At 40.9% G+C, this 131671-nt stretch overlaps 4 protein-coding genes across 4 annotated transcripts in view; all 4 read right to left on the bottom strand.

The window, feature by feature from the left end:
• Positions 1-20496: 20496 nt before the first annotated feature.
• On the bottom strand, positions 20497-66160 carry ass1 (argininosuccinate synthase 1). The gene is made up of 15 exons (XM_034191769.1): positions 66023-66160; positions 61420-61548; positions 57438-57506; positions 56609-56797; positions 46153-46209; positions 45996-46070; positions 44625-44695; positions 44435-44465; positions 35166-35256; positions 29720-29804; positions 29436-29500; positions 25617-25748; positions 23971-24127; positions 20737-20802; positions 20497-20655 (listed from the first exon to the last, which is right to left on the bottom strand). The coding sequence occupies exons 2-15, from the start codon at positions 61519-61521 to the stop codon at positions 20607-20609; spliced, it is 1239 nt and encodes a 412-aa protein (XP_034047660.1). The 5' UTR covers positions 61522-61548; positions 66023-66160; the 3' UTR covers positions 20497-20606.
• A 5007-nt stretch (positions 66161-71167) lies between these two features.
• On the bottom strand, positions 71168-97980 carry surf4 (surfeit 4). The gene is made up of 6 exons (XM_034191770.1): positions 97725-97980; positions 86544-86730; positions 85548-85624; positions 85423-85466; positions 80057-80243; positions 71168-72368 (listed from the first exon to the last, which is right to left on the bottom strand). The coding sequence occupies exons 1-6, from the start codon at positions 97770-97772 to the stop codon at positions 72102-72104; spliced, it is 810 nt and encodes a 269-aa protein (XP_034047661.1). The 5' UTR covers positions 97773-97980; the 3' UTR covers positions 71168-72101.
• Positions 97981-103437: 5457 nt separating this feature from the next.
• LOC117530072 (surfeit locus protein 2-like) lies at positions 103438-116088 on the bottom strand. The gene is made up of 4 exons (XM_034193008.1): positions 115991-116088; positions 111870-112105; positions 103838-103968; positions 103438-103715 (listed from the first exon to the last, which is right to left on the bottom strand). The coding sequence occupies exons 1-4, from the start codon at positions 116086-116088 to the stop codon at positions 103623-103625; spliced, it is 558 nt and encodes a 185-aa protein (XP_034048899.1). The 3' UTR covers positions 103438-103622.
• A 4614-nt stretch (positions 116089-120702) lies between these two features.
• LOC117529071 (surfeit locus protein 2-like) overlaps positions 120703-131671 on the bottom strand; it is a 12333-nt gene continuing 1364 nt past the window's right edge. Inside the window, exons 4-6 of the mRNA XM_034191771.1 lie at positions 127957-128145; positions 121957-122084; positions 120703-121853 (exon numbers count right to left, since the gene is read on the bottom strand). Coding sequence (XP_034047662.1) covers positions 121761-121853; positions 121957-122084; positions 127957-128145 — 410 coding nt within the window. The 3' untranslated portion in view covers positions 120703-121760. The remainder of the gene's footprint in view (positions 121854-121956; positions 122085-127956; positions 128146-131671) is intronic.

Here is a 131671-nt window from a genome sequence, read left to right as displayed (position 1 = left end):
TGAGGTTGAGAAGTCCTTGTAGAATTTCTTCTGCCCTCCTCTGGACTGTTTTCCTTCACTTTGCTGGGAGTAAAAGATCTGTTTAAGAAGTCGGATGTCATCCATCCTAACGACATGACGCACCCACTGAAGCTGGTTCTTGATGGTGACACACTTGATGCTCTGAAGCTTGGCTTCAGCCAGGACATGGATGTTGGTATGGTCATCTTCCCACGTTGTTGCGGAGGGTACTGTTCAGGAAGTGTTGGTGTAATCGCTTGAGGATCTTCAGGTGGCAGTGGTAGGTGGTCCAGTTCTCAGATTGGTGGCTTTGTAGACAGGAATCTCAAATTCCAGAAGAGATATGTCAAGAAATGAGGTGTCAAAAGAGGCGTGTCGCTTTCAGTAATCATAAGAAAGAAAGAATAAGCATTAATAGTCCATATTGTTTCACAGAAAGAAACAAAATGGAACTTTTTGAAGTTTATTTGTGAACACAAACTTGCGTGAAAATGTATGGTCACAGAATGCATGGATTGCCATCCATTACAATCACCCACAATATCTCTATGTTTTAGTGAAGACAAATTGTTGGGAGTGCAGATAGCCCGTATCTAGTGCACTGACTATAGTATTATTTTAAAATTCACACATCTGCAACTTTAATTATTCCAAAATGTAATGTTTTCTATTTCAGGACAGGCTCACCCACGCTTTTTAATAATCAGTTCAGTAGGTTCTGAGTTATCCCACCAATAAACCAACAGGGACAAGCAAATCCATAAGTTAATAAAAATGGGACAAGAATTAACAAGACAGACGAAAGACGATAAAATCCCTCACGCATTAACTGGCTCAACACTGAATAGAGGGAACGGCAAGAAAAGACAAGCAAATACAAATAAATAAATAAATAAATCACTGACAGGTAAGATACTGACTTGAAAGGGAAGACTGACATATGAAAACGACCCAGTCTGGCTTTGCCCAATAATAGGAGACATTCGCTTCTACCTCCATCTTTTTACCTCTCTCCCATTTACTTTTCATCCTCCTCCTCCTCCTCCTCCAGCACATGGCACTCTCCTTTGATTCAGCTCTGTATCTGTATTTTAAATGACTCAATTATACGGCATCCTGTGGTGAAAATTACAGATGTTTTCCACTACTTTTCTCCACCGGGACACCGTGACCCCTCCCTGGCTCCAATAACCCCCTCCTTATTTCCTCCATCCCTCTCTCCTGGCCTGTCTCTCTCCCCACCTGTTCTATTTCTTCTCTCCCCAACATCCACCTATTTTTTCTCGATAAAACGTTCACTTTGCCGCGCATATCTGCGGCTGAGAGGAAATAATAGCTAAATGGTTTTGTTTGTGAGCTGTTCACACAGGGAGCTGACAAAGAACGCTTTGCAGGTAATTCTTCTGCTGTCACCACAGAATGAGGCGCCAAAAGAGTTTTCTTAAGAATGACACGAGGCACTGCTCAAATCCAAAACACCAGACATGACAGAAATAAAAGGATATCAGCAGGAGGATTTTTCAGCAGACACATCCTTTTTTTTATTCACCTGGAGCCAAACAATGTGATTCTTTTCAGCAATTTAACAGAAAAAGAAAAAAAAAAAACCACACCTGACGGGGGTCGAAGGCATTTTGAGAGTGGAATCTTCGGGGTACACGGCCGGTGTTGAATCTGCTTTCAAGATAAAACCCTCACCTACTGCTGTGTCACTCATACTCACTGAAGTGCAAAGTGGCAAGTAATGCTCAATCAAAGTGTACTTCTGCATCATCTTTAAGGTTGTATTACATCCAAAGAAGCAAAACAACAAAGATCATTTCATGTGTACCAAGAGGGGGACTGTCCAATAAACAACTCAATTTGAAAAAAAAAAAAAAAATCAGGTCTATCGCCACCGTAGTCCGGCGAAGGCGATGCATTGACATACAGTGACCGCTGAAATGCAGGACGTATTACTAGCCTCTGTAATGAGTACCACTTAAACACCCAACCCAAAAACCCATCGTAACCTGTGGTGCCATTCAAACACTAGCTTAAAAAAACAACATATTGCATCACTATCCATCACAACACACAAAGCGAAATAACCAGCAGCATTAAACATTTATATCAAAGGGCTTCACTGAGAGTGGAGCAAACAATGCTACCAGAACCTGATAGGCCCCTCATCCATTCACCAAGTCGCAAAGCAACGGATCGAAGAACATAAAGCGTGTGTGCCAACAAACAAAACCCCCCCTAGTAGACCCCTGGGAGGAGGGTAGAGGAGGAACACAGTGTCTCAAGCAAATGAAGGAGATAAGTCTATTGATTTGAGATCAACGTGTTGCATTACTGCTGCCCGGATCTTGAGAGTGGAGGAGGGTATAAAGGTGATGGTGAAGACTTATAACAGCTGATACAGACGATGGTTCACTGAAAGTATGACAGAGGTTTTTGGATTTACTGAGTTCAGTTTGGTGACCTTTGATTTGAATTCCTGCTGATTCACACCATCATACTATGGACCTAGAAGTAAACCATACACTATGTAAATGGAGAGACCTAGCATGCTACTTGGTACAGTTCGCTCTCCAAACCAGCTAGCTTGGTTTTACCTTTACGCTAGCCAATAAAAGCTTGATGATGTTAGGTTCTTTTATTACAGTGAGTGATCTCCAAAAGAACTGGACAGGAAATGGACTTCAAAGTTTAAATGTTGTGTTGAAAAAGTTCATACACTGATACAGAGAGTCATCTCAGCGCTGTGATCTTGACCAGGTCACATGCAAACACCTGGAACAAAGAACCGCCATTTTCTTTGTCCTCTAACTTTTATTCCCGAGTCGAGGCCGGCCCCATGTGGGTGCACGGTCCTTAGCCTGTTTTGAATCAGTGCCTATGTGAGTTGATTGCAACGTGAGGTGAAGTAGGTGGGTGTCTGCTCGCGCTGCGTTCAAGGTTGTTATGTAAAAAATCTTATAGTGTGTGTATGTCTGCTATATAGTGTAGTGTCACGTAATAAAAACAGTGTTCCATCATGCTTATTCTTTTCCAAATAGATGTGAATACTTTGGTATTATCAATTAAACATCTGTAAAAAGATCAGATGGTTTTATCAATTTGACCATGGTAAAAAAGATCAGATAGTTTTACTAAAAACAAGGACATTTTGTGTATCAGCCATTATGAAGTGGGGCTAGGCTAAGATCAGATAGTTACAAGGAAATTTTGGATGTGCATCAGCCATTATATGTTATGCATCATGGAACACTCTTACAATGATTAATATAGTTTGTGGGTTGCATGAATACAATTAATTCTTATAACTGTTCAGTTGTTTTCAGTGATCTACCAAACTTAAGAAACTTAACCCATGTGGCACAATGACTTGTCAAAGCCAGTTAAACTGGCTTTACCATTGCGTTGCAGATAAAATAGGTTTTTAGGGGAGGTGATGGTCTTGTGGTTAAGTGTTAGGCTTGAGATCAGGTGATCCTCGGTTCCAATCTCAGCCTGACTGGAAAATCACTAAGGGTCCTTGGGCAAAGTCCTTAATCCCCTATTTGCTCCCGGTGTGTAATGGGCGCCTTGGCAGCAGCCTGACATTGGGGTGAATGTAAGGCAAGGTAAAGTGTTTTGAGCGTCTGATGCAGATGGAAAATAGCTATATAAATGCAGTCCATTTAACATTATTTCATTATATAATTTGAAGTCACTGGTAACACAACAGTTGCCAGTGCTACTAATACAGTCATTTCAGCTAAATGTTTGCTTATTATCTGTGAAGTGAGCTAGCTAGCTTATCCAAGACAGTGATGTTAGGTATTGAGCTGGGGTCTCGTTATTAAGTTTGGCCCTATTAGGCTGCTGTAACCGTAACGAACAGCAACCACACTCCATGTCTGTCTCCTCATTATTGATTTAAACTTAAGGTCAGTACATAACAACTGGCGATGAGGATGCGTCTGATCTCATGTGAAGAAGTTTGAGAGTGTTCCTTTTTGTAAATAGACGTTTTGTTTTCCAAGTTAGTCGCATAGTCAATTAGTTCATTGCCTAATGAGCAGTGCATCGGGCGACGAAAGCGCGGGAGGTAGCATCGAAAGCTTACCTGGAAACAACACCGAACAGGAAAGTTCATCTGGAGGGCCAGACAACAGACAATCGGACGAAGGACAGCGCAGGGAAAATCATTCTGCAATGGCTGGTGTATTGGGGAACACTGGACCGTTTGATGACACTGTGGAGCAATGGAGCGCTTATACAGAGCGTTTTGAATTCTTCGTCTTGGCCAACGGAATTAGCACGGAGAAAAAGGTAGCTACATTCCTAACAGTAATGGGCGCAAAGACTTTCAATCTGTTCCAAGCACTGGCACAGCCCAAGAAGCCAAGAGAGTTCACATATGACCAAATTGTTAAAACTCTAAGTGCACATTTCTCGCCTATGCCCTTAATGATTGCTGAACGGTTCAGATTTTATAAACGTAATCAGGAGGACGGGGAAACTGTAACTATGTTTGTTGCTGCGCTCAGGAAGTTAGCGGAGCACTGTGAATTTAAAGAGGACTCGCTTAATGATGCCATTCGTGACCGGCTGGTCTGTGGACTGCGCAATGAGGCCACTCAGAGAAAACTGCTAACTGAGGACAAATTAACTCTGACCAAAGCAATTGAAATAAGTGTGTCAGTGGAAATGGCTGCAAAGGAGGCACAACAGTTGAGTGCAGCCACGGCTAAGGTGTTGAAGGTAGCTAGAACAGAGGACAGCTCGACAACAAGGCCATGTTATCGCTGTGGCCAACAACGCCATCCGGCAGCAGAGTGCTGGTGTAAAGAATTGGAGTGCCATGCCTATGGAAAAAAGGTCACATTGAAAAGGCCTGTCGTAATAAGAAAAAGGGAACTCAGTCAATGCAGAAAAACACTAACAAACAAAGAGCTGCTGCACATAAGAAAACGGTGCATGTGATGGAAAAAGAAGCAAACCAGTGCGGATGAAAATTGACACCGGGGCAGCAGTGTCACTTGTTTCAGAGACAGTGTATCAAGAACATTTACACCACTTGCCAATCCAACCAGCACGGGTGGTGCTGAAGACCTATACGGGGGAGACAGTAGCTTTCAAGGGCTTGGTCAAGGTCAAAGTGGAGCTAAATGGACAATGTGTAAAGCTGCCCTTAATACGTTGTTCGAGGCAATTACCCGCCCCTGCTCGGCCGATCATGGATGGATTAAGTGCGGATTGACTGGCCTACCGTCCGCATGTTGAGCCAAGGAGAGACAGCTCTGGAAGCTGTATTAAAGAAACACGGTGAACTCTTCACAGAAGGACTAGGGCACATGAAGGGTATCACTGCAAAGCTGACCCTGAAACCAGGGAGCAACCCCTGATTCATTAAAGCGCGGCCAGTCCCATACGCACTGTGACCAAAAGTTGAAAAGGAGCTGGACAATCTGGTGAATAGTGGGGTGCTCGAACCGGTGCCTGTCAGTGACTGGGCTACCCCAATCATGCCTGTCCTTAAGAAAAATGGAAGCCTATGAATTTGCAACGATTTCAAAGTGACTGTTAACCCAGCCTTGCAAAATGAACATTACCCACTGCCCCTCATCGACGACCTGTTCGCCGGTCTAGCAAACGGCAAACAATTCAGCAAAATCGACTTGAACCAGGCCTATCTGCAGATGCCAGTCGACCCCGAGTCCAAAGAGCTACTGACAGTCAGCACGCATAAAGGCCTTTTTCAGTACTGCCGTTTGGCTTTTGGAATCATGTCAGCCCCCGCACTCTTTCAAAAGGCCATGGATCAGATTCTGGCTGGGCTACCGGGGGGACAGTGCTACTTGGAAGATATCCTCATCACGGGGAGGGACAACGCCGACCACTTCCACAACCTGGACATGACACTACAGTGGCTGAAGGAATATGGACTGAAAGTTTGCAAGGAAAAATGTGAGTTTTTCCAGTCCTCCATCAAATACCTGGGCCATGTGATCGATGGCATAGGTCTACACAAGGCCACCTCCAAGACCAAGGCCATCTTGGAAGCCCCAGCACCACAAAACGCAAACCAGTTACACTCATACCTGGGGCTCCTAAACTATTACGGCCAATTCATTCCAAATCTCTCCACTTTATTGAAACCGCTCCATGAATTACTGATGCAAGGAAGGAAATGGGAGTGGTCAGAGTCTTGCCAAATGGCTTTTGCCAGCTCCAAGAAAGCCCTTCTGAACTCTGATGTGCTGACCCATTTTGATCCAGCACTGCCACTTCAGTTAGCCTGTGACACTTCCCCCTATGGGGTTGGCGCGGTCATCTCACACATCATGCCGGACGGCACAGACAAACCCATTGCTTTCGGTTCGAAGACCCTCAACAAAGCTGAATGTAACTATACACAGATTAAGCGGGAGGCTCTGAGCATCGTGTTCAGAATTAGGAAATTCCATCAGTATCTGTTCGGAAGGAGATTCACGCTTCTGACCGACCATAAACCGCTAACAGCCTTACTGGGACCACACATGGGCATTCCACCGTTGGCCGCGAGCAGAATGCAGAGATGGGCCCTGCTGTTGTCAGACCATAACTACGACATCAAATATTGCCGATCTGAACTACATGGTAATGCAGATGGCCTGTCCCGCTTCCCGCTCCCTGTGACGAGGCTAGTGACCCGACAAACTGACATCTTCTACTTCCAGCAAGTGGACGACACCCCTGTCACCGCAAAACAAGTGAGACATGCCACCCGGAACGATCTGGTGTTATCTGCCCTGATGGATGCCATCATAAAAGGTAGAAGAATTTCGGACTCATCTGACACCAAGCCATACTTGGTCAGACAACAGGAACTCTCTGTGCAGTCAGGGTGTCTGCTGTGGGGCAGAAGGGTAATCATACCCCCGTTCTCTGCAGAGCCCCATGCTGAAACAGCTCCACGTTGGGCACTGTGGCATAGTGCGCATGAAGGAGCTGGCCCGCAGCTACTTCTAGTGGCCGGGGTTAGACAAGCACATTGAGGAAAATGTGGCCCGTAGCACCACCTGCCAGACTGTGCGAAACGCACCACAACCAGCTGCAGTCCACCCATGGGAATGGCCAGTTGAGCCCTGGCAGCACATACATATGGATCACAATATGCTAAACTGTTATGAAAGTGTAACACAAAGGTCTGTTTTTCAAGTTACATGTTTTTATTGCAAACTAGTTTGAAATTGTAGTACACATATATTTCTTTCATAAACCACAAAGCTCAAGATAACTCATTAACTACTTTAAAAATTTCACTTTTCCATTATGGAAAAGTGAAATTAATAAGAGTATGGACCCTTGCGGATGTTATTTTTGACGGACAATTCTCAGGTTGTTTTCAACTTGTTCTAATTTCTTAATATGTAATACCTTTTGTACAAATTGACAATGTATATCGGAGAATACATATTTCAAAGTAGAATGCCCATCTAAGTGTAAATGTTAGCTATAGTTTATGCGACTTTTAACCATCTATATCTCCCACTTGGTTTTGACAGACGGCGTAACGTCCGCAAGGGTCATTTTTAATTTAATTTTTTTGTACTTAAAATTGACTCAAGGGCCTTTTATTTACTTTTAATTTTTCATTTCATGGGTTTTCTATTGACTAACGCACAATGCAAGTGCCTTGAGGTTGGTTTGAAAAAAATATGACCTGGTTGAAAAAGTGAGGTCCAATCGTGTTATAATATGTGATGAAAAAAGTGGATTTTCCAAACTTCTTTTCAATTTTTCTTTATTTTATGAGCAATGAAATACACTTAAATTATGCATACTATATATACATTAGTTACATTAGTGTTAACAATAAAAAAAACATTTCTATTCAACAATCCATATTTAATAAACACATTCATGAAGTACCTCAGGTGTAATATAACGGTTTAGCATATTGTGAGCCATATAGACTTTGCTGGACCATTCGAGGAGAGAATATTCCTGGTGGTCGTGGACGCGCACAGCAAATGGCCGGACGTGGCCATCATGAGGTCTACAACTACCAGGAAAACCATCAAGAGACTGGAGGAAATGTTCAGCCGGTATGGAATACCGGAACAGCTGGTGAGTGACAACGGACCCTAGTTTGTTGCCGAAGAGATGGAGGCTTTCCTCAGAATGAATGGAATTCAACACATTAGGTCAGCACCTTACCACCCGTCCACCAATGGTCTGGCTGAGAGATTTGTGCAAACTTTAAAGCACAGTCTAAAGGCATCAGTGTCCCAAGGCTCCCTTCATCAGCGACTCCACAGTTTCCTGCTGACTTACCGAAACACGCCACACAGCACCACCAAGGCGTCCCCCGCTGAACTCCTGAAAAGAGTACCAAGTACGCACCAGCAAAGATGCAGTGTGGTGTCGTCATACTGACCAGCTGTTGGCCAGCAAATGCCCCCCCACGGAGCTGATGGGCTCTCCAGCACTTGACATTGCAAGCCAGGCAGACACAGTGGAGGGCCTGGCTGCCTCCGAAAACCTGCCGGCCACACTTCAGGAGAATGACGCTACAGACCAGGTCTCACTTACCATCCTCACCGGTACCCCACTCGCAAGTGGTGGCTTCCAGACCGCTTGGACTTGTAATCCTCGCTGAAGAAACGTCATATCCTTTTTTGAATGCAATGTTGTGTTGTTATGTTATACATTATAATTGTTATGTTATCTTCAGTGAACATTTGGGTTAGTCTTACAGAATAAGGGGGGAGGAAATGTTAGGTATTGAGCTGGGGTCTCATTATTAAGTTTGGCCCTATTAGGCTGCCGTAACCTCCCGACACCCTCTGGGCTGATTTCCTGTATACTGTTCAGTTCAGTCTTCAGTAAACGAACAGCAACCACACTCCATGTCTGTCTCCTCATTACTGATTTAAACTTAAGGTCAGTACATAACAAGTGACTCATCAGAACTAGCAAACATGGTTATACTATTGTGCTGGTAATACAACAAACTTGTTGATAATATAGTTTGAAGTCAGCAGTAAGATAAGAGACAACAGTACTAACAGTCACTTAATTGTTCACGTATTATCCATATCGAGAAATTGCTCGCTAACCCAGGTGCAGTGAATAGTCAAATCCGGTTAACTTGGAGTTAGCATTGTGCTGGTAATAAAACAAGCTTGTTGAGCTCTTTTACCATCCAGTAACAATATTGGTGTCACACATTTTTTGATATGACAAAGTCAAGTGAGCTACTTTGAAAAAACAAAATGGCAACATTATCCTCCCACACAAAATAGTTGTTTTGAACTCTCACGGGAAAGGCTGCCATTTTGTTTTTTCAAAGCACGTCAGTTGAATTTGATGTCAGAAAACATATAAACACAAAAATCATTCAAACTGGATAATCTTAGCAGCCCAGAGATGGGTCAAACTATATAAAATCAAATAGTAGTCAGCACTTGGCCACCATGCTGCCCATAAAACCAAATTAGTTGTCAGTCAATCAAGCCATGTAAGATTGCGCAACACAACAACTATGTATCTTTTGGCTATCATAAAAATAATCTTTTAATATAGGCTGTATTTTACTCTGTCGTCAGTCACTAATCCTGCAGTTAGTAAATTATGCTAGGCACATTGTTTAGGCTAAATGGCGCTAGCTATACTTCCAATATTATCAACCACAATTTCTTTTAATGTTTGCACATTAGTTGAACAAAATATATGTTACAGTTTGCCCAAACTTGAGAGTTGTACCCACAAACAAAACTGATGGGAATCAAGCATCACATTCTATTAACTAATGTTGATTGAACTGCCTATTTTTTTTTTTTTTTTTTTTTCTGTCAACAATTTATTTTGTAGCCTTTCAACCATATCATATTCCTATGTGAATTGTACGAAACAAGCCTTCATTGAAATTCAGTCCTGGGTGGCCTCCTTCAAGATTGAGAGTCACTGCGGTTAGATATATGTGACTCTATTTAATCAAGAAGAACAAGATGGTTTGTGCTTTATGTGACAAATGTTACAGCTGGTTACCATAAAACATATACTTAGGTCGTTTTTATTAAAGGTAATACATGTAAAACTAAGATACACATATACATTTAATGTTGTAAAAAACCCATACAACTCGACACTGTCACATTCGGCTATTGCAGTAATTATAACAAAGTAACTTAATCTGTATCAGAAAGCATTATTGATTATATAGTTCCCTGTAGAGCCTGCATACGAGCTGTGTACTGTTGTAACAGGAGAAGTAGAAATCCTCGCACTCATTAACTCTTTTAGATGGGGAAACATTGAACAGCAGGCAAAATATTTCTATTTTCCCATCAATATTTCATCGCTGGCTCAGTCCAAACAAAGCCAGGGGCTTTGACCCTAATGGTCCCATCTGCCTATAGATCTTAAGGACATGGCTGTATGGGTGTCCTTTGACACCAGAAAATAGGCTTTGACATCAAGTAAAACACTCCACATGCACATGCACGTGCACGCACAGACACAGCATACACGAATGTTATCTAGCCTGGAAGGCAAAGTGTATCCTGCTTTAGTCTGATGTTTGCTCACAGATGGTTTCTAGATGTTCTCATAGGGTATCAAGTTTTAAGTGCATGAATAAAGAGGTCTTGTCCACAGTTAGAACTAATTATTGCTGTTGTAATCATCCATATACATTTTGTAGGCGATGAAAAATACAAACCTTACAATTCACAAATTAATTATATAAAATTGCTATAAAATAGATTTCTACTCCCCTTTACAAAGTGAGAGTCCTCAGTTGCCTTTGTTTTCTCAGCTTGACTTTTATAGTCCAAATCTAATCAACCCCCCTCTGGTTATTTGAATTTATCCCACCATCATAAATAAATAAATAGTATATCAATAATCGCATGGTAACCTGGCTTGTTGTAAATCTGTCACCGTTTCTTTGCATCAACAGTGACCTCATCATCTTTGCCAGGCCCATTAGCTTTCTGCCAAAACCTCAGAGGACCTTTCTGTTAACCCCTTACCTGCTAAGTAAAGTAACGTTAAGTGAAATGTTCCAAGACAACAATCAATTGACAGTTTATGGAGACATTCCTTGGCGATCACGTGTAGGCATGGACCAAATGCACACATGGAATAAATCATGACAAAATGTCCAAATGATCCAAGTTTCCTCTTAGTGCCACACTGATCACTGCAGTGTGTATCTGATTGGTCACTCTGGAGGCAAAAGCTCAGTCCCCATTTGGAAAACAGAAAGGACACGGACATTACAAAAGATGTCCTGCCTGGCTCACCTAAGTTTGGATTAGACACAGTCCAGGGGCCACTAATTGATAGTAATTAACCCCATGTTCATTGTTGCAGCCTTAACTGGTATAAGCAGGTTTAGAAAATGCAGACATTCACTGTTGCTGAAGCACTGCTGTTTTAAGAGGGGAGTTTATATGCACTGAAAAAACTGATGCATTAGATGAACTTAATTCAATTATGTGCAGGATTTCCATTTAATAAATATTTGTAGCCCCAACTCAAATAAAGCGCACCCATGCATGATAATGTAATGTAATTTAGTTGGGACTACATATATTTATTAGATGGAAATCCTGCACATAATTGAACCGAGTTCATCCAATGAGTCAGTTTTAACTCATTGGATTTCTGTCTAATAAATTTATGTAGTCCCAACTAAATTAAATTACATTATCTTGCATGGATGTGTTTTATTTGAGTTGGGGCTACATATACGGGTGTTGGTCATATAATTAGAATATCATGAAAAAGTATTTCAGTATTAAGTATTTTCAGTAATTCCATTCAAAAAGTGAAAACTGTATATTATTATATTCATTCATTACACAGACTGATATATTCAAATGTTTCTTTTAATTTTGATGATTAGAACTGACAACTAATGAAAATCCCAAATTCAGTATCTCAGAAAATTAGAATATTACTCAAGACCAATACAAAATAAAAGAATTTCTAGAAATGTTGGCCAACTTAAAAGTATGAACATGAAAAGTAGGAGCATGTACAGCACTCAATATGTAGTTGGGGCTCCTTTTGCCTGAATTACTGCAGCAATGCGACGTGGCATGGAGTGGATCAGTCTGTGGCACTACTCAGGTGGTATGAGGGTCCAGGTTGCTCTGATAGTGGCCTTCAGCTCTTCTGCATTGTTGGGTCTGGCATGTCGCATCTTCCTTTTCACAATACCGCAAAGATTTTCTATGGGGTGAAGGTGAGGCGAGTTTGCTGGCCAATTAAGAACAGGGATACCATGGTCCTTAAACCAGGTACTGGTAGCTTTGGCACTGTGTGCAGGCGCCAAGTCCTGTTGGAAAATGAAATCTGCATCTCCGTAAAGTTGGTCAGCAGCAGGAAGCATGAAGTGCTCTACACCTTCCTGGTAGACGGCTGCGTTGACCTTGGACCTCAGAAAACACAGTGGACCAACACCAGCAGATGACATGATACCCCAAACCATCACTGACTGTGGAAACTTTACACTGGACCTCAAACAACATGGGTTCTGTGCCTCTCCTCTCTTCCTCCAGACTCTGGGACCTTGATTTCCAAAGGAAATGCAAAATTTACTTTCATCAGAGAACATAATTTTGGATCACTCAGCAGCAGTCCAGTCCTTTTGGTCTTTAGCCCAGGCAAGACATCAAGTCAGCAGTCTTCCCCGTGATTGTGTAGCCTACAGAACTAGACTGAGAGACCTTTTAAAGGCCTTTGCAGGTGTTTTGAGTTAATTAGCTAATTAGAGTGTGACACCAGGTGTCTTCAACATTGAACCGTTTCACAATATTCTAATTTTCTGAGATACCGAATTTGGGGTTTTCATTAGTTGTCAGTTATAATCATCAAAATTAAAAGAAATAAACATTTGAAATATATCAATCTGTGTGTTAATGAATGAATATAATATACAAGTTTCACTTTTTGAATGGAATTGCTGAAATAAATCAACTTTTTCATGATATTCTAATTATATGACCAGCACCTGTCTTTATTAGCTGGAAATCCTGCACATAATTAAATTGAGTTCATTCAAAGAGCCATTTTTTGAGAGTGGGCTCCTTGTCCATAAGAATCTTTCAATCCGAGTTCTTGATCGAACAGGCAGAAGGCAGGAAACGTCACAACATGCAGTAGTGGGGTGTGTGGTAAATGTGATTCAACTTATGATGCATGAAAGAAATCAATGGATAAAAAATAAATAAATTAATTAATTAAAAAGTCCTGTTTTTATGATGAGAAAAAAAGTAATTATTTCGCAGAATAGTGGCGATGGCCTCAAGGTAAAAATAGCTGGCTGAAGCTCAGAGGATCCTTGATTCAAATCCATATCATACCAGAAAAACTTTCTAAGATCCAGGGCCGGTTCTAGCCTGCTGTGTTAAGGTGGGCCAGCAGCTGCTGATAGCTGGGCTTGTAAATTCAATCTGGTACTCTGAAATGTGACGGGCATCTATCTCTCTAATAGGGCACAGGAGTCTTGTTTGAACCCTACGTGTTATCGTGGGATATGACAACTTATGGGGACCTCCGCTCCCGTTGTGCAACATATACACAGCATAACTTCACACGGCTAAATGATATACCGTTTTGTTTTGGGCTGCAATCATCGAAGCAGTCGCAAAATGTTTTTTCGGTTCTCAGTGGAGAAGAAAAGACGAGGCAGATGGGAGACATTGTGTCAGTAACCTACACAGCTAACCAGAGTATCTGCATTCTCTTGCCTGCAAAATCGCGTCAACATGTTTGTGCTCTGGGTCATAAACAAACCGCAACACATGTCCACTTTCCCACCACATCGTCACCTTTTCTTTGCATTTTCACTGTTTGCGCGTAATTTGCACAAAAACCCATTGAAAATGCCGTGGTTTGTAAAATATGTCATATTTTACCCCTTTAGCGCCCGCCCTCAAACGAGCTGCGGTGTCCAGTTAAACAGTTTCGCTTTGATGGAAATGGAAACGCAAAGAGCAGGTTAAAATAGTGGTTTTGCTGTGTTTCAATCAAGTTACAGTAGCCGAGTCTGAATGTGATGATAAGAGAGAGTTGGTAGTAGGAGGGCTTTGAGGCAATGCCGTTGTTATTGACTGATCTCCTTAAAAACAAAAACAAAAAAATCTTCATTTTTTTAGATGGGCAAGATGCTCATTTGGAGGGGTTCCACCCACCCCAGCATCTGGCCCTGCTAAGAGCCCTTGGGAAAGCGCCTTAATCTCCAGGTATCTCCCAGTGTGCAATTGAATTCCTTGCATTGCAACACTCTGGCTTTGGTGCGTAAATGTGAGGCATCGTTGTAAAGGACTTTGAGCATGAAAAGTGCCATATAAATGCAGTTCGTAGACTATCTTACTGAGAATAATCTCTTTGAGCCACTGCAGTCTGCTTTTAGAAAATATCATTCCACAGAGACGGCTCTCACTAAAGTGGTGAATTATCTTTTGCTTACAATGGATTCAGACACCACTACGGTTCTGTTGCTGTTAGATCTCAGTGCTGCATTTGATACAGTGAATCATCATATTCTACTTGATAGGCTGGAAAATCATTTTGGGATTACTGGGAGTGCCCTTGCATGGCTGACGTCATACTTGACCAGTCGTTCTCACTGTGTTTTGTACAGTAACTACCTCTAACCTTAGTGACATGAAATTTGGGGTTCCACAGGGGTCTATCTTAGGCCCCCTGCTTTTCTCCCTTTATATAGCACCCCTTGGGCACATATTGCGGCATTTTTGGGATTACCTTTCGCTGCTATGCAGATGATACTCAGTTATACATGCCGATAACTGCTGGTAATCTCGTTCACATAAAATCCTTAGAAGATTGCCTTACAGCAGTGAGATGTTGGATGTCTAGAAACTTCCTACTTTTAAACTCTGATAAGACTGAAATGATGGTTCTTCGTCCAGTGAGACATCGGCATCAATTTGACCAGTTAACATTCAGCCTAGGCTCATGTGTCATACATCACACTGACAAAGTGAGGAACCTTGTGGTAATTTTTGATCCTTTGTTGTCCTTTGGCCTCCATATTAGAAATATGACTAGGACTGCTTTCTTCCACCTGCGAAATATAGCGAAGATTTGTCCCATCCTGTCTATGGCTGATGCTGAAACCCTCATCCATGCGTTCATCTCTTCTAGATTGGACTACTGTAATGTTCTATTTTCTGGTTTACCGCAGTCTAGCATTAGGGCTCTCCAACTGGTTCAAAATGCTGCAGCCAGACTTTTGACATGAAGCAGAAAGTTCAACCACATTACACCCATTTTGGCGTCTCTTCACTGGCTTCCTGTCCCAGTGAGATCAGATTTTAAGGTTCTGCTACTAACCTATAAAATTATTCATGGACTGGCACCTCCCTACCTAGCTGACCTAATTAATCCTTACGTACCGGCCCGGGCTTTACGTTCTCAGGGTGCGGGACTACTTTGTGTCCCTAGGGTGAATAAGAAGTCTGCGGGTCACAGAGCTTTCTCTTATTGTGCCCCTGTTCTGTGGAATGGTCTCCCTGTGTGAGTAAAACAGATTCTGTGGAGACTTTCAAGTCCAGACTTAAGACACACTTCTTTTCCCTTTCATATGGCTAGCATACTGGTACAGTTTTGTTTTACGCTTTTTACTCTTTTAATTCATGTTTAGTAATTGGAGCGGTCCGCGGCTTCAACTTTACCTAAATTCTGGGTCTTTTAGTAAAGCTTAGGGCTAGTGGCCGGCGATCACCTTAGTATTTCTTGTTTTTCTGGTTGATTAATGCTGGCAAATTATACAGTATTTTTTGTCTTTCTGATGCCTGATTCTGTTTTTTCTGTTTAAGGTACAGCTCCATCCAGAGATGGGAGTTGTATTTGTGTTGGAGACCCTCCTGTCCTGTGCACCAACAGCAATTCTTGTATATTCGTCCGTGAATTGTTTCTGTAATTTATGTTTGTAGCATGGCCCAAGCAGAGGGTCACCCCTTTGAGTCTGGTCTGCTTGAGGTTTCTTCCTCAGAGGGAGTTTTTCCTTACCACTGTTGCTCTGGGGGTTGGTAAGGTTAGACCTTACCTATGTGAAGCGCCTTGAGGCAACTCTGTTGTGATTTGGCGCTAAAGGAAAATAAATTGAAATGAGTTCATTTACTCAGGAAATTGAATTCATGTCAATGTAAAACAGGCCATTTGAGCATATTAACATATAATCAAACTATTTAATGGTGTGTTTAAAATCAATTCTCATTAGTGTCTAATCAGAAATTTATGATAGTCAATATATAAGGTTTTGCAATATTAATGAACAAAGGGGTTTTCTTCATATTTTTGTTCCTTAGTATTTAAATAAAGGATTCACAATGCTGTATCACCATTATGATTGCAGTTTGTGTAGTCTGGAAACAATTAAAAATTTTGACCCCATGTGGGTTAAAATACAAGATGCTGGGACACTTTGTCATTGAGGATGAGGGATTTTCTGACATTCGCTATACTTGTATATGGCAGCATTAGTATCAAACTGGTTGAAACAGTCAACCACAAACTGGATAAAAGCTGGACAAATTTAGGTACATTTTTACTTGATTCACCAGAGTAAGCCAGAGGAGAGACTGTTTTAATAGAGCTACAGCGTTTATATTTTCCAATTTGAAAGTTGGACATTCTGCAGTTCCATCGAATGCAGCATAAGCTTCAAACTTCTTCCTTTATGTCTGCAAGATATCACAGAACTCACCGTATTTGCCAAGGGTAATTTCAATGCATTTGTAATAATCATTCATTCAACTGCCCAAAATAAACTTTACCAGCAATAAATGCAGCTAAATTTTTTTTGATACACCACAGAAATAAAAGCACTTTATAATAACTAGATTTTACCATGAAGTTTGATATATATATATATATATATAAGACTTTACCGTTAAATTTGCCAGGTTTTTAGACAATGCCAGAACTTTACAATGCTATAAAATAGAAAAGCATCAAACATTTGAAACATTTACTGTACACAACTTAGACAATGCTGATCTGCTCTGTCAGTGACCAAAAATATAAGCTATACATACAGTAAATATATTTGAGTTGTGAAGCTCTGCTTGAAATGAGCAGAATTTGCGAGCTATATTTAGATTTAATGTGCATGTATATAGGCTCCAGCGGCCCCGTGGTTAACTGGAGTAAACGGTTGAAGATGAATGAATACGTACAATTGGGGGAAGCAAATAGACATCAGAAACATATTTTAGAAGCAGTTTTAGACTCTTAATCTAATGGCTTTTGCGTAAGTAGACAATTTTCAGGGTTTGCGTAACAAAAAATAATTCCTGAACATGTAACAAAAGTTGATAAAACTGTCTAAGTAAAAATAACAAGTTAACATTTAAGGCAAAACTGAACAAATAAACCAGCTTTTTTTTAATACAGCTTTTCTTCTATAGTTTTCTTTTACAGCTGGCTAGAGAATTCTACACTTTATCTGAAGAGGTCACAAACCCTGATCCTGAACAATAGCCTCCTTTGTACACGTGCTGTTAGAGAGTGACAAAGACTTGAAGGTTAGTCAACCTGGACTCTGGTGGAGAGGCACTCAAACAGGAGCGTCCATTAGGGCTTTGCCCATGTGACACCAGCAACTTTGAGCTTGCACTATTGTTACAAGGCTTCCCTCCCAACAAGAGATAGACACACAGCCATGTAATGAGGGGTAATTGGTGCAGGGGTCAAGGATGATTAATTTCACTGGTCAGATGTCAGCCAGTTTTTATACCTGGCTGGCTAGGTGGACAGGTGGTGGCCGAAGAGAATATAAGGCATGGTAGAGGACATTTGTGTAGCTCAGCACTCGCAAACACTGATTAGAGAAGTCTACTTTTAAAACCCTGAGGCACATTGGTACCTATGCTTATCCCGAGATTCTACGTCTCCCCCTGGACATGACTCATCCATTGCAAGTTACTTCCCCAGCAAAGTCTGGTTCCTATTCATGGGTGGATGTACTGGTACAATGCATATGAAATGTCTTGTGTAAGGACACAAACAGGCAGCGTGATCAGGAACCAAACCCAGCTCTACATATTGGTACTCTCAACTACCCCACTGTGCTACCTGCATTGCCAGCTTTCACATCACCCAAAATCAATCATTTTTCCTCCCAGGATATCGTCTGAGAGACAAAGTTTAAAGGTCACCCCGATCCTCCCCTTATAGTCAGATTGAGACTGATAGCTGTCCCCATCCCTCCTGCCTCACCTTCAGCTTGACTGACTAATCTGAATACCTTTCCATCCATCCCTTCATTCTAACCGGGCAATTTTGAACACTGATTATCTTGCAACCTGTCTGTGCAAGACAGTAAATGTAGGGGCAGGCCGGTAATTGACCAGGCAAAGACTGAAACGCCTGTGGTGTAATTGAGCGGGGGGCTGAGGGGCGCTTGGAAGACTGACTGAAAGGGTCTGAGGAACCCTCATTGCCTATTAGACCCGGCAGGGGGTCTCAGAGAGACTGAGTGCTTCAACGTTGGACTGACACCTTTGGGGTGCACAGAAGCAGCAGTAATATAATACAGAATGCCTGGAAGGCGACGGAAAAGAAAAAACTCATGCATCACACGTCAAACTCTTTGAACTGATAATTCCTGAAGTAAACTGCAACTTTCGCCCGGAAAACTGGCAAATACAAATTGCTGTGATTGAACAAGTAACATCACATCAGAGCAGGGGTGATAGAAGTGTGGTTTCACTTGACATGGTTTACTTTCAGCCCATTTGTATTGTATATGTAGATGAGTACTAGGCCAAAATGTTGACCTTGGCTTTTGACCAACTTCTTCACATATCGGACTGAAGACAGAGAGACCTACAGATGTTTAATATGATACAGTGTACTCGCTGCCTTCAGTGGTACCATTAGTCATAAACAGGGAGGAACAGCTTAACAGGCTATCGGCACCAAATATTAATTATAACCACATTCATATCCCCATATCTTGATATAGAACTGCAGGCTTCATTTAAAGGGGTCACAACAGCTTCTTACATTTGGTTACATGATGTGGAATTCTGTATCGAGCATCTTTAAACCCACACAAATGCTTTTAAACTGCCTATGTAGAATAGTGTACATAATTTTGGTCCAATAACCTCATTTTAGATGTCACAAAATTCTTTGTGTGTGTGATCTCAAAGCTTACAGAACATTTCTAGCTGCATACTTTTGATACCTGACAACAAGTGATGGGAATAACGGCATAAAAAAAAAAAAAAAAATGCCATTCTTAACGGTGTTATTTTTTTCAGTAACAAGTAATCTAACAAATTACTGTTTCCATCGCTACAACGCCATTATCGTTACTGACAGTAAAATAAGGTGCGTTACTATAATTAAGATAATTAAAGCAGTTTTCATCTGTAGACTCTCAGCAGCCGGAGGTGCCAAGTTTATTTTTCTTTTTTTTCTTTTGGTGAGGGAGGAGTGGGACAACTGCATAAGATGCAGGTTTCATGCACAAATACAAACACACACACTCGCTCACACACAAATGACATGTACATGTGAACAGTTTAATTTTAGATTTATTTGATGGCCAGTTGTGGCGTGTTGCAATAAATATCAAAAATTTCTAAAATATCTATTGTGTTTATAAATATAGTAATAATATCTACAATAATATTTTAAATTTGATAAGTATATTCTCACATTGTCCTACAACATTAAAATAATGTAGTTTAGTGTACAATGTTTAGTGTTCTATTAAGTGTTCATTTCATTCAAACATATTTAACATGCAGTTTTATTATAAATAATGTAACAGTTTAATTTAAAGTTCATTAACTGGGAGGTGCGGTGGGGGAAACCAAATTCATTCGCATATTTGAACATTTTATAAAGTAAGTTGTCCCACAGCAACACTAAAATAGTATAGAATAGTGTACAATGTTTTCTGTTCAGAGCTTATTCTATCAAGTATACATTTAATTTATTAAACATATTTAATATTCAGTTTTATTATAAATAATTGAACATACAGTTGAATGTAAAGTTACATTTAAAAATGTAACGCAGTAGTTTTCCCTAGTAACTACTTTTATATTGCTGTAACTCTGTCACAAACTCAGTTTTTGAGAGAACTATAACCAATTACTTTTTTTTTTTTTTACATAAAGTGCACAACACTGCTGACAACCTAAGTAGCTTATTTTTCTTGTTCTTAAAAAAAAAGAGGCTCCTTTAAAGTATTGATAAAGGCTCATTGCGCTCTATAATCAAATCTGTGAACAAAGGCAGTAAATAAATAATGCAGGAGGCAGCACAACACCATAACCTTTATTTCTGTAACATACAATTTATAACTTAATTTGAGATGACTCAACTGCTTGATGGAGAGAAAGATTTCAATGATTAAAGGTGGTATTTAGGAAAATATTATCCACAATATTCAACTAGATTACAGTTATATGATTTAGTATTTATGCAGCTACAGATTTGGAACTAGTTTTGTACATCTTGCTAGGTTTGTCTCATACCACAATGGTATAACTGAGGAGAATAAGGCAACAGGCAATCATGAGGCACAGTATGACGGCACGAAGTTCTAACCCTAAAGGAACAGGTGAGAGCTGATGGGCTGCAATACTTTATTTCTTGCCACCAAATGAACCCTGCAAACGGTGATACTCCCGGAGCCTGTGGAGAAGAAGGGCAGATGTTTTAAAAAGATATAGATAGATACAATAACAACTATAATAACATATGAGAAGTGTCAACCTGACAGCGTTGATCTTTATGAATCCAGAGGCATCACATGGGTCGTAGTTTCCTTGCACGTCCATGCTGCATTCAGAATGGAACAAAAAAATGTCAAGTTTGAGTTTGGAAGACAAAATACAAGGAGGACACGACTAAAGTAAAAAGTGGGGAAATCAGGATTTCTTGATAATGAAATAAGTGAAATGTTTGGGATCAGTGCAGTAAACACACAAGACCTGGAGCCTCATCGACTACTCGGATAACTGGATCATTCATGGTGTGCTTTTGGAAGTAATAGTCCAATTGATTTTTCTCAGAATGTTCTACACATTGTTTGTCCTGAATAAAGTGGGGAATCGATAGTGAAGCACGCTCAAATACGCAAGCAGATAGTTACAATCCCTTTTAAATTAATCCATCATATCAACTTCAAGCTTAGTGAAGAGATGACTTTATAATCTGATTCTGCCTTTTACTTTTTATTTATTTTTAATAAAAAAGTAGCGAATCCATCGTGTTTTCATGTGCATCCTCTGTGTTATCTGGGCTGCTTGTTGCCAGTTACCTTTCCTTCTTAGTGTGCGTGCGCTGTGTCATTACAGCAGTTTCTACCTGCAGTGCTTAATATACTCCCTCACTGTGTCCTCTCTTCCCTTCAACACTCCAAACTCCCAGTGTGCAGCTTGCACTCATTCTTCAAAAGCACTTAGCAAAAGAGGAAATTGCCAACAAATGATAGGATAAACACAATAAGAAGAAAGACTGACAACTCAATCAACTCTCAATACAAGGCTCCCTACCTGCTACCTGAACACCATTATTGGGGGGTGGAGTGACATTGTGTGTGCACGTTTTGTACATTTCTCTTAGAAACCCTGCAGTCTAATTGAGAGCGGAGCCAGCAGACAGTGACAAAAGTGACATTTCAGTCTTGGACGTGGTGACGAGGTGCATTACCACTGTGTTAATGACGCCGCTTAGTGTTGCCTGTGGAGAACCAACAAGACGTCAGCAGGGGTTTCATGCCTAATCTGCTCAGTGCATGTGTGTAGTGTCTCAATGTAGCAGCCAGACGGTACACGTGAGACGTTGCTGCCTTTAGGTACGCCAACAACATAAAGCTCTTTTCAGATATGGTGTGTCTATCTTAGCGAGCCTCATTCATCCAGAATGATTTTGAACTGTTATGCAAATACTGCATTATGGCTTTATTCATACATGATTGGACTGTAATGACGGAGCTGCAGGCTGAGAACATAAGCAACGATGTAAAAAAGACAAAACTAGGATTCAATGCGATTTCCAGAACATAATACACACATGTTAAAAACAAACAACTCAAGCTGCTAATTGTTACTATCTAAATGTTATAGCAACTGGACTTCTTGTTCGTCAAGATGTTTTGCAAAAAAAAAAAAAAAAAAAAAAAAAAGGTTTATTTTCTATGTCGAGCCATCCTTCACATCAAATTGTTGGCACCACAGCAACCCCGATTTGAGGATATTCAACAATGCTTCACACCCTGCAGACCAATCAGAAGGGACCATTCTCCTCAGGTTGTCATCAATATTGTTAGGCGTGCTGTGTACTGCTGCAATTCCGCCACACTAATGTGTCATCACAACCCAAAATATGCTTGCATAGGAACAGGCGTGTAGGTGATCTGCGATCGTTTCTTCGTGAATCTTTATAACCGAATACTACAAGCTGTAAACACTGCAGGTACAAGAATAATTAAGAATCAAATTGGGCAGTGCAGTCTTGTTTGAGGGCGAGCGGTGTTGGCTGTCCCCAGACGCGGTCAAATCCCGCAATATCACGTAGGGGTTCAAATGAGACTGCGCTGCCCTATTGACGCACCATCTAAAAAGACGAAGAACTGCTAGACGACTAAATCTATTCCCTCCAGTTTAGCAACAAGATAAATATCTCATAACTCTCCAAATTAAAAAGAAATAATGAAGACAAATTTTCATATCTGGTGAACTTTGATGCACCAGATCGATCGAAAACAGGTGCTGAGTGGACTGATGATGGATCAGGAGTAACTGCAGTTGTCGACAGAGAAAAAAAAAAAAACACAAAACAGGAGTGCTCTGAGAGCATAATATTCCAATTTGGCAAATGCTGTTTGGATACAAGTGCTTGCTACATTCTGATAACATTTCAGGGACTTGTACCAAGTTTCACGAAATTCATCCAAAATATGTGATGGGCTGATCGGAGAATGTAGGAACCAGCTTATGAAACTGGCGGTGTCCAAATTTGTTAATTAAGAGCCATAACTTGGGTAAAATGGGTCCAACTCGAACTATAACAAGGACATCTACCAAGTTTTATGAAACTCCTCCTCACAGGTCAACATAGCCTTGTGGACTGGATTTTATTTTAATTTCACTATGACACAAAAAGAGAGCGAGGGAGATGGTACGCAATGATGCTAATTATTCCGTATTGTTTAACAGTAGTTATGTTTTAAAACTCACTTAATGGCCCACACAACCCTGTGGAGAGGATCATCTACAGGCCACCAAAGTTTTTGTTTCACCCAAACAGCATGCAGCTGTTTCTAGAAACTGAAATTATACACTGTAGGCCCCCTGGAGAAAGCACTGAGCATCATATGATTTTTTTTTTCCTGTCACTCACACAGATTTAAATTTTTGCGTGACAGGGTGCACAGAAAACAGTGAACTTATATTTCCCCGCTTTATTGTCTGCCAAACCAATGCAAAGAACTGAACGACTGTGCGAGATGTGCTTTCTCGTCTCTCCCTTTCTGACCTGCTTAACTACCATGACACTTTCCTCTTAAAAGCCCCAGTGAAGTCATCTCTCTCCACACGCTCAAAACGCCATTAGCAGTGTGACTTTAGGGTACGAGTGAAGTGTGTGTGGCTGAAGTGGAGATGGGGAGCCATATGGAGGGGCTTTATTTTGGTCAGCGCTGAGCCTGCCCAGAGGGCATCAGGGGTCAGCCTCATGAACAAACCCACTGTTAGCACAGCACAGAGGCCACAGTGGGTGGAAGAGGGCTGGGACTGCCCTTCAGGAACTGAGCTTGACACTTCTCTGATGTCTTTGTGAGGCAGGGTCAGTTTAGTATGTTGACGTGGGGATAAAGGAGAACTTGGGCAAACTGACCTAACAACAGACTTCACAGTGAACATGTGGCACAGCCGTGCTATACCCAGAGTAGCAAAACGTCCGCACAGCTGTCAAGTAATGCTTTGGATTCAGTCATCTCCTTACCTGACCAGCTCTTCATTGTACAGAGACATGGGCGACTCTCTTCCCAGGATGTAGACATGACCCTTGAAGACTGAAAGCTGTACTTTGCCCTCAACATTCTCCTGCGATGCGGCTATGCAGTTGCGCACATACGTACACTCGGGACTGTACCAGAAACCTGAAGAGAACAAAGAAAGTTTAAAAAAAAACAAACAAACAAACAACAACAATGTGGGGTGCCCATGATTTCCTTTTTGATCACGAAAAATTTAGTCCCTCTTCTCCTTTTGTTGTGGGTTCATGGTTTTTTCACCAAATTCCCCATCCTGCCAGTTTCTGAGACAGATGGGCGAGGCATGCGACGTATACGCCCCACTCAGCAGGGATGCTCCACTGATCAGAAGCTGACCTCCACCTCGTCTGGCTACACAATCCTCCTTCACTTTTATCGTCTCTGAATTGACAGTGGATGCCGAGCAAGACGATTGCACCCACTTTGGTTTACATTCAACAAGATTTTGTTTAATCTCAATGTTTGAGAGAATCCTATTAACATCTTATTCTCAGAATTGTTAATGATAAATTTTTCGTCTTAATTCACCAAGAATAATTTATCACAGCAGTTATTTGCATCCTACGTGTCAATTTGAGGAGTGACGGCGTATTGTTGACAAAGATTTAAATCTACAGTGGTTTTAATCTCTGCACCTTCTGAAGGCCCTCCTGTCTCTGAGGGTATCGGTGAAGTGGACTAGCAATCTGTCTCTAATGGCACTAAATCCTATTATGTGGATGAAGGTGCACAGGAGAGCAGACCGAGCGAGGAGGTGGATTAGGACACCTGAGTTGTGAAAAGGCTCACGCTCAGGCAGATGCATAGTGAACACAGAGAGATGCAAGTGTATGTGGCTAGCATGGGCAGAAGTTCAGCATTTGTCAGCATGAGAAAACTGACTCAGGCTGAAGCTTATGTGCTTGTTCAGCATAACTAAGAGGGACAGTGGCGAATTGGACAACTGTCTATCAGTTGCCCATGTTTTAAGTCAGCATCACCACAGCGGATCCAGTACAGATCCACATTGGGATGTGGCACAAGGTTTAAGCCAGATGCCCTTCCTGACAACTTCAGTTTTAGCTGGAGAAACACACAGAGCCACTGATCTTCCCAAGATGTCTCCCATCAAAGTACTAACCAGGATGTATTCTGCTTAGCTTCTGAGATCTGATGGGATCCGGTGTACGCCCGAAGAATTGCACAAATAAATACTCTGAGCTTTTGTTCCACTTAACGTATGTGAGTCATGAGGATCACTGCTGAGGTAAGTGTGTCCAGGAGCTTAGGACTTCAACATCATTTGGTCAAACTTTCAGAATCCTGGTGCGTCCAGTGCTACTGTATGACTGTTCCTGTTGGAATAACTGTGCCAAATGAGTGGTTACTTAGAGAGACCCTGACAAGATAGATAAATCGTAAGGTTTTGTTAGCTGCAGTGCTACATCAACATGGTGCTCTTCTTCCAAGCTATGACTCAGCAAACAGGTGTCTCATGTCCGAGCAACTTCACAAATGGACCATGCCATTCAGGTGTTCAAGCATAAAAACGTTACTATAAGGCAATATGGAAAGTCAGAAACTAAAGCAGTACATGTGCCTGGAAGTAACTTACCATTGTAGAGGAGTTCTGAAAACTTGATGCCGAGTCCCTGCTTAATCCTGCGCACTTCCTTATCCATTGTGAAGGTCTCAATGTCCAGATGGGCATGAAGGAGGATGGTTCCTCCAGGGGTTTCATAGATTCCTGATGGGGGGGGGGGAGATAAAAAAAAAAAATCCAGAGTTGGTGTTTTAACATGAACAGAGGTTTTCCACAGTTTGTACAATCTTTCAGTAAGTAATGCAGGTGTACAATGCCTGGCTCACATGTACGGAAAGTTAACATGCCAATAACCAGAGAGGGATGCGCCAATCCAAATGTACATTGGTCAAAGTTCAAGTTTTGAAACATTCTATATTTGGAATGAAAAATAAAACTCAAAAGGTGTGTGCAATCCTGTCTGAATCCATTTAGTACTACATTTAAATAATTTGATAAATAAAACCTTCAACAGTAAACACGAAAAGCAGCCACTCTGAGAAACTTCATTTAAACTCAGAACTACTGACATTATTACGATCGCAGAAACAAATTATATGCATCATTCATTTGAAGACCTACAACCAAAGGGCTCTGTAGCCATCATCTGACTGACAGACAAGCTGTCACAAAGTCAAAAAAAAAAAAAAAACATGGAAGAATCTGTCCCGGGTAAATGACAGGGTAGGAAGCCCCTGCCAGCCCGTAGCCTGGACCAGGGCTCTGCCTACCCTGCAATTTACCCCCTCTGAACTGGAAGGATTGGTGGGAGAGGGGAGGTGAGGAGGTGGATGACAGGAGAAATGAAGCTGCCACTCATACCAGCTAAAACAAAAGGCGGCAGGGAAAATGCCAGATCACAGCAGAAATTGGTGCTTTGTCACTGGTGTATTTGTGAGTTCAAATATTGGGATGGGGTTGGGGGTGGAGGGGTAGCATTTATCCATTCAATATGTGATTCTTCACATCTGTCAAACTGATGGAACGGTAACATTTGTTTCATCCCAGTTATATTTCCAAACTGAATATTTTCTAGCCAATAACGGGTTGCAAGATTTCACAATCTGAAAGTCTTATCTGAGATTTAACACATGAATGTAATTCCATTGCTTCCATTCTTTTAAGCATATGAGCTCAATTCTCTAAGGCCTCAAATACTTCAGCACTGGTTCAGACCTGAAAATAGAGAAGTGCTGATTTTGTGTCGGTATCCTAAAGGAGAGCTTAGCAAAGCTGCTAATTGTCTAAAGCCTCAAAGGGTTGCCACCTGAGTTAGAGCGGCTTGTGGCTTTTAGGTGATCCAGGGCCACAGAGGGCACGTAGGAACACTTCCACTGCCTCGATCAGATAAATACATTTAAATTGCCCATCAACACAACTGGGCTAAAGAGAGCTGACTTTAAAGTGAGGCACAAACAATGAAATGCTATATGGGTAAGCTCAAACAGCAATAGTTTAGTTAAGCTTAAAAAAGCAACACCCCCTGGTAGTTTGAAGGTATAATCATCTATACAGCTACTGCAGGCTACTAACAAAGCCAGCAGCCTGCAGGAGTTGTGAAAAAGAATACAATCTTTATAAATCTTCATGTTCATCTGTTTTTTAGCCAAAATGCACAACACACAAAGGTAACAATTACCACACAAACAATGCGACCTAAAGTTAAATAAGCCCAAGCACTCAATGTTAAATACGTATATGGATGTAGTTCTGTCAGCACTCTGGGCACATTGACTGTTTTCTGAAAGTTGGCAGACACAGACAAATCAGACCACTACCACTGGAAATCATGGTGGTGTGTAGCCAAAGTTTGAGCGAGACACAACCTTACAATTTTTCTTGACCATCGCCATCTTTGATGCAGTCCGAAATGTTTAAGAGAGTGCCTGCAGTGCCACCTAGTGGCTATTTTTCTGGGATAGATTTAAATATGCAAATGGAACCATAAATGAGCCTCAACAGTCACGACTTTGCAAATGCTATACTATATATAAAAAAGAGATTTCATAAACTATTTGGAGTACCAAATTCCAGATGTGTGACAACAGGGACTGACAGAAGGCACCTTGCTCATCAAATGCAGCAATTTCTGGCTGCCTCTGATGCGTACACCTTAGCCATAACCATCAGAAGCGCGTGCAGGTCAGAGGTCTGACAGGACTGCGACAAGTGGGAAATGTTATTGTAGCATATAAGCTGTTGAATGTTTTGCAGTGCAGCAAAAGCATTCTTGACAAACCATTTCTATTGCATCCGCCTCCCTGAACCAAGACAAATAAGTACGACATGTCCCCCGTTCAGTCCCTCCCACCCACAGTCTATTGTGCAAACACACATACCATTACAAAAGACACAAACGTGTACAGTCAATGGCAGTTATTCGACCACTTTGGACACCTTGTGCTCCACCTCTTCTCATTTCTTCAAAGAATGAAAAAGCCTTGATCTTTTGTTCAGCCGAGGGAAGAGAAAAGTGGGCTTCCCATTTTCCAATTTCTACCTGCCAAGTTGCACCACAGCTGCAGTCTGTTGCCGAGTCAATTTGCCAATCATAGTGTCGTATAGGAAAAGGAGCGGGTGTCCAAGACAGCTCACTGCCCCTGTAAGCGCACTGTGGTAGCATGTATCTGAGCTGACAAGAAGCTGCTGAAGTTTTGTGTAACTGCATATGCACGTGTGATCGGCCGCCTATCTCTGGGTATTCAATGGAGCATGTGTACCACCAGTTTCATCACAGCAACTGAAATTTGTGTATGAAAGCAACTTCAGAGTTTGCGACAGCCAGTGGAAAACATTTCTGAGATGAAACCACTTTTACGAGAGTGAAACAGCAGGTACTACAATTTTGACAGCACAAAAGCCACAAATTCTAAAAGAAATGGCTTTGAATGGATGTACAATTAACATACTGAGTATTTCACAGTAAATACACCCATCTCACTACATTTTGAAGGACTGCATGTCAGTTTCACTTTTTACTGACACAAAACGAATTACTGGTAATAAAGCAATCTAGAAGATTTCAAACAGAACACGCATGCACCCCTCTGCTCGCTCAACCTTGCGCAGTCGTACTTCACAGAGAAAGCATTCAAAAGGTTGAATTTACCTCTGCAGTTAGGCAAGGGGCATGAAAACGTGACAGAATAATGAAGACGTCAGAGGAGCTTGATGCTCACACAAGACATCAAGAAATAATTTCAGCAAAAAGGAAAAATTCTGTCCTTTTACACATATCATCTCCCTGATAGAGATGATATGCTGTGCTAACAGGAAGACGGTACAGGGAACCATGGAGGCAGGCAGACATGCAACCACCTGTGCACATTGGTCAAGACTGTGCTGGCAGGCAGCTTGCTGTAGTCTACCCAGACTACCAATTTTGGGATTCCCCATAACCTATCAGGAATAGGATCATATTAAACACCTTTTCAGCAAGACAGAACCTGTCAGAAGACATCTTAAAAACAGACAAGTCAAACCTGCCATTTCTGATAGGATGTGAGGCTCTACACTCACACAGATGTGTGCGATTTTTGAGCCTATTTAACATGCAGCCAAAATAAACATGGAGGGGGTGTGGCATCTTTAAGAAAGACAAATAAGCAAGTACAAAAAAAATTGTATGATTGAATGTTTCATTGGTCACAGTGAGGTGACAAACCAGAGAAACACACAAAGCCGATGTCTGAGCCAGTGGAAGTAGAAAATGGAGTGTGGCCAAGAACACAGCTAGTTCAGAGAGTAGATGAAATCAATGAACAGTGAAAGCAGAGCATGCAGCTCATCTCGGAACAAGCTCACATAAGTGACCAACTAACCAAAAATGTGAGTAAACGTTCTAATCCTTACCCCTAGACTTCATGCCGATGAAACGGTTCTCCACAATGTCGATCCTGCCCACTCCATGCTTTCCTCTAAAAGAAAGAATCGTAGGACCAGAGAGAGCAAACACAACAATCTGGTTTAATTAATCTCAAACCAACAAGAGCAGACACATCAGGTGGTGAACTTCAAAACTCTTGATGAACACAAAAAACAGAGATTTCATACATGCTGCATCTTCAAAAACAAATAAATATTAAAGAAAACAAAATTAAAAAAAAAAAAAAGTCAAGGGCGGGGGGCATACTCACCCAATCTCATTGAGATACTGGAAAAGCTCCAGAGGTTTGTTCTTTGATGTTCCATCCTTCAAATGTGTCACCTTGATAGGCACACCTGAAAGCACAAATGCATAATATCAGTATGCCTGACTTCTCTCTCTAAACAAAGTTTTGCTATGATTGAGACTGAAAGGATGCACCTCATATTGCTAACTGTGTAGATTAATGCCTGGTTCACATGGCAGGATTTTAAAACTATTTGTAGGTTTCCAAAACCTGAGAGACCACACACGTGTAGATTAAAAAAAAAAAAAATCACAGATCTAACAGGTTTGGTCATACAGTGTGTGGTGTTCAGCCACACAGTGAAGTCAACACACCACATAAGACTCAACTCCACATTACATGGAGAAATGTGGTAGGGGTGGGATTTGAACCCGGAACCTTCTGAACTGAAACAAAGCGCATTAACCACTTGGCCACCACAAAAAAAAAAAAAAAAATATATATATATATATATATATATATAACAATGTTAAATGACTCTGTTTCTGAGCTGCACCACACCGTGCAGTTCCAGAGGCAGAAAATAGCAGCTTTGACTATATACATGGCAGTAATGAAACTATAAAACCCTCCTGATACAGTCCACTGTTTTCCAAGAGCAACGATGTGTTCTGCACAGCGAACAGGAGTGAACTGGTTTTAAATAGTGGCAAGGGCTACATGCAACTGTGTGTACACATTAAAAAGCAAACACACGCAGCTGCAAGCAGATCTACAAACATGGAAAAAGGCTGAATATGAGCGCATTTCGGGCATATTTAAATGAAACAATGCTGCAATATGCAGCTCTACAAATACGCCAATGTGAAAGGAGCTTAAGATTAAAAAAGCAACACCCCTGGTAATTTGAAGGTATAATCTTCTATACAGTTACTGCAGGCTGCTAACAAAGCTTGCAGCCTGCAGGAGTTGAACAAAGAATTAAATCTTCATGAGCTCATTTGTCATGTTCACTGGCATGCTAGCACTATTATTAAAACCTAATATTTATCTGATAAATTATTCAGCAATTAAAATAATCAAATTAATCAAATAAGCAGTCTTCAGGAATGCACCAGTTACTTATTAAAAAGTCATGAATGATCAGACAAAAACTAGAGAGCTATGCACAAAATGATACCCTACTAGTTGCCGTTGAACAAATTGCTCAACTTCAGTATTGAAGAGCCCAGCAGGTCTGTTTATACATATAACTAAAAAAATAAATGTAAAAAGACTCAATTCCCCTCTTGAAGATGTCAGACAAGAATTATACATTTATTTCATTCATGCATATATTTTCAAAGTGTGTGTGTTGGACGAATAATAAAGGTTTGAATTAATAGGAAAAAGCAAAATGGACAGCTGTTTTGGTGGCTGAGAAAAAAACTCCATTTGATACAACACAGCTAGTGAAATAAAAAAAAATTAATAGTACAACTGAGAATATTATTTTGATAATTCATCAATTATTTCCTTGATTAATCAATTTGCTTTCAGAAATTTGCAAAAATAAATACTGATCAATATTTTCCATAGGCCAAGATGATGCATTCAAATGTCTCATTTCGCACACAACCCAGAAAAATATGTAGAACTAACATCAGCTAGGTGGTTTCTTTGTTCTTCACGAACACAGAACCACATGATTCAGTCCAGTCAATGAGTTAAATAATCCACTGACATGCGAATCTACAATTACAGACCTTTGGCAATCTACAATGCTGTGAAATGTCTTTTCAGAAACAAAAAATTTCAAATGCCGACAAGTGCTCATTGTCTCTGCAGTGGAAATTGACAGTAAGAGACAAGTTAAAACCTTCACAACACGAGGCGGTGAGAAGGGATAATAAATTCCCAAGACCAGCTCATTTTAAAGCTGTGAAATCATGGGCAGGCCTTTACCTAATTCAATTACACATGCAGCTTTGTTACCCATATTCTCTCCAGCGAGCGTTTTTGCGCCACTCAGTGCTTTTGTGTTCACGCGCATGTTCGAGAAAGAGCTGCAGACCGATCAGTGATCTTGCTGTCGCAGTGTTTCTAATGTATGCTTTACATAAAAAACACTTGCGCTCTCTTCACATGCTTCCCCTCAAAAGGCTCTTAAACTAAGTTCACATCAATCAATGTCATAAACCTGTTCATTCATGGCCTTCAATAAGCAACAAGGGCCAAAGGTGGAGGAAAACAGTCATGAGTGAAAAGGAGAATGAGTGTGCGTTAAGGAGGCAACACATCCTTTTCAGGCCTTTAAAAACAATCACCCCTCTTTCCACAGCATATATGTGCAGATGCAAGTCTAGGACTTTGAAGAGAAGTTTAAAAAGTTTGGACATGATGGACACTCAGAGGACTTTAATCATGTCTTTAGTTCCTTTTTACACTGCGGGAATGTTGCTGGCTCCACACCTCCCACTGCAGGAGGGGGTAGTGTTGAAGGTGCATGAGACCAAAGTGTCTTAATAATTAGATTAAAAGTTCACATTAACCGAGTGTCTGGACGTGGGAGTGTAGAAGATGGCTTTTCGTCCCTGTGTGCCGCCCTGCCACTCTCCATCATACAGGGTCTATCATTCAAAGAGGGGTCCTTTTCTCCCCGTGATCCCTTTCTTCAGGTTCTTTTTTTGCAGCCTAACAGTGCAAACAATGAGTGCAGACACAGTTGTAGGAAAAATTACTGCCTTACATTTTTCCTCTGTCTTTTTCCTCTCCACGTCTTTAGCATGACAGGAGGGAGGGCTGAAATTTTTTTTTTTTTTTTTTTTTTTTTAAGAGGACAGGAATGGGGAGGTTGACGGGGGGTTAAAAAAAAGGTTCCTGTGGTTAAATATTCTTTTTTAATCAGTGAGAAAACTTTGGTGAGAAAGGCAGGGATGAAAAGGTGGGAGGGGAATGAAATAAAACATTCTTGTGCTGATCTAGTGCTCAGAGGGAGGAGCAGGCTCAGGCCTTTGTGTGAACAACTAAAACAGCTTTTGTCATTCGGCGCTCAATAAAGGCAGAGAATATGTGTGAAAACTGAGCACAGGCCTGCAAAGAACCTGCAAAACCAGGCTAGGCTTCACTACACAACAGTTTTACAAAACCACAACTCATCTCCTGCTGAACAGATGCCAACCTAGTTGTCTTATAGTTAAACATTTTCTATGGGAAACTGGTAAAGTGAAACCAGAAAACCCAGTTCAATGCAAATACAGCTCAACTAACATTTTTTTTTTTAAATTATAAATTAATATGTGCATTACTTTACAAGTAAAAGAAAGTCATCTACAAAACATCACACTGTGATAATGAGGAAACTCAATGACTAAGAGAATATGTTATTTGTTACTCCATGAACGTGCATTAGATCATAACTGGATATGATTGTTGACGGATGACCCACAGTACACGTAGTACAACGTGGAATGAGAAGGTGGAACTGTATCCATAAATGTGTAGTGGTAGCATGACCAGAGAAATCAAATTTGGGTCTACATAGTGATGCACCTTTCAGTGACCACGCATATTCCCAATTTAACTGATCTCATTACACCCATGTGATAAGAGGATCTAATGTACCTCAGCGGTCTTGTCAGTGCTCTGCTGTCCTTCAGATTCAACGACTAACAGAGGGTGTAGGAACATCTGTGACACTCGCCCCAGGCCTGGATGTTTCCCATTTTGTCTTAGCAACAACATGTGACACTTTCTACTGTTCAGTAAAGCCCCGGAGGCAAAGCTTCTGATGAGCATTTCTCTCATGCCTCAGGGCTCAGTGTATTAGTTGGACTTAATGCTTCCGGCCAGTGTTTGCCCTGGGGCCAGACATGACAGCTTTGGAAGCAATGCTTTTAGGGGTTAGGGATAAGTCTGGGTGGTCAGGAATGGTGATAAACCATAGTCGGGTCAGCGTGGGAGCTGTAGTAGTCCTGGAGCAATAGCCAGCCATCAATGTTAAGTAACAAAGTGTGAACAGGCCCTTCCTGATGCATTACAGCAGTTCAGAGCCAAAATAATTCAGAAGATGCAAACTGAATTTCCTCCTGTGTGTCCATGAAATGCACGATAAACCGCAAAACTGATCATTTTAACTTGTGATGAGTTATTGATTTCAGAATGCAAGCCTTGAAGTTGGTGGTGTTCAAGTAAAAACGCAAACTCTGGTATTTCCATCCTGTGCTTTTCGTTTTCAGGTTTCCTCATTTAAAACAGGCACATTCATTGAATTTTGAAGAAAGGTTAGCATTTTTAAACACTTAACTCATACAAACAAAAGCAGTACACCCCCCCTTACGTGCACAGTGGACGTTGGGTTATGTTGTCATAGCTGCGTCTGTGTGCATGGACACATTGTAAATGAAAATGTCAACTTATTACACAGGCTGTTACACACTTGATACTTGCACTATAGGTATAGGTGGGTAGAATATTAGCAAATTAAATTTTAGAGATGCTTTGTGCACATATTTACATATAAGGGTGATGTGATTTTTTTTATATTCTAATAACCATTTCTGCTGAACAGAAACAATACACTTCTAAAGTGTGGAAACCATGACTTAAAATAATATATACAAATATACCAACTAGGTTGCCAATTTGCATAAATACTGTCAATAGCCACAACTGAAAAATGCTTCATAACGGACTTCATCATGACAGTTTATGTATACTGTGTTGACACCAATGGGTACCAATACTCGATTTCAGGGATGCACAAGGACTTGTTACGGTCTCAGCCCGTATTTACTTAGCTGTGAACAGATGTGGGGGAAAGAAAGAAAGAAAGAAAGAAAGAAAGAAAGAAAGAAAGAAAGAAAGAAAGAAAGAAAGAAAGAAAGAAAGAAAGAAAGAAAGAAAGAAAAAAAAAAAATCGGTCACCTAAAGCTTTCTGAAGCAAGGCAGGTTTTGGGGAATTTTTGCTGTGTGCAGTAATCAGAGCAAAAAAATAAAAAATAAAAAATAAATAAAAATATAAATTAACATTACACAAAACAGGTTTCTCTATAATTCAATTCACAAGTTGGATTTGAATTCATAGTTGGTTGACATTCAAAATCTGCTAGTGATTTTTTCCAGCCCTTTCCCCCCCCTCAACCGCTGCTCTTTTGACACTTAAATTTAATGTTAAACACCAACTAACAGCCGCTACTCAGACCAGATCGATGCCAAACGCACGCTGCATGTTGGAACTTTGAAAGAATGAAGTGGAATTCAATTTTGACAAATACATATTTAAAAGGATGCCTAAAAACTTGCAGGATTGTTCAAGTTCACACAGTTTGTTAGTTTCGTAATAAAACATAAATATGAAGTAATATATTTTCATTTAACTTAAATTAGTTCAAATAAATGATTTATGTATGTGCATATATGTTTCTCAATACAGATGATAATTAAGTCTAAGAAGGGAAAAATAATAATAAAATCAAATAGTGAGACAGACCCTTTTTGAACTCTATCTCCAGCTGATCAGGGACATTTGGAGCATCTGCTGGGCTCTTGGTCATCAGGTACAGGTCAGGAGGTGCATGGTTCTGAAAAACAAATTCACACTCTCACTCTCTCCATTTCATAAGCTTTATTCACTTTGATGTATAACAGGGACCTTCTGAGACCTCATCAGAGTACATGTAGCACCACACACAGAGACTATTGTGCAAGGTGGGTAACATAAGAAAAGAGAGGATGATGCGTGAAAAAGGAGAAACATTAAAACACCATCAGGAGAAAGAGAGAGAAAAAAAAATAAAATCAATGCTCCACTTTTCTCCTCTATTTGGTTTCATTTTCTCTTCATGGTTCTTCGCCACAGGGAAGGTGGGTGGGAGCAGGAATCAGTGTGAGTGGAGAAAGAAAAGGCAAAAGAAAGAAATCACTTCCCAACTGCAGCAAACACTTGTCAACACTCCTGATACTATGACAGGACCCATCTAAGCAACATTAAGTCCTAAGTAACATTCTGCCTGTCTGTAAAAGTCTGTCACGTCTGTGCTTCACCTCCAATATGCCAGTTTTCCAGCTGTGACTTTCTGAGTGACATTTCCTTCACTTTTTATTTTCAAATGAAGATTTTTGTTGTTGCCTAAGTGAACATCAGACAACAAATATGTCGACAAATCCACTGAAGTTGTCATAGGTGACAGACATTTGTGCTTCTTCCAGATGGTGGGAGCTGGCAGTGATTTCAAAAAGTCATAGTTGAAACCTAAAAGAGTGCAGTAACCCGACGTGTCTGCCCAGCAATGTGGCCCCACTACAATTACACAGCATTAGGACAAGATGATGGCCAATGTCTCCCGAACTGAGGCAAATTGCAGGGGGACTATGCAAAATAACTACCGAGTGCATTTAAATGGAAAGCTTTACCAGACACTAAATCATCATGCAATAACTAATCGGTATCCGCTCGCCGCCTGTCAGTGAAGAGAAAACGAGCAACGCAATCACTTTCCTTCCTTTTAACTAAACACCTAAATTGACTGGGAAGTGACTGCCTCCCTCTTTATTTTCTGCCTCAGTGCCCTGAAAGATGCCAAATGAGAGCAAGCAGAGAAGGGCGAAATGACTAACCTAAAAAGCCTTTTGATGCATACTCTTCAAGGGGGAAATACGGACTGAATTTTAAATACTGGTGATGGAGAGTAAAGCTTTTCTGGTGAGCTGTATGCTAGTTGCAAGCTAATAGAGTATGCAAATTAAAGCCAATAGCGCCAAAGGCATTTGTGCAGAGCAAGTTTTTACACAAACACCTAATATGAAAATAGCTTCAAGATATATTTCATCAAGAAAATTTAATGGGGTATTTTAATGATTTTTACATACACATGCTTATGAACTTTTTATTTGTTCATTAATTAACAGTTCAATTTTCTGGATAAGGAAACAGATTTAAATGTAATAATGTGCAAAGCAATTTTATTAAAGTCATCTCAGAATTAAAACAATGGTGGTGGTAGTAGTAACACTAGTATACAAACATACACACACACACACACGTATATAGGTACTTTTGATAGTTTTCTCAAAATATGCATCTCCCCCATTAAAAAGCAGTTGTCATTGTAACTTCTATGTATTACGGTCTCGCGCGTTTTTAAATTCAGTTTTATTATTTTTGCTGTCATTTCACTAACTGCCTTTTGTCCGGTTAAAACAAATATATATGCCAAGTGAGCACATTTTTCCCCAACTTAAACTTAAACTTAAACTTTCTCAACTTAAAACAAATGTATGAAAACAGATTCATATGGAGAAACCTAAAGGCAGCTAGCTACAAAAAGAAAAAAGAAAGAAAGAGCGAGGAGGGGGGAAAATAAACCCCGAAAGTTATGAAACAGGCTTGCTTCCAGTGTGCAGAGATCAATGCATTTCAATTGTAACCCCCTGCAGGTGGACCTGTCCCAAAGCCGTGGCCTGAAAGAGTGGAAAAGGTAGAAATAGAGAAGGTGGGGGGGCAGAGGTATTGGTAGGAAATGGGGCGTGAAGTGCACCATCGTGTAGCACAGAGCAGCTCCTTTGGCAGTCTTTGCTCCTGACATATTGTTGTGCTAAACGTGGCCTATATAGCAAAGGAGGAGACTGATGCATGAACTTAAAGCAAGTAAATTTCTATCTTTCCACATATTAGTTGCCTCATTGGTTTTCAATCAAACCCAACGGGGCTAAAAGAAGCAGAGGTGGCAGGGGGTGTGAGCGGGAGACAAGGTGTAAGAGAAGACGATGGCCCAAACAAGGGAAAGGGGAGGCAGAAAAAAAAAAAAAAGAAAAAAAAAAAAAAAGACACCTTTAACACAATGGATTATAAATGATTTTTAAAATCATTACATTTCAAAACTTCTTAAAAATGGAAACATGGTAAATTGAGAAAAGATTACATTATACATATGATCCCCTATACAGCCATTTAGTCTCAACACTCACGATGTTTTTGTTAATGCAAGTCAGTCAGCTGAACAACACACAGAACTACAGTCATACCAAGACAGACATGAACATCGCTCGCTAACTATTACAGGTTAAATCAGTCAGACGTCAGGGCAGCAAGAGCGCAGCACAAAGCCTGACCTCTCTGCTTCAAAGCACGCACACACCTACGAGCCCATTTCCTTTCCCCGCAGGCAGTCCTCAGTCCATCCATCTTTCCAGTTGGCCATGCGATCAGAAGAAAACAAGTTTTCATTTCCTCTAGGTGAGCGGAGGCTGGCGTTATGCTCTTTTACTCTTGGTCAACAAGAGCAGTGGCCCACATCAAAGCACAGACTCTAGCCAAGGGAAGTCCTTTGACACAAGCTATAATTAAGACTGAAGTGATGTTTTAATGAGTCAGGACGAGTGTCATACTGCCTCAGGGTGAGCACTGACTGCTTGTGTGAAGGGACACACACACGGTGTTGAGACATCAGATATTTGCCATCACACTATTAATTAGTTGTGAAGACAGGTTCATATCTCTTCCCCCAATCTTTGGTACTATCAAATATGTGATCAGCTAATGACAAACTGTGGTTCCATTTTGGGAATAGCACTGATTGTTTTTTTTAAACAGTAGAACAGATAAAACTGAGTTAACTAAACCCACAGGTTTTCCCACTCTGTGTGGGCATCTTACTTAATTTTATCACTGTGTACATACATGAGTTTTCAAGCATATGAAGACAAGCGTTACAAAATGTGTGACATACAAATGTTTAGATTTTGTTTCCCTAAATATTTACATCTCACTAAAAGAAAAGAAAAAAATATTTTCTGTCATAGTTTACGGGATACTTTTTCCTCACTGTATTTAACACAAAGAAAATTCCCTCAGATGTACTTTAAGTTGAAAATACAGTTTAAAATTACATTAAAAATGATAAAACCTCAGACAATTGTGTATGCCAGTGTTAGATGTATTATGCTGGTTAAAACTTGTTAACCTCACTGTGGGAGAATTTTTTTTTGGGGGGAAGATAAAAAGTCACTACGTCTTTGTGCCACAGGTCAAGATGCTTTGGGGTTATCAGGAAGGATATAGTGTTAATGACAGCGTAACCTGAACTCTGGACGGACCCTTATCTAGTCAAGAACATATGAGCAACCATTTGGACATTTCTTAATCTACGTTGAGCAGACAGAGGCCATTGTGCCACAGGTGGAAGTGAATAGCGGAGGTCGGGCCCTCAGCCTTTAGGGTTGTAACTAGAGCAGAGAGAAAGATGGACAGAGAGGGGACACGCTTGGAACACGATGACCTCTCTTAAATGACCTTCCACTTCAATAAGAATCAGTCATACTACTTTCAACAATTGGGCAAGAACGTTATCGTTACACTGAAGTTAGGTTAATTCCATTTCAACTCATTTGATTTGATTTAGAATTTACATCTGGCACTGGCTAGAGGTTAACAAAGGCACCATTACGAGTTGCAGACAAAAGTACACACAGACATGTAATTTTCACCAACTGCACATATTCTAATTTGCCAAGTGTGTTTTAAGTAAATATCCATAAAGTTGTATCAAAATAATAGTTGCAAGGTAGATTTACTTCTATCTTCCTGTCAGATTTCCATATTTCAGTGTACCCGTGATTATGCGGACCTGCTCAGGATGGGGCTGAGGTGAACCCCATCACGGGTACACTGAAAGCAAAAGTCTATAACTGCTTTATTATATGGTAAACAAGAAAATTGGGAGTTTGTCACGTGTGATTGCGTCAGACAAGCTTGAACCCTTGTGCGCATGCGTGAGTTTTTCCACGCCTGTCGGTTGCGTCATTCGCCTGTGAGTAGGCTTTGAGTGAGGAGTGGTCCAGCCCCCTCGTCGTCGTTTCATTGCCAGGAAATGGCGGAATAATTTGGGCTTTTTTCCCATCAGAATTTTTTCAGAAACTGTTAGAGACTGGCAGCTGGAAACCATTAGAAAAATTTATCTGGCTTTCAGTGAAAATGTTACAGGCTTGGTAGAGAATAAGGAGTGTTACTGTCGCTTTAAGGACAGCCCGTTTTGGTCTCACAGGACGACTTTGAGATGGCGTTCAGACAGCTGTCGGTGGTTTTTCCATCGAGTGATTATCCGAGAAATTGTGGATGTGCCTGGACATGCCAGAACATGTCCAGGCACATCCACAATTTCTCGGATAATCACTCGATGGAAAAACCACCGACAGCTGTCTGAACGCCATCTCAAAGCCGTCCTGTGAGACCAAAACAGAGGTGGTTTTGTTTCGCTCCAGTAGCGAATCCATCATGACGTGCGAAGCCTCCGCTCGGCTTTCCATGACAAAATCTCTTGTTAAAAGTGAAATCTGCCGGAAAATGGTTGATGTCCAGCTCTTGTGATAACCAGAGAAAGTGCACACGACGGTCTCGGATCCAGACAGCCATCCGTTTAGAAATGAAATGGTCGTTCAGCCTGTCGATGGCGGTTTCGAAGCGCGGCGCGCCCCACAGCCGCTGGGGGCCGTCCTTAAAGCGACAGTAACACTCCTTATTCTCTACCAAGCCCGTAACATTTTCACCGAAAGCCAGATAAATTTTTCTAATGGTTTCCAGCTGCCAGTCTCTAACAGTTTCTGAAAAAATTCTGATGGGAAAAAAGCCCAAATTATTCCGCCATTTCCTGGCAATGAAACGACGACGAGGGGGCTGGACCACTCCTCACTCAAAGCCTGCTCACAGGCGAATGACGCAACTGACAGGCGTGGAAAAACTCACGCATGCGCACGAGGGTTCAAGCTCGTCTGACGCAATCACACGTGATTCAAATCCATATGGTTTTTGAAAAAAAATAAGGTCGGATACTTTTCTAATAGACCTCGTAAAATTGAAAAATCAATCTCAAGTTTCAACGCTATTATTACTGTCATACTGCACCAACTGACATCCCATCGATCAACTGGCGATGCCTGTTAAGTCCGTGATGAAGAGTCAGGCTTGTTTTCTTATAAAGTTCGCCATTCGCCTGTCTAGCTTCTGCGTAAAATTGACCGAGTACTCCGTCAAGCATCCGTCTGTCATAAGTTTCAAAGTTGGGCGCATGTCCCTTTTCAGTGACGTACTTGTGAAACAGGTTGGCTGCTGACTGTGTATTTCTGCAGGTGTTCTTCGCATCTTTTTCATGTAAAATTTAAGTCAGCGTCGCTAACGGACTCAAACCTGTCTTCTGTCATCTTGTCAACAAACTGAGAGCCAAAGTAGGCGTTATCGATAGAAGGCGTCGCTCGATTAGCTAGCGGTACGCTGCACGAGAGGTGTACTCGTTTCACATGCGCGGTCAACTCGGCATGTGGTACAGCTCAGAAAGTGGCGAATGGGCCTATCAGAAACTGGCAAAAATCCCATACCATATAATAATTGCCCTCAACGTGCTGTACACCCATGGTATGTCTGTGTGCCAAGTTTAGTTGTTTGGGATAAACACTGCTCTAAATGTTAGGGGTAAAACTAAGAATATAAATAAATAAATAAATACAGGACCATTCACCTGAACTGTACTTTCAGTTCCAGTGACCACACCTCCACAAATGACACCTAGTATAAATACAAAATAACACACACACACACTCTTATACGGTGCATCTGGAAAGTATTCACAGCGCTTCACTTTTTCCACATTTTAAGTTACAGCCTTAGTCCAAAGTGGAGTGAACTAATTTTTACCCCCAAAATTCTACTCACAACACCCCACAATGACAACATGAAAAGTTTTTTGGGGAAAATTTATTAAAAATAAAAAAAAAACCTAAGAAATCCCATGTACATAAGTATTCACAGCCTTTGCGCCATCCTTTGTTGATGCACCTTTGAGAGCAATTACAGCCTCAAGTCTTGAATATGATTCCACAAGCTTGGCACACCTATCTTTGGGCAGTTTTTCCCATTCCTCTTTGCAGCACTTCTCAAGCTCCACTATCCCCCAGTCTGAGGTCAAGAGCGCTCTGGAGCAGGTTTTCATCCAGGATGTCTCTGTACATTGTTGCATTCATCTTTCCCTCAATCCTGTCTAGTGTCCCAGTTTCTGCCGCTGAAAACATCCCGACAGCATGATGCTGTCACCACCATGCTTCACTGTAGGGATGGTGCCTGGTTTCCTCCAAAAATGCCACCTGGCATTCACACCAGAGAGTTCAATCTTTGTCTCATCAGACCAGAGAATCCTTCAGGTGCCTTTTGGCAAACTCCAGGTAAGCTGCCATATGTGCCTTTTACTAAGGAGTGGCTTCCGTCTGGCCACTCTACCATACAGGCCTGATTGGTGGATTGCTCCAGAGATGGTTGTGCTTGATCCTCTCTTTACAGAGAAGTGGTGAAGCGCTGACAGAGTGACCATCGGGTTCTTGGTCACCTCGCTGACTCTTGCCCGATTGCTCACTTTAGACAGGCGGCCAACTCTAGGAAGACTCTTGGTGGAACCAAACTTCTTCTATTTACAGATGATGGAGTCCACTATGTTCATTCACTGTGCATCTTCAAAGCAGCAGAAATGTTTCTGTACCTTTCTCCATATTTGTGCCTCAAAACAATCCTGTCTCAGAGGTCTACAGACAATTCCTTTGGCTTCCTGCTTGGTTTGTGCTCTGACATGTACTGACAACTGTGGGACCTTATATGTAGACAGGTGTGTCTCTTTCCAAATCATGTCCAATCAACTGAATTTACCCCAGATGGACTCTAATTAAGCCGTAGAAACAACTCAAGGATGATCAGTGGAAACAGGATGCGCCTGAGCTCAATTTTGAGTTTTATGTCAAAGGTGGTGAATACTTATGTACACGTGATTTCTTTTCTTTTCTTTTTTTTTTTTAATAAATTTTCAAAAATCTCAAAACTTTTTTCACATTGTCAATATGGTGTATTGTGTGTAGAATTTGGGGTAGGTGGGGGGGTTACTCCATTTTGGAATAAGGCTCTGACATAAAATGTGGAAGAAGTAAAGCACTGTGAATACTTTCCGAATGCACGGTAATAGGCTTGACACCCTACAGACTAACCCTAACCCTTCACTGAGGGAGTGGGCCCAAATCGAACTTTTGTTCAAAAGGTCCAACACAACCTCAGGATTACAACTAAGGAACTGACTGAGGAGCTGGAGGCATCAGAGATGTGACAACATCCACCTTAAAGACAGCGCCATGATCTGAAAGGCTGTTGAGAAGGAAGAAATAATTATAAGTTGAGGAGGGGAAATTTCATATGTAGATTTGGGAGAACTGCATGAGAAATCTAAGCAGTAGCTGCTAAAAATGAACTGTTCCACCTTATCTAAAAGTTCAAACTAACACATTCTGATCTTTGTGATATAGTCAAACTATTTAAGCATTGTGCACTATTAACATTTCACTGTATTTAATGCCATTAGCCAATTCAATAATCAAGTTAAGGTCCAAAACAAACCCATAAAAATGGACCCAGTTACACAATACTTTCCTCGTGCATTGCTATGCCTGAGTTGGTTTGTCTCATTTTCTACAAAACATTTCTCAAACCACTGAAAAGCCAGTGATAAGGTGGGAAAGAGACACGACGTGCGAAGCAGACTGAGGTCTGTCAGTTACAGTCGCTCTGCCCCTGTATCTCAACTCCAGCAGCGAGGGACACCTCGCCGTGACACCCCGTACATTGGGGACTCATCTGTCTGGTGCACCATCTTTGTACTTTACTGTTACTGGTGACATTTTGGTGTCACAGTGTCATGTTGAAATGGCTCCCCTCCCACGTCGCAGCCCGCGGCAGTGCAATCAGTTGAACAATGAGGTCCCGAAGTGTTGGGGCTGGAACTCAGGAGGCCCCAGCTGGGCGCAACACCCTAACCCTTCCCCCCTCCCTGGCTCCCATGAAATTGGGAATTAGTCGGACCATAGCTGACGACAAGTCAGTGTCTGTGTGTCCCAGGCTCTTCCCAGGGCCTGGTGAAGACCTGGGGTGAGGAGAGACAGACACAGACAGTCCGGCGGATAGGAGTTTTGGAGGGTCACTGAGGGCAACTTGCATCTACTGCTTTCACCTCTGACCCAGAAGAGATCACACGCTGTCTTACCCATGGCACTCTTGAAGAGTAGGGTGACTATGTCTCTAGCAAAGCTGGCATGGGTCACCAAGAGGGATGGGAGACTCATGTTATTTTGTGTCCACTCCAGGCTTCAAAATACTATACAGAGTTTTTATACTGCATATCAACTGAATATTTTGTCAGTCTGTTTGCAGTGGAAATTAAATTACAGTCAATCACTTTACTGACAAATAATTGTGTCAAATGACATTATTGTACTTTACGGTATACTGCAGCTATGTATAATAATATCTCTGTTTACCACAACATCTTAAAACAAGTAATGACTAATGCATTATAAAGTTTGCACAAATTGCTGCCTGAAGTTCATTCCATTTTTAAAACACTTCCGCATTGCGGTTAATGGATTAAAATTATGTTTTAATGTCACCGTAACTGCCATCAGAAAGCAATTCTGCCAGAGAACTGAGTGAAGAGTGACTCTCGTCTTCACTTGTCTTGTTATTTACACGTCCTTAAACATCGGCCACTTCATTTAAGTGACAGTATGACAAAATACGTGATTCACCAAGTGGCATATTACCCCAATTCTGTTAGGACTCATATTCTCTACCACATTTGATAAATAACTGTCTGTAAAGGTATAAACAAACAGATGCACCCTCAAATAAGAATGTACATTTTGAATACAATTTCATGTAAAAAGTTGCGGAACTGGTCTTACCTTGGGATTTTCCAGGATGCCAGACTCATAGCTAAAGAGAGTTGGATGGAGAGAAGTTTTAAAAATGACACAAAAACAAAAACACTTGTATTTTAAAACTGAAGATGTATTTTGTATTTCAGAGTATATTACTCTAATTTAAGATTATAATCTGAAGTTTTAAACAGGCATATAATGTAGTACTACCAACCTTATATGCATGAGATTTGCGTCCATGCTCCATGGTGCCTTTGGCGTGACAGGGACAGGGATACCACGCTCCTGCAATTTCACACAAAACAGCTATGTTATATTCTGTTTATCAATGTGCCAACAGCTAATGAGGGTAAAACACAAACTCTGAAATAAGAATGACAGTGGCCCTGAGGAATAAGGGAGAAACCAAAAGAACAAGGGCATTGACAGCATTGTCAGTTATACATCTGATCAACATTCACCCAGAATTCCTGGAACTCTGTCAGATGTTTTCAGTTTTCTTTAGTGGACTGGCTGTGATGTCCACAGTCGTGTTTTTTTTTTAAGTTTATTATATTAGCCAATAATATTCATTCATTCATTTTCAGCCACTTATCCGGGTTGCAGTGGCAGCAGAGCAATAATATATTATATTATCATCATCTTTTTAGTTTGTCCAAACTTAATTTCACAATAAAATTCATTCATTAACTGTTGGTGAGACCAAGTTCAAACTCTACAAGCCAAACAAGAAAACTGATTTCACTTAAACATCATGATCACCCTCTAGTGGGGAAAAGTGATTTTTCTCTGTAGTGACTGTTTATGAGTGAGACAAAAACTTTTCATAATACTACAGATTTTTCACTAAGTCTTTCAATATAGCACACAAGGACAGATCTCAATTTTCTGTTTACAAAGTCTTAAACCATGCCATATCTCTAAAATCTGCAAGTCTCAAACACCATCATGTTTCTGTATACATTTTTTTTTTTTTACATTTTGAATCAAACAGGAAAATTTGTACATATCATTAAAGAAAGTAAGCTCTTTCTCAGATTACTTCATGGAACTGTACATGTGAATCTGCTAAGACAACAAATGGGATAATAATCAGTGAAAAATGAATTTTTCAACATTTATGAAAAAGTTAGTTCTCCAAAAAGAAATCAATTTTATACAATTAAGGGTTGCCACACCAGATACTTCTGAAAGCGCTTAATTCATCACGTTATGTTGTAATTTAGAAAAAACTTTTTTGCTCGGTCTTTGCAAAAACATTAGGCACAGTGTTTAAAACACCATAATGCAGAGTACGACATACACTGCAGAGACACTGAGAATGTATCATACAACCAGTTTAGTTCCACTGTCATATCCTGTTATCATACTATAACTCATTAAATCATAACACACACACACAAAATTAACTTCAGCCTCCAATTATTTGGTCATGAAGTTCATAGTCAGGTCTGGGGCCATGTATTGCTGCAGATAGATAAAATGAACAGTTTTACGTTTTTTTTTTTCTAAATAATGGAAAAAGTATGTACGAATTTGAAAGACTAATTTTGTGTGCCTTTGCAGCACTAAGTGGAGGTCTCACCTCTGCATATTCCAACAGGTCTGTCCTTCCACGGAAGCGGGTGTAGAACTCAGGGATTCTCCAAGGTGCAATGATCTGACAAGCACAAGGCAGAAAATTCAGGGTGGTGCTCCTTCTGTAGCAATGTCCATTCAAAAGACTCCCTTGTTAAACTCACCTTAACCTCTGGGTAGAGGGCATAGCATGTGAGCTCAAAGCGTACCTGGTCATTGCCCTGAAAGCACAAACAACACATTCAGCTTCATCGACAACATGTGAGATGAATCAATGTTCATCTGTACCTTTATACATTTAAACCGTTTACATTTATCAGTGACTGACTGCTCAAGTCTTTCATGTCTGCAGTGATAAGTCTTTCCCAGCCACGTCCTGCTGCAGTTGTCTTAAAGCTGTCACTAAATACCATATAGTAAAGTTATGTGTGGGTAATTTATGTAACCTTTTGCTGTGGTGTCCATCTGCTGGTGCTTAATGGATATTACAGCCTAAACGTCAATACAAACATTTATAAATTATATATGTAATAATAATAATAATAATAAAAACAACAGAAGATGGGTGGGGAAGGGGTACAGTCAAGATGGCTACTCATGCCAACAGTTTAGGTGGTGAAAACAACTTCAAACTGCTCACCAAGAATATTCCAAAATATTCCAAATCGTCTCCTCCCTCTGGACAAAGATTTTATTTATCTCAAATCTTTTGAATAAGCGTTCTGTGCCCAGAGTCAAAGTAATTTGAGGGTCAAGGTCAAAATAAAATTCCATCATTTGGTACCCATACAAAATCCTGTCATTTGGTACCCATATCATTTCTGTATCCCTTGCAACCTTGATGGAGTCACATTATCAAGACACCACCTCATTTACTCATTCATTTCCCTCAGCGTCCTAAATCAAGGCCAGGTTCAAAGCAAAATGAGGTGGAAAAATATACACCACACCCTATCCACATCTAATCAGATTAGCTTTGTATCTATAGACATCTGGGAGGAGTCATGTTCATAAGCTTTCGTGACAGAATGATAGGCTGACAGGTCCAAGACGCAATGCAGCAGGAGCTAGCAAAACTCAAGGATATTATTTATTCTGACACACTAATTTTAAAGTGGGGAGAAAAATGCTGTGGCTTTATGTCTTCAGATCTGGGCTATTATTGACCTAAACTATTTGGGAGATTTGGCTACATGTCACTTTGGGGCAAGCTATCATATCTGATAGTACAGAGAGATAAAGTGGCACAAAGAACATCCTCAACAAACACTGTCGCAATGCTGTTTTCAATAATGAAATGAAGGAAGTACAAATTTAAAAAAAAAATACTGATTGGAAGTAAACTACCTGATATGTTAAAGGCAGTGAGACAGCTGAAGCTGCAAAAGAATTATAGTGAATGATTTTGCATACTGTGAATCAGTGATGTAAAAGGTTTCCATAACACGCCCCCAACCCCCTGACCCCAACTGGTCCAAACATTGAAGCGCTTGGTACAGAGATGTTTTTGCCAACTCATGATTTTGCCAAGTTCTTGAAAACATGTTCACATTTGGGGGGAAAAAAAATTATTGAATAAATACAGATGAAAGAGTTAAGACACAGTATTGCTATAGTTAATGTATTTTTAAAAATTTAAAGAACAAATATTTTACCACAAATACTTCAGACACCAATGTTGCTGAGCAACTGACTTGGAACAAACAATCTGGTGTCTCCTAGAAACACATTCACTCAGAGGAAAAACAGCCATTTAGTGAACAAGTCTTGAAAAAATCCTATCTTCAAACTAAGGTAGGAGAATGCACAAACACTGCATGTTAATCCTGAAGCCTAAATGGAACCAAACAAACAATAAATAAATAAATAAAAAAAACAGCATTTCAGACTGATTGGTATAAACAATAAGACGAGCACTTGGGAATCCTTAAAGCACAACACATCATACTTTTCTTTTGCAACTCGTTTTCAATTTAAGTTTTTGTGCAGCTTAGGTGACAAAGAAATTTACCAATACAAGCGACGCCATTGTTTGTAATTAGCAAACATTAATGCTTTCAACAAATAGCTGCTCAAGGAGAAACAAAATTGCTTTTTACGCCTCAGCTAATAGCCAAAGTCTGGTGGCCTTGATCAAAGTTTTCTTGGAAAGCAGTTGAACTGCAACAAATAAAGAATGGATGAGTGGAAAGGTCAATGATCAACTGTGCAAACATTGTGTGACAAAATCTTAGCAACAAACCCTGGACTGGTAACCAGGCAGCTGTGGTCAGAAAATAACTGGTTTACACACCAGAGCACGTTACTACACAATGTAGGTTTCGACTCCTATCTGTGCTCATTAGTCCTGCTTTCTAGTCTATCAAATAACACTGTACATTAGTGGTGAAAAAACAACCACGTCTGTAAAGTTCAGGCTCTTTATTGCTAAGATATAGTCATTTACTGATTTTTTTAATATTTAATAGCAAGCCTGTCTGCTAAAGGCTCATTTATGCCCCACTCACGTAAGCAAAATAATGAGTTTCAAACAGTACAACTGTCAATGACCGTGTTAAGCAATACAACCACTAGAGGGCACCAAATGGACTCAGACATTTGCATTAAACTGGTCATGTTTAAAAGAGGTGTCTGCATCTACTGCAAGAAACAAAAGCAGTCAGCAGTGTGACTGAGGTGGTGCAAGAGGTCATTAAATACTTCATGACAACATTATATATATATTTTATATAAGCCACTCAGACATAATTTCGCCTACTGTTAAATGTATGTTGTACCCTCTTCCCAAGGATCGTGCCTTGTTTTTGTGCAGCTTAGGTGACAAAGAAATCTACCAATACAGGTGATGGCATTTGTTTGTAATTACCAAATATTCATGCTTTCAATAGCTGGTCAAAGATTAAAAAAACAAACAAACAAAAACCTCAAGCCTCTTTCACATTGGCGTATTCGTAGAGCTGCGTATTGCAGCGTTGCGTTTCATTTAAATATGCCCGAAATGCACGCATACTCAGCCTTTTTCCGTGTTTGTTTCATACTTGCAGCTGCGTGTGTTCACTTTTTTAATGTGCGCACACAGTCGTGTGTAACTTGCCGCTATTTAAACCCAGTTCACTCCTGCCGGCTGTGCAGAACACATCACTGCACTTGGAAAACAGTGGACTGTATCATGAGGTTTTTACAGTTGCATTACTGCCATGATCAGGACGTTTGATAAGTGCACCGACATGCAGCGAGTGCGCTTTTATTTTAAAGTCACAGGTTTGATCAGACACACCCACAGAGAGAGTGAGAGAGAGAGAGAGTGAGAGAGAGAGAGATGCCATTTCTGTTGTCTTTCTGGATTTCTGAGTTGAGGTTCAATTCCCTGTTCTGATCACATAGGCACTGTGGGCTGTGTGATCATGTTCTCAGCTGATTCCTCTGGATGCAGCACTCAGTTTTTGGATGTGTACAGAAGCGCAATGTTGCACAGACTTGCATGCAGTAACGCTGTGCTGCGCAGACCTGCTTAAAACTGTGTCCAGCGCTCTACACCGAATAACATTAAACATGTTTAATTTCTTCCATCCTACGCGCGTAGTCCTCAACATACTGCTGCGTAGGGAGAAAAAAAAAACTTGACGTAGAGCTGCTAAAGGTGGGCGTAGAGCTGCTCAACTCGGCGTAGACGATACGCCACAATGAGCAGCTCTACGAATACGCCAATGTGAAAAGCCCCTCAGATAACAGACAAAGTTAGCTGGCTTTGATCCAAGTTTTCTTGGAAAACAGTATAGCTGAAACAATTAATGAACTGATGATTAATGGGCTATGAAGTTAATCAACAACTACTTCAACAATCAATTACTCATTTTGAGTCTTTTCTTAAAAATCCAAATTGTTTGTTTTCAGGTTCTTAAATGTTAAATTTTGTGGTTTATTTTATGAGCTGCTTTACTCCTATTTGGCAGTAAAATGAGTATCTTTGGGCTGTGGACAAAATGAGACATTTGAAGGAGTCGCCCTGAGCTCTGAATAACACTGACTAATGTGTTTCACCATTTTATGGACCTAACAACTAATCAAAAAAGCAACAAAATACCAGTCTATTAACCAATTCGGAATATAGCAATCATCTGCAGCCTGAGAAAACAGGTTGCTATTCATTCATCAATGATGTTGTACTTTACATTAGCTGAGGTGTTCTGAGTGCTAAGATGTGTTATGTTTGAATAACACTCTCAGGGAACAGAACATTTTTTGTTACTCTGACCTGCTGTGCAGTTTCTAGGAAACATCAATAATCAACCGTGCAAACAACTGCCAAATCTTGGCAATGAACCCTGGACTGGTCACCAAGCAGCTGTGGTCAGAAAATACTGGTTTATGCAACAGGGTATGTTACTACACAATGTAGGTTTCAATTCGTCATTAGTTCTGCTTTCCAGTCTATCAAATAACATTGTACATTACTGGTGAAAAAGCAACCATGTCTGTAAAGTTCAAGCTCTTCGTTTTTAAGATAGTCATTTACTGATTTTTTTTTTTATATTTAATGTTTTTATTAACAAGCCTGCCTGCTAAAGGCTCATTTATGCTCCATTCACATGTGCAAATAATACGAGTTTCAAACAGTACAACTGTTAATGACCGTGTTAAGCAATACAACCACTAGAGGGCCCTGTATGGACTCAAACATTTGACTGCATTAAACGTGACCATGTTTAAAGAGGGTCTAATAATGCATCTACTGCAAGACAAAAGCATTGTCCACAGTGTGACTGAAGTGGTGCAAGAGGTCATTAAATACACCACTCGACATACATTCCCCTGTGTGTTAAACTTTGGATTCACTGCCTCCACAATTTCTGTGGCACTGCTCCCTTCCATCCATATCCATAAGCTTTCAGAAGACGGACATGTATCCAGGTGATATGAAAGCAGAGGGCAACAGAAGGCTCCCACCATCCCCAGTTTGTTATGTTGACTGTTTCAAGTCCCATTGTTTAAGTTCTAAATTTTGTCAACAAAACCCAAGAGTCCACTTTATCCTTCCAGTTATGAGGTTTTATTTGCTTTATCGTTGTTGAACCCAACACTCAATTTCCAACGGGGGGGCTGGCGAGCACGACGGAGTAAAGACGCACCTTTCAGAGCTCCTGCAAATCCAGCAAAAACTTCAACTTTAAAGACACGCAAGTTACCTGCCTACTTAGTAAATCTTCTTCTAAAGGTGTTACCTGCTGCTACTGCACCAGATACTTCAAGCAAAGTGCATTTATGGCCGCAAATCTACAAAAATACAAGTTTGAGGCCTCCTCTGGCACAAACCCCAGCGCAGCCACGGTCAAAAGTTCTGGCGACCCCGCTCCCCCCGCCCATGTGCCCGCCAGCCAAGCAGCGAAAGCCCCGAAAGCTAACAACATGGACACAGATGCAATCAAAGCAGACATCCTAGCCTCACTGCGACAAGACTTCTCTGCCATTATCAAAGGAGAAATGAAAGAAGCACTACGCAACAATTTTGACTCACTTAAAACGCAAACTGAAGACATAAAGAGAGATAAAGAACAGCACTGCAACTCTCCGGCTGGCGCTTGACCAGGTAAAACCTAACATGAAATCAGTAGAAGACCACATGTCCACCATGTCTGACGAGATGGTACAAGCACAGGGACTGGTATCTGGTCTCCAAGCAGAAATAAAGAGGCTTAAGGACAAACGCGAAGACATGGAGGGGCGCATGCGGAGGGGAAACATTAGAGTGTCCGGGGTGATTGAAACGCAGGGCTCCAGCACACCAGAGGCTGTCTCCTCGCTTTTGAAAGAAGTATTTCGACTGGACAGAGAGGTGCGCGTGGAGCGCTCTCACCGCAGCGGGTTTTACCGTACGCCGGGGGACAAACCACGCGTCATCATCGCCAGACTCAACAGCGAGGGAGACGCCGAGGATATCCTGAGGAGAGCGCGCAGCGGAGGTGGTCAGCTCCGATATAAAGGCAATCCCATCGCCATCTTCCCGGACTACACGACCAGCGTTGTCCAGGCGCGTGCAGCCTTCACTGAAGTCAGAAAAATGCTTCGTGACAAGCCTGGAGTCCAGTACGGGATCCTCTATCTTGCTAGGCTCCGGGTCACATACAACAACGTGGAAAAGGAGTTCGTGGATGCAGCTAAGGCGATGGATTATGTCAAGAAAAACATTCTTTCTCCCCAAGAAGACTGCGAATCATGACTGAACTGACATACATGAGGAGTTAACGCAAAGTTTTGTGAGTACTTCATTTAAAAAGTGTCTATTATATCCAAGTAGAGCAGGGCCTGGTTTTCATATTAATAGCTCATCTTTCGTTTACATAAGCACATTCAGTTGTGTCTTGGGACTGCTCGCATGGCTGTATTCCCTGAACCTCAAGTGAGCTACTCATTTTTGATGGCAGTATCAAGATGTAGGACTGTTGCGCTCAGGGACTTGATAAGTTACAATGTTCTTGTTCCTGTTTGGATCCCACTGTTCCCTGGGGATCGTTTGATAGGTTTCAAATCACAAAAATGTTTATTGTCAGTCAACGTTTATTTTTTCTTTATTTTATTATGCTATGCAAACAGATCAGAGAAGTGTAAAGGAATGTATCTCTGTGTTAATACGAAGATAGAGCTCTCTCAATCATATACTCAAAAACTCAATAATGGGTTCCCTTAAGGTTATTAGTTATAATGTTAAAGAACTCAAGGGGCCAATTAAAAGGAAAAAAAAAATCCTTGGTCAACTTAAAAAAGGAGGGTTGTCATATTGCATATTTACAGGAGACACCTCTCTGATGTTGCGCATGACAAGCTGAAGAGATCATGGGCAGATCAGGTGTTTTATTCTTCCCACTGCTCAGGTAGAAGAGGAGTGGCTATCTTAGTACATAAACAGGTGAATTTTACTCCCCAAAATATTCACAAAGACCCTGAGGGTAGGTATATCATGGTAAATGGAGAAGTTGATGGGGTGCAGGTTTCCTTTTTCAATATTTATGCTCCAAATGAGGATGAAACAAAATTTATACAAAATATTTTTGACACAGTGCGTCAAAAGAGTGTTGGTATTCTATTATTAGCTGGTGTTTTTAATTGTAAAATGTCGCCACATTTAGACCGACAGCCCAGCTCTAAAAGCCCTGCTTCTCAAATGAGCAAAGTACTGAAACGCCTTACCACAGAACTGGGCCTGATAGATGTCTGGAGAAATTGGTTTCCAAGGGTCAGCGATTTCGCCTTCTACTCACATACACACTCCTCTTACTCAAGAATAGACATGTTCTTCACCCCAAAAGCTGAGGAACATAGAATTGAGGATATCGATATTTTACCAATTACACTGTCCGATCATGCCCCTCTTGTTTTAAAATGTGATGTGTGTCAAACACCAAAAATCAAACACTGGAGACTGAACGCTTCACTTCTTAACGATAAGGAATTTTGTAATTTTATAATTAGCAAATTACAGATCTATTTGGAACTAAATTCTACCCCTGAGATATCACCCCTTATATTATGGGATTGCGCTAAGGCTCATCTAAGAGGCCGTATAATATCATTTGCCTGTGCTAAGAAAAAGAAAAATGAGGCTAGACGGTGTGAATTAGAGGGTAAGATAAGATGCCTGGACCAAAAACATAAAAGTGCACAAACTGCAGATCTGCTTGGTGAACTCAAATCACTGCTGAAAGAACTCGATAGTCTGATCACAGAAAAAAAAATAGAGGGCAATTTGAGATTTACTAAACAAAGATACTACGAAAATGGCAATAAGGTCAGTAGACTGTTGGCATTGAGACTTAAGAAGCAGCAGTCTATTAATACAGTTCAAAAACTGAAGACTGAACATACAACAATCACTAAACCAGACAAAATTGCAAACTGTTTTGCGGATTATTACAAATCTTTGTACAAAACTACAGATACATGCCAAGATGACCACTTACTTTTTGATTTCCTGAAAAACATTAAATTAAAAACTCTCTCAGAATCTTTAGCAAAACAATTAGATGAACCAATTAAAGAACAGGAAATTGAACAAGTAATCTCAAACCTGAAGAGTTACAAGAGTCCTGGCTCTGACGGCTATATTAATGAATTTTACAAAAAATTTAAAGAAAAAGTGACCCCATTATTACTTCAAGCTTATCATCATGCCCTGCAGACCGAATCCATGGCGCCTTCCTGGAATGATGCCACGATCGTTGTCATTCATAAGGGGGACAAAGATCCAACAATTTGTCAGTCATATCGACCAATTTCATTACTTAATACAGACTTGCGTATTCTTACAAAATCTTGGCCAAACAAGTTAGTAAAATCATTACAAATATTATAAACCCAGATCAGATGGGGTTCATAACCGGAAGGCACTATGGGGATAATGTTCGTAGACTACTAAATTTAATTTCCATTTCTAAAACTAAACAAAATGATGCAATGATAGTGTCTCTCGATGCCCAAAAGGCATTCGACCGGGTGTCCTGGCAATATTTGAATCACACATTGCAAAAATTTCAATTCGGCCCGAATTTCATTAGATGGATCCAAATTTTATATTCAAACCCTTTAGCCAGTGTAAAGGTTAATGGAACATTATCAACTAGGTTTTCACTGGAATGCGGCTGCAGGCAGGGATGCTCACTATCGCCCCTGCTGTTTGATATAAGTATCAAACCTCTAGCACAACTAATCAACATTCAAGGATTTTTAATAAATGGTGAACATCACAAACTGTCCATATATGCCGATGATGTATTGCTATACATATCGAATCCAATGACAACCATCCCCCATCTGAAGAAAATAATTCACTCATATGGCTACCTCTCTGGGTACAAAGTCAATATTGATAAAACATTAGCAATGGACATAGTGGGAAATCTATCACAAAATTTCAAAGATCAAAGTGGCTTCAAATGGCCAAAGGAGGGTATGAAGTATTTAGGTATCCAAATCCCATTGTCTCTAACAGAATTATATAATGTAAATTACAGGGTCCTAATTGGAAAAATTAAAAAAGATTTGGAGAGGTGGACGGTCCTGTCTCTTTCTTTCATGGGTCGTATAGAGAGTATACGTATGAATGTTTTACCCAGACTACTATACCTTTTTCAAATGCTGCCCATAAACATTCCAAATTCTACATTTGATGAACTAGATAAACTTTTTTCCAAATTTATATGACAGGGCAAACGTCCTAGAACCAAATTACAAACGTTAAGTTGTCAAAGTTTCAAGGTGGAGTTGCAGTACCGAATCTCAAGCATTATTTTTGGGCAGCTCAAATGAGACCCTTGGTTGCTTGGATGCAGGACCTGTCTTACACTCAATGACTTAATATTGAAAAGAGTCTGTGTAATATTCCTACTGATGCTTTGCCTTTTTGTAATGTCTCATTGAAGGGTATACAAATGAGTGAGTGGACTAAGGTTACACTGAAGATCTGGAATAAAACAAAGCAGTCATATGGTCTCCCAAAGGAAATTTCAGCCCCTTTCAGATATCTCCAGCCTCCAGGGATTTGTCCCATGTCTAACTGATGCAAGCTTTAAAATTTGGTCAACCTTGGTCTTGGTAAAGTAGGCCAACTGGTGGGCAGCGGTTGCCTGAAATCTTTTGAGCAGCTCAGGTCAATTTCAGCTTCCCTCTTCAGATTTCTTTCGATATCTACAGTTAAGGAGTTTTTTGACTAAACACAAAGAATGGAACAAAGTCTTAGAACCCTCATATATTGAGGAACTTTTATTAAAAATAAATCAAGGCAATAGCTTTCCAAAACTTTATAAAGCATTTTCAAATTCTAACACTAATAATCCCCTAAACATTAAAGCAAGATGGGAGGCTGAGATTGGCACTCAAATAACTGATGAGGTGTGGGAAAGTATACGCATTGAATCACACCTAGTCACAAATTCCGGTCTGTGGAGAGAATTTAAATGGAAAATAATTACAAGATTCTTTAGGACACCAGAAATCATATCCAAAATTAACCCTTCAAATCCTGACACCTGCTGGCACAACTGTGGCACTTACCTGGAAACTCACACCCATATATTTTGGACATGCCCAAAGGTGAACTTGTTTTGGAATGATATATTTACCACACTCAATACCATATTTCAGCAACCATTTGTAAAAGAACCACAGCTTGCCATTTTAGGGGCAGTTCCGGATGGCTTTGGAGGAAATAGTAGAAAATATCTCGAGAATTTTACTGACTGCTGCACTTAAATGTATCACTATCAAATGGTTGAGTCCAGATCCACCTACTTATACTGTTTGGATTGAGAAACTTAGAGAGATCTATCAGATGGAAGAGATCACATACTCCTTAAGATTGCAGAGAGAACTTTTCACAGAGAGATGGAGGCTCATGGTGGGTTTGTTATATCCATAAGTGTTGCATAGCTTTATTTGTTTTTGTGTTAATTCTGCTTCAATTTCCATTGTATACTATAATAACATGCACATGTACATAGGTGAATGTCTGTGAATGCGGAATACTTTGCATCTCTAATGTACATGGTGTAACATTTTCTAAACTCAAAAATAAAGTAAAAAAAAAAAAAATTACCATCTGTACTAGGAGACTTATTGTGTTTCCTTTACCTTTCCAGTTGCACCATGGGCGACATACTGAGCACCCTCACTCTTTGCAATCTCAACTTGACGACGGGCGATGCAGGGCCGTGCTACTGAAGTTCCCAACAGATAGCGATCCTCATAGACAGCATTGGCCTGAATTGCAGGCCAGATGAACTCTTCAACAAATGTTGCACGCAGGTCTTCAATGAAAATCTAAAGAGAAAATGAAGCAGAACCCACTGTTCAAGCTTTGAAAACAAGCAAATTGTTGAAAAGATTACAATATGGCTCTTGTGTTTTTGGTTATCAATTTTCATCACCAGTATTTGAGTGAAGTAAAGAGATCTATCCTCTGTGTTTGAAGTGGAATGAACCAACACAATCAGTTCATGGCAGCAGAGAAATTACACTGCACTCCCCAAAAGCCCCAAGCCACAATTAAAATAAAAGTTACCAGGGTGATAACCAACAAAATGTGACTATCATTTTCCATAAATGGTTATGCTGTACACCCCCCCCCCCAAAAAAAAAAACCTAAGGGTAATTACCATATGTAATAAACCAGACACAGTACCCAGCAGAAGTCCAGATATAATTCAACTTCTACGACATGTCACAAAAGTTTAAAAGGAATCTTTTGAAGTGAAACAGGAATTTGTATATACCTGGACGGACTGCAGGATTTTGACATTTAATATGTAAATTCAACCATATTTAACACCAGGAAATAACTTAAGTGGTGACTTTGTATTGGACTCCTTTAAATTTGTTTAGTAAAACAGACTGTGAACCTGCTCAGTAATGCATGACATGAGACTGTAAAATCAAAATTCTCTCAATGAACACATCTCACCTTCTTTGCACCAAGGCTTTCTGCCTTTTTCCGGGCAGCTTCAAAATCTTCATCTTGCCCAATATCTGCCTGGAAAAACAAGTTTAAAACATCATATTTACAGAAATACACATCTGATTTTTTTTTTTTTTTTGGGGGGGGGGGGGGGGGGAACAAAATTTAATATACCATCTTAAATACCATCAAAAATATTACTATGCAGTATTTTCGTGGCTGCTGTGATAAAATGCTAAAATACCACAGGTTGAACATGCAGTCACCACGGATCACGTGCACATTATGAGTGATCCCTCATGATGTGTCAGTTGCCGGTTGCCAGGTCTGAGAAATCATCCACAGTGTAATTCAGAGCATGCCACCTCAAGGTGTGACATTCATTTATTTCACAGCTGGGATCAATGAACTAAGCCTTCCCAAAAATTCAGATAAAGTATTTGACATTTTTGACCAAAACAGCAATACAACCCCTGGCAAAAATTATGGAATCACCAGCCTCAGAGAATGTTCATTCAGTTGTTTAATTTTGTAGAAAAAAAGCAGATCACAAACATGACACAAAACTAAAGTCATTTCAAATGGCAACTTTCTGGCTTTAAGAAACACTATAAGAAATCAGGAAAAAAAAATTGTGGCAGTCAGTAACGGTTACTTTTTTAGACCAAGCAGAGGGAAAAAAATATGGACTCACTCAATTCTGAGGAAAAAATTATGGAATCATGAAAAACAAAAGAATGTTCCAACACATCACTAGTATTTTGTTGCACCACCTCTGGCTTTTATAACAGCTTGCAGTCTCTGAGGCATGGACTTAATGAGTGACAAACAGTACTCTTCATCAATCTGGCTCCCAACTTTCTCTGATTGCTGTTGCCAGATCAGCTTTGCAGGTTGGAGCCTTGTCATGGCTCATTTTCTTCAACTTCCACCAAAGATTTTCAATTGGATTAAGATCCGGACTATTTGCAGGCCATAACATTGACCCTATGTGTCTTTTTGCAAGGAATGTTTTCACAGTTTTTGCTCTATGGCAAGATGCATTATCTTGAAAAATGATTTCATCATCCCCAAACATCCTTTCAATTGACGGGATAAGAAAAGTGTCCAAAATATCAACATAAACTTGTGCATTTATTGATGATGTAATGACAGCCATCCCACCGGAGCCTTTACCTGACATGCAGCCCGATATCAATGACTGTGGAAATTTACATGTTCTCTTCAGGCAGTCATCTTTAGAAATCTCATCGGAACGGCACCAAACAAAAATTCCAGCATCATCACCTTGCCCAATGCAGATTCGAGATTCATCACTGAATATGACTTTCATCCAATCATCCACAGTCCACGATTGCTTTTCCTTAACCCATTGTAAATAAGTCCCTTCGGCTGCTCCCTTGTTTGCACTCGGGCTCGCCACAGCAAATCCAAGGTGGATCTGCATGTTGAATTGGCACAGGTTTTACGCTGGATGCCCTTCCTGACGGAACTCCACATTACATGGAGAAAGGTGGCGGGGGTGGGATTTGAACCCGGAACCTTCTGCACTGAAATCAAGTGCATTAACCACTTGGCCACCACCCCCTTGCTTTTCCTTAACCCATTGTAACCTTGTTTTTTCTGTTTAGGTGTTAATGATGGCTTTCGTTTAGCTTTTCTGTATGTAAATCCCATTTCCTTTAGGCGGTTTCTTACAGTTCAGTCACAGACGTTGACTCCAGTTTCCTCCCATTTGTTCCTCATTTGTTTTGTTCTGCATTTTCGATTTTTGAGACATATTGCTTTAAGTTTTCTGTCTTGACGCTTTGATGTCTTCCTTGGTCTACCAGTATATTTGCCTTTAACAACCTTCCCATGTTTGTATTTGGTCCAGAGTTTAGACACAGCTGACTGTGAACAACCAACATCTTTTGCAACATTGCGTGATGATTTACCCTCTTTTAAGAGTTTGATAATCCTCTCCTTTGTTTCAACTGACATCTCTCGTGTTGGAGCCATGATTCATGTCAGTCCACTTGGTGCAACAGCTCTCCAAGGTGTGATCACTCCTTTTTAGATGCAGACTAACGAGCAGATCTGATTTGATGCAGGTGTTAGTTTTGGGGATGAAAATTTACAGGGTGATTCCATAATCTTTCCTCAGAATTGAGTGATTCCATATTTTTTTTCCCCTCTGCTTGGTCTAAAAAAGTAACCCGTTACTGACTGCCACAATTATTTTTCCTAATTTCTTATAGTGTTTCTTAAAGCCAGAAAGCTGCCATTTGAAATGACTTTAATTTTGTGTCATGTCTGTGATCTGCTTTTTTTCTACAAAATTAAACAACTGAATGAACATCTTCCAAGGCCGGTGATTCCATAATTATTGCCAGGGGTTGTAGTCACACATAACACTACAAGAGACAAATAACAGCCACAAATTATCCTTCGAGGTTTATTCCACCATAACCATGGAAAAAGCAGATGAGCACCATACGATGCTTTCGAGGATTTGGTAGAACCGAGCAGCCTGTATTTTGTCTGTCTCCTCTTTATAATTTTACAATGTTTACTGCTAGTGACATGACTTCCCAGCGCTTTCACTCCACAAGAAATATACGGCATCCTGGCAGAAAATACACAACACTTTTCCAGGCACATTGATCTTGCGAAAACAATCGCAGAGGATGCAATTGACAGTCTCCTCACTTCCTGCTAGCTTGGTTTGCACAACACGATCAAGCCAATTCCACCTGAAACGATTCTTCAATGTAGAGTCAATTTCTCCAAGTCACGAGTCATTTTTACAGTCCAAAATCCTGTTAGCCATTTTGCTATAATGCTATTAGGTGCAAAAAACAGAGACAACCCATTTACGGCTAGTCGTTAATAACCCGTGGCGCAAAGGCACTTGCAACAACATGTCATATGTCAGAGCCGCAACACATATACACCCCCACCCCAATTTTTCTCAACAGATTTGCACTGATCTCAAAAACGACTGGCTAAAAAGCAGAAATCTGCCAGAAAGTGGAATTTTTTTCCATCTCCGAAGAAAGATATTTAATAGGCATTTGAACTATGTGTATTAAGAAGGCTGTTTTTATTCCTGAAGTCAGACAACAGCACAAAGCTGATCAGAGTGATGTGGATGTGATGCTAGTTATTTTTCATTGGCACCATTTAAAAAAATATTTCTGTTTGGTGCTGATATTTAAATTATGCAAAACGTGTCAGAAGGCATGCACACCCAAATCAAATAAACACTGGGTGCTGGGCAGGACTGACAAAATGATCAAAAGCAGAAAGTGTCCGGACACTAGTTACTGCTCCCAAAAACCATACATACCGGGATAAAAGGCAGCATATCCTCCCTTCACCAGGATAAAAGCTCAAAGAACAAATGCACCATTTGCACCTTGGTCCAGATAACGATGATCAGTTCATCCTTGATCCAATGCCTACCTCTCAACCAGTTTAATTTCAATATGTTGATATTGTTTTGAGATATCCTGCTGACAGTCCTACTTGGCATTTGACTCAATTTGATTCACTCCATCTGTTTCTTTTGTGTCAAGTTCACACTTTGACAGTTTCACTGAAGAGAATGATATGCTTTGAAACAGTGCATGCAGTTTTCCTCCCACAAATAAACAAAGCTAAAAGTATGAGAAGGGAAAACCGAGTGGCACAGCTATGGGATTTAACCCCTCTGCCCCATTCTAATACACAATATGACTGAATGAAAGTTAGACAACAAAATCAGCACACTGTGCAGTTCTAGGCTGCACAAGGGCAAACTGTAAATCCAACTAGAGCTGCAGATATTGTGAAGCCAAATCCCGCCCTTTTGAATCAACAGGTAGAAGCTGTACCTGCTGTTCAAGTGTGACAGGTTTAGCTATCAGCAGTTAGAAAACAGAGTGCAGAAGATAAAACAACGCATTACAGCAGTCAAACAAATCCACCCATAAAAATTCAACGCACAAACTGTTTATCGACTTACCAGGTAGGCAATCACATCATACCCCTGCTCCTTCAGCCATACCAGAATACACGAAGTGTCCAACCCGCCGCTGTAGGCCAAAACTACCGTGCCTTTCGACATGATAAGAGTGTCCAGTCACTGGAGAAGCTGTAAAGTAGCAACACAAGCATCGAGATCAGTCAGTATCCACGCTGGTAAGATAAACAACTGCTGCCTGGTCTCTACCTGAATGAAGCTGTCAATATTTAGCCAGACTACTTACACATTGCTGCAATATCCTGTAATATTAAATCTATCAAATGCGAGGCAAAGTTTGATCTGTATGCGGTTTAAAACGTGAACTCTTGTGGCTTTACTTGAATGATTGTGTTCTGCAACAACTGATAAAAAGCATTCTGACAATGATAAGATAAAGCTCTTTAATCATACCAGTACATAGAATTCTTTGTTCTTCAGAGTATGGAAGCAGGGAGACTGAACAATGGGGTGGTCCTTATTTTCCAAAGTTTTGAAATAGGTGGCAACTGATGAAAAACATGCTGTGTAAAATTTTGTTTGTATAAATTCAATTTTTAGAGGGAGCTCAAAAGCATTGAAAGTTTGACATTTTTTACTATACAACACTATGCAAACTAAACCTTAATGGTGCCCCCATCCATCCAAAGCAACATATAAAAATGTCCTGATGAATCCTCCTGGCACTCACTTAGAAATTAGAGACAGCCTCAAGAGGTGATTTTCAAGCTTTAGTTAGTATAGCGTAATGTAGCATGAAAATAGCAAAATTTCAATGCTTTTGAGCTATCTCTAAAAATTTATTTACACAAACAAAATTTTACACAGCATGTTTTCTCATCAATTGTAACCTATACAGAGGGTCAGTGTATTACATTTTAAACCGTGCAAAATAAGGACCACCCTACTGGACAAGTAATTTTGATTCAAGCCTCGTTTAAGATAAAACACGCTACCCAGCACAGTGAGGTTCATTTTCCCAGAAAATTGCTACTTCCTGAGGTCAGTCAAGCGGCAAATATTAACATAGGATTCCAAATGAGCTTTAAAATAAAAATGGCACTTCTGCATATCACAAAGCATTCTCTCAGTAGGGGAAAAGGGGGGAAAAGCCAAACAAATGTATTAATTTTAAACTTTTATCCTACCAATTGTTTTTCTACAGACAACCATTTTTAGGTACAACAGGGCACCTGCCTGCTAAAAAATATTTATGTGAAACAAGCTAATTTTATAAACGTATGCTGGCACGACCTGAAGTGTTGTGTGGGCCGCCAGAAGAGGAGGTACTGCTGGCCCACCACCAGAGGGCGCCCTGTCTGGAGTGCGGGCTCCAGGCACCAGAGGGCGCAGCCGTCTCACAGGAGCAGCCAGGGTGACAGCTGTCACGCATCACCTGCAACAGCTGTTACCAATCACCTGATCAGCAGGGGTACATCAGCAGGACAACGTCTCCACCTCTTTGCCGAGATATCGCTCTACCTGGAAGGTAACGTTCTCAGCTGATTGTGGGATCATTCTACAGTAACCTTTTGTGACTTTGTGCATTATATAGCAGACTCTTTTTCCAACGAGAGGTGGAGGTAGTTTTCCTGCCGTGTGGATTGCTGGGTGCAAACGCGCCCACATTTAATTGTTTTTTTGTTCCTCGCCAGCAGTACCAGGTCCGACACGCGGAGGCAGTGGTCACCTGGGAGTTCGGGACTTGGCGGCTCCAGTATTCCCGGGGTCTGGTGGCGGAGGAAATCGTGTGGTTCCGGTTCTACTTTGGACAGACGTCTTCTATCTTCGAGCCTGCCCACACGACACCTTTTGTGATTTGGCTTTTTGTCTATTGTTGTAATCTGTTGTATTTGTTGTGCCCATCCACAACAGTAAAGTGTTGTTATTTGACTTCCTCCATTGTCCGTTCATTTGCGCCCCCTGTTGTGGGTCCGTGTACCGACACTTTCCCAACAGGATATCTCGGCCAACGTCATGGACCCCGAGGGGCGTCAACCGGCCGTTGAACGGCCAATGGAAGAGCAGGGCGCACAGGCGTCTGCAGGAGGAATGATCGGTGAGTTGCAGCGAATCCTCACCGCTTTTACGGCTCAGATGGATCTGATGACCGAGCAGAACGTGCTCCTTAACCGCAGGGTGGAGGCTCTCGCCGCGCAGGTGGAAGCGCGCCCTCAGGGCGCTGCTGCGGCTCCCCCTCCTGTCGATCCTGTGCGCAATAGTGACGTTCCACAGGTCGTTCAACGACCCCTCCCACCTTCCCCTGAAGCATACATAAGCCCTCCAGAACCGTACGGGGGTTGTGTGGAGACATGCGCGGACTTTCTTATGCAGTGTTCGCTCGTCTTCGCACAACGTCCCGTCATGTACGCGACTGATGCTAGTAAGATAGCTTATGTGATTAATCTGCTTCGCGGCGAGGCACGCGCTTGGGCTACAGCGCTCTGGGAGCAAAATTCACGGCTCCTTCTGACATATGATGGGTTTGTGAGGGAGTTCAGAACAGTGTTCGATCACCCAAATAGAGGAGAGACCGCTTCAGCCGTGCTGCTGTCAATGAGACAGGGGCGCCGGAGCGCAGCTGCTTATGCAGTCGACTTCCGCATCGCAGCTGCGAGGTCCGGCTGGAAAAGCACTGCCCTCCGCGCCGCCTTCGTAAATGGACTATCGTTGGTCCTGAAGGAGCACCTGGTGGCCAAGGACGAACCGCGGGATTTAGACGGGCTTATTGATCTCGTTATACGATTAGACAATCGGTTAGAAGAACGCCGTCGGGAACGAGACGAAGGGCGTGGCCGGGCATGCGCCGTCCCTCTCCCTTCCGGTTCCGACCGAGTTCCGCCCTCCCCACGCTCCACGGCCTCTACGCTCAGTGTGGTGACAGCTCCCCCTGCTGACGAAGCTATGGACACGAGCAGGGCCACATTTAGGGCCCCAGATAGACAGAGGAGACTGGCCCGCGGAGCGTGCTTTGTTTGTGGCTCAATAGAGCATCAAGTGAGGGACTGCCCCGAGCGGTTAAACACCAACGCCCGCCCCTAGACACTGGGTTAGGGGTGGGCCAAAACATTCACGTGGGACATACCCATATTGCCACACGACTCCCAGTGACAATCCTTTGAGGATTTAACCCTGAAGGCCCCAGCACTGGTGGACACGGGCTCTGAAGGGAATCTGTTAGACAGCAGATGGGCCAGGGAGATAGGGCTCCCTCTGGTGGCGCTTACCTCGCCTGTGCAGGTGCGGGCACTAGATGGCTCCCTACTCCCTCTAATCACGCATAAGACACCACCAGTAACTCTGGTGGTGTCAGGAAATCACCGGGAGGAGATCGAGTTTTTTGTGACTCCTGCCACCTCCCGTGTGATTCTAGGGTTCCCCTGGATGTTAAAACACAATCCCCGGATCGATTGGCTGTCCGGGGTAGTGGTTCAGTGGAGCGAGACCTGCCATCGGGCATGTTTAGGTTCCTCGGTTCCTCCCGGTTCCCAAGCTAAGGAGGAGGTCAGAGTCCCGCCCAATCTAGGGACGGTGCCGGTGGAGTACCATGACCTTGCGGATGTGTTCAGTAAGGATCTGGCGCTCACCCTTCCCCCCCACCGTCCGTACGATTGTGCCATTGATTTGGTTCCAGGCGTTGAGTTCCCGTCCAGCAGGCTGTACAACCTCTCACGACCTGAGCGCGAATCAATGGAGACCTACATCCGGGACTCTTTAGCCGCCGGGTTGATCCAGTTTTGAAGCCGTTTTTTACTACAACTACTAATACTGCTTAAAATAATAATAATTTCGACAAGTAAAATGTTTAGAGAATTTAAATGTTAGAAAAATGTTAGAATTTAATAGTTACATTTATAAACAATGTAGGTTTGAAATTGCAAGTTTTACTGTTACAGTGCTGTCAACAGTTAAATATGAGGTCAAGAAAGAGGTCTTTATTTTACTTTTTATAAAACAAGTATTTGTTTTCATTGAAGTCAAGAAAGGGTGACTATAAAGTGAGTTTTGGCAAAACAGGTATCATTGTCATGTTGACGTGGGTTGTTGGCAGCTGGGGAAAGTAACTAAAAAACTAGTAATCTAACTTAGTTACTTTTACAATTGAGTAATCAGTAAAGTAACTAAGTTACTTTTACAAGGAGTAATCAGTAATTGGATTACTTTTTCAAAGTAACTGTGGCAACACTGGTCGAAGATGATAACATATAGAGGCATGTGTGCTCATACACGTCAGTCCATTCCCACACGGATACGTGTGCCACGTGGGTTTTAGCAACGCGTTTTCCCGAATAAAATTAAATGAAATAATAATAATCCCAACATACGACAGTTGGCATTTTAGTTTACTTCAGATTCAATTTCCGCCAACTGTCCCCAGTTGACCCCGAGCTACAAAGCAAGCTAGCGACACGCACAAGAAAAAAAAAATCGCACACACAAATCGAAGACGTGTTTTCGAATCGTCCCTCAGCTTAAACCAACACCACCACCACCACCAATAATAAAAATAATATGACAACAAGTCTGGTGAAATAAGATGCAGCACCTCTTAGTGTTTCTGGCTTAGCTGGCTAACGCGTTAAAAAGAAACATGGATTTTACTCACAAAACCGTGGTTTATTGTTTTTCACAGATGAACGACGCTGTCGCTGTCAGTCACTAAACGCTGTGGGGGCGAGACAACGGCGCGCGCTCACTTTTCTCTCGCGTGCTCTCCCTCCCGCCATTGCGGCCGACTTTGCTCCACCCACCGAATATTGCATCATATTTCCATGGCTGACCTCACCCACCCTGCTCAGAGCGCCGTTCTCATTGGACCGACATCTCTGCTATTTTGGTATTGTGGGATAGCTCGCGCCCACAGATTGAGCTCGTCGGATTACTTTCCCCACCCTGTGCAACTGTCGTTGGAGCAACAACGCACAGAATGTGTCTGTTTCCGGATGGATCTCTTTCAGTGGGGCTTCTTGTTGTGACGTTAACACGAAGTTAACACCCAAGTCTTTCATCGTCAAACCATTCCAGTCGTACTCTGCCGCATCAAACGCCATCGTGTCAATGTTTATAATGGTCATAAACTTTGTTTCTTAGATATTTATTACGGCCACTCTTAAAACGTCAATTATCTGTATAATTTTATTACTGGTAAATTTTAGAATTAATATCTGGGAACTACTTTTTGCGCACGAATTCATCAAGTACGTCGGCCGCGGGCGCGTACTAATACAGAATACCCAGAAACTGGACAGTTGTTCGTCCACTTTTAGCTTGTCATACGCTAAGCTAGTGGCGCTCGTGAGAGTGTGGACTTCACCAACCAACAGCACTGAGATTTATTTGTGTGATTTCAAAATTTAAAACTGGAAGGTTTGTAGTTGATGTTGACCAACTATTGATGATTGTTTTGTGGCTGATTGGTGAGGGGGAGACTATGAAAAAGAACAGCGATCACAAAAATCATGCTTCATTTTTTTCAGTCTTTATCGTAAAGACATAATAACCGAACATTAATACGAAAAATGTTTTAGTTTACCACTAACACCAGAATAAAGTGGTAAAAATGTCAAAAGTTTTATCTGGTAACTAAAAATAATAACTGGTTAACATTTGCATTTGATTGTGGTGATATATCAAAGTAGAGTGTGCGATTTGGTAGAATTGGAGATTCTACCAGTTGAAACTATATAGTCAGCCCCTGATTGTTCAAGTTTTCCTACTTAGAAAGATGAGAGGTCTGTAATTTTCAACATAGGTACACTGCAACTATGAGAGACTAAATGAGAGAAAAAAAATCCAGGAAATCACATTGTAGGATTTTTAAAGAATGTATTTGTAAATTATGGTGGAAAATAAGTATTTGGTCAATAACAAAAGTTCAACTCAGTACTTTGCAACATAATCTTTGTTGGCAATGACAGAAGTCAAACGTTTCTTGTAAGTCTTCACTGGGTTTGCACACACTGTAGCTGGTATTTTGGCCCATTCCTCCATGCAGCTCTCTAGAGCAGTGATGTTTTGGGGCTGTCGCTGGGCAACCAGGACTTTCAACTCCCTCAACAAATTTTCTATGGGGTTGAGGTCTGGAGACTGGCTTGGCCACTCCAGGACCTTAAATGCTTTTTACGGAGCCACTCTTTCGTTGCCTGAGCAGTGTGTTTTGGATCATTGTCATGCTGGAAGACCCAGCCATGTTGCATCTTCAATGCTCTCACTGAAGGAAGGAGATTTTGGCTTAAAATCTCATGATACACATGGCCCTTTTCATTCTTCCCTTAACACGGATCAGTCGTCCTGTCCCCTTTGCAGAAAAACAGCCCCAAAGCATGATGTTTCCACCCCCATGCTTCACAGTAGATATGGTGTTCTTGGAATGCAACTCAGCATTTGTCTTCCTCCAAACATGACTAGTTGAGTTTTTACTAAAAAGTTCTATTTTGGTTTCATTTGACCACATTATATTCTCCCAATCCTCTTCCGGATCATCCATATGCTCTCTGGCAAACTTCAGACAGGCCTGGACACACCCGGCACTGCAGGATTTGAGTCCCTCGCTGTGTAGTGTGTAGCCTTTGTTACTTTGGTCCCAGCTCTCAACAGGTCATTCATGAGGTCCCTCCGTGTAGTTATGGGATTTTTGTTCACTGTTCTCGTGAACATTTTGATCCCACGGGATGACATGTTGCATATGGAGCCCCAGATCGAGGGAGATTATCAATGGTCTTGTATATCTTCCATTTTCTTACAATTGCTCCCACAGTTGATTTATTCACACCAACCTGCTTGCCTATTGTAGATTCACTCTTCCCAGCCTGGTGCACATCTACAATTTTCTTCCTGGTGTCCTTCGACAGCTCTTTGGTCTTGGCCATGGTTGAGTTTGGAGTCTGACTGTTTTAGGCTGTGGACAGGTGTCTTTTATACAGATAACAAGTTCCAACAGGTGCCATTAATACAGATATCAGGTGGAGGACAGAAGAGCTTCTTAAAGAAGTTACAGGTCTGTGAGAGCCAGAAATCTTGCTTGTTTGTGGGTGACCAAATACTTATTTTCCACCACAATTTACAAATAAATTCTTTAAAAATCCTACAGTGTGATTTCCTGGATTTTTTTTTCTCTCATTTTGTCTGTCATAGTTGAAGTGTACCTATGTTGAAAATTACAGACCTCTCTCATCTTTCTAAGTAGGAGAACTTGCACAATCAGGGACTGACTAAATACTTTTTGACCCCACTATAGGGGAGTGAGACATATATATGTGTGTGTCTGTGTGTGCTGATCCTGTCTGTGCTCAGCATAAGTCCATTCCTCTTATACCAGGGTCTACAAATTCACAGGGACACACACACTTCCACAAGTGACAGCTAGTAACATATTAACACACACACACACATACAGGGTGGGCCAATAAAATGTTACCACTTTTTGATCGTACACAAGTTTTTGAAATGAGAACTTATTCGAAAATTTTATTTACGGACTTATAACAGAAGCATCAAATTAACATTTGATAACAAAGGTTTCTCACTTTGTCACTTGTTTTCCACACACTTCAATAATTGATGACATGTTCAATCTGCACTCTTCTTTGGATTACAAAAGTGGTACATTTTATTGGCCCACCCTGTATATATAAAACCTGACAGCGCTCATGCACTTTTAAGGCAGTTCTGAAGACAAAAGGGGGTCAAACCCCGTACTAGAAAAGGGTACAAAGTGGCTTGTGAGTGTATGCATGTATGAATGACTTTGTTCCATCACCTTTAAGTTTTATTTTTTCTCCCTGAGTATGATCAAAGGTTTTGTTTAAATCCCCCCAGTGATATCAATATCGGGAATTCAGTAATGACATTATGTACATATATCAATTTAAAACTTCACAACATTGACCTTTAAAGTCCACCCACAGATGGTAAACAGTGTTGAGGTTCTTGGCTCTACTTGCAAGTTATGTCTGAATACAACACACTATTATGATCTTGACCTTTGCCCTTAAAGTGCTGTACACCCACAGTGTATCTGTGTGCCAAGTTTAGTTGTTTTGGATAAACACTGCTCTAAATGTTAGGGGTAAAACTAATAAATAAATACATAAATACAGGACCATTCACCTAAACTGTACTTTCAGTTCCAGTGGCCACACCTCCACAAATGACAGCTAGTATAAATAATAAAACACACACACACACAGCACTTCACTTTATCCACATTGTTACAGATTCCAAAATGAATTCATTTTTAACCCCCAAAATTCTACTCACAACACCCCACAATGACATGAAAAAGTTTTTTTTTTTTTTTTTTGCACAAATGTATTAAAAATAAAAAAAAACTAAGAAATCCCATGAATGTAAGTATTCACAGCCTTTGCTCAATACTTTGTTGATGCACCTTTGACAGCAATTACAGCCTCAACTCTTAAATATAATGCCACAAGCTTGGCACACCTATCTTTTGGCAGTTTTTCCCGTTTTCCCCATTCCTCTTTGCAGCACTTCTCAAGCTCCATCAACCCCTAGTCTGAGGTCAAGAGCACTCTGGAGAAGTTTTCATCCAGGATGTCTCTGTACACTGCTGCATTCATCTTTCCCTCAGTCCTGATTTGTCTCCCAGTTCCTGCCGCTGAAAAACATCCCCACAGAATGATGCTGCCACCACCATGCTTCAAGGATGGTGCCTGTTTCCTCCAAATATGACACCTGGCATTTACACCAAAGAGTTCAATCTTTGTCTCATCAGACCAGAGAATTTTGTTTCTTATGGTCTGAGAGTCCTTCAGGTGCCTTTTGGCAAACTCCAGGTGGGCTGCCATGTGCCCTTTACTAAGGAGTGGAATGCTGAAATTCTGACAGTGACCATCAGGTTCTTGGTCACCTCCATGACTAAGGCCCTTCTCTCACTCGATCCCACAGTTTAGACGGGCAGCCAGCCCTAGGAAGAGTCCTGGTAGATCCTAAAGTCTTCCATTTACAGATGATGGTGGCCACAGTACATTTGAGAAAGTTAAAGTAGCAGAAATGTTTCTGTACCCTTCCCCAGATCCGTGCCTCGAGACAATCCTGTCTCAGAGATCTACAGGCAATTCCTTTGACTTCATGCTTGTTTGTACTCTGACATGCACTATCAACTGTGGGACCTTATATGTAGACAGGTGTCTTTTTCCAAATCATGTCCAATCAACTGAATTTACCCCAGGTGGACTCAGATTAAGCTATGGAAACATGTCAAGAATAATCAGTGGAAACAGGATGCACATGAGCGCAAAGGCTGAAAATAAAATTCCATACATTGTTTTATAAATTTACAAAAGTCTTAACAGGGCATTGTCATTATGGGGTATTGTGTGTATGAGGTGGGGATTTCACCCATTTTGTAATAAGGCTGTAACATAATGTGGGAAAAGTGACGTGCTGTAAATACTTCATGGATCCACTGTGTATGTATAAATATGTATCTGTATAAAATATGAACGCACTCATGCAGTTTTTTTTTTAAAGTGTCAGGTTTTTTCAGCATTCATGAGTAGATACTATAGCCCTTATTGAAATAATTTCAGCAACAGGCAGTGGCTTCTCAGCTCAGAGTGTAAAAACAACAAAAAACAATTGTAGAATACTGTTTTCAATAACTGCTGCCATATCACAAAAGCTTAACCTACTGAAACTGTTCTATTAATGACAGTTACATAAATGAGCATGGTGTCCTTGAGCCTTAGCACTAAAAACCTCATGAGATTTCTTCACCATTAGGACATTTTATTTCTTCTCCATGAGCTCTTCCAAAAAAACAAAGATCAAAAATACAATATAAACTTCTGAATATCAACACACTGAATTTAAATCTTCTTACACAGCAAAAAGACGCTGAGCATAGATCAAGATCCTGGTAGCAAATGACAGCTTCCTCACTCTGGCTTGCTGAATCCTCCCATCCTGGTCACATTTAGGTTGGTTAGCCATTTGAAGAGGGGAAGAAAAAAAAAAAAAAAAAAAAAAGACATTTGGTACAAAATGCCTAAGTCCAACCCAACTGTGTTGCAATTTTCAAGTCGAGCACAATTTCTTTGTATGCATGTTCACACCCACCTTTTCCAGATTTGACTCCCAAAACCTAGCATGTGTCAAACACTGCGTGCAGAGATGCAAACCTATAAAGTGAATTCCTGTAAAGCAGTGTGCAATGCAGTCAGCGTGATAGCCAATAAGAGGAAAAGATCAGCATCCACAGTGGAACCCCAACCTGCTGCAGTTGACTCACTTTATTTATAAAATATGAAAGCTAATCTGACAATTTATGGCATAACATCTATAAAATACAATACCAGGTTCATTCTTTCTGCACATGGAACAAACAGTATTTTCTTTCATAAGAATGAGTATCTTGCACTCAAATACACAAATCTTTATTATTCTGTCATAAAAAAAGAGGACTAATGAGAAGATCTTAGAAAAAAGAAAAACTGCCATTATGAACATGATTTTTTTTTTTTTTTTTTTTTTTGGGGTGGAGGTTAGTACAAGAGAAAAAAAAAAGGTGAATGTCCATTGATGAATGAGGTGGTGTCTGTCGACATGAAAGGGGGAGAGAAAAAAAGTGGGTGAACTGGGGAATGGGGCATCTTTATGTTCCAGTCAGTGGGAAGAAATTAATGGCGGTGTGCAATCCTGCCATCTCACCCCCACTGTTTCTACCACTCCTTTTTTTTCTCATCCATTGACACTCCACCAGGCCCAAGTGCAACCACCAACAGCAAGCCGCCAATGACTGAAGTGGTCTGAAAGAAGTCGTACTTGAGGAAGTCGTGCATGGGCTTGTAGGCAGGGATGGTCCAAAAGGCGTTAAAGTAGACATTGATAGCCAGGAGCCAGACCACAAGGGTCAAAGCCGCAAGCTTGGTTTTGAAACCAATGGCCACCAGGATGATGAGAGCTGTCCCAACCATGTTCTGCAGGATCTGCAGAAAGAATGTGTAAGACAGAACAGTTAATCACCAGACTTTAATACAGCCTTCCAGTCCAAGAAACTAACTACCGCACATCATCAGCAAGTCAGGTGTTCAACTGACTGCCAATATGGACCTCAGGGTATGAATAAAGCTACAGGTAAAATATATTAAAAAAACAAAAACAGCATGTTTTTTTGCAATATCTTGTGGAGGGAAGATTACTTATTCACCTGTGATCTTGTGCCCATGATACTAGAGAAAGAAAGTAAAGAGCTAACAGAAAATTTGTGGAAATAGTTACTGGGCTGGGGAAGAGTTTCACATTGTAAGGCAGATTCAGATTTGTTTCAAGGAATCTTTTTTGTTTCTCCCTTTACCATAAAAGGTTTATCAAGAATCCCAGCTCTTGGGCAACAATTTCATAATAAAAAAGAAACTGGAACTGTGGTAGGCAAAACAAACAGGATGATAACAATGCCCGCAGAGGGACTGTCAGCAAGATATTTACAAAAGCATTGGACAGATTTTTACCCATGTTTGTGGAATTGATTAGATGCAGTGACAATTTCTTAAAATTTCCAAGTCTTAATGTCACTGGAGAACAGTATTTTAATAAGATGCTCCTTAAGCAGGGTACAGTGTGTGATTTTTGACCTTCTTAGGTAAAAGATGAGCATCATGGGAAAAAACAAACATGGTGTCATCTTTGATTGTGGCTGTGAAAATGGTGGTCTCACGTTGCACTGTGTGACAGGTTCAAGCACTGCTGTTGTCCCAATTTTGTGACCAAACACCCTGGGGAAAATATCGGAGGTTTGAAGTTTTATGACTTATACCTAGACAAGTAGCATGAAATGATGCAATATAGCCAATACTCAGTTTCCCCTAAGCAGAGGTAAGGTGCTCAGCAGAAACACTTCATCCCAGTCTTCATGTGGAAGGACAAAATGAAAAAAGTACTGAAATAAAAAGCACACAGAATGTGTTTCCACACACCGGGTGAAAGCAGTCACATTCTCCAGAAACATAGTCAAGTAGTGTCCAAAGTATTCCATAAAAGGCCAAGAGGGTGCAGGTTTTCTTTGCAGCCACTGACTCCAGCAGGTGATTTCACTGATGAACTCATCCCATCTGCTCAAAGTGATGTTCATCAGTGAAATCCAGATGAAGATTTGACCCGGTCACTAAATGAGGCAGGTCCCGATTCAAGGTCAAGCTTTTAATCAAGGAAATTCTTAAGCCTAACTGGTGGTCGGAGTCCCCGTAGATCATTCAGCACCTCCTGGCTGTAACAAATCTGTTACATACATAACAGATTTTGTCCATTTTATATTTATATTATTTGTGGCATGCCGCTCACAGGACATGCGTGTCCTGTCAGACAGACGTGACATTCAGATCGCCTGTTGCATGTCTACATGAACTGACGGTCCGTTCCAGCTGGAACGGCCTGTCGCAAAAGCAGTATGTTTTTATGAATTTCCACATGAGGACAGCAGGCAGACACGAATGGTGTACGTTCATGCCCTTCTAAACACAGTAGGTGTTCTCCAGCTGGGACGTCCAGGAGCACAGATCACAACAGCAGCCACTGTGAGCAGACACACCCCCCTGTCCCTTCAGTGCCCAGACCAACATCTCTCTGTGTTATGTGTACAGGCAACTCCCCGGGCTGTGTGCCCTCAGACCTCGTTGTTCGGCCCCCATGTGATCAGATCTGTACATACATATCAGCATTTTATGCAAGTGTGTGGCGTTGCTTTCACACAACACTCATGGGGGCACTTAGACAAATTTCACATCCAGCTTGACAGTGATCATCTGCTGACTGTTTACGTGCTAACAGTGCGAATGGACACACATTTTTTAAGTACCAAACGAGCGGTGTTAGATGTCCGTGCGTGTCACCTGGAATTTGGCCGACACCTGCCGCGAGAGTATTCAAATGGGTTCTCACAGGGCACACTGTCTTTCAGCTGCTGGTGTGCGCAAATAGTTGTAGCAACAGGTGTACGAGGCAACTGCGATTTTACACGTATTGCATACGATTCCTGCTTCATGCGCAATTTGACCACATTGGTACTATGTATGAAGGGGCTCTAACCGGAAGTCTTGGTTTCAAGATGGTGGCGCAAATTGAATGGTCCATTCTGGACTCGCACGCCATTCCAGCAGGTGGCAATAAATAATCTTTATATAAAAAACACAAACACCATCATCACTGCCTCTTGTTGGATCCTCTTGCTTGCCTCTACTGGTGGTTGGCTCTCACTGCGGTATTGTATCACTTCCTGTTCCGGAGCACAGCGGTGTTTTTCTGTATCTGTTAGCTGTTTAATCTGCGCAGTTAGATTGATCTAGTTATCTAGATTACGATTTGTTTCCCAGTGTAATCTTTACGTGCCTTAACTAAAGCACTCCTTCTGCTGAATCACCTCTAAATTATTTACACATTATTCACTTTGCGTGTTTTTAGGAATCCGCTAGCTTAGCGTAGCTACTAGCTCTTAGCCGATTTAGCATGGCGGCTTCTCCTGTCTCTCCCGCACTTTTCTGCTCTGGGTGTGAAATGTTTAGTTATTCCTCGGCCTCCTTTAGCAGTAACGGTACTTGTAATAAGTGTAGCTTATTCGTAGCTTTGGAGGCCAGGCTGGGCGAATTGGAGACTCGGCTCCGCACCGTGGAAAATTCTACAGCTAGCCAGGCCCCTGTAGTCGGTGCGGACCAAGGTAGCTTAGCCGCCGTTAGTTACCCCTGGCAGATCCCGAGCAGCCGGGAAAGCAGGCTGACTGGGTGACTGTGAGGAGGAAGCGTAGCCCTAAACAGAAGCCCCGTGTACACCGTCAACCCGTTCACATCTCTAACCGTTTTTCCCCACTCGACGACACACCCGCCGAGGATCAAACTCTGGTTATTGGCGACTCTGTTTTGAGAAATGTGACGTTAGCGACACCAGCAACCATAGTCAATTGTCTTCCGGGGGCCAGAGCAGGTGACATTGAAGGAAATTTGAAACTGCTGGCTAAGGCTAAGCGTAAATTTGGTAAGATTGTAATTCACGTCGGCAGTAATGACACCCGGTTACGCCAATCGGAGGTCACTAAAATTAACATTAAATCGGTGTGTAACTTTGCAAAAACAATGTCGGACTCTGTAGTTTTCTCTGGGCCCCTCCCCAATCGGACCGGGAGTGACATGTTTAGCCGCATGTTCTCCTTGAATTGCTGGCTGTCTGAGTGGTGTCCAAAAAATGAGGTGGGCTTCATAGATAATTGGCAAAGCTTCTGGGGAAAACCTGGTCTTGTTAGGAGAGACGGCATCCATCCCACTTTGGATGGAGCAGCTCTCATTTCTAGAAATCTGGCCCATTTTCTTAAATCCTCCAAACCGTGACTATCCAGGGTTGGGACCAGGAAGCAGAGTTGTAGTCTTACACACCTCTCTGCAGCTTCTCTCCCCCTGCCATCCCCTCATTACCCCATCCCCGTAGAGACGGTGCCTGCTCCCAGACTACCAATAACCAGCAAAAATCTATTTAAGCATAAAAATTCAAAAAGAAAAAATAATATAGCACCTTCAACTGCACCACAGACTAAAACAGTTAAATGTGGTCTATTAAACATTAGGTCTCTCTCTTCTAAGTCCCTGTTGGTAAATGATATAATAATTGATCAACATATTGATTTATTCTGCCTAACAGAAACCTGGTTACAGCAGGATGAATATGTTAGTTTAAATGAGTCAACACCCCCGAGTCACACTAACTGTCAGAATGCTCGTAGCACGGGCCGGGGCGGAGGATTAGCAGCAATCTTCCATTCCAGCTTATTAATTAATCAAAAACCCAGACAGAGCTTTAATTCATTTGAAAGCTTGTCTCTTAGTCTTGTCCATCCAAATTGGAAGTTCCAAAAGCCAGTTTTATTTGTTGTTATCTATCGTCCACCTGGTCGTTACTGTGAGTTTCTCTGTGAATTTTCAGACCCTTTGTCTGACTTAGTGCTTAGCTCAGATAAGATAATTATAGTGGGCGATTTTAACATCCACACAGATGCTGAGAATGACAGCCTCAACACTGCATTTAATCTATTATTAGACTCTACTGGCTTTGCTCAAAAAGTAAATGAGTCCACCCACCACTTTAATCATATCTTAGATCTTGTTCTGACTTATGGTATGGAAATAGAAGACTTAACAGTATTCCCTGAAAACTCCCTTCTGTCTGATCATTTCTTAATAACATTTACTCTGATGGACTACCCAGCAGTGGGGAATAAGTTTCATTACACTAGAAGTCTTTCAGAAAGCGCTGTAACTAGGTTTAAGGATATGATTCCTTCTTTATGTTCTCTAATGCCATATACCAACACAGTGCAGAGTAGCTACCTAAACTCTGTAAGGGAGATAGAGTATCTCGTCAATAGTTTTACATCCTCATTGAAGACAACTTTGGATGCTGTTGCTCCTCTGAAAAAGAGAGCTTTAAATCAGAAGTGTCTGACTCCGTGGTATAACTCACAAACTCGTAGCTTAAAGCAGATAACCCGTAAGTTGGAGAGGAAATGGCGTCTCACTAATTTAGAAGATCTTCACTTAGCCTGGAAAAAGAGTCTGTTGCTCTATAAAAAAGCCCTCCGTAAAGCTAGGACATCTTTCTACTCATCACTAATTGAAGAAAATAAGAACAACCCCAGGTTTCTTTTCAGCACTGTAGCCAGGCTGACAAAGAGTCAGAGCTCTATTGAGCATTCCATTAACTTTAACTAGTAATGACTTCATGACTTTCTTTGCTAACAAAATTTTAACTATTAGAGAAAAAATTACTCATAACCATCCCAAAGACGTATCGTTATCTTTGGCTGCTTTCAGTGATGCCGGTATTTGGTTAGACTCTTTCTCTCCGATTGTTCTGTCTGAGTTATTTTCATTAGTTACTTCATCCAAACCATCAACATGTTTATTAGACCCCATTCCTACCAGGCTGCTCAAGGAAGCCCTACCATTATTTAATGCTTCGATCTTAAATATGATCAATCTATCTTTGTTAGTTGGCTATGTACCACAGGCTTTTAAGGTGGCAGTAATTAAACCATTACTTAAAAAGCCATCACTTGACCCAGCTATCTTAGCTAATTATAGGCCAATCTCCAACCTTCCTTTTCTCTCAAAAATTCTTGAAAGGGTAGTTGTAAAACAGCTAACTGATCATCTGCAGAGGAATGGTCTATTTGAAGAGTTTCAGTCAGGTTTTAGAATTCATCATAGTACAGAAACAGCATTAGTGAAGGTTACAAATTATCTTCTTATGGCCTCGGACAGTGGACTCATCTCTGTGCTTGTTCTGTTAGACCTCAGTGCTGCTTTTGATACTGTTGACCATAAAATTTTATTACAGAGATTAGAGCATGCCATAGGTATTAAAGGCACTGCGCTGCGGTGGTTTGAATCATATTTGTCTAATAGATTACAATTTGTTCATGTAAATGGGGAATCTTCTTCACAGACTAAAGTTAATTATGGAGTTCCACAAGGTTCTGTGCTAGGACCAATTTTATTCACTTTATACATGCTTCCCTTAGGCAGTATTATTAGACGGTATTGCTTATATTTTCATTGTTACGCAGATGATACCCAGCTTTATCTATCCATGAAGCCAGAGGACACACACCAATTAGCTAAACTGCAGGATTGTCTTACAGACATAAAGACATGGATGACCTCTAATTTCCTGCTTTTAAACTCAGATAAAACTGAAGTTATTGTACTTGGCCCCACAAATCTTAGAAACATGGTGTCTAACCAGATCCTTACTCTGGATGGCATTACCCTGACCTCTAGTAATACTGTGAGAAATCTTGGAGTCATTTTTGATCAGGATATGTCATTCAAAGCGCATATTAAACAAATATGTAGGACTGCTTTTTTGCATTTACGCAATATCTCTAAAATCAGAAAGGTCTTGTCTCAGAGTGATGCTGAAAAACTAATTCATGCATTTATTTCCTCTAGGCTGGACTATTGTAATTCATTATTATCAGGTTGTCCTAAAAGTTCCCTAAAAAGCCTTCAGTTAATTCAAAATGCTGCAGCTAGAGTACTGACGGGGACTAGAAGGAGAGAGCATATCTCACCCATATTGGCCTCTCTTCATTGGCTTCCTGTTAATTCTAGAATAGAATTTAAAATTCTTCTTCTTACTTATAAGGTTTTGAATAATCAGGTCCCATCTTATCTTAGGGACCTCGTAGTACCATATCACCCCAATAGAGCGCTTCACTCTCAGACTGCAGGCTTACTTGTAGTTCCTAGGGTTTGTAAGAGTAGAATGTGAGGCAGAGCCTTCAGCTTTCAGGCTCCTCTCCTGTGGAACCAGCTCCCAATTCAGATCAGGGAGACAGACACCCTCTCTACTTTTAAGATTAGGCTTAAAACTTTCCTTTTTGCTAAAGCTTATAGTTAGGGCTGGATCAGGTGACCCTGAACCATCCCTTAGTTATGCTGCTATAGACGTAGACTGCTGGGGGGTTCCCATGATGCACTGTTTCTTTCTCTTTTTGCTCTGTATGCACCACTCTGCATTTAATCATTAGTGATTGATCTCTGCTCCCCTCCACAGCATGTCTTTTTCCTGGTTCTCTCCCTCAGCCCCAACCAGTCCCAGCAGAAGACTGCCCCTCCCTGAGCCTGGTTCTGCTGGAGGTTTCTTCCTGTTAAAAGGGAGTTTTTCCTTCCCACTGTAGCCAAGTGCTTGCTCACAGGGGGTCGTTTTGACCGTTGGGGTTTTACATAATTATTGTATGGCCTTGCCTTACAATATAAAGCGCCTTGGGGCAACCGTTTGTTGTGATTTGGCGCTATATAAAAAAATTGATTGATTGATTGATATATTAAAAATCAAAAAGGCCTCTGTATGTGTGTGTGTAACTTTGATCACAGAAAAACTGGGAAGCGCTGACATCTGTCATTTGGTGTGCTTATGTATTTTGGGTCAAGGATGAACGCTGCCAAAATGGAACATTGATAGGGCTAGTATTTTTGGAGGAGTTGGGGATATTAGGTAACAACAAGGAACAATGGACATTGATATCACCATTAAACAGTCCCTGTTAACCAGACAAGCTCTGAACAAAGGAAATATCTCAACCTTGCCAGTTATAAAACATGACCAACTAAATTAGCCAAATAATAAATACAATTATTTACAAAACTCATAAATGTCAGCTACCTATTTTATAAACAGTACCCAATCTAGAGTCCGTGGATCCCCATGTGCAGCGTTTTGCATGTGTATGTATGTTATATATATAAATCTATCTCACACCTGTTTTGACATAATTGACATAGTTTCAGCAGAGACATTAAGTGGTCATGTAGTTTGTGGTTCATGAACAATCAGCCTGGCCATCTGTTTTTACAAGGATGATACTTATTTAGTCATCTGGAGCTGTTAAGATGGTCATGATACAGGACAGCTTGACATTATACTTGCACAAGCAATGACTATGAGCCTAACTAAATACTGACAATCTCAGTGGGCTGTAAATCTAATTGTGCTGAGAAATAATGGTTCACTAGACTGCATCTCTGGCCATTAGGAAGCACCAGCACAGTATTACTGCCTAATTTAATGAAAAGAATCCCATTCGTAAATGAACAAGTCACATATGTTAGGAGTGGATGTTACCGTCAGTACTTACCGAGAAGAAACTGGAGTCAAAGTGGACCAGAGTCATAAACATGAGCACAAGCAGTACTCGACCCCCCAGCTGCATGTATTGCTTTGGGGAACTCTCTCCCATGGAGGGGACCCCAGCAAACATGCTCTTTCCTTCAGAGCGAGACTCAGCCAGCAGCAGAAGCAGACCCCCTCCTAGGGCAAGGTTTCTGTGAAGTGACAAGGGAGACTCATTTTATATTAAAAAAAAAAGAAGAAATTTAAAATAATTATTTCCCATTTGACATAGAAAAGTCTCTGTACAGTACATTCACAAATCATTCATAGTGCTAGACTTTTTCCACATTTTGCATTACAGCCTTAATCCAAAAGAGAATTTTTTCACCTCAAAATTCTGCACACAGCATCCCATAATGACAACATGAAAAACATTTTTTGCAAATTTATATATCTAATAAATCACATGAACATAAGTATTCACATACTTTGCTTAATACTTTGTTGATGCACCTTTGGCAGCAACTACAGCCTCAAGTCTTCTTGAAAATGATGCCACAAACTTGGCGCACCTATCTTTGGGCTGTTTTGCTCAATCCTCTTTGCAGCACCTCTCAAGTGCCAACAGGTTGGATGGGGAACATTGGTTCACAGCCATTTTCAGATCTCTCCAGAGATGTTCAGTCAGATTCAGGTCTGGGCTCAAACTGGGCTACTCAAAGACATTCACAGAGTTGTCCTGAAGCCACTCCTTTGATATCTTGGCTGTATGCTTAGGGTCGTTGTCCTGCTGAAAGTTGAAGTGTTGCCCCAATCTGAAGTCAAGTGCGCTCTATAGCAGGTTTTCATCCAGGATCTCTCTGTACATTGCTGCATTCATCTTTCCTTCAATCCTGACTAGTCTCCCAGTTCCTGCTGCTGAAAAACATGCCCACAGCATGATGCTACCACCACCATGCTTCACTGTAGGGATGGTGCCTGGTTTCCTCCAAACATGACACCTGGCATTCACACCAAAGAGTTCAATCTTTGTCTCACAGACTTTTGTTTCTCACGGGCTGAGAGTCCTTCAGGTGCCTTTTGGCAAACTCCAGGTGAGCTTCCATGTGCCTTTTACTAAGGAGTGAAGAGAGGAGAACCTTTCAGAAGGACAACCATCTATGTTGAAGCATAGATGTTATCTCTTCACAAAGGAATGCTGGAGCTCCGACAGAGTGACCATTGGGTTCGTGGTTACCTCCCTGACTAAGGCCTTTCTCTCCTAATAGCTCAGTTTAGACAGGCAGCCAGCTCAAGGAAGAGTCCTGGTGGATGCCAACTTCATTCTTTTATGAATGACGGAGGCCACTGTGCTCATTGGGACCTTCACAGGAGTAGAAATGTTTCTGTATCCTTCCCCAGATTTGTGGCTCAAGACAATCCTGTCTCAAAGGTCTACAGACAATTCCTTTAAAATCAAGCTTGGTTTGTGCTCTGACATGCACTGTCAACTGTGGGACCTTATATGTAGACAGGTGTGAGTCTTACCAAATCATGTCCAATCAACTGAATTTCCCCCAGGTGGACTCCAATTAAGCTGTAGAAATATTTCAAGGATGATCAGTGGAAAAGGTTGTAAATACTTATGTACATGTGATTTTGTAGATTTTTTAAAATTATTATTATTTTGAATAAATTTGCTACAAACTCTTCGTATCGTCATTATGGGGTATTATGTGTAGAATTTTGAGGAAAAAAATGAATTTCATCCATTTTGAAATAAGGCTGTAACATAAAATGTGAAAAAAGTGAAGCGCTGTGAATAATTTCCAGATGCACCACATGTACTCTTCAAAATGCAGTGAGTAAATAGACGAGACCACCGCTCCAGTTTAACACAATAACACAAATGCAACAAACAATATAATCTTTGAACTCTACAAATTAAAAAAGGACATAATGAAGACAATCACTTTCACATTCAGAAAACCTGGATACATCAAATCAGGAACGTCTTCGTTTTGCATATATAGGCCCAATCCCCTCCCTCTGCCCCAACACTTCACCCCTTCTTTTCATTGTGAACAAGAACATGGAAGCAGATCAGCTCGTAGCTTCTGTATGGTGGGGGTGAGGATTTAAACATATCCACACAGGAGAGAAATCTGAGGAAAGATCAAGTGTCTTAAAGTATTAAATCCCCAACTGTCATGGAATACTTTCTTCCAGTAACATTTTGTTTTTACAGTAAGATTCCGCCTCCCCCCACCAACACACAGATGGTTTTAATTACATCATTTGTAAGAGACTATTCACCTAGTTGCTGTGCCCCATACAGAGGGTTGTGTGATGCTGGAAAAAGACCACACCCATCAGGACAGGAATGGTTCCCCACAGGATAAAAGTGATCATGAAAAGACTTCAAGTACAGCATGATGAGATCTTAACTGCTTAAAATTATGCAATTGAATTATGCGGAAGCATGAGTCAACCATTTTCACTGCCTGCTTCCTGGATAGACGCATGTGTGCATGTTATACTTTCTAGACAAAATAATTTATGCTCTCCCTTTAGTCTGACTGTAACAGGGTAACACCAATGAGGACTTCTGAGGAAAAATCCAGTTAACTTCAAACACAATCAGTTGATCCTGAGCTCATTACAGACTTGAGTGAGTTTATACGAGAGGTGGAAATGGAGCTGCAACAATGAATCACCTATTCAATTAAATGGCAAATATCTTAATAATCAGTTTATTAAGTGTCTAAAGTCCAAAAATCCAAATTTTCTGATTTCCCCTTAACTGTCCACTGGACTATCTTTGGGTTGAAGACAAAACAAGATATTTGATCCCATCAATGGATTTTAGAACGCTGATCAGGACTTTCACCATTTTATGGACGACAAGGAAATCAATTCAGTCAAGAAGTAAATAGATTATTCAACAAGAGTAATCAGAGATTTCGGATGACGTCCGCCAATCCGGATCTGGTTCACCACCAAAATTCAGTGCAGCCTACCATGCTCTAATATCCATCTGTGGTGCAGATTTGGTGAGAATCCTTGAAGTAGTTTTGGAGACATCCTTCAAAGCCTATATAAAGGGAAATCTCCAGAATCTGGATGTAGATCACCTTCAAAATTCAGTGGCGTCTTCCATGCCCTAATATGCATCTGTGATGCAAATTTGGTGGGAATCTGTGAAGTAGTTTTGAAGCAATTGTTCAAAGCCTATATAAAGGGAAATCTTGATCTAGAATCCAAATCTGGATCACCTCCAAAATTCAGTGGGGTCTTCCATGACGTAATATCCATCTGTGGTGCAAATTTGGTGAGAATCCGTGAAGTAGTTTTGACGTAACCCCTCAAAGTCTATATAAAGTGAAACTAGATCCAGATCACCTCCAAAATTTAGTAGCGTCTTCCATGGCCTAATATCTATGTGTTGAAAATTTCATCCAAATCTGTGCAGCAGTTTTGACGTAATCCTGCTAACAGTAATCCTTCAAACTAGTGATGGGATGAACAACACTGGTGTGTCAACACTGTGCCGAGCACACAAGAGTGAAACCCTGTACTGGTGCGTGTATCGCTTTAAGACAAAATCACGTGACCGATACATGAACTGTGTCGTTCGACTGCGCCGTGCCAAATTGTGTTTATAAGGAAACAAACTGTATCGACATGTTGCAGATTTGTTGGATGGAGTTTTGCTGGTGCATTTTTGCTTGCCCTCACCTTGTTCCACTGACCTCATGGATCGTTCAAAGACGTTTTCCCAGTCTGGAATAATTTTGATCTTTTGACACCAAATAAGATTACATATGTTTGTACTCCTTTACTTTGGAAGAATAACCAGAAAACATATCCACACCTTTATCAATTCGCACTGAAATTTTTATGCTCACCATCTTCATCTGTACCCTGTGAAAGAGTTTTTTGTTTTTTTTTTTAAGGCAGGGAAACTGGTGTGTAAGAGGAGAAATCGCCTTGGAGCAAAGACACTTCAGAAACCTCTGTTCCTCAATAAAAATGCATAAATGAATCTACTTTGAGTCTTATTTCATATCAAGTTAAATTTCCATACATACGTTACAAATTCTGACTTTTATTACAGACAAATTTGCTGTATTTTACAAACCAACTCAGTTTAGCCTTTACACAAACAGGGTTTTAAGCAAATTTTATACTCTTCATGAACAGCTTAACTTGACACACAAATTGAGCACATGAAATTATGCAATGATGAGATCATATTTTAAATAGAGGACTGGCAATTAACTATTTCACAGGCTGATGTTGCTTTTGCAGCACGTTAGCTTTTCCATCTTATTTTCATTTTATTTACCTGCAATGATTTTACTACTGCAGGGGTCACTATTGAGCGACCAACACAGTGTCGACACAGTTTGTATAGTGTGTCAATACACTCCTTGAGGTATCATTGTCCCATCACTACTTCAAACCCTATATAATGTGAAACCTGATCCAAAATATGGATCACCTTCAAAGTTTAATGGGTTCTTCCATTGCCTACTATCTATCTGTGGTGAACATTTCATCAAAACCTGTGCAGTAGTTTTGAAGTAATACTGCTGACAGACAAGACAAATAAATAAACGCCGATGGATTTTAATGCGTCCTTGGCGGATGCAGTAACGACACTAATCCTTAGATGCAGCCCTAGTCAAAGTATCAGTGAACTTAATTTTTTTTTAAATCCACTGACTGTTTTAGTAAGTAGTTGTGAACTTTTATTTTCATGATTTAAGTATATAAAATAAAAAATTAAAGCCAAAAGCAGTAAAAGTGACATAAAAAAATGTCACTGATAACTTTTTAAAGTCATGAGCCTGCTGTTGCTGTACTTCACAAACAATACAGGGAGAGAAGAAGAGGGGCGAAGGGGAGACAAAAAAACAAAACAAAAAGATACCCGCCCACAACACACACATTTCTATTTAGCAGCCTTCTCTGATGGCAAACAGTTCATGCGAGTCACTTCTGCTAAAACAGGATTTACATGTTTTTGCTTGTACATTTATAAGCAAATCTTAAATCTACAACTATTTTACCACAGGCTGACAACTTAATAGTAAAACTCAAAACTGCACAGCAAACACTGCTTTTTTTGGTATGAGATTGTCATGCTGAACTCATACCTCAGTGTGTATGCGTTTCAGTGGGATAACTTCCCTTCCTTTTTACATGAATGCGTGTAACTCCATTTGGATTGAATACATGAAACTATGATCTACAGACGGTATGAAATGGTGTGTTGGAAGATTAGGATTAGTAATGGAACAGCTGGTGCATTATATAAAACTAAAAACACAGACTGATATAGATGGAGATTTTTACTCAGTTTAAGACATTTCAAGGGTTACACCCCCCCAACACACACGATCTTACCTCATCAAAAATTTAAGGTCCCATAAAATGCTGTATGCAACAGTCTAAAGGAGGGGGGAAAAAAAACAAAAAAATTAGGCTGACATATTGACATTAAATGACACTTCTAATATATTTGCTCTCACCTGTAACGCTATGATGCCAAACAATCCAAAGCATGCATACTGTACAAAATTTCTACTGAGGATGAGGACACAGCCACCTGTCAGGGCAAAAAAGCAAACATTTCCACTTCATGAAGTGCAGGAAAACATTTTTAAGTGTGATGCTCTGGCTTTTTGTTGTATGAGGGGTGATTGAGACATTTTGTGTCTGACCCAGAAAAAGTAGGGTTTGGTTCTCAGCCTTCTGCATTCTGAGAAACCAACATTTGTCAACAATGCACCCAGTGAGTCAAAATTTCCCACATTTGAGATCTCTTGGTTTCTCAGAATGCAAAAGGTGAAGAACCAGTTAACTCCAAGACATATTCAGTGATTTAGAAAGTTTCATGGATCGTATGTCCAAAGAAAACCAGTGATGATTTATCTTCATATAAAGACAATCCTTATATCTTACTTATGTGCTCAAATGAGGCACTGTGTATAGAAATGGCTATAGTTAGTAAATGGTTAATGTGACATTTTGTTGAACCCAGTGAATTAAAGCTAGAAGTCTATACTACAAGAACATCACTGTTTCATTTCAACTCCGTTACAGACTATGTTTAGAGGTATGTGCATTTATCCGTGTACAGAGGCAAAATTGCAAATGTTGGAGGTTCCCAAATACCCTGATCTGACAGTAGCTTGAAAATTTTATCATAAGAAAAAGGTTTCATTTACATCAGTACAGAGAATTTTTTTTAAAGGTAGCAAGTTATGCTGTATCCAGTATGACCTGGCAGAACTAAATCATCACCCTCCACCCCAAAGGAGTTGCTGACAAGTGCTGTAATCAGAGGCAATTACAGACCAGAGCTTAAGTTAAAGATCATTTGCAAGGATATCTAGATTTAGCAAGACATGTTATCAAATCTTTCACACACACTAAAAAATTAAATAAAACCAGCATTGTGAGGAAGGAGATGAAAAAACATCATGCCATCATAACTCCTGCTGTGTTTAATCCACCCCACTCACCCAGTTGTCCTACAAGATTTAGCAGCACAAAGAATGTGGCCAGGAAATAGCCACAGTTCCAAGTAGCCTCGATGTAGTCTCTCTGTTCATTCCACTGGAACCACATGCGTATGCCATCTTCCAGGAAGGTACTGATGAGACACAATCGCGCCAGGTGGGGCAGGTACTGTTTGGTTACCCGCAGGAACTGGGCAAAAGAAGGAAGAGGATAAATATGATCATTTGACATCTTATGGAGGAAGACCAGAGCAATAGCGCTTCTGAAGACTTTCCTGAGAAAAGGTTGCATGGCCAACAACATAAGTTGTTTGACAAGGTCCAAAATAGATACATTTACTGTGTTTTCAGGACTATAAATCGTACTTGTCTGAAGAGGGAGGGAGGGCACACGCAAAGCCTGTCGAGGAGGAAAAGCCATACAAGTCACACTGTTTTTCTGTATTATCAGCTCTTTATTGTGACATTTTGTGCATTGCTGTAGTGTACGTTTTATTGCCGGTATTTATTCATTTATTATTGGAGTTTATGTTTTTTAGTGTTTTGATTCCTGGGAAAGTTCCATATGGTTATTATAATTACTATTCATAACACGATTTTTGGGTAGATAAGTCACAGGAGAGCCTAAATAGTAAAAAAAAAAAAAAAAAAGTAACTTATCGGTACAACGTGAAAAATATGGTAGTTTTACTACTAGAAATATTAGCTATCAGTAAGCAAGTAAAGAATTTTTTTTAATTATTTAGTCTATTGTCAGAAATTGTTGAAAAACACTGAGCGTATAAGGTTACATCTACAAATACATTCTGTCTGAAGTGTTCCTAGATATTCAATAAATGACAATACTGAGAACAGTAGCAACTCGCATTTCAAAAGCTGAAACCAGTTTAACAGAGGAAAAGTCTTATCAAAATATTTGACATTGACATTTTGATGAAATATTAGTTAAGTAGAAAGACATTTAGAGAAAACCTGTTTGAATCAAAGAACTGTCAACATTGATAATATCTTTCAAGTTACAGAGGGTTGGATTTTTAAAAAGATCAGTTTCCCTCAAAAATGTCTGTTTTCTGATATATGTTGTTCAGTGTGTTAAAAAAAATAAAGTCTGTGCACACACATACACTAAAAGGAATTCACTCCGAGGACCCACACTTCTCAGACTTCCTGGGAAAGCCTATACCAGGGAACTAGAGAAGAGACTTAGAACCTCAGATTCAGGAGGACCAATGCAGTCATCCTGGTCATGGCATGGTAAACTCTTCTTTACTTACCCACACAGATATTAGAAGGGGCTTGGGAATATGGCCATCTAGTCTACATGTGTTTTGCACACTTATAAAAGGCATATGAGTGGGTCCCTAAGGGTGTCCTGTGAGATTATGGGGTACTGCAACCATTGCAACATCCAATCTGGTCTATATGACCAAATTTGGAGTTGTGTCTGCATTTTTTGCATCCAATCAGACGTATTCTTGGTGGGTGTTTGACTCTGTCAGGGCTGCCCCTCATCACCAATCCTGTTTGTGATTATTGTGGACAAGATTTCAAGGTGTATTCAGGGATTAGAGGGTGTGCAGTTTGGCGAGCTCAAAATTGCATCGCTGCTTTTGTGGATGATGTGGTTATAATGGCTTCAGACAGTGAGTTCCGATGTGCACTGGGCAGGTCTGAAAGAGTGTGAAGAAACTGGGATCCGGAAAACCAGCTCTAAATCTGAGGCCATGGTCTGTTAGAAAAGGGTGGATTGTCCATTCTGGGCATTATAAGTGGAGGATTTCAAATCCCTCTGGGTATTGTTAATGAATGTAGATAAAATGGATCATAAAATCAGTAGATTGAGTGGATCACTGAATGACTGAGGTCCAGCGGACGTTGTACTGGAGTGTCATGGTGAGGTAAGAGCTGAGCTAGAAGGTGCGAATCAATTTATGCTCCTTGCCTCACGTAGAGTCACTCATGATCTTTGGGTAATGAGCGAACGAACAACGTTGCACATACAAGCTGCAGAAATGACGTTCCTCCATCGGCTATCTGGACTTATACAGAGAGACAGGGTGACAAGCTTAAATTTTCAAGAGGGACTCTGACAAGAGCCAATGCTTATTGGCATTGAAAGAAGCCAGCTCAGATGGTTCAGGCATATGGTGAGTATGCCCCTGGTCATCTTCCTTGGGAGGTCTGCAGGTTTATCCAACTGTATGGAGGTCCTGGAGAAGACCCAGGACACACTGGAGGGATTATAGTTCCCAGATGGATTGGGAATGCCTCCCAGGAAGATCTCATGCCAGGAAGAGTTAGAGGACTTGGCTGAAGATAGGGAAGTGTGGGGTGAGCTGCTTGGTCTACTCAGTGTAACCTGGAAAAGTAACAGTAAATAAATATACATATTAAGTGCCTGTCACACCATGACAGATGAAGGAAATGTATGAGGAACTGTGTTACTTTTTCTTTTCTACAACTTCTTTCCTCACTTGTTAAATATGTTCCTCATAATATCCATCGGATGTATGGCGAGTCAGTCAAATAGTTTTGTGCCTTCTCAAAGCCTTGAGAGAACAAGTGGAGAGCTTTCCCGGTGAGTGCACTAGTGTTTGCAGTTTTGTCCTCTAGTAGTTTGTTGCTTCTTTGATTTTTGTTTGTTTGTTACTTCTGTATTTGTATGGTGTGGCTCCAATGGTTCAGATGAGGCTTCGGTTTGGCCAAAGCTTTGGTGCGGGATGTAAATTCAACACGAGGGGAGCATGGACAGCTTCCGATGCGGCAACATGCGACATGGCTGTTCACTTAGCCATGGTCAGATGAAAGAAAAAGACTGTGCAGTTGTGTACGGTTTTATCTCAATGTCAGAGCATCTGGCAGATTTTCTTGTCAAGAAGGTGCCACATAGAAAGAAGGTGGTTGTCCTCACTGTTACAGCAGCACTGAACACTGGAAGAGTGGAGAAGATGCTTTCAGCGCATGAACATGGGGAAGAAGCATGGCATCAGGATCCCCAAGCTAGCCTGATTCTATTTGTCTTCAGACCTCTGTGAATCATGCTCAAATCCAGCTCACCTCCACGCATAGACGCCCTGAAACTGGGAAAATCATTTTGCTGAATACGGTTACCAGTGGAAATGTGACATCATCCATCTATCAGAGCCCCACCAGACACCGATGAGTTAAGTGGTGCTTGCCACCAAAGGCTCCCACAATTAGTCACAATTATGTTGACTATCAAAATAGCCAGCAAATAACTGAACAGACATTACCGTTTATTTTTTTAAGCTTTGTTTTTCTCTCAAAGCTGTCACTGTATCTTCCGCTGCCTTTCTGTCCTTGACGCACATGCGCAGTAGCGGTAATCTGGGTCAGCCGTGATGTCACCGTAAATGTTATGCCCAAACAATATCATGGCTAGTCGGCCTCAAAGCTCAAAGGCTTGGGACATTTTAACCAAATTAAAGAGAAAAATGTGCAATGCAAAATCTGCAAGGCAGAACTTGCCTTCTGCAGCAGTACAACAGCGATGCAGGACTATCTGAGAAGAAAGCATGTTGTGGCTGATGCTGATGAGGGATAGTCTTGGCAAGATAACTGGCTAGTCAGCCGTTAACATTAACACCTATAGTGAGCTACTTACTTATATTGATGGCTGTAAACGTTAAGATTAATGACAATTTCATTAGCCTTAGCACACGTTATGTGTTCGCTGCCACGTTGTAACAGCGATGTCATGTTTGTGATAACGCAAATGTTTTATAACACTATATTACAGTGCTAGACAATAGGCTCCTCTTCAATGGATGACTTTGTAACCAAGCCAACAACATGTACACCTCGGCAAGCAAATATCCTGACTGAAGCAATCCTGAACATGTTGGTGACTGACATGAAACCAATCTCACTTCACTGCAATAATGGAAAAGACATAGGATACATATGTATTAAAACAAATAATTTATAAAATGATATAACAATAGCAACATTCAAAGACAAATAACAGCTGCATGCTGGTGCGATAAGCTGCAATTTATGTATGATCCAATTAGTCAAATAATTGCAAAAATAATCTGACGAGTCAACTATCAAAATAACCGCTTGTGGCAGCCCTACCACCAGACAAATTACTGAAATCCGTTACTACAATCTTTGACACCTTAATTATACACACACAAAAAAAAAAAAAAAAAAAAAAGCAAAGCAACAGTGCCTCAGTTGCCAGGACTCTGCAACTGGCATCAAAGCTGGCGCTAACCAACTTGACTGAAGCACCCTCCTCTGAACTAAGAATATGTGGACGTCAAGAGACAACAAATTTGTCACTTAAAAGAAAAAGATACCATTAACTTTGCAGTGTGCTGTCTCTGTAGACAACTGATGCCCAACCTGCATCTCAGACTCCTCAACAACATGATGTAAGGAGAGTACTATGCCAGGTAAACCAGAGGAAAGCCACCGGACCAGACAGTGTAACTGGAAAGGTACTCACTGCCTGTGCCAGCCAGTGCTCAGGGATCCTCACTGCAATCTTCAACCTCTCCCTGACTCAAACCACTGTCCCCAACCTGCCTGAAAAACAGCCACCATCATCCATGTCCCCAAGGCATCAAGCAACAGTGACTTCAAAAGAGAGAGGCTGGTCCTGCAGCACATCAAGATCTGTCTCCCTGTTGCATTTGATCCCTACCAGTTTGCCTATAGGAGCAATCGCTCCACTGAGGATGCCATTGCCATCACCTTACATACCATGCTAAGCTACCTGGAGCATCCTGGCAACTATAAGATTACTTTTCTTAAACTATAGCTCAGTGTTCAATACCATCACTCCGGATATTCTGATATCCAAACTACTGGACCTGCACCTTCGACCTGTGACTGGATTAAAGACTCCCTCTCAAACAGAGCACAATGTGTGAAGTGCCACCCTCACCTTTCCTCACCCCTCAGACTCAGCACAGGATCACCACAGAGCTCTGTGCCGAGTCCACTCTTGCAGCTACACTGTGTATACCCATGACTGTGCCCCCCCGTCATTCCACAAACACCATCATCAGGTTCACAGACGACACGACGGTGACTGGACTCATCTCAAGGGAAGGTCAGGAGGAGCACCTGTCAGAGTGATGTCAGGCAAACAACCCGCTACTGAACACCGCAAAGACAAATGAGGCCATCATAGAATACAGGAGAAACTGAGGGGATTATGTCCCTCTCAACATCAAAAGAGATCCAGTTGAGAGAGTGTCATCTTTTAGGCTTCTGGGACCCCACATCCAAGAAGAGCTCTCCTGGTCCCCTAACACCACAGCTGTTCTAAAAAAGACCCAGCAGCGAGTGCACTTCCTGACGCTCCTGGTAAAGAGCAGACTGGAGCAGAAGCTGGTGGTGTCCTCCTATCATGCCACCATTGAACGTGTGATGACATACTGCATCACAAGCAGCATGGTTTGCCGAAGTATAGCCGCAGGCAGAAAGGCTCTGTAACTAGTGATAAACACCGCCCAAAAAAGCATGGAATTAGCCATATTTGTGGTTTGTGTTACAGCATCATGTCGTGCTAATTTAAGCTAAAATGCTACATGCAGGACACCAGCGAGTCTCACTGAGGAAGCCGCTTCTGTGATCACGGAGTCAGACAGAAAAGCTACAATGACTGACCGCTATTAACAGGACAGCCATGATGTGGCCCAACTCCCAGCCCTTTGAGTTATTGGCTAAGCTGAGCTAAACCACTGGCTAAGCTAACTGTTACTGGCGCTTAGTGACACCAGCAAGTCTGAAGAAGACTGACAGTGCCATTTTTCTGTGGACAAAAGACAGCGCCACACAGTGGAACAATAATTCTACAAAGCTCTATGCGCAAACACAACAGAAGTGAAATCAGCGATATCACTTTCATGGTGAATAGTCATGATCGTTCAGTCTCACTGAGACGTATGGGATAGTTTTTGTTTTCTTCTGAATTCACTGCAGGTTACAAAGACACACAGACTGACATATGTTGATTGCAAAATACAAGAATTCGACTTGAAAGCCAAATTGCACCCATCTTACATTTGGAGACAAAACGTAGCTCAAACTGACTTTGTATTGGTGTAAGTCATGAAGTGGAGTGTAACTGGACATAGGTAGACTTTCAGGCAGTGAATAGTCAACACCGGAGGTTATGTAGGCCTAACTTTTATGGCTAAAATTAGCTCTGAATCTGTATGCATTTTTCAGATACCATATGGCAAATTTTATTTTGATGAGCTACATCAGTGCCTGCTCAAGTTAAAGAGTTGAAAGTACTGATTCCTAATCCGATATATAATTATTTTTAAAAGATAGTGGTAATTGGAGTGAGGTGTACCTTTTAAGTAATTCGGGTGCAGCTGAAGTGGTAAAGAGGTTGCTCATCATTACCTGAAGCCCTAGGAGTTTGACTGGTGCGAGTACTTCAAGCTCAGGTGCCACCCACCCCCACCCAACCTTACTTTATTGAAAGAAAACTTTATAAAATGAAAATTATTTCAATTGCCAAAGCACTACACCTGCTTGGTGTCAAGCTACATTCTTGTTTTTAAGAGGTAAAAACAGAAAGGGTGGTGCTTCGCTATTGTACTTGGAGCTTTATTAAAAGAAAAAGTAAAATTTCCCATTGATGGAATATACAGGCAGGGTTGGGAGGGTTACTTTAAAAATGTATTCCGATACAGTTATTAGTTACCTGTTTTAAAATGTAGTCAGTAACGTAATCCAAGTACCATAATATTGAAGTAATGTAATTTGATTACTTTCAATTACTTCAATATCAAATATGCTAATACAGACATAAGAAACTACACTCAACAAAAATATAAATGCAACACTTTTGGTTTTGCTCCCATTTTGTATGAGATGAACTCAAAGATCTAAAACTTTTTCCACATACACAATATCACCATTTCCCTCAAATATTGTTCACAAACCAGTCTAAATCTGTGATAGTGAGCACTTCTCCTTTGCTGAGATAATCCATCCCACCTCACAGGTGTGCCATATCAAGATGCTGATTAGTGCACAGGTGTGCCTTAGATTGCCCACAATAAAAGGCCACTCTGAAAGGTGCAGTTTTATCACACAACACAATGCCACAAGATTTGAGGGAGCGTGCAATTGGCATGCTGACAGCAGGAATGTCAACCAGAGCTGTTGCTCGTGTATTGAATGTTCATTTCTCTACCATAAGCCGTCTCCAAAGGCATTTCAGAGAATTTGGCAGTACATCCAACCAGCCTCACAACTGCAGACCACGTGTAACCACACCAACCCAGGACCTCCATATCCAGCATGTTCACCTCCAAGATCGCCTGAGACCAGCCACTCGGACAGCTGCTGAAACAATCGGTTTGTATAACCAAAGAATTTCTGCACAAACTGTCAGAAACCGTCTCAGGGAAGCTCATCTGCATGCTCCTCGTCCTCATCAGGGTCTCGACCTGACTCCAGTTCGTCGTCGTAACCGAGTGGGCAAATGCTCACATTCGCTGGCGTTTGGCATGTTGGAGAGGTGTTCTCTTCACGGATGAATCCTGGTTCACACTGTTCAGGGCAGATGGCAGACAGCATGTGTGGCGTCGTGTGGGTGAGCGGTTTTCTGATGTCAATGTTGTGGATCAAGTGGCCCATGGTGGCGGTGGGGTTATGGTATGGGCAGGTGTCTGTTGTGGACGAAGAACACAGGTGCATTTTATTGACAGCATTTTGAATGCACAGAGATACCGTGACGAGATCCTGAGGCCCATTGTTGTGCCATACATCCAAGAACATCAGCTCATGTTGCAGCAGGATAATGCACGGCCCCATGTTGCAAGGATCTGTACACAATTCTTGGAAGCTGAAAATGTCCCAGTTCTTGCATGGCCGGCATACTCACCGGACATGTCACCCATTGAGCATGTTTGGGATGATCTGGACCGGCGTATACGACAGCGTGTACCAGTTCCTGCCAATATCCAGCAACTTCGCACAGCCATTGAAGAGGAGTGGACCAACATTCCACAGGCCACAACTGACAACCTGATCAACTCTATGCGAAGGAGATGTGTTCCACTGCATGAGGCAAATGGTGGTCACACCAGATACTGACTGGTATCCCCCCCAATAAAACAAAAATGCACCTTTCAGAGTGGCCTTTTATTGTGGACAGTCTAAGGCACATCTGTGCACTAATCATGGTGTCTAATCAGCATCTTGATATGGCACACCTGTGAGGTGGGATGGATTATCTCAAAGGAGAAGTGCTCACTATCACAGATTTAGACTGGTTTGTGAACAATATTTGAGGGAAATGGTGATAGTGTATGTGGAAAAAGTTTTAGATCTTTGAATTCATCTCATACAAAATGGGAGCAAAACCAAAAGTGTTGCGTTTATATTTTTGTTGAGTGTAAATAGAAATAGTCTCGACCACATAGTACAGTTTATTAAGCAAAAATAAAACTTTCTTTTACATGGCATGCTCTGTTTTACTAAACATTATGAATTAAGAGCACCACAATATTGTTTTAAACACACCCAGTCTTGACCTGCTAAATTTTCAACAAAAAATGCCAAACAAATGAAGGATAATGAAAACTCAGGGGGTGTGCGGATGAATTTTATAATTAAAAGTGGCTTGCAGAACAATATACAAAACAAAAAAAATTCTGCTACTTGTTCAGTAAACATAAAATTATCTTTAGTCTTTCACATAGCATTCGCACCATGTTTAACATATCAGTCCACTTATTGAACTTTCAAAATAAGAACAGCACAATAAAAACCATTAGAGTAAATACTGTCAGTAAGGAGGCGTGATCGCCATTTTAATTCTGGGCAAGTTAGTGATTTGCGTGCATACAAGTTCAGGAAACAGGTGGAATATGCCGGAAAGCTGCGCATGTTGGCAAAGCCACAAATGGAGGAACAGGGGAGACAATATTTCCTTCCATAAGTAAGTGGTTTTGGTTATTCTTGTCACTTTGTCCGTGATATTTGGATGATAAACAGCTGTATGTTTCCTGCTATACCTGTGTCGCCCGATGACACGGACCATTAGCTTCACTTATGTCTAGTTGATATTTTCCACTGCTAGATCAATGTCTAGTTAAAATACTTGTCGTTAGTGATTAAAATTGTTCGACAAGACTGGGGATTTTTTTTTTTAATTTGCACCTTAAAATAATGATTATATTGACCCGCGCTGTGCCACTCACTACACACAGATGTGTACCCACACCACTGACTTCATGAATGAAACTCGGTCAATAAAGGATAATATATAGAGTAATAGTTTTAGGAGCCGCGCTGCGTTTAACACAGCGGCAGCTCAGCAGGATGCCTCAGCTCAGCAGCTTGAGCAGCGCAGATCCGTGTAACTTTCAACACTAATATTTGGGAATGTGTGGGTGTCAGAGTAAGTTGAATACTTTCCTGACATAATTTAATTTTACTGGCTCAATATTCAGGTCAAAATGGCATTTTAACACGCAATTTGCAAGCATTTTTCTGAGTGTGTTCAGTCACGAATGGCCATTGAAAATGCATTAACATCCGGGTACTTCATCAATATTTTGCCCGGTTAGGAGACGTCATGTCGCTGTCCATGAAGGGACGTTTTCGTTTCAACGAAAAAAAAAGTTATATACAGATATCATAAAATGCATTAAAACTGTAATCCTGCAAACTAATCCCCATTTTTACTAAATATACCTGTATTCTGAATACGTCTTTTTTTCTCTAACTGTAGCGGAATAGTTACCTTTTTTGTATCCTAATTATGTAATGCCATTGCATGTATTCCGTTACTCCCCAAGCCTGTATACAGGCTTAGAAGGGGTTAATAGCATCAAGCCGGGAAGTCTGCCCGTTTTATGATGGTTGTGTTGACTGAGTTCAATAAAAACATCATCTATAATCCTGTTAGATTTTTCTTTTAATGGTTCTCTGTGTGTGTGTGTGGGAAGCTAACAATTCGGCAGCATAAAAAAAAAAATAAGTAAATTGATCCTATATTCTCCACTCTAGCACAATTCAGGAAGACGGTATGGGAATAGGACCATGCTCACTGTTCCTCCCACTTAGCATCAGCAGTCCACATCAGCACTGTCAAACCACAACAGCCTATCAGCATTCACCAACTCCTACAAAGAATGCTACATGTGACACGAATGAAGGAGCCCTGAACCAATCCACGCTGTTGCTGCAACAGTCCAGAAATATTCACTTTTAAGTGCAATGAGCAAGTATCAGCTCTAGATTTGTTAATGGGGGCTTTCTGGAGGTAACAGGATCAACTGCTGCAGAATTGTTACCTTCCCTTAAAAATACATACACACACAACAGAGAACCATTAAAAGAAAAATCTAACAGGATTATAGATGAAGTTTTTATTGAACTCAGTCAACACAACCATCACAAAACAGGCAGACTTCCAGGCTTGATGCTATTAAGGTCGGTACTGTTAGGATCGCAATCTCTGCTTCTGCAAAAACAGTGTTGTGATTCACCTCCTGCCTAAAAAAATAAAAAAATTCAAGGCCTCTTAAAACAACAGGCCAGAAAACAACTTCGTTCTTTCAAGATCCCACACCAACCTGCACTCTCATTTAGCTCTGATCTCAGCTTATATCTTACATTCCAAGATATTGTAGTGGGGTCAGTACAGCAAAACATCTGCAGACAGGTAGGTAACTGATCCAAGTACAATTTGTTCTAAAGATGTCTGAAATAAGCTCTGTCAAATCACAACAGAAACCGAAAACCAAATACTCTACAACCTGTAGATGCCCTGTGATCTTCGACTAGCAGATACAGCCTGCAATGAAGTTAGCTCATAGCATTAAAGTGATTTCACAACAGCTGAGACCGTCTCCTTTTACCGAGTCACAAATGGTTGTTTGGAAGAGGAATGAAGAAAAAAGAATGCTGTGGTTGGTTACAGGGAAAACTAACATGACAGTTATCCTAATGCTAATTTAGCCAATGCCACACGAGCTGATAATGCTGGTTAAGAGACAGACATAACCGTTTGGAATGTGAATAGGTAGCATGAACAATAATTTCCAGCCATGTTAACATCGCCCGCCGAAGAAATATAAAAGCAACACAATGCGTCAACACATTATCTCCAAACTAGCTAGCTAACAGGCTAATAGCAGCTAGCGTTAACAGCTGTGCTGCTAAACCTGGAGTTACCTGGTCTACAAAGTCTTCGGCTTTATTCATGAGATCCTCCTGCCCCATCTTTAAGAAAAATATATATTATTTTTTTAAAAACAGAAGGTCAAGTGCAGCTTCAAAGCGTTATCTTCCCCGTACTGCGCTCAAACACTTCCTTCCCCGGATAACGTTATTTACAGGTTTTCTCGATTCGCCGTTAACAGAAAGGCCGCATGCCTCCGCCCCACAATGCACCGCGATTTGACGGAGCCCCCCTACATGGCTGTGCAACCGCTGCGTGCCACGTGTACCGAACCATGCAGGGCCCTGGCTCACACGTTTCGGCTTTAACAAACGTGCAATCATTACCCCCCCCCCCCCCCCCAAAAAAAACAAACTGCTAAAGGACAGTAAAGTTCCAGGTCTGTTCTGATAAATTTATTGATGCATCGAAGTAATATACATACGGTGGCCAGAAAATTAGGCACACCTATTCAACCCTACTAAATTTAGAAAACCAGCAATTTGCAGTCGTTGACAATGTGGGTCAGTTCTCTAATTATTCCCAGGGCGTTAGTGAGTGGCCCCACAAAATGTCTGTCCCTGAAAATCTGATGAATTTTGGGGTTCAGATGAAATTTGGGGTTGGGGTATTTTAGTTTAACAGAATTTGCAGTTGGCCGTGTTTGTCTGTTGAATATCTGCAAAAGGCTTGGAGCAATTTCAATAAAACTTGGTGGACAACATCTCGACTGTCCTCCGCATCACAGGACATTTCAAGGTCAAACCAGAGGCCATCATCTAAAGGACATTAATGACCATATCATATTCAGGGAGGTGATGTGTGCATTTATATAGCACTTATCCATCTGCATCAGACACCAACACCTCACATTCACCCCGATGTGAGGGTGCTGCCATACAAGGTACTCACTAGTACACACCAGGAGCAATAGGCGATTAAAGACCTTGCCCAAGGGCCCTTAGTGATTTTCTAGTCAGGCTGGGATTTGAACGGAGGATCTTCTGTTCTCAAGCCCAAGTTGGTCCTGGTGTGTAGTGAGCAGCTTCCATGGCAGCATCTTGAAATCAGTGTGTGAGAATGGGTGAATGTGAGGCATTACTGTAAAGCGCTTGAGCTTCTGATATAGATGGAAAAGTGCTATATAAATGTAGTCTATCCATCTCGTTGCAAGGCAAAAAGCATAGAAGAACTGAAAATGGATCTAATTGAAGCTTGAGGTCCCTCAGTAATTTAAGACCAACATCTGTTCTGAAATATGGCATAACATCCACAGATGAACACATGAATGGATAAAATTTAATTCTTCTTCTTTGTCTTTCGGCTGTTCCCGTTAGGGGTCGCCACAGCAGATTAATCATTTCCATCTCACCCTGTCCTCTGTATCTTCCTCTCTCAGCACATCCATGAACCTCCTCTTTGGTCTCCCTCTTCTCCTCCTGCCTGGTGGCTCCATCCTCAGCATCCTTCTCCCTATATACCCTGGGTCCCTCCTCTGCACATGTCCAAACCATCTCAATCTCGCCTCTCTGACTTTGTCTCCAAACCGTCCCACCTGAGCTGTCCCTCTGATATGTTCATTCCTAATCTTGTCACTCCCAAAGAGAATCTCAACATCTTCAGTTCTGCCAGCTCTGCCTCCTGTCTTTTTGTTAGTGCCACTGTCTCTAAACCATACAACATAGCTGGTCTCACTACTGTTTTGTAAACTTTCCCCTTCACTCTTGCTGATATTCTTTGGTAACAAATCACTCCTGCCAGCTTTCTCCACCCACTCCACCCTGCCTGCACTCTCTTCTTCACCTCTCTACCACACTCTCCATTACTTTGAACAGTTGACCCCAAATATTTAAACTCATTTACTTTCACCACTTCTACTCCTTGTAACTGCACTATTCCACTGGGCTCCCTCTCGTTCACACACATGTACTCAGTCTTGCTTCTACTGACGTTCATTCCCCTTTTCTCCAAAGCATATCTCCACTTCTCCAGACTAGACTCAACTTGCTCTCTACTCTCATTACAGATCACCATCACCCTTGTTCTTGAAAATAGGAACCAGCACACTTCGTCTCCACTCCTCAGGCATCCTCTCACTTTCCAAGACTTTATTAAACAATCTGGTTAGAAACTCTACTGCCATCTCTCCTAGACATTTCCATGCCTCCACTGGAATGTCATCTGGACCAACTGCCTTTCCACTCTTCATCCTCTTCATAGCAGCCCTCACTTCTTCCTTGCTTATCCCTTTTACTTCCTGATTTACTTTCGCCACATCATCCAGCCTTTTCTCTCGCTCATTTTCTTTATTCATCAACTCTTCAAAATATTCCCTCCACCTTCTCAGCACACACTCCTCACTTGTCAGCACATTACCATGTGCATCTTTTACCACCCTAACCTGCTGCACATCCTTTCCAGCTCTGTCCCTTTGTCTGGCCAATCGGTACAAGTCCTTTTCTCCTTCCTTACTATTCAACTTCTTGTACAGCTCGCAATATGCCTTTTCCTTTGCTTTTGCCACTTCTCGCCTTACGCCTTTCTTCATCTCTCCGACTATCCCAAAACTTTTTCGCCAACCCTCTTTCTCCTTATGCTTTCCTGGACCTCTTCATCCCACCACCAAGTCGTCTTCCTTCCACTGTCCAGATGTCATACCCAGTACTGCCCTAGCTGTCTCCCTCACCACATCTGCAGTACTTTTCCAGTTGTCCAAAATTGCTTCCCCTCCAACTAGTGCTTCTCTCACCTGCTCGCTAAATTTCACACGTCTTCCTCCTTCAGCTTCCACCATCTGATCCTTTGTTGAGCTCTCACTCTCTTCTTCTTCTTTACCTCTAAAGTCATCCTACAAACAACCATCCTATGCTGTCTAGTGACACTCTCTCCTGCTACCACCTTAGTCTGTGATTTCTTTTAGCTTGCATCTCCTATAAAGAATGTAGTCCACCTGTGTGCACCTTCCTCCACTCTTATATGTTACCCTGTGCTCCTCCCTTTTCCTAAAGTAGGTATTCACCACAGCCATTTCCATCCTTTTTGCAAAATCAACTACCATCTGTCCTTCCCCATTCCTATCCTTGATACCATATCTACCCATTACTTCCTCATCACCTCTGTTCCCCTCACCAACATGCCCATTGAAGTCTGCTTCTATCACCACTCTTTCATGCTTGGGCACACTCTCCACCACCTCATCTAACACACTCCAGAAATCTTTCTCCTTCATCTCACAACCTACCTGTGGGGCATATGCACTGATGATATTCATCATGACCCCTTCAATTTCCAACTTCACACTCATCACCCTGTCAGACACTCGCTTAACCTCCAACACAGTTTTAACACTCTTCCTTTAAAATGACCCCAACACCATTTCTCTTCCTGTCCTCACCATGGTACAACTTGTACCCACCGCCGATGCTCCTGCTCTTACTTCCATTCCACTTGGTCTCTTGCACACACAATATGTCTACCTTTCTCCTCTCCATCATATCAGCCAGCTCTCTCCCTTTACCAGTCATACTACCAACATTCAAAGTCCCCACTCTCATTTCCACCCTTCTAGTTTTCCTCTTCTCCCGCTGTTCGTGGCAACGTTTTCCTCCTGTTCTTCACCCAGCATGGATAAAATTGAATGTGTTTAGTTATTCAGATTACATCAGACATCAGTAAAGTAGCTGGTTCAGTGAGTAGGTTGTGCAACATGTGCTGCTCCTTCCTCATTTGAAACTGAAGTGGTTGAAGTGTCAAGTGGACTTTTTGCCAACATGCAAATCCATCAAAGATCGCAGACCAACAACGGACAGCACAGCAAGCATTGTTGCATTAAAAAAATGTTATCAGTAATATTCCATTCAGGTTCTATGGTGATGTAAGGAATTTCCATTTTTGCATCACAAACATTTGATCCAACCTTCAGAACCATTGCAACAATTTGTCATTTCCAAGAAATAATCTATGCCACATTGGCCATTTGTAAAATTAGCACATCTTTAACTACTGCTCCAAATTGGTGCCAAATGTCTTGCAAACATTGCTGCACTTACTCCAGGGTGATTATGGCTAAATGTCATTAAAGGCCAATTCACTTTTCCCAATTTCATTTTGTTTTCTTCACCGTGCAATTGATCATTTTTCTAATTTGCATCGACACAGTTGCAAAAGTTGATGCTGTTGACAAACAGTCCACCACCTTTGTTAAGAATTCACATTCCCATTCATACCTGTAGCAGTTCTGCTTAAGTCAAAGGTAGACTCTCCAATGATGGACTAGATCTCTGAGGCCAGATTCTATGATTTCATCCAGCAGGTTTGTGTGGTAATAAAGGATAGTTGGCATCTCAAACAAAATAATAACAAATTACAATTATAAAAATCAAATTTTTTCAGCATGATCCCCTCAAATTCAGGAAAATAGTTCTATTTTCAGAAATATTTTTGTTGTTTCTTAAGTACACAGCAACAGAACTAGATCTAGCCATTCATCATTTATTCCAATATTCACCACAAACGTTGGTAAAAATTCTTTTAAATATATTGGTGCCATTAGTTGGAATCAGTTGCCATCAGCTGTGATAATCTGAACCGTTTTAAAAGAATGGAATAAAAGAATAAAAGTCTGCTCAGTAGCATTCTTGAAAGTCAGGTAAGTCAATTTGTGTAAATATGTACTTATTTGCTGCAAAACGTTTATAATTTTTTAAGTGTTTTTATTTTTATTTATTTAGTTATCTTGTTGCTTTTTAGAGAATGACCACAACAGAAATACGTCGAGACTTTTTTTGTGTTATCCTTGAAATTCCAAAGAATTTATTCTGGTTATTCATGATTTTTATTTGTATGGAATTTCGAAATAAATCAAAACTCCTGCTGTTGGATTTGACATTTCTTGAAAAAATAAAAAGTACTTTTTCAAAGATGACATCTTGCAACCAAATGCAAAACTTGTCTGATATTCTCACAAGCAGATGCACATCAAATATGTGTACACGCAACACACAGTGAATTATGCATGCAATTGATGACAGCAACAAAAAAAAAATTGCAGGACATTTCTGCAGACTGCACCCATTAACACTGTTCAAGTGTGCTCGTGCACAACAATGCAGAGGTTGGAAACTCACCCTTAGAACAAATACTTAATAGCTTGATGTACAAAATGGTTGTAATACTTACAATTTAAGTACTAATACAAACTAATTAAAATAAATCCATCCCATTGGGTGGACTTGTGACGGTGCTATTTAAACATCAGAAAGTAATCACTGTGAAATGTAATGTTACTTTTGATTTAGTACAGTTCCATGTGAAACTGTTTCACTGACCAAACCTGCTCCAAATGCATCAAGCCAGCATCCTCTACCAACAGGTTTCAGACAGCTATGGGATATTACATATGAATATGTGAATCCCTTCACTGTATACACCTCATGCACAAGAATAACCAGATGTGCACACAATAGCATACTGAGTGCTACAGTTGACTTTGGCCACAGGTTAGTGTAATGAATGGCACAATTTTCATGTGTTCTTTTATATTATCACAAAAAAAATCAGCATGAAATGAGAATTTTATGTCTATAATGTCCACCACTACTCATAGCCATATTTTAAAATGGCATTCTTTCAGAGCAGCTTCATAATTTGAATAATTAAAAACAATGAGTGCAAATCCAAAAATTGTATTCTATGGAGGAAAACAAAAACAATCAACTTGTCCAGTCCTCATTTTAGCCACAGCAGTTCTCAGTCCATTTGTTATGCAACTTTTCATTTGAACAACACGAGAAAACACAGAATGGCTTTCTTTCAATGACGACGGGCCGAGAGTTCCGTTCTCAGACAACGCAGTGTTCTCTGGTAAAGTAACAGTTATGAAAATACTGTACAAATGTGACACATAGGGTATTTCACTTCCCATTTTGTGCCTTTCCGTGTTTCTTAGGATGACTTGATTTCCAGTGGGAATTTCTGAATTTCTTCTTATGTTGACCACCCTGCACCTACAGAGATGAATACAACATTAACTTGTTTTTGACAAAATAAACCAAGTAAAAAAAACAAACAAACAAACAACAACAAAAAAAAAACAGCCTACAAAGATTATTTGCAACCTTCAACAGACCTTCTTGCGTTTCGGCATTACTTGCTGGTCCACCTCCATTTCCTCATCTTCATCCGTTTGGAAATCTTCTTTCTCTTCCTTTTCATCCACCACATTTGATTCTTTTGAGGTTTTCAGAGTGAACATAGAAGCTATGGAGAAATGTGGGAGTTACACCAAAACAAACTGTCCCAGCATCTGAACCATGTGTGCTGATCCACTGACCGAATGTCAGAGAACTTCAAAAAATATAGATAGTGAGACAGATGTCGACGGATAGATACAGTAGTGTTCAGAATAATAGTAGTGCTATGTTACTAAAAAGATTAATCCAGGTTTTGAGTATATTTCTTATTGTTACATGGGAAACAAGGTACCAGTAGATTCAGTAGATTCTCACAAATCCAACAAGACCAAGCATTCATGATATGCACACTCTTAAGGCTATGAAATTGGACTATTAGTAAAAAAAAGTAGAAAAGAGGGTGTTCACAATAATAGTAGTGTGGCATTCAGTCAGTGAGTTCGTCAATTTTGTGGAACAAACAGGTGTGAATCAGGTGTCCCCTATTTAAGGATGAAGCCAGCACCTGTTGAACATGCTTTTCTCTTTGAAAGCCTGAGGAAAATGGGACGTTCAAGACATTGTTCAGAAGAACAGCGTAGTTTGATTAAAAAGTTGATTGGAGAGGGGAAAATTTATACGCAGGTGCAAAAAATTATAGGCTGTTCATCTACAATGATTGCCAATGCTTTAAAATGGACAAAAAAACAAACACAAGACACGTGGAAGAAAACGGAAAACCACCATCAAAATGGATAGAAGAATAACCAGAATGGCAAAGGCTCACCCATTGATCAGCTCCAGGATGATCAAAGACAGTCTGGAGTTACCTGTAAGTGCTGTGACAGTTAGAAGACGCCTGTGTGAAGCTAATTTATTTGCAAGAATCCCCCGCAAAGTCCCTCTGTTAAATAAAAGACATGTGCAGAAGAGGTTACAATTTGCCACAGAACACATCAACTGGCCTAAAGAGAAATGGAGGAATATTTTGTGGACTGATGAGAGTAAAATTTTTCTTTTTGGCAGTCTGTGAGACGACCCCCAAACTCTGAATTCAAGCCACAGTTCACAGTGAAGACAGTGAAGCATGGTGGTGCAAGCATCATGATATGGGCATGTTTCTCCTACTATGGTGTTGGGCCTATATATCGCATATCAGGTATCATGGATCAGTTTGGATATGTCAAAATACTTGAAGAGGTCATGTTGCCTTATGCTAAAGAGGACATGCCCTTGAAATGGGTGTTTCAACAAGACAATGACCCCAAGCACACTAGTAAACAAGCAAAATCTTGGTTCCAAACCAACAAAATTAATGCCTCGCAGATGTGAAGAAATCATGAAAAACTGTGGTTATACAACTAAATACTAGTTTAGTGATTCACAGGACTGCTAAAAAAGCAGTTTGAACATAATAGTTTTGAGTTTGTAGCATCAGTTTGTAGATCATTGTAGATGAACAGCCTATAATTTTTTGCACCTGCGTATAAGTTTTCCCCTCTCCAATCAACTTTTTAATCAAACTATGCTGTTCTTCTGAACAATGTCTTGAACGTCCCATTTTCCTCAGGCTTTCAAAGAGAAAAGCATGTTCAACAGGTGCTGGCTTCATCCTTACATAGGGGACACCTGTTTGTTCCACAAAATTGACGAACTCACTGACTGAATGCCACACTACTATTATTGTGAACACCCCCTTTTCTACTTTTTTACTAATAGCCAAATTTCATAGCCTTAAGAGTGTGCATATCATGAATGCTTGGTCTTCTTGGATTTGTGAGAATCTACTGGTACCTTGTTTCCCATGTAACAATAAGAAATATACTCAAAACCTGGATTAATCTTTTTAGTCACATAGCACTATTATTCTGAACACTACTGTACAAATGCATGCTTCAGCTACATTTAAAAGAAAATCCTATTTGTTAGGCTGTATTGACTTGTGACTGTTTTGTTTTAAAGCTTTAGAACATAACGACTGTGAACCAATCAGAAAATAGTATGGGTGCAGCAGATCACGCATTTACAGTGCATCCGGAAAGTATTCACAGTGCTTCAATTTTCTCACATTGTTATGTTACAGTCTAATTTCAAAATGGTTGAAATTCATTTTTCCCCCTCAAAACTCTACACACAACACCCCATAATGACAATATGAAAAAACAAAACAAAAAAACAAACGTAAAAAAACAAAACATATACATAAGGATTCACAGCCTTTGCGTTGAAGATCTAATGATCTTCGAGATGTTTCTACAGCTTAATTGGAGTCCACCTGGGGTAAATTCAGTTGATTGGACATGATTTGGAAAAATACACAACTGTCTACATATAAGGTCCCACAGTTGACAGTGCATGTCAGAGCACAAACCAAGCATGAAGTCAAAGGAATTGTATGTCGACCTCCGAGACAGGATTGGGTACAGAAACATTTCTGCTGCTTTGAAAGTCCCAATGAGCACAGTGGACTCCATCATCTGTAAATGGAAGAACTTTGGATCCACCAGGACTCTTCCTACAGCTCGTCGCCCGTGTGAAACCAAAATGATAAATACTGATTTTCTGTCAACTAAATGTTCTGTTTGACCGCTTGAAACCTTTCTGTTAACCAGATGCTGTTTGACTACTGTAAGCTAATGCTCAGTGTGAAAGGCATCTGATAAGACATTCCTTTAGCCTTGCAGCACATCTGATGAAACCATCCCTTGAGCCTTATCACACAAATGACCTGAGTGACACAAACTGCTACAAGCTGAAATTACTCCACCTTGTGATCTTCACAATGCAAGAAAGACACTCAAAGATAAGTTTCACCGCGGGACTTTGTTCACAACCTCCAAGTGACCTCTGATCATCACCATGATGAAAAAGACATTCTCTCAGATGAAAGGGACTCACTGATGATCACAGCCCTGTGAACCACAAACATTGTGATGAAATCCATCATTCTCAGATAGAAGGACAATCATTCAGCCTTCAGTTCGGACTTTGTTTTAACAAACTGCTTTTCTAATTAACTCAATTAACCTGCCATATTGAATGAATCGGTGCATCAGTGGTTCGGGCGACAAGCGAAACGTAGGTTTGGCTGTCCCACACGAACAATGCAATTGATGTGGATATCCATGGCAACCAGTATATCTAACTGTTCCAGGTAATACTAAGGTAACTTTTCAGGTAAATATTTGCCAGTAGTTTGTAACTATCATTGCCAGGCAGATTTCTACATGACCCCCCATCCAATTTGGATTTCTTTAATAACCCCAGCAGTGATTACTGAAACATCAGACAAACCAACAGTGGATTTGGCAACTTCTGTCTCTTACTACCGCAGTAAACACTCCATAGATCTACTGGGGAATTCCCCGGTATACAGTGGTCCCTCGCTATATCACGGTTCACCTTTCGCGGCCTCGCAGTTTCGCAGATTTTTTTGTGCAATTTTGCATGCTTTTTTTTTTTTTTTTTTTTATAAACAGGGCATTATGTTCTGCGTCCTCATCAGGCAGGCCAGTCGGCATCACTGTGATGACTCTCACTGCCTCCGATGCGCTTACCGAGTCTGCGGGCTCGGTAAGCGCTGCAGCGGGCCACTCACACCGCCCCACTATCTGCTGTGCGGAGTTGCGGCCAAAGTCTATCAACAAGTCCAGAGACTACGCTCGCTGTTTTGATGCAGAGTGCTCCAGCAGCCCGCAAGAAAATCCGCAGCGCTGCATGGTCTTGGTAACCACAGCCGCAGAGCTCCGTGGCCACTGAGAAGTTTGCATCTTTTGAATGACTTGGATTCTTTGTGGGTCCCGCATCCGTTCCGCAACGGTAACACCAGAGGCAGTGAGCGAAGAAAGAGCACGCGCATTGTGTTCTGCATGTGTGTTTATAAGAACCTTCTCACCCAGAAGAAAAAAAGAGCGCCAACAACTACCCAGCCACTTCCCTTATGGTGTTCCAAAACACACAAGCCACACTTTACACTGTTCCAATCAGAACACCAGGGCTGACACAGTGTCCGAAGCTTCGTAGTAAAGAGCCTGTTATTTGACCAACAGGTCAATGTCTTGACTCTTTCTTTGTACAGACAGCCTGAAAATCCTTCTGCCTCAACACCTGTCTAAACTGAGCAATTGGGAGAAAAGGGCCTTGACATGTTGCTAATATATAGAAATTCCTGTCAGCCTTAGTCAGGGAGATGAATAAGAACCTGATGGTCACTCTGTCAGAGCTCCAGCATTCCTCTGTGGAGAACCACCTTCCAGAAGGACAACCATCTCTGCAGTAATCCACCAATCAGACGTATATGGTAAAGTGGCCAGACAGAAGCCACTCCTTAGTAAAAGGTAGGGATGGGTATTGATAAGATTTTATCGATATCGATACCATTATCGATTCCACTTATCGATCCAATTCCTTATCGATACCTCTTGTGAATTTTCTGTGTACTAAAAGTAGGCTTCACAAGTTTTCTATGTCAACAACATTTTACTGAGTCTTAAAGTAAATAAATAAGGAAATGGTCACTGGGTCCTTAAACTCTGGACATAATAAACTCTACATGGTGGATCCTTGATCTCTGGACATAAATAGAAGTAAACAAAATCTACAGTATTTGTCAAAAGCATTTCCTTTCAGACATTATTGGCATGAAATTCTTTCCATACACCTGAGGTGAGCTCTTGCAGCCGGCTGTGCTTCACGTCAGGATCAACTGATAAAGAATGCAGGACGTCTCATTTTGGGAAGAAAAAAAAACAAAACAACACATTTTAGAGGATTGTATTTTACTGTCTGTATTACAGCGTTTGGAAAGAGGTGTCATTTTATTTAAAGCAGCAATTCATTTGGAAGTTATTAATACCGACCGGAGTCTGTCTAGCACTCGTTTTTTGACTGCAACAAAACAAGAGTCCCAGTTAATAACTTTAATCCACACAAAAGTGACTCACGATTGACATTTTAATGGCTTTGAGAGGGGGTAAGAAGCAGACTTTCCGCTTCTGAAGAGCAGCGAATCAAAGAACCAATGTGCCAGTGGATCGAAGCACTGCTTCATTGGTTCACGCTTCAAAGTGGAGTCACACTACAGAAGTGGTTGATTACAGAGCCGCTGCAGGGTCTGCAAACAACATAGAGAAATGATCATTTTCCCGACAAACACTCAAAAACAATGCCGCTCTGAAGGACCGATAAGGGAATCGTTATGCAAAACGGCTATTGATGTCAGTGGATAGAATCAATTCATAACGATACCCGAAAAGAACCGGTCCTCGATACGCAACCCTAGTAAAAGGCACATTGCAGCCCACCTGGAGTTTGCCAAAGGGCACCTGAAGGGCTCTCAGACCATAAGAAACAAAATCCTCTGGTCTGATGAGACAAAGACTGAACTCTTTGGCATAAATGTCAAGTGTCATGTTTGGAGGAAATCAGGCACCATCCCTACAGTGAAGCATGGTGGTGGCAGCATCATGCTGTGGGGATGTTTTTAAGCGGCAGGAACTGGGAGACTGAGATGACGATGAGGTTTCTTCCTCAGAGGGAGTTTTTCCTTACCACTGTTACTCTGGGGGTTGGTAAGGTTAGACCTTACTTGTGTGAAGCGCCTTGAGGCAACCTTGTTGTGATTTGACACTATAAAAATGAAAATAAATTGAAATTGACTGCACCAATGTACAGAGACCTCCTGGATGAAAACCTGCTCCAGAGCGCTCTTGACCTCAGACTGGTGCGACGGTTCATCTTTCAGCAGGACAATGACCTTAAACACACAGCCAAAATATCAAAGGAGTGGCTTCCAGACAATTCTGCGAATGTCCTTGAGTGGACCAGACGGAGCCCAGAGCTGAATCTGACTGAACATCTCTGGAGAGATCAGAAAATGGCTGTGCACCGATGTTCCCCATCCAACCTGGTGGAGCTTGAGAGGTGCTACAAAGAGGAATGGGCAAAACTGCCCAAAGATAGATACACCAAGCTTGTGGCATCATATTCAAGAAGTCTTGAGGCTGTAATTGTTGCCAAAAGTGCATCAACAAAGTACTGAGCAAAGGGTGCAAATACTTATGTACGAGGTCTATTAGAAAAGTATCCGACCTTATTATTTTTTCAAAAACCATATGGATTTGAATCACGTGTGATTACATCAGACATGCTTGAACCCTCGTGGGCATGCGAGAGTTTTTTCACGCCTGTCGGTTACGTCATTCGCCTGTGGGCAGTCTTTGAGTGAGGAGTCGTCCACCCGCTCGTCGATTTTTTTCATTGTTTAGGAATGGCTCAGAGACTGTTGCTTTGTTTGATAATAAGTTTTTCAAAACTGTAAGGCACAACTGAGTGGACACCATTCAATAAATTCAGCTGGTTTTCGGTAAAAATTTTAACGGCTGATGAGAGATTTTGGTCTGGTAGTGTCGCTTTAAGGACGGCCCACGGCGCCTGACGCCGATCTGCGCTTCGAGGCGGCAGCGTCTCGCCGTTTCAAGTTGAAAACTTCCACATTTCAGGCTCTGTTGACGCAGTAAGTCGTCAGAGAACAGAGAACTTTCAGAAGAAGTCAGCATGAGGAGTTTATTCGGACATTCCATTGTTAACGGTCATTTTGTAATGAAAGAACGTGCGGGCAGAGTCGCATGTCGGGCTGGACCGGACCGCGGGGGGTCGCGGCAGGAAAAACACCTCCGTTGGAAATCTTAACGGGCAAGTTGGAACATACCCAAGCTGTTAAACAATTTCTCAGTTACTCACTTGTTGAAAGCCATTAAAAGCCGCCTGAATTCTACAAATGGTTTTCAACACGGAGGTGTTTTTCCTGTCGTGGCGCACACAGATTTGCCGAGTCGTCACGGAAACGACTCGGCGAATTTGCGCGTACGTCTTTCATTAAAAAAATGTCCTTAAACAGTGGAATGTCCTCTTCTGAATCTTCTCTGTTCTCTCACGATGTCCTGGGTGAATTAAGCCTTAAATTAGGATGTTATCAGCTCGAAACAGGCCGACGACAGCGCCTGGAAGCGCTGCAGGACGTCCCGCTCCGTGGGAAGTCCTTACACCGACAGAAACACCCCATAATCTCTCATCAGCCGTTAAACTTTTCACAGAAAACCAGCTTAATTTCTCGAATAGTGTCCACTCGGATATTCCTCACAGGTCCAGAAAAAATTTTGATAAAGCAACGCGCGCCGTCTCGAGCAGCGTGTGAAACAAAGGAATTCAGCCGAGAGGGCGGGACCACATCTCACTCAAGGCCTGCCCACAGGGAAATGACGTCACCGACACGCGTGAAAAAACTCACGCATGCGCACGAGGGTTCAAGCATGATTGGTGTAATCGCATGTCATTCAAATCCATATAGTTAAAAAAAAAAATAAAAGGGTCGGTTTATTATCTAACAGACCTCGTATGTGTGATTTCTTAAGTTTTTTTATTTTTAATAAATTTGCAAAAATTTCAAAAAAAAAAAAAATCATGTCAATATGGGGTGTTGTGAGTAGAATTTTGAGCAAAAAAAAAAAAAAAAAAAATCATCCATTTTGGAATAAGGCTGTAACAAAGCAAAATGTGGAAAAAGGGAAGCGCTGTGAATACTTTTCAAATGCACTGTACACCTGCTCCTAATCCATCATCATCCAGCATCCACTAACCATCCAGTAGGTGGCAAACACATCTAAGGGATATTACAAAAGCAAAGTTACTTTTTGGATTAATCTCTTGCTTCAAAGCTCACCAGATCTGAGTTTGTTCTCATTGTGTGCCCTTTTAATTTGATTAACCATAAGAAGTAAACATTTATTGTTTATAAGTTGTGGTGCTAAACAGATGAGATGAACCTGTCTATTGGCTGTGGCTTACAGGGTACATCCCTAAGAACAGTGAATTTATGTGCATTTTTGGCTGGAATGAAATGCTATGCATAGTCAAGAGTTATGCACAGTTGCCTACTACTACAACAGCTCAGGGAACCAATACTGCATTGTAAGTGCTGTGCACACTTACGAGGATAAAGGTCGCTCATGCTATCTTCTGAGTCGCTGTGGTCATCGTCTTCATCGCTGGATGAGGGCATCCACATGTTGTTCCTGTGTTTCGTGGCCTTTCTCTGCTCGACATCCTCTCCGTCCTCTTTTGGTTTTTTCTGCTGGAGTCTGGCTGGAACAAATTCGATCCCCTGCTGCACACATTCTTCATCTAGACGGGAAATGAGATGGACCCATATGTGATTAGACACTGTGCTCCATCAACACTGAACAGTGCACGGCTTATTATTGATCGCTTTTGGACTGCAACTCATCAACTGACAAATGCAGCATAATGTTTGAACTGAATAAACTTTTTTTAACATTTAACCAAGACTCTCATTTAAAATAATGTCATCTTTAGACACTCACTGAAGCAGAAAGTTTTGTGTAATATCAGAATTCTAAAATAGTTCAGATACAACACAATATAATTCTAACACTGCAGAGGTGGGCGATACTGGGAATTTTGGTATTGATCCGATACCAAGTAAATACAGGCCCAATATCGCCGATATCGATACCAATACCGATACTTTTTCATCCAGGGTTTTCATGTATCCCATAATCCCTTGCACGCCAGAGTCGCAGCAGTCAAAACAACAGAGAATCCACATGATAATTGTAAACGAATATTATACTACAAAAGTGTATTTTTTATGCTTTTCATCACGTTAATAAGAGACTGCATGCATGATACCCTGAAAACTTGCTAAAACAATAACGAATAATCCGTGTCTGCTACGTTTAATCTGCGTGGAATTTAATAAACGCAAACCGAATTTCAGACACATTATATATTAGTCTGGAACAAAGAGGACAAACAGTGTTGTAAAGAACAATAATTAAGACGTTAAAGAGCAAACTTCACTTCCCCCAGAACGACATGATCAGGAAGTGAGCGTAGCTCACAGCAGCTCCCATTGAAAATAACGGAGAGACAGCCTGTCTCGCATGTTTACATAAAACAAATGCAGTAACAACATCTATAAACCCAGAGAATATATTCACAAGAATTTTAGGCACAATATAAAAATAGTTTTATGTTGCGATGATAATGCTGTTGTCCGTGCACAGCGGTTAAAGTGCAGCATGATCAGAGCGTCTCAATGCAGTTCTCAATGTTACTGAGATCTTGCGGGATTTGAAACCTGAAAAGTACGGATATTTAAGCTTCATAGATCTAAAGGATCCGAAAGACCTATTATAGAATTTCGTCAAACATTGTACATGACAACAAAATACTTTATCATAATCAACATTTTTGTTTAAAAAAAATATCACAACACAACTTAAAACAAAATCTCAGTTTCTCTCAATAACATAACAATAACAATCTCAATAACAGCTTGCAGTCTCTAAGGCATGGACTTAATGAGTGACAAACAGTACTCTTCATCAATCTGGCTCCAACTTTCTCTGATTGCTGTTGCCAGATCAGCTTTGCAGGTCGGAGCCTTGTCATGGACCATTTTCTTCAACTTCCACCAAAGATTTTCAATTGGATTGAGATCCGGACTATTTGCAGGCCATGACATTGACCCTATGTGTCTTTTTGCAAGGAATGTTTTCACAGTTTTTGCTCTATGGCAAGATGCATTATCATCTTGAAAAATGATTTCATCATCCCAAACATCCTCTCAATTGATGGGATAAGAAAAGTGTCCAAAATAACAACGTAAACTTCTGCATTTATTGATGATGTAATGACAGCCATCTCCCCAGTGCCTTAACCTGACATGCAGCCCCATATCATCAATGACTGTGGAAATTTACATGTTCTCTTCAGGCAGTCATCTTTATAAATCTCATTGGAACGGCACCAAACAAAAGTTCCAGCATCATCACCTTGCCCAATGCAGATTCGAGATTCATCGCTGAATATGACTTTCATCCAGTCATCCACAGTCCACGATTGCTTTTCCTTAGCCCATTGTAACCTTGTTTTTTTCTGTTTAGGTGTTAATGATGGCTTTCGTTTAGCTTTTCTGTATGTAAATCCCATTTCCTTTAGGCGGTTTCTTACAGTTCGGTCACAGACATTGACTCCAGTTTCCTCCCATTCGTTCCTCATTTGTTTTGTTCTGCATTTTCAATTTTTGAGACATATTGCTTTAAGTTTTCTGTCTTGACGCTTTGATGTCTTCCTTGGTCTACCAGTATGTTTGCCTTTAACAACCTTCCCATGTTTGTATTTGGTCCAGAGTTTAGACACAGCTGACTGTGAACAACCCACATCTTTTGCAACATTGCGTGATGATTTACCCTCTTTTAAGAGTTTGATAATCGTCTCCTTTGTTTCAATTGACATCTCTCGTGTTGGAGCAATGATTCGTGTCAGTCCACTTGGTGCAACAGCTCTCCAAGGTGTGATTACTCCTTTTTAGATGCAGACTAACGAGCAGATCTGATTTGATGCAGGTGTTAGTTTTGGGGATGAAAATTTACAGGGTGAATCCATAATTTATTCCTCAGAATTGAGTGAGTCCATATTTTTTTCCCTCTGCTTGGTCTAAAAAAGTAACCGTTACTGACTGACAATTTTTTTTCCTGATTTCTTATAGTGTTTCTTAAAGCCAGAAATTTGCCATTTGAAATGACTAGTTTTGTGTCATGTCTGTGATCTGCTTTTTTTCTACAAAATTAAAAAACTGAATGAACATCCTCAATGGCCGGTGATTCCATAATTATTGCCAGGGGTTGTACATGGAAAACATGCATATAAATAATTCAGTGATTTTTTTTTTTTTTAATCTTGTGCAATATCAGAATTTCAAAATGAGTTCAGATACTACACAGAGCACTTGTACCTAATAAGCCAAATCCGCATTATGAACACTCACTAATGCTCTGTGACCATGTCAAATCTTCCGGTCAAAGTTGACGCTTACCCACATTAATAAGCAAAGCACAGAAGCCACGTTACATGAGTGTTCACTCAATTTATATATTGTCCTTACAGTTAAATTAGCAGCTTTAAGTGGTGTTGAAGCAACATGTCAGGTCCACATAGTTCCGTGGATGATAGATGTGGGCTGCAAAAGTGAAAAAGGCAAATATGTCTAGTACACGAGTGTAAACAAGAACTCCACATATCATATTATGTGATCCAACATGCATCTGATGCACTTTTCCAATGGAATTGCGAGATCTCAAAGGATGTGCCGGGTGGACTAAATTCAAGCAAGTATCAGCTCTAGATTTGTTAATGGGGGCTTTCTGGAGGTAACAGGATCAACTGCTGCAGAATTGTTACCTTCCCTTAAAAATACACACACACACACAACAGAGAACCATTAAAAGAAAAATCTAACAGGATTATAGATGAAGTTTTTATTGAACTCAGTCAACACAACCATCACAAAACAGGCAGACTTCCAGGCTTGATGCTATTAAGGTCGGTACTGTTAGGATCGCAATCTCTGCTTCTGCAAAAACAGTGTTGTGATTCACCTCCTGCCTAAAAAAATAATAAGAAAAAAATTCAAGGCCTCTTAAAACAACAGGCCAGAAAACAACTTCGTTCTTTCAAGATCCCACACCAACCTGCACTCTCATTTAGCTCTGATCTCAGCTTATATCTTACATTCCAAGATATTGTAGTGGGGTCAGTACAGCAAAACATCTGCAGACAGGTAGGTAACTGATCCAAGTACAATTTGTTCTAAAGATGTCTGAAATAAGCTCTGTCAAATCACAAACAGAAACCGAAAACCAAATACTCTACAACCTGTAGATGCCCTTTGATCTTCGACTAGCAGATACAGCCTGCAATGAAGTTAGCTCATAGCATTAAAGTGATTTCACAACAGCTGAGACCGTCTCCTTTTACCGAGTCACAAATGGTTGTTTGGAAGAGGAATGAAGAAAAAAGAAGAATGCTGTGGTTGGTTACAGGGAAAACTAACATGACAGTTATCCTAATGCTAATTTAGCCAATGCCACACGAGCTGATAATGCTGGTTAAGAGAAAGACATAACCGTTTGGAATGTGAATAGGTAGCATGAACAATAATTTCCAGCCATGTTAACATCGCCCGCCGAAGAAATATAAAAGCAACACAATGCGTCAACACATTATCTCCAAACTAGCTAGCTAACAGGCTAATAGCAGCTAGCGTTAACAGCTGTGCTGCTAAACCTGGAGTTACCTGGTCTACAAAGTCTTCGGCTTTATTCATGAGATCCTCCTGCCCCATCTTTAAGAAAAATATATATTATTTTTTAAAAACAGAAGGTCAAGTGCAGCTTCAAAGCGTTATCTTCCCCGTACTGCGCTCAAACACTTCCTTCCCCGGATAACGTTATTTACAGGTTTTCTCGATTCGCCGTTAACAGAAAGGCCGCATGCCTCCGCCCCACAATGCACCGCGATTTGACGGAGCCCCCCTACATGGCTGTGCAACCGCTGCGTGCCACGTGTACCGAACCATGCAGGGCCCTGGCTCACACGTTTCGGCTTTAACAAACGTGCAATCATTACCCCCCCCCCCCCCCCCCCCCCCAAAAAAAACAAACAAACTGCTAAAGGACAGTAAAGTTCCAGGTCTGTTCTGATAAATTTATTGATGCATCGAAGTAATATACATACGGTGGCCAGAAAATTAGGCACACCTATTCAACCCTACTAAATTTAGAAAACCAGCAATTTGCAGTCGTTGACAATGTGGGTCAGTTCTCTAATTATTCCCAGGGCGTTAGTGAGTGGCCCCACAAAATGTCTGTCCCTGAAAATCTGATGAATTTTGGGGTTCAGATGAAATTTGGGGTTGGGGTATTTTAGTTTAACAGAATTTGCAGTTGGCCGTGTTTGTCTGTTGAATATCTGCAAAAGGCTTGGAGCAATTTCAATAAAACTTGGTGGACAACATCTCGACTGTCCTCCGCATCACAGGACATTTCAAGGTCAAACCAGAGGCCATCATCTAAAGGACATTAATGACCATATCATATTCAGGGAGGTGATGTGTGCATTTATATAGCACTTATCCATCTGCATCAGACACCAACACCTCACATTCACCCCGATGTGAGGGTGCTGCCATACAAGGTACTCACTAGTACACACCAGGAGCAATAGGCGATTAAAGACCTTGCCCAAGGGCCCTTAGTGATTTTCTAGTCAGGCTGGGATTTGAAAAGAGGATCTTCTGTTCTCAAGCCCAAGTTGGTCCTGGTGTGTAGTGAGCAGCTTCCATGGCAGCATCTTGAAATCAGTGTGTGAGAATGGGTGAATGTGAGGCATTACTGTAAAGCGCTTGAGCTTCTGATATAGATGGAAAAGTGCTATATAAATGTAGTCTATCCATCTCGTTGCAAGGCAAAAAGCATAGAAGAACTGAAAATGGATCTAATTGAAGCTTGAGGTCCCTCAGTAATTTAAGACCAACATCTGTTCTGAAATATGGCATAACATCCACAGATGAACACATGAATGGATAAAATTTAATTCTTCTTCTTTGTCTTTCGGCTGTTCCCGTTAGGGGTCGCCACAGCAGATTAATCATTTCCATCTCACCCCGTCCTCTGTATCTTCCTCTCTCAGCACATCCATGAACCTCCTCTTTGGTCTCCCTCTTCTCCTCCTGCCTGGTGGCTCCATCCTCAGCATCCTTCTCCCTATATACCCTGGGTCCCTCCTCTGCACATGTCCAAACCATCTCAATCTCGCCTCTCTGACTTTGTCTCCAAACCGTCCCACCTGAGCTGTCCCTCTGATATGTTCATTCCTAATCTTGTCACTCCCAAAGAGAATCTCAACATCTTCAGTTCTGCCACCTCCAGCTCTGCCTCCTGTCTTTTTGTTAGTGCCACTGTCTCTAAACCATACAACATAGCTGGTCTCACTACTGTTTTGTAAACTTTCCCCTTCACTCTTGCTGATATTCTTTGGTAACAAATCACTCCTGCCAGCTTTCTCCACCCACTCCACCCTGCCTGCACTCTCTTCTTCACCTCTCTACCACAATCTCCATTACTTTGAACAGTTGACCCCAAATATTTAAACTCATTTACTTTCACCACTTCTACTCCTTGTAACTGCACTATTCCACTGGGCTCCCTCTCGTTCACACACATGTACTCAGTCTTGCTTCTACTGACGTTCATTCCCCTTTTCTCCAAAGCATATCTCCACTTCTCCAGACTAGACTCAACTTGCTCTCTACTCTCATTACAGATCACCATCACCCTTGTTCTTGAAAATAGGAACCAGCACACTTCATCTCCACTCCTCAGGCATCCTCTCACTTTCCAAGACTTTATTAAACAATCTGGTTAGAAACTCTACTGCCATCTCTCCTAGACATTTCCATGCCTCCACTGGAATGTCATCTGGACCAACTGCCTTTCCACTCTTCATCCTCTTCATAGCAGCCCTCACTTCTTCCTTGCTTATCCCTTTTACTTCCTGATTTACTTTCGCCACATCATCCAGCCTTTTCTCTCGCTCATTTTCTTTATTCATCAACTCTTCAAAATATTCCCTCCACCTTCTCAGCACACACTCCTCACTTGTCAGCACATTACCATGTGCATCTTTTACCACCCTAACCTGCTGCACATCCTTTCCAGCTCTGTCCCTTTGTCTGGCCAATCGGTACAAGTCCTTTTCTCCTTCCTTACTATTCAACTTCTTGTACAGCTCGCAATATGCCTTTTCCTTTGCTTTTGCCACTTCTCGCCTTACGCCTTTCTTCATCTCTCCGACTATCCCAAAACTTTTTCGCCAACCTCTTTCTCCTTATGCTTTCCTGGACCTCTTCATCCCACCACCAAGTCGTCTTCCTTCCACTGTCCAGATGTCATACCCAGTACTGCCCTAGCTGTCTCCCTCACCACATCTGCAGTACTTTTCCAGTTGTCCAAAATTGCTTCCCCTCCAACTAGTGCTTCTCTCACCTGCTCGCTAAATTTCACACGTCTTCCTCCTTCAGCTTCCACCATCTGATCCTTTGTTGAGCTCTCACTCTCTTCTTCTTCTTTACCTCTAAAGTCATCCTACAAACAACCATCCTATGCTGTCTAGTGACACTCTCTCCTGCTACCACCTTAGTCTGTGATTTCTTTTAGCTTGCATCTCCTATAAAGAATGTAGTCCACCTGTGTGCACCTTCCTCCACTCTTGTTACCCTGTGCTCCTCCCTTTTCCTAAAGTAGGTATTCACCACAGCCATTTCCATCCTTTTTGCAAAATCAACTACCATCTGTCCTTCCCCATTCCTATCCTTGATACCATATCTACCCATTACTTCCTCATCACCTCTGTTCCCCTCACCAACATGCCCATTGAAGTCTGCTCCTATCACCACTCTTTCATGCTTGGGCACACTCTCCACCACCTCATCTAACACACTCCAGAAATCTTTCTCCATCTCACAACCTACCTGTGGGGCATATGCACTGATGATATTCATCATGACCCCTTCAATTTCCAACTTCACACTCATCACCGTCAGACACTCGCTTAACCTCCAACAGACTTTTAACTCTTCCTTTAAAATGACCCCAACACCATTTCTCTTCCTGTCCTCACCATGGTACAACTTGTACCCACCGCCGATGCTCCTGCTCTTACTTCCATTCCACTTGGTCTCTTGCACACACAATATGTCTACCTTTCTCCTCTCCATCATATCAGCCAGCTCTCTCCCTTTACCAGTCATACTACCAACATTCAAAGTCCCCACTCTCATTTCCACCCTTCTAGTTTTCCTCTTCTCCCGCTGTTCGTGGCAACGTTTTCCTCCTGTTCTTCGCCCAGCATGGATAAAATTGAATGTTTAGTTATTCAGATTACATCAGACATCAGTAAAGTAGCTGGTTCAGTGAGTAGGTTGTGCAACATGTGCTGCTCCTTCCTCATTTGAAACTGAAGTGGTCGAAGTGTCAAGTGGACTTTTTGCCAACATGCAAATCCATCAAAGATCGCAGACCAACAACGGACAGCACAGCAAGCATTGTTGCATTAAAAAAATGTTATCAGTAATATTCCATTCAGGTTCTATGGTGATGTAAGGAATTTCCATTTTTGCATCACAAACATTTGATCCAACCTTCAGAACCATTGCAACAATTTGTCATTTCCAAGAAATAATCTATGCCACATTGGCCGTTTGTAAAATTAGCACATCTTTAACTACTGCTCCAAATTGGAGCCAAATGTCTTGCAAACATTGCTGCACTTACTCCAGGGTGATTATGGCTAAATGTCATTAAAGGCCAATTCACTTTTTTCCCAATTTCATTTTGTTTTCTTCACCGTGCAATTGATCATTTTTCTAATTTGCATCGACACAGTTGCAAAAGTTGATGCTGTTGACAAACAGTCCACCACCTTTGTTAAGAATTCACATTCCCATTCAGAAATATTTTTGTTGTTTCTTAAGTACACAGCAACAGAACTAGATCTAGCCATTCATCATTTATTCCAATATTCACCACAAACGTTGGTAAAAATTCTTTTAAATATATTGGTGCCATTAGTTGGAATCAGCTGCCATCAGCTGTGATAATCTGAACCGTTTTAAAAGAATGGAATAAAAGAATAAAAGTCTGCTCAGTAGCATTCTTGAAAGTCAGGTAAGTCAATTTGTGTAAATATGTACTTATTTGCTGCAAAACATTTATAATTTTTTAAGTGTTTTTATTTTTATTTATTTAGTTATCTTGTTGCTTTTTAGAGAACGACCACAACAGAAATATGTCGAGACTTTTTTTGTGTTATCCTTGAAATTCCAAAGAATTTATTCTGGTTATTGTTTTATGTCTGTTTAATTCATGATTTTTATTTGTATGGAATTTCTAAATAAATCAAAACTCCTGCTGTTGGATTTGACATTTCTTGAAAAAATAAAAAGTACTTTTTCAAAGATGACATCTTGCAACCAAATGCAAAACTTGTCTGATATTCTCACAAGCAGATGCACATCAAATATGTGTACACGCAACACACAGTGAATTATGCATGCAATTGATGACAGCAACAAAAAAAAAAAAATTGCAGGACATTTCTGCAGACTGCACCCATTAACACTGTTCAAGTGTGCTCGTGCACAACAATGCAGAGGTTGGAAACTCACCATTAGAACAAATACTTAATAGCTTGATGCACAAAATGGTTGTAATACTTACAATTTAAGTACTAATACAAACTAATTAAAATAAATCCATCCCATTGGGTGGACTTGTGACGGTGCTATTTAAACATCAGAAAGTAATCACTGTGAAATGTAATGTTACTTTTGATTTAGTACAGTTCCATGTGAAACTGTCTCACTGACCAAACCTGCTCCAAATGCATCAAGCCAGCATCCTCTACCAACAGGTTTCAGACAGCTATGGGATATTACATATGAATATGTGAATCCCTTCACTGTATACACCTCATGCACAAGAATAACCAGATGTGCACACAATAGCATACTGAGTGCTACAGTTGACTTTGGCCACAGGTTAGTGTAATGAATGGCACAATTTTCATGTGTTCTTTTATATTATCACAAAAAAATCAGCATGAAATGAGAATTTTATGTCTATAATGTCCACCACTACTCATAGCCATATTTTAAAATGGCATTCTTTCAGAGCAGCTTCATAATTTGAATAATTAAAAACAGAGACAATGAGTGCAAATCCAAAACTTGTATTCTATGGAGGAAAACAAAAACAATCAACTTGTCCAGTCCTCATTTTAGCCACAGCAGTTCTCAGTCCATTTGTTATGCAACTTTTCATTTGAACAACACGAGAAAACACTGAATGGCTTTCTTTCAATGACGACGGGCCGAGAGTTCCGTTCTCAGACAACGCAGTGTTCTCTGGTAAAGTAACAGTTATGAAAATACTGTACAAATGTGACACATAGGGTATTTCACTTCCCATTTTGTGCCTTTCCGTGTTTCTTAGGATGACTTGATTTCCAGTGGGAATTTCTGAATTTCTTCTTATGTTGACCACCCTGCACCTACAGAGATGAATACAACAACATTAACTTGTTTTTGACAAAATAAACCAACAAGTAAAAAAAAAAAACAGCCTACAAAGATTATTTGCAACCTTCAACAGACCTTCTTGCGTTTCGGCATTACTTGCTGGTCCACCTCCATTTCCTCATCTTCATCCGTTTGGAAATCTTTCTCTTCCTTTTCATCCACCACATTTGATTCTTTTGAGGTTTTCAGAGTGAACATAGAAGCTATGGAGAAATGTGGGAGTTACACCAAAACAAACTGTCCCAGCATCTGAACCATGTGTGCTGATCCACTGACCGAATGTCAGAGAACTTCAAAAAATATAGAGATAGTGAGACAGATGTCGACGGATAGATACAGTAGTGTTCAGAATAATAGTAGTGCTATGTGACTAAAAAGATTAATCCAGGTTTTGAGTATATTTCTTATTGTTACATGGGAAACAAGGTACCAGTAGATTCAGTAGATTCTCACAAATCCAACAAGACCAAGCATTCATGATATGCACACTCTTAAGGCTATGAAATTGGACTATTAGTAAAAAAAAGTAGAAAAGAGGGTGTTCACAATAATAGTAGTGTGGCATTCAGTCAGTGAGTTCGTCAATTTTGTGGAACAAACAGGTGTGAATCAGGTGTCCCCTATTTAAGGATGAAGCCAGCACCTGTTGAACATGCTTTTCTCTTTGAAAGCCTGAGGAAAAGACAATGACCCCAAGCACACTAGTAAACAAGCAAAATCTTGGTTCCAAACCAACAAAATTAATGCCTCGCAGATGTGAAGAAATCATGAAAAACTGTGGTTATACAACTAAATACTAGTTTAGTGATTCACAGGACTGCTAAAAAAGCAGTTTGAACATAATAGTTTTGAGTTTGTAGCATCAGTTTGTAGATCATTGTAGATGAACAGCCTATAATTTTTTGCACCTGCGTATAAGTTTTCCCCTCTCCAATCAACTTTTTAATCAAACTATGCTGTTCTTCTGAACAATGTCTTGAACGTCCCATTTTCCTCAGGCTTTCAAAGAGAAAAGCATGTTCAACAGGTGCTGGCTTCATCCTTACATAGGGGACACCTGTTTGTTCCACAAAATTGACGAACTCACTGACTGAATGCCACACTACTATTATTGTGAACACCCCCTTTTCTACTTTTTTACTAATAGCCAAATTTCATAGCCTTAAGAGTGTGCATATCATGAATGCTTGGTCTTCTTGGATTTGTGAGAATCTACTGGTACCTTGTTTCCCATGTAACAATAAGAAATATACTCAAAACCTGGATTAATCTTTTTAGTCACATAGCACTATTATTCTGAACACTACTGTACAAATGCATGCTTCAGCTACATTTAAAAGAAAATCCTATTTGTCAGGCTGTACTGACTTGTGACTGTTTTGTTTTAAAGCTTTAGAACATAACGACTGTGAACCAATCAGAAAATAGTATGGGTGCAGCAGATCACGCATTTACAGTGCATCCGGAAAGTATTCACAGTGCTTCAATTTTCTCACATTGTTATGTTACAGTCTAATTTCAAAATGGATGAAATTCATTTTTCCCCCTCAAAACTCTACACACAACACCCCATAATGACAATATGAAAAAAAACAAAAAAACAAACGTAAAAAAACAAAAAACAAAACATATACATAAGGATTCACAGCCTTTGCGTTGAAGATCTAATGATCTTCGAGATGTTTCTACAGCTTAATTGGAGTCCACCTGGGGTAAATTCAGTTGATTGGACATGATTTGGAAAAATACACAACTGTCTACATATAAGGTCCCACAGTTGACAGTGCATGTCAGAGCACAAACCAAGCATGAAGTCAAAGGAATTGTATGTCGACCTCCGAGACAGGATTGGGTACAGAAACATTTCTGCTGCTTTGAAAGTCCCAATGAGCACAGTGGACTCCATCATCTGTAAATGGAAGAACTTTGGATCCATCAGGACTCTTCCTACAGCTCGTCGCCTGTGTGAAACCAAAATGATAAATACTGATTTTCTGTCAACTAAATGTTCTGTTTGACCGCTTGAAACCTTTCTGTTAACCAGATGCTGTTTGACTACTGTAAGCTAATGCTCAGTGTGAAAGGCATCTGATAAGACATTCCTTTAGCCTTGCAGCACATCTGATGAAACCATCCCTTGAGCCTTATCACACAAATGACCTGAGTGACACAAACTGCTACAAGCTGAAATTACTCCACCTTGTGATCTTCACAATGCAAGAAACTCATAAAGATAAGTTTCACCGCGGGACTTTGTTCACAACCTCCAAATGACCTCTGATCATCACCATGATGAAAAAGACATTCTCTCAGATGAAAGGGACTCACTGATGATCACAGCCCTGTGAACCACAAACACTGTGATGAAATCCATCATTCTCAGATAGAAGGACAATCATTCAGCCTTCAGTTCGGACTTTGTTTTAACAAACTGCTTTTCTAATGAACTCAATTAACCTGCCATATTGAATGAATCGGTGCATCAGTGGTTCGGGCGACAAGCGAAACGTAGGTTTGGCTGTCCCACACGAACAATGCAATTGATGTGGATATCCATGGCAACCAGTATATCTAACTGTTCCAGGTAATACTAAGGTAACTTTTCAGGTAAATATTTGCCAGTAGTTTGTAACTATCATTGCCAGGCAGATTTCTACATGACCCCCCATCCAATTTGGATTTCTTTAATAACCCCAGCAGTGATTACTGAAACATCAGACAAACCAACAGTGGATTTGGCAACTTCTGTCTCTTACTACCGCAGTAAACACTCTATAGATCTACTGGGGAATTCCCCGGTATACAGTGGTCCCTCGCTATATCGCGGTTCACCTTTCGCGGCCTCGCAGTTTCGCAGATTTTTTTGTGCAATTTTGCATGCTTTTTTTTTTTTTTAAACAGGGCATTATGTTCTGCGTCCTCATCAGGCAGGCCAGTCGGCATCACTGTGATGACTCTCACTGCCTCCGATGCGCTTACCGAGTCTGCGGGCTCGGTAAGCACTGCAGCGGGCCACTCACACCGCCCCACTATCTGCTGTGCGGAGTTGCGGCCAAAGTCTATCAACAAATCCAGAGACTACGCTCGCTGTTTTGATGCAGAGTGCTCCAGCAGCCCGCAAGAAAATCCGCAGCGCTGCATGGTCTTGGTAACCACAGCTGCAGAGCTCCGTGGCCACTGAGATGTTTGCATCTTTTGAATGACTTGGATTCTTTGTGGGTCCCGCATCCGTTCCGCAACGGTAACACCGGAGGCAGTGAGCGAAGAAAGAGCACGCGCATTGTGTTCTGCATGTGTGTTTATAAGAACCTTCTCACCCAGAAGAAAAAAAGAGCGCCAACAACTACCCAGCCACTTCCCTTATGGTGTTCCAAAACACACAAGCCACACTTTACACTGTTCCAATCAGAACACCAGGGCTGACACAGTGTCCGAAGCTTCGTATTAAAGAGCCTGTTATTTGACCAAAAGGTCAATGTCTTGACTCTTTCTTTGTACAGACAGCCTGAAAATCCTTCTGCCTCAACACCTGTCTAAACTGAGTAATTGGGAGAAAAGGGCCTTGACATGTTGCTAATATATAGAAAATCCTGTCAGCCTTAGTCAGGGAGATGAATAAGAACCTGATGGTCACTCTGTCAGAGCTCCAGCATTCCTCTGTGGAGAGAGAACCACCTTCCAGAAGGACAACCATCTCTGCAGTAATCCACCAATCAGACGTATATGGTAAAGTGGCCAGACAGAAGCCACTCCTTAGTAAAAGGTAGGGATGGGTATTGATAAGATTTTATCGATCCGATTCCTTATCGATACCTCTTGTGAATTTTCTGTGTACTAAAAGTAGGCTTCACAAGTTTTCTATGTCAACAACATTTTACTGAGTCTTAAAGTAAATAAATAAGGAAATGGTCACTGGGTCCTTAAACTCTGGACATAATAAACTCTACATGGTGGATCCTTGATCTCTGGACATAAATAGAAGTAAACAAAATCTACAGTATTTGTCAAAAGCATTTCCTTTCAGACATTATTGGCATGAAATTCTTTCCATACACCTGAGGTGAGCTCTTGCAGCCAGCTGTGCTTCACGTCAGGATCAACTGATAAAGAATGCAGGACGTCTCATTTTGGGAAGAAAAAAACAAAAAAAAAACCACATTTTAGAGGATTGTATTTTACTGTCTGTATTACAGCGTTTGGAAAGAGGTGTCATTTTATTTAAAGCAGCAATTCATTTGGAAGTTATTAATACCGACCAGAGTCTGTCTAGCACTCGTTTTTTGACTGCAACAAAACAAGAGTCCCAGTTAATAACTTTAATCCACACAAAAGTGACTCACGATTGACATTTTAATGGCTTTGAGAGGGGGTAAGAAGCAGACTTTCCGCTTCTGAAGAGCAGCGAATCAAAGAACCAATGTGCCAGTGGATCGAAGCACTGCTTCATTGGTTCACGCTTCAAAGTGGAGTCACACTACAGAAGTGGTTGATTACAGAGCCGCTGCAGGGTCTGCAAACAACATAGAGAAATGATCATTTTCCCGACAAACACACTCAAAAACAATGCCGCTCTGAAGGACCGATAAGGGAATCGTTATGCAAAACGGTTATTGATGTCAGTGGATAGAATCAATTCATAACGATACCCGAAAAGAACCGGTCCTCGATACGCAACCCTAGTAAAAGGCACATTGCAGCCCACCTGGAGTTTGCCAAAGGGCACCTGAAGGGCTCTCAGACCATAAGAAACAAAATCCTCTGGTCTGATGAGACAAAGACTGAACTCTTTGGCATAAATGTCAAGTGTCATGTTTGGAAGAAATCAGGCACCATCCCTACAGTGAAGCATGGTGGTGGCAGCATCATGCTGTGGGGATGTTTTTAAGCGGCAGGAACTGGGAGACTGAGATGACGATGAGGTTTCTTCCTCAGAGGGAGTTTTTCCTTACCACTGTTACTCTGGGGGTTGGTAAGGTTAGACCTTACTTGTGTGAAGCGCCTTGAGGCAACCTTGTTGTGATTTGACACTATAAAAATGAAAATAAATTGAAATTGACTGCAGCAATGTACAGAGACCTCCTGGATGAAAACCTGCTCCAGAGCGCTCTTGACCTCAGACTGGTGCGACGGTTCATCTTTCAGCAGGACAATGACCTTAAACACACAGCCAAAATATCAAAGGAGTGGCTTCCAGACAATTCTGCGAATGTCCTTGAGTGGCCCAGACGGAGCCCAGAGCTGAATCTGACTGAACATCTCTGGAGAGATCAGAAAATGGCTGTGCACCGATGTTCCCCATCCAACCTGGTGGAGCTTGAGAGGTGCTACAAAGAGGAATGGGCAAAACTGCCCAAAGATAGGTGCACCAAGCTTGTGGCATCATATTCAAGAAGTCTTGAGGCTGTAATTGTTGCCAAAAGTGCATCAACAAAGTACTGAGCAAAGGGTGCAAATACTTATGTATGTGTGATTTCTTAAGTTTTTTATTTTTAATAAATTTGCAAAAATTTCAAAAAAAAAAAAAAAATCATGTCAATATGGGGTGTTGTGAGTAGAATTTTGAGCAAAAAAAAAAAAAAAAAAAAAAAAAAAAAAAAAAAAAATCATCCATTTTGGAATAAGGCTGTAACAAAGCAAAATGTGGAAAAAGGGAAGCGCTGTGAATACTTTTCAAATGCACTGTACACCTGCTCCTAATCCATCATCATCCAGCATCCACTAACCATCCAGTAGGTGGCAAACACATCTAAGGGATATTACAAAAGCAAAGTTACTTTTTGGATTAATCTCTTGCTTCAAAGCTCACCAGATCTGAGTTTGTTCTCATTGTGTGCCCTTTTAATTTGATTAACCATAAGAAGTAAACATTTATTGTTTATAAGTTGTGGTGCTAAACAGATGAGATGAACCTGTCTATTGGCTGTGGCTTACAGGGTACATCCCTAAGAACAGTGAATTTATGTGCATTTTTGGCTGGAATGAAATGCTATGCATAGTCAAGAGTTATGCACAGTTGCCTACTACTACAATAGCTCAGGGAACCAATACTGCATTGTAAGTGCTGTGCACACTTACGAGGATAAAGGTCGCTCATGCTATCTTCTGAGTCGCTGTGGTCATCGTCTTCATCGCTGGATGAGGGCATCCACATGTTCCTGTGTTTCGTGGCCTTTCTCTGCTCGACATCCTCTCCGTCCTCTTTTGGTTTTTTCTGCTGGAGTCTGGCTGGAACAAATTCGATCCCCTGCTGCACACATTCTTCATCTAGACGGGAAATGAGATGGACCCATATGTGATTAGACACTGTGCTCCATCAACACTGAACAGTGCACGGCTTATTATTGATCGCTTTTGGACTGCAACTCATCAACTGACAAATGCAGCATAATGTTTGAACTGAATAAACTTTTTTTAACATTTAACCAAGACTCTCATTTAAAATAATGTCATCTTTAGACACTCACTGAAGCAGAAAGTTTTGTGTAATATCAGAATTCTAAAATAGTTCAGATACAACACAATATAATTCTAACACTGCAGAGGTGGGCGATACTGGGAATTTTGGTATTGATCCGATACCAAGTAAATACAGGCCCAATATCGCCGATATCGATACCAATACCGATACTTTTTCATCCAGGGTTTTCATGTATCCCATAATCCCTTGCACGCCAGAGAGTCGCAGCAGTCAAAACAACAGAGAATCCACATGATAATTGTAAACGAATATTATACTACAAAAGTGTATTTTTTATGCTTTTCATCACGTTAATAAGAGACTGCATGCATGATACCCTGAAAACTTGCTAAAACAATAACGAATAATCCGTGTCTGCTACGTTTAATCTGCGTGGAATTTAATAAACGCAAACCGAATTTCAGACACATTATATATTAGTCTGGAACAAAGAGGACAAACAGTGTTGTAAAGAACAATAATTAAGACGTTAAAGAGCAAACTTCACTTCCCCCAGAACGACATGATCAGGAAGTGAGCGTAGCTCACAGCAGCTCCCATTGAAAATAACGGAGAGACAGCCTGTCTCGCATGTTTACATAAAACAAATGCAGTAACAACATCTATAAACCCAGAGAATATATTCACAAGAATTTTAGGCACAATATAAAAATAGTTTTATGTTGCGATGATAATGCTGTTGTCCGTGCACAGCGGTTAAAGTGCAGCATGATCAGAGCGTCTCAATGCAGTTCTCAATGTTACTGAGATCTTGCGGGATTTGAAACCTGAAAAGTACGGATATTTAAGCTTCATAGATCTAAAGGATCCGAAAGACCTATTATAGAATTTCGTCAAACATTGTACATGACAACAAAATACTTTATCATAATCAACATTTTTGTTTAAAAAAAATATCACAACACAACTTAAAACAAAATCTCAGTTTCTCTCAATAACATAACAATAACAATCTCAATAACAGCTTGCAGTCTCTAAGGCATGGACTTAATGAGTGACAAACAGTACTCTTCATCAATCTGGCTCCAACTTTCTCTGATTGCTGTTGCCAGATCAGCTTTGCAGGTTGGAGCCTTGTCATGGACCATTTTCTTCAACTTCCACCAAAGATTTTCAATTGGATTGAGATCCGGACTATTTGCAGGCCATGACATTGACCCTATGTGTCTTTTTGCAAGGAATGTTTTCACAGTTTTTGCTCTATGGCAAGATGCATTATCATCTTGAAAAATGATTTCATCATCCCAAACATCCTCTCAATTGATGGGATAAGAAAAGTGTCCAAAATATCAACGTAAACTTCTGCATTTATTGATGATGTAATGACAGCCATCTCCCCAGTGCCTTAACCTGACATGCAGCCCCATATCATCAATGACTGTGGAAATTTACATGTTCTCTTCAGGCAGTCATCTTTATAAATCTCATTGGAACGGCACCAAACAAAAGTTCCAGCATCATCACCTTGCCCAATGCAGATTCGAGATTCATCGCTGAATATGACTTTCATCCAGTCATCCACAGTCCACGATTGCTTTTCCTTAGCCCATTGTAACCTTGTTTTTTTCTGTTTAGGTGTTAATGATGGCTTTCGTTTAGCTTTTCTGTATGTAAATCCCATTTCCTTTAGGCGGTTTCTTACAGTTCGGTCACAGACATTGACTCCAGTTTCCTCCCATTCGTTCCTCATTTGTTTTGTTCTGCATTTTCAATTTTTGAGACATATTGCTTTAAGTTTTCTGTCTTGACGCTTTGATGTCTTCCTTGGTCTACCAGTATGTTTGCCTTTAACAACCTTCCCATGTTGTTTGTATTTGGTCCAGAGTTTAGACACAGCTGACTGTGAACAACCAACATCTTTTGCAACATTGCGTGATGATTTACCCTCTTTTAAGAGTTTGATAATCGTCTCCTTTGTTTCAATTGACATCTCTCGTGTTGGAGCAATGATTCATGTCAGTCCACTTGGTGCAACAGCTCTCCAAGGTGTGATTACTCCTTTTTAGATGCAGACTAACGAGCAGATCTGATTTGATGCAGGTGTTAGTTTTGGGGATGAAAATTTACAGGGTGATTCCATAATTTATTCCTCAGAATTGAGTGAGTCCATATTTTTTTCCCTCTGCTTGGTCTAAAAAAGTAACCGTTACTGACTGCCACAATTTTTTTCCTGATTTCTTATAGTGTTTCTTAAAGCCAGAAATTTGCCATTTGAAATGACTTTAGTTTTGTGTCATGTCTGTGATCTGCTTTTTTTCTACAAAATTGAACAACTGAATGAACATCCTCCGAGGCCGGTGATTCCATAATTATTGCCAGGGGTTGTACATGGAGAACATGCATATAAATAATTCAGTGATTTTTTTTTTTTTAATCTTGTGCAATATCAGAATTTCAAAATGAGTTCAGATACTACACAGAGCACTTGTACCTAATAAGCCAAATCCGCATTATGAACACTCACTAATGCTCTGTGACCATGTCAAATCTTCCGGTCAAAGTTGACGCTTACCCACATTAATAAACAAAGCACAGAAGCCACGTTACATGAGTGTTCACTCAATTTATATATTGTCCTTACAGTTAAATTAGCAGCTTTAAGTGGTGTTGAAGCAACATGCCAGGTCCACATAGTTCCGTGGATGATAGATGTGGGCTGCAAAAGTGAAAAAGGCAAATATGTCTAGTACACGAGTGTAAACAAGAACTCCGCATATCATATTATGTGATCCAACATGCATCTGATGCACTTTTCCAATGGAATTGCGAGATCTCAAAGGATGTGCCGGGTGGACTAAATTCATAAGTTAGAATTATTATTTTTACTTTCATCTGTTACATATCCAAATAAATCCAGGAAAATATCTGATAGTCATTTTTATATTATGTGCATAGAGCTGATGACTATTGTATCACACCGTGAAGTACAGTGCACTGGTTAACATTATTTATATACATGGAGTATAATACCAGTACACACAACATAAACGCTATGTAAAAAAATCATTGAATGATTCGACAGATCTCAGTCTGTGTACCATGTGTGTTGCACGTCTATGCAAGTTTTGCTCTTCTTTATGCATGAGATACTTGTTAATAGCTACATACATGCAGGGAGGCCGCTTGCTTGTTGCTGGTGTCTCATTTTCCCAACCATCTGAGTGTTGTGACGGACTGGGAATTGTAAAATTTAACCGACAGTGAAGACAGTCTTTCTTACTGGGCTCCTGTTCATCTTCTGTAGTTTGCACTACAGGGACATTTTGTGGTGCGAGTGCTTAAGATCAGGCCACAAGTTCTTTATTCCACTTC

The sequence above is a fragment of the Thalassophryne amazonica genome, chromosome 17 (assembly GCF_902500255.1).
Source record: "Thalassophryne amazonica chromosome 17, fThaAma1.1, whole genome shotgun sequence".
Classification (NCBI taxonomy): domain Eukaryota; kingdom Metazoa; phylum Chordata; class Actinopteri; order Batrachoidiformes; family Batrachoididae; genus Thalassophryne; species Thalassophryne amazonica.
The sequence above is the reverse complement of the archived record's forward strand: the minus strand, read 5'-3'. Positions and strand labels throughout refer to the sequence as shown.

What these genes read in the sequence shown, in the direction of transcription:
- ass1 (XM_034191769.1), bottom strand. Translation starts at nt 61,521, where the DNA reads ATGTCGAAAGGCACGGTAGTTTTGGCCTACAGCGGCGGGTTGGACACT. An exon ending in CCCATGGTGCAACTGGAAAG is followed by an intron (nt 46,210 to 56,608) that starts GTAAAGGAAACA and finishes TTGTGCTTTCAG; the next exon opens with GGCAATGACCAGGTACGCTT. An exon ending in CAGTATCTCAATGAGATTGG is followed by an intron (nt 29,501 to 29,719) that starts GTGAGTATGCCC and finishes TCTTTCTTTTAG; the next exon opens with AGGAAAGCATGGAGTGGGCA.
- surf4 (XM_034191770.1), bottom strand. Translation starts at nt 97,772, where the DNA reads ATGGGGCAGGAGGATCTCATGAATAAAGCCGAAGACTTTGTAGACCAG. An exon ending in GACCTTAAATTTTTGATGAG is followed by an intron (nt 80,244 to 85,422) that starts GTAAGATCGTGT and finishes GTCACTTCACAG; the next exon opens with AAACCTTGCCCTAGGAGGGG. An exon ending in TTGACTCCAGTTTCTTCTCG is followed by an intron (nt 72,369 to 80,056) that starts GTAAGTACTGAC and finishes TTCTTTCTGCAG; the next exon opens with ATCCTGCAGAACATGGTTGG.
- LOC117530072 (XM_034193008.1), bottom strand. Translation starts at nt 116,088, where the DNA reads ATGGGGCAGGAGGATCTCATGAATAAAGCCGAAGACTTTGTAGACCAG. An exon ending in ACGCTAGCTGCTATTAGCCT is followed by an intron (nt 112,106 to 115,990) that starts GTTAGCTAGCTA and finishes GTGTTGATGGAG; the next exon opens with CACAGTGTCTAATCACATAT. An exon ending in CATGAGCGACCTTTATCCTC is followed by an intron (nt 103,969 to 111,869) that starts GTAAGTGTGCAC and finishes ATTTCTCCATAG; the next exon opens with CTTCTATGTTCACTCTGAAA.